At 38.2% G+C, this 144,179-nt stretch overlaps 4 protein-coding genes across 4 annotated transcripts; 1 reads left to right on the top strand and 3 right to left on the bottom strand.

The window, feature by feature from the left end:
- The first annotated feature begins 49,109 nt into the window (after positions 1-49,109).
- On the top strand, positions 49,110-63,983 carry adra1d (adrenoceptor alpha 1D). Its single transcript, XM_053480357.1, has 2 exons — positions 49,110-50,349; positions 60,986-63,983. The coding sequence occupies exons 1-2, from the start codon at positions 49,431-49,433 to the stop codon at positions 61,531-61,533; spliced, it is 1,467 nt and encodes a 488-aa protein (XP_053336332.1). The 5' UTR covers positions 49,110-49,430; the 3' UTR covers positions 61,534-63,983.
- Positions 63,984-66,714: 2,731 nt separating this feature from the next.
- Positions 66,715-67,788, bottom strand: LOC128508745 (5-hydroxytryptamine receptor 4). Its single transcript, XM_053480210.1, has one exon. The coding sequence runs from the start codon at positions 67,786-67,788 to the stop codon at positions 66,715-66,717; it is 1,074 nt and encodes a 357-aa protein (XP_053336185.1).
- A 16,865-nt stretch (positions 67,789-84,653) lies between these two features.
- si:dkey-37g12.1 (atrial natriuretic peptide receptor 1) lies at positions 84,654-112,766 on the bottom strand. The gene is made up of 27 exons (XM_053480047.1): positions 112,629-112,766; positions 110,402-110,584; positions 110,149-110,270; positions 109,969-110,058; positions 109,688-109,833; positions 109,201-109,322; positions 107,806-107,952; positions 107,565-107,719; positions 106,338-106,473; positions 106,158-106,243; positions 105,903-106,041; positions 104,488-104,566; positions 103,200-103,303; positions 102,143-102,264; positions 101,848-101,925; positions 99,873-99,977; positions 99,555-99,626; positions 98,146-98,293; positions 96,825-96,977; positions 95,359-95,533; positions 91,352-91,495; positions 90,955-91,078; positions 89,553-89,621; positions 89,277-89,451; positions 87,334-87,432; positions 87,080-87,171; positions 84,654-85,159 (listed from the first exon to the last, which is right to left on the bottom strand). Exons 1-27 carry the CDS (start codon positions 112,633-112,635, stop codon positions 85,112-85,114), a joined length of 3,120 nt encoding a protein of 1,039 aa, XP_053336022.1. The 5' UTR covers positions 112,636-112,766; the 3' UTR covers positions 84,654-85,111.
- A 3,631-nt stretch (positions 112,767-116,397) lies between these two features.
- smox (spermine oxidase) lies at positions 116,398-127,137 on the bottom strand. Its single transcript, XM_053480129.1, has 7 exons — positions 127,025-127,137; positions 122,660-122,894; positions 122,309-122,535; positions 120,303-120,476; positions 118,518-119,217; positions 117,531-117,691; positions 116,398-116,949 (listed from the first exon to the last, which is right to left on the bottom strand). The coding sequence occupies exons 2-7, from the start codon at positions 122,865-122,867 to the stop codon at positions 116,803-116,805; spliced, it is 1,617 nt and encodes a 538-aa protein (XP_053336104.1). The 5' UTR covers positions 122,868-122,894; positions 127,025-127,137; the 3' UTR covers positions 116,398-116,802.
- Between the last annotated feature and the right edge of the window lie 17,042 nt (positions 127,138-144,179).

Here is a 144,179-nt window from a genome sequence, read left to right as displayed (position 1 = left end):
CATTTCTATACTTTTTTCCCCTGATAAATATCAATATTCTTCAACAGCAGCCTCTTCCTAGTACTGTTTCCAAAAATACACACACACAGAGTAAATGCTTACATCCTGTGCTATGTACAGTACACCAAATCCCTATTAATCCTCCATTATTTATTAGAATTATGCTATTACGTTTTTATGTCTGAATTTCTGAACGTGTGTGTGTGTGTGTGTGTGTGTGTGTGTGTGTGTTTACAGTTCATTTGTAATTTGTTTGATTCCTCTGAAGGTTCGATTTTCTGTCTAATAAATAACGGAAATAGAAAACATGTCCTGAACAAACAGACGGCTTATGTATTCTCCACACAGCACCTTTAAATAAACGTTCATTAATAATACATCCTTCAAAACACGACCTAAAAAAGCAGCTGTACAGCGCACAGCTTCTTCCTGATTATATCAAAAATTAAAGGGAGGATGTGATTATCAAACTGAAGGTGTTTTCCCTGGGGTGGGGGGAGTTTGGGGGGGTTATTGGAAGGTGGGATGTGGAAGTTCAGTGTCTCAGGAACATTCGCTGAGGTTAATGAGGTGTAAGAAGAAAGCAGAGGATGTTAAAGAGGAGATGAAAGATGGAAAAGTTGTCCATGGCTGAACATTATTGATGGAGTCTTTAAGAGAGCGTGTGATAATTATGTCCAGAGGAGCTTTCGAAGGAGCTTTTAGGCTTTATAACCGATGAGTGTTTAGTTTCTCATTCAAAGCTATTTGGTGTTTCTAATAGAGTGAACGCCAGGTAAAACATTATTGGTCTCCCTATATAATATTGAAAAATGATTGGTCTCCCTATCTCAACTCATACTTTTAGTAGTTAGCTTTCCTTAAACAAGATTCATTCTGTTAAGTTTCTTTTACCAAACTGGAACTTTTGATTGCGTGAAATAAGAAAATCTGAATCATGTTTATTGGCCAAGCATTTGACGAGCTTTAGGGGTAGCTGAGTGGTTAAGGCGTTAAAACATGGTTCAAAAGGTTTCAGGTTCAAATCCCACCACTACCTACAGTAGTTGCACCTGTTGGACTCCAGAGCAAGGCCCTTAACCCTCAACTGTTTAGATGTATAATAAGATCAAAATGTAAGTTGCTCTGGATAAGGGCATCTGCTGAATGCTGAAAATGTAATGTAAAGTGGGATTTAATTCTGGTTGTTGGTGATACACACAGGGGGCTGTTGTAAAATTGTCAGGGACAATGGAGACGGCCTTTCAAGTAGCCTTTTTGTGGCTCGTAAGGAAAAGTTCTACCTGTAGTCTTTAAAAAGCATGCCACGAAGTGGTGTCTTCAGTGGTGTCCCTGGGTGCGAGGTCGGGTTAGGTAGGGGGTTGAGGTAGAATTTAGTACCCGTGGTTGCCTACAAGTTTAACTATTTCGTAAGCTTAATGGACTGGCACTTTGTCATGAAGATGGCAAACCCCCTGTGTTAGCATTCCATGATGCTTTGCCTTGGTTTTGACCCTGTAGCGAAAAGCATGTTGTTGCTTTTATACAGCAGATTACATGTAATTAATTGTAAGGATGACTGCCTGAGGAAAGAAAATGTCCCTGTGCATGTGTTTTGGTGGACAGGGTTTACAGAGAGGAGGATGTGAAAATGGTTGTGTTTAGGGTGTAAGGGGACTGTAATGATTTTTTTTCTGCCCGCTTCCTGGTTATTGTCGAGTACAAGTTATGGACTGGGCGAAGAGGAGCACTGATTATTCTTTTCTGCCATTTTTACTGTTTGCTGCGGTCTGTTCCAGTCCTGTTTCGTGGTTGCTCTAAACCAGACGGTGATGGATGTGCACAGGACAGATTCAATGCCTGCAGTATAAAACTGTATCAACAGCTTCTGTGGCAGACCATACTTTCTCTGTTGGCACAAAAAACACATCCTTTGCTGGGCCTTTTTGAGTTTATCTTGGACCCCATTTCAGAAACTTGAAAATCTCCCTGGATGACACAGGACTGTTTGATATTGTGTCCATTGTCATCTCCAATGTTTTGAGCGTGTTCAGCTCCAGGTTGTTCTGCACCAGAACACCAAGCGATCCACCTCCTGCCAGTATGAACACTTGTAGCCATCTTGGATCATCCATGAGTGTAGTGTCGTCTGCAAACTTCAGGAGATTGACAGCTGCATCCTTGGATGTCCAGTCTTTAGTATACAGGGGAAATAGCAGTAAAGAGAGGACAAATCCCTGGGGACAAACAGCGCTATATATCTGTTTATTACAAGTAACTCCTCCCAGGCTTACCTGCTGTTTCCTGCCTGTCAAGAAGCCTGAGGATTAACTGACAGATGGTAGGTGATACAGTAAGCTGTAGCAGTTTGGAGGAAAGAATTTCCAGGATTATTGTATTTAAAAATTAACTGAAGTCGACAACAAAAATCTGTGGCAGTCAAGGTTTTGCAGGACATATTGCCACCCCACTTTGGACTGCATCACCTGCAGGCCTTTTTTTGGCTTAGTAGGAAGATGGCAAGGGATTGTTCTGTGACATTCTATAGGTGGGCCAATACCAGTCACTCAAAGAGAGCGACGAGCCTGTAGTCATTCAGACTTGTGATGATGGTGGAGTATTTAAAACAGGAGGGGACGTCACACAGCTCCAGTGATCTGTTAAAGATATGGTATGGGTGAAGATCTGCGCCAGTTGGTTAGCGCATGCTTTGAGACAGGAGAGGGAGTCACTGTTTGGGCCAGGTGTTTTCCGGTCTTCTGAGAGCTGTTTCATATCTTCTTCACTAACTGTGAGTGCAGCTTGACTGGGTGTGTGGGGTGTTAGGGGGGTTACAAGAGGTGTGATGGAGCAGTCAGTGAGCTGGGGTGGGTGAGAGGTGTGAAGATGTTCTTCTTAGACCTGCAAGTAGAAGGTATTGACGTAATCAGCCATGTGTTTGTTTGCTCAGTGGGGTGGGGTGGTCTCCTGTAGTTTCACACTGATTCCGGGTTGTTAGCTGGAAGCTTATTTCCCGGCTTTTTAGCCACTCTAATCTCCTTTGTCAGTGAATGCCTGGCCTGCTTATAGTGAGCTCTCGCTTCACTTCTGTTGGCTTCCTCCTTGGCCTGACGAAGCTGTTTCAGTCTGGCTGTGATCCATGTCTTTTTATAATATATGTGCAGAAGGTTTTGGTTGGCACACATACACACACACATACACACACACATTTTCATAAAAAGATGTCACAGTGTTGGTCAGTTCATCCAGATTTACAAGTTGCAGCTTCAAAAGCACTCCAATAAGTCTGGTCATAAAAGAACAAAGTTATGCAACAAACAAAACTCCCCTTATTTCTTGGTATAATCCCTTGGTATAAGGCATTGATCCCAGAATGGACTTCCTGCTTTAGATCTAAAACACTGGACTCTCAGGAACTCCTTTAATGGCCCAAATATGTGTAAATGGCTTGGAGTGAGGTCAGGACTATACGGAAGCTGTGGCAATAACTCCCAGCTGAGTTCCTGTTTGATTTTCAAGGATCACGCGTTCTACTGGTTAAATGTTCATGGGAACGCCTGCAGCGGCTGGATAGTTGGCCGGGATCGTCATTCACGGACGTACAGCCTTCTTTAAAACATTTGCGATGTTTAACTGCGACTAAGAATCTCGTCACAAGAGTAGCTCAGTGGGGTAGCTCAGTGGTTAAGGCATTGAACTACGGTTCGGAAGATCCCAGGTTCGAACCCCACAACCACCAAGTTGCCACTGTTGGGCCCTTGAGCAAGGCCCTTAACCCTCAACTGCTCAGATGTGTAATAAGATAAAAAATGTAAGTTGCTCTGGATAAGAGCGTCTGCTAAATGTCGATGTACCGTGCTTGTAGTCTTATGTAAATGCCAATCACCTTTACGCCTTGATTCACCACATTCATTCATCACAACGCCCCTCATATTTAAACGTTTCCCTTACTACAATACCTATTATTATTCATAGTAAAACTTGAACATAATTAAACACATAATATACTTTTTTAATGTCATGCTTAAACAAATCTAAATGTTTCTGTACCTGAGAAAAAGCATCAAGAAGGAAACAAGGACAAAAACCTTAACCATGTGAGTGTAGAAATCACAAAGCCCTTAATCAAAGACTAAATACCATCTGCCTTATGTCTCCATTTCGCATCCGTGCTTTTGTTCAGCTTATCATGATGGATGAAAATGCTTTCCACCCTAGGACATAATTCCTCCATTAGATGACTACTCACGTCACAAAGTCACGTGGTACCCCAAACACGCTAATAACCGAGAGAAAGGCTGTGTGATCCCTGACAGGTTTCTGTAATCATTAATTAAAGATGGCTGCACACCCAAAGCCTTGCTCACCTGCCAAATCATGTCCATCAATTTCCGACCATGTGTCTCCATTGTTGCTGGTGGATGTTCAGGCATGAGGCTGAAAATGTTCTCGTCCGTCCACGATGCCATATTTGTCATCGATTAGCACAACCATAGAGCAAACACATCTATCACAGCGTGACAGCCACCTCTGCTCTCTTTACCTTCCCTCCTTTTTTTTTTCCCTGACGCTCTTTTTCAAAACCTTAGTCAGATCCTGACTCGAGTCTTTGAGTGAGCAAAGCGCTCAGTGTTCGCATTAGCATAATTGTGCGTTCATGTACTACAGCTGAGTCCAGGCATATGAACGTGTCTCTGATTCAGCACGGGTTCGAACAAATGGTCGAAAGCTTTCTACAGTAGTTCAGAACCTGGAGAAGTGAGGGATGTGGGATGTCTCAGTGATGTGGTGTGTGTAGTGGTGTGCTGTGTGATTTCCTGTGAAATATATGATGGAACAAGGGCTGCTCGACTTCCTGTGACACCTTCATGCTTTTTGAAAGGAGCACGTAGCTGTGCGAGAACTCTGCCTTAAAAATCAATAATCCCACTTCCTGTGTGGTGTGTGTGGTGTGTGATGGGTGTTCATGATCACCACGACCTTGATAAACAGAACAAAGAAATTAGGGTAACAACAATTAGTCCTGCCGCTCGTGCACTTACAAGGTGCGTTCGAGTCAAACCGGGACTAAGTGTTCCTTTTTTTCTTTTTGGTGGCGGGGGGATTAGTCACACACAAACACACACACAGGCACAGCTGCGTACTCGACCCAGAAGAATGTAATAATTGGTGTTTGTGCTGAGGTTCAAGTTCAAAGCTGAACCAACACATGTCTGAGTTTTGATACGAGATCCCGTCGTCATGGTAACTGCCCATGAGAATACTGATTGAAGGGGGACCGGTGGGACAAAATTCAAAAGCACCCATCAGTGCTAGAGTTGCTCATTTTGACTTTTTACCGCAAGAGAATTTTTTGTTTTGATTTCTTCACCTGGCAAAAATAATGTGTGAGTAATAGACAACATCTGGAAAGCCAAAAAAAAAAAAAAAGCTATTATTTTATTCTCTGGGCTGAAATGAAAGCAAATGAAACAACTGTTATCAGTCATGTGAGAGAGGTGGGAAACATATTTATGTTTTGAGCTCATTTTTGTTCTCGCTCCTAGCGTAGCCTTTCCCCGAAGACTCATGACGTGGCTCCAGCTTTGAAGTGGCGACGTGATTGCAGGTGATGGTGCTGAGCTCCATCTGCCAGCTGCCTGTGGGAGCAGCCCAACTCCTCGATCTGCTGCTTCCTTCCCCAAACCGCTACTGCCAGAGATTTCCCCCATACTTCTCTCCACAATCACAGAATGCATCTGTTGTCCCTTTTCAGCTTTCTCCACTCTCTCTCTCCCTCTCTCTTTCACACACACACACACACACACACACACATCACTGACAGGCAGCACGAGCACAGAGGCGTCAGGTTTCATCTACGACTCATCAAATCAGTTTTTATTTGTGCTGGAGTTTTGAAGTGCAGACGTGGGAAGTTACAGGAGCTGCTTGTTTATCAGACTCGATCTAGAAACAAAACACTTTTACAATGTTTTAGGAAAATAATCAGTGACGCGCCGACGTCGTAATAGAAAGTCAACAAGTGTTTTATTCCTCTCATATTTCTCTTAAGGTGCTTTCACATTAGGCATGATCGATTTGTACTTTAACCAGAAATGATTGCTTCCTAGTCCACACTTCACACTCATTGTTTTTGTTCTCCGTACTCTGGTGCGCTTGCGTATTTACACTCTCTGATACAGCAGGTGGCAATATGCACCTACTTGGTTTGCCAGCCTCAAGAAAATGTGAAAATGAGGAAATTACCTTTTGCATTGTAGCTAATATTATTGAAATATTGTTAAAAGTAATTCCAACTTTATATGCTATGACTGTGTAGGTCAGAGGATGAGATTGACGCATGCTACGCTCGACAAACAGAGATTTTGGAGGTGATAGGCGGCACTGGAGAACTCAGAACCTGTCTAATCAGTAATCTACTTCCGTTTTCAGGTACTATTGGCTTCCATATCTGATTCAATCCGTGCCCGACCATGCTGTCATGCTCAAGACCACCCAAGCCTGGAACAACTGGCTTCTTACTAATCAAAATTACCCAGACTTTGGGATTAAATGTTCTAAGAAACAATCCCAGCTCCCTAATGTGAAAACGCCTTTGGATTATGCCAAGGTACCAGACGTGGTCCACTCTGGATGAGGTGCCAACTCATAACAGCACACGTACTCACATACCCAGAATAAGGAGACGCTCGGAAATGCCAATTAACCTACATTGAATGTCTTTAGACTATGGGGTGCCAGTCCCAACCCCGGATAAATTGGGAAGGTTGGGTCTGGAAGGGCATCTGGTGTAACACTTGTGTGCAAATTGGATGATCCGCTGTTGCAACCCCTTGACGGGAGCAGCCAAGAGTAAGCCTTTTTTAAACAATCACACATTATGCTTTTTTATTCATTTATAAAACCATGTTAAACTTGAAAAAACATGTGCATATTAAATCTAGCACATACGCCATTATCAACTTAATTTCAAACTATAAAAAGCAATGAAATTACTGAATACCAAACACCAGAGGGCGCCAAACATACAGTATGCTACAAAATATGGAGCATGCTACAGGTGATCCTAGCTGCAATGATAACGAAAAAGAGACCAACGAATGTATTGTATAAAACTTAACATACATAGAAGTATTTTATAAAAACCTCAGAGTGTAAGTGCTGCCATGATGCTGATTAAAAATCCACAAACAGGAAGATGGATAGCTACGTCTAAGAGTAGTGATGATCTCCTTATTGCCTCCAGCTGACTTTTTTTCTGGATCATGCTGATAGATAGTCGCAACTCTAGCATTAGAGGATCTTTATCTTATAATCTGACATTATCATGCAGTTCAGTCGCTGGGAAATCCTACAATGTGACAAGTAATCACAGCATCTTCCGCACTTTCTAAAAGCTAAATAAAGAAACAAGGAGAAGAAATAAGAAGCTATTCTAAGGCAAGGAAAGAACCGCAGAAGAAACTAAACACTGCGTATTATTTACACTTCAGACATACGCTGTTCACGATATTCTCACTTAAAATGGTCCTCAACTTGACTCCAAAATGAGTTATTGCATCGAAACAGGATGCAGAGACAGACAGAGAGATGCGAGCACTGTGAGGTAATGTAAACCACAGCACAGAAGAAGAACCGTGTGTTCAAGATGTCTTAAAGAGAAGTACCAGGAAAATTTAATAAGGTCAGGAACGCTGACCTCCAGCTGTGGGAAAGTCCTTAAAATGTCACAGAAGTGCAAACGGCGTCCCCTGTCGCTTTCCAGCCAGCGTGAGCCAAGATAACCAACAGTGTCTTCTGATTCCTGCTGGAGGATGGAACTGAAATTCCAAACCCAGACATGATCCTCAGGATTTTTATAAGCAGCATAAAATTGAACCTTAAAATAAAATAAAAAAATCGTAAGACTAATTTCATATTCTTGTATCAGTTTTTTATTTGTATGTTTTCTTTGTTAAAAAACACAAATACCTAAAAAAATTTTTTCAAAAAGCTATAAATCCACCTTCTACAGTTTTGTCCCAATGGACAAACCAGCCTGCAGTTGTGTTGGTGGTTATATAATTTAGTGTCAATTATATGTTGGTTCAGTTTTAATAATTGAATGAATTTTGCTTTGATTGTGAATTTGTAGCAAATTAGAGAAAAAAATCGTGGGATCAAATTAGATCAAGGAAATAAAGTGTTGAGTTTGGTTGCACACAAAATCTTTTCCATTACAAAGATTGTTTAAGATGGCAAGAAATATTATAAACAAGAAAAGCATTCGACAGACACAAACATACCTGTCACTCATTACGCCTGGTGTGACTGCAAACGAAGTGTAAATGGATTTTTCCCATTTCTTGATTTCAAAATTCTCTAAAAATCCACTGAACACATTTAAGAGTCCATAAGAGTCCAGACCCATTTCTCATGCAGCATGAATGAAGCGTAGCGACGGATAGCAGTTTGTGATGCACTTGTCTGGAGGGTTAGCATAAATGCCTAAGGACATGTTGATTAGCTTCATTGCTCTTAATTCTATCCAAGCATTTGCTTCCAAAACACACGTCTCCCCTTAAAGTGCTTTCAAGAGGAATCAAAAAAGGCTAACTCTAAAATTGAAGAAAAATCTGCTATTTGTTTACATTTACAGCGTTTAGCAGACGCCTTTATCCAGAACCACTTACAGAAATGCTTTAGGGTCTCTGTCGATAAATAGATCATTATACTGATTTCAGGGTTATTGACTAAAAGTACCATCAGCCAAAACACTGTTTAGGAGGACACTTATTTATTTATTTGTTTACTACGCTTGGAACTCCAGGGCACGTTCTACTGTATGTAGCAGAGTGCTAAAAATGAGCTTTGTAGTTCACCAGCCATTCCAGTTAGAATGCTAAATTAAACTGAATACTGTACATCTTACCACCACCACCATCAACAACAACAACAACAACAACAACTAAAGTGAAAATGTTCTACACAAGAAGGGCTTTACTGCTTTTAAATTCCCAAGTCCGAGTAGGAAACCCACCGAACATGGGAAGAACATGCAAACATTCCCAAGGTGGGAATCGAACCCGGACTCTGGAGGTGCAAGGCCACAGTAAGGCCAACCACGACGGCACAGTTTTTCTGTTCACAAATATGTTAGATCATTTATTTCTTTATGAATTTGTTATATGTGATTTTATGAACTTTGAAGCCACTTGTGATCTATCCTCCATATCTCTGCCATGTTTTCTGTTTCCTTACTGTCTTGCAGTGCTCCGACACTGATTTGTAAAACTCAGCTTTTCTGAGGTTAGAATAAACACACAATGAATAAATTACATAGCCATAAGTTAAATAAGTGGGAGAGCGATTAAGCAAAGTAAGCTAAGTTCATGCAGCCCTAGATACTATGTGTATATCTCCAGATTTTTGCTGCAGGTTATTCCCCAATGCGGTTTGTAAATGAACAGAGCTTCCTGCCAGTGCTGAGTTCAGCCCTCATTTGGGCAGCGTGCTCGTTGTTAATCTCACGCCGCGCAGACGTCGCTAACCTAATTAGTGTGAAATCGATGTTGTTTGTTCCTCGGACTCCTCAAGACAGCGCGGTATAATTAGAAACACATAATGGATTAAGCGTGTTATGGAAGCTGCAGTGCTCCTCGCACACGGCTGGGACACTTTTCTATCGTCAGAATAGATTGGCAGAGATCACTGACGACCGAGGGGCCAAAAGTTTCGTCAATATTTATAGGAAGTCATTACTCACCATTCTGAGTGGCACATTCAGATTATTAAAACGACCCCCCGTGTAGTGCACTGGAATCATCCAGGACGACTTAAATAAATAAAGAAATGAAAGAACAACTGCAAAAATAAAAAGGAATGAAAACTCATACATTCAAATGTGTACTTTCTCAGCACTAAACAGTATATATATATACATATATTTAATTTAAATTAATGTTTAGTTACTGTGTATTGCATAACTTAAAACTTTTTTTTGTTCTGCATCAAGCAAAGAAAACATAAATGACTGGAATTGGGTTGAGAACTGTCCAACATATGAACTTTCAACCTCATAGTACACAGAGATATACGACAGGAACGATTTATGGTGACACTATCTGCTGTCACCCACATGAGGATGGGTTCTCAGTCGAGTCTGGTTCCTCTCAAGGTTTCTCCCTATTGTCATTGTGAGATTTCCCTTGCCCCCATCACACTTGGTTTGCTCATCAGGGCCAAACTGAACTTTTTTTCAGTCCATTTTTTAATATATTTCCATTTTTTTTATTCTGTAAAGCTATACAAACATGAAATGTGGTCAGGAAAGCACATTTTGTTAGTAATAAATTTTATGTCTGTAATAAGTTTCATGTTCTATAATACAAAATTGATTTAGATCGCAGGTTTTACATTTATTTGGCACACAAGCTGTGTTCGACACTTCTGATCTCGGTAACTAAACTCTTATAACTAAAAACTAATATACTCTACAAACCATGTACCTTAGATCATGGTGTTCTCTCTGTTGCGGTCAGAGAAGTGCTTCCGCTCCGTGAAGGCCAACACAAAGAAACAGAGGAGAAGCTTCTTCCTGCAGGCAATTTGGTCTCTCAATCAGAACACCACATAGGACTAACCATTTTCTTTTTTTTTTTTTTTTTTGCATTAGGACATAAAACTAACCATCCTTCCATTATTACATTTTTGCACATTGAATATTTATGGACATCGGCACATTCAGGCACCTTCTCACACACCCTGGACATTTCTATTTTATTTCATTTTTGCACATTATGGACATTATGGACATACGCGCATCTACACATTCATGCACATTCCGTGGACATTCCTATTTAATTCTACTAAAATCTAGTTTTTTCAATGTACATAATGTGTATATTTATATTTATGTTTACAACAACATAAAAAACATGTTTTTTTTCTATATTTCAATATTTACTATATTGTATGTAAGTTTTTATATTTAATATTTTTATATACTTTTATATATTTTTATATTTTCAATAGCTATGTTTTTCTATATTCTATTGCTTATTTTATTCCGTGATACATTCTTTATTTTAACCTTTTTTATTTTCACGGCCGTATAAGCAGTTCACTGTGTATGACTGTGTACAGGTATGTGACAAATAAAATCTGAATTTGAATTTTGAATTTGAGATCACTAGTGACCACGGAATGATCATGGAATTAGAATTATTGCAGCAAATGCAAAAAAGAAGACCTTTAACCGAACATCCGAAGAGTAACCAGATGTGTGTTTACATTCAACATGAACACAATCATGATAGCATTCAAAGTTTTTGTCCTGTGTTATGAGAAACATCCTAATCCTTCCGTCCTTGTGTCCTTGGCCAGCGAGCCGAGCGCTGACAGACTGGCTCATGGTACACCTCAGAGGACACAGGCTATTTTTATTCCGGTTTGGGATTTGGGCAAACAGCAACTTGCACCATTGGGAACATGGGAAAAATCTGATGCTGGGTCAACTGTTTGCCAAACCCAAAGCAAACCCTCGCTTAATTTCCATCAGGCTTTGTGACAGCTCAAAGGATTTGTTTTATCGCAGCTTAATTATGTATTTAACTAACGAATCTAGTTTCTAGTTTTTTTCCTATTATTATTATTATTATTGTTATTATTATTATAGCAGGTATAGTATGCATCAAAATATACAGTACTGAACGATATTACCTTCTTGTCATCTATGAGTTTGATTTTGTTAAAAGAGAGAATCAAACATATCCTGGAACAAAGGTTGGTGCAGACTCCTGCAAATGGAGATGATGTTGTTAACATCAGAATGGCGGAATTCTGTAACGATGGAGAACATACCTGTATTGGTGTCGTCTTATTAAATCTCTCTCGGTATTGTTCTGCCACTTTTTTTTTTAACTCGGCTCCCGTCCACGACCAATTACATATAAGTGGAAAATAATACTCAACTATGAATACTTTTTGCTTCATCAAGACACCCATTTCCAGCAACAACTGCTGGGAACACGTGTGGCTGGAGCTTTGCCCCGTCAACAAACGCACATGTGCATCCGACATGCGCGAGTTTCAGTACTGTATATTTTGGCCCACAGCGTATTTTCTTAAGATTTCTCCTAGGACTGTGTTTTTGTCCTCTATTAAACATTAAGCTATGTCAATTACATCGCTCAGTTATGACCCAGAATTAAAGCATCATGTAGAATCACAGCCTGGGGCTGAACTCCGACTCGGAGGATTTACATCATGGACAGAGAGAGACATATTTCTGTCTTGAGGTAAAAGCCTGATGTCTCATTCTGACCAGAAAACAGCATTAGTTTCCTGTAAGAGGCCGAGTGGAGGTTAAAAACAGGGCACTGTGTGTTTTTATGAGAAAAATATAGCACAGTTTTAGCAGAGCACTATTGAGTTGTGTGGACATGGATGTGGACTACAGGAATATTAAGGATGTTTGTAATATCACAGTAGTGGATGCAACAATCTCACCGGTTCTCCATTTTGTATGAAACTCCTGGAAGCTCAATAAAGCTTTGTAAATTATTATATTTTTAAAATATGTCCTTTCATCTGGTTTTAAGCAAAGGAGTCCAAGATGATAACTATTGTTTCATGAAACGTTCAGAAATTAAAAGAAAAGAAAAGCAAAACATGTCTATGGCAGTATAAAGGTGCTAAAATTTGACAATTCAATACTTGTACTGTACCACTAAGAGAAATCATTATTTAATTTTTAATAATAATAACATTTTAGAATCCCTGATGTAGGGTGCATAGTTCACACCCCGCATTGCAGCCTCATTTCAGAAATGTTCGTAAGTCCGATTTGTTCTTTAGTCTGACAAAGTGAATCCCATGATCTTTGATACAAATATACAATGTAAATCATACCAAATCCACCTGACTGAATCTCTGGCCCGGTTTCCCCCCACAATGCCATCATGTGCCCAAAAACCGTAATCATGCCAAAGGAAATTAACCTCACAGTGAAATGTAACAGTGTTGTCTCTGCGCCTTTAAATTGCAACGGGAATCCTGGACATCATTTTGTCTCAGTGCTGTTTTCCACTATATTGGACTGTGAACACATTTTTTGTTGAGGATTTTTTATTTTCAAAAATTAGGATTATTCACCATCAGAACAGCTTTTCAGGACAGACATTTTCTATCATCGCGCTCCCGGATTGATTTATTGAAACCGGTGAGGCCGACTAATTTCTCTCGCAAATATTGGTATCTGGTGCACTGCAGTGTCTATTTTTTATTTATTTTTGTACAGTATACAGTACGTGAACGACTTCCGCAATTGAATGGAAGTGGACCTGCGGAACCCATTCAGAACTGCGGAAATTCGTAACTTGAATGTTCGTAAGTTGGGGACTGTCTGGAACTCCGGTTAATTCCATGTCTATACAACTAACATTGTAAAAAATCATAATATATAATCTCAATTTCAATTTCAGCTTGTTAGAGTACAAAATGTCAGCATCAGGTTGTGTTTATGAAACGAATGTGTGTTATTTTATGTTGGACTTTAAACAGTCTTTTAACCTTTAGCATGAGAGACAGCCATGGGCACAACCGCGGTATTGGCAGAAAATGACTCAAGTGTGTCTGTGTGAGAACCAGAAGAGCAACTCACCATCAAGCAGCTGACATGATGCGAGAGAAAAGAAGAAAGGACACCTATCTGTTAGTGATTCATCTCATTCACCACCCGCCCACACACACACAGACAAACACACACACACACACACACGCACACACACACACACACACACACACACACTTACATTACTGCTGTAATTTAACATCCAAATCAAAACCCACTATTATTTTGTTTCAGGCAAGTCGAGAAACATGACTAAACCATGACTGGATATAATCGCGTTACTGTACGTCAAATATTAGACATACACAAACGAAATGAGAGGTAGAATGCTTTAAAATATATAAACAGCAATTAATTTTGTAGAAATTGTTACTTTCAGCGCTTAACAAATCGGCACAATCACATATGAAAAAAATTGAGAAAAATGAGTGATAGATACTAAGTAAATTCAAAGCAAGGATTATAAATTTATTTATTTATTTATTTAAGTTTAACTTGGTAATTTGGAGAAAACTATAAATTCTGGACCCATTTATAAATTTTGAAGTTTCAGTGTCATGTGACAAAAATTTCTTTACAAGACATATTGATTGATGGATAGATTGAATGATTGATTGATTGATTGATTGATTGCACCTACAAAAAGTATCAACAGAACTAAAATCCCAAAGCCCAGACTGAGTTAGTGAATAGGATTAGAGGCTTAGCTGTAGTGGAACCATGGCTTCTGTGAATGTCATTATCATCATCACACACTCAGTCCCAGAGCCGTGCCATTTCTGCATTTCCATTTTCCATCAGGTCTTTGAGCCGGAAAGTTCTGGAGTAGAGCAGATTTAACCTCAAATCATTTGCAGCACCGTAAGACACACGGTTATTCACCCAGCGGTTTAATGCATGCTTTCTCATTCCATTTTATAATGAAACCATTAATTTTATTATTAGTTTTTTTTAAATATATATATATATATATAAACGTGTGCAAGAGCTCTGCATATTAAATTAGATTTCATTTATTTAAAATGATGCATTTAAAAATCTATCTAAACTAAGACTGCAGGTTTGTATAGCATAATAATAATACTACGTGAAGTTAGACAGTGCAAGGGAATGCTAAGGTTTGCTAATTAGCCTGATCATATATATTTTAAAGTTATCAATACTCTAGATTACACATAGAGATACAGCATACATTCATGTTGTTTTTTTCCTTGTTCTTTAATTTAGTTTTTTTTTTATTGTTGACTGTTTTTATATATATATTTACATCCACTTTTTTTTACCACTTTGTTTTAATTAAATGAAGTAAACCAATTGCGACTGCTTTAGTAAACTCTTCTCTAGTAATATATAATTGGCCATTACAGTGGGTACGGAAAGTATTCAGACCCGCTTAAATTTTTCACTCTTTCCTATATTGCAACCATTTGCTAAAATCATTTAAGTTAATTTTTCCTGGTTAATGTACTGTACACACAGCACCCCATATTGACAGAAAAACACAGAATTGTTGCCATTTTTGCAGATTTTTAAAAAAAAAAAGAAAAACTGAAATATCACATGTTCCTAAGTATTCAGTCCCTTTGCTCATTATTTAATAAAAGCACCCATTTGATCTAATACAGACATCTTTATTATATAGCCATTCATCTTTTCCAGGATTGCAACCAGTCGTTTTGTCCCTGCAGATGAAAAACACCCCCACCGTATGATGCTGCCACCACCGTGCTACACTGTTGGGACTGTATTGGACAGGAGATGAGCTGTGCCTGGTTTTCTCCACACATACTGTACTTGGTCTCATCAGACCAGAGAATCTTATTTCTCACCATCTTGGAGTCTTTCAGATGTTTTTTTTTTCCTGTGTCTTGCAATGAGGAGAGGCGTCCGTCAGGCCACTCTGCCATAAAGCCCAGACTGATGGAGGGCTGCAGTGATGGTTGACTTTCTACAACTTTCTACCATCTCCAGACTGCATCTCTGGAGTTCAGCCACATTGATCTTTGGGTTCTTCTTTACCTCTCTCACCAAGGCTCTTCTTCCCCAAAGGCTCAGTTTGGCCGGATGGCCAGCTCTGGGAAGGGTTCTGGTCGTCCCAAACGTCTTCCATTTAAAGATTATGGAGGCCACTGTCCTCTTAGGAACCTTAAGTGCAGCAGAAATTTTTTGTAACCTTGGCCAGATCTGTGGCTTGCCACAATTCTGTCTCTGAGCTCTTCAGGCAGTTCCTTTGACCTCATGATTCTCATTTGCTCTGAAATGCATTGTGAGCTGTAAGGTCTTATATAGACAGGTGTGTGGCTTTCCTAATCAAGTCCAATCAGTATAATCAAATACAGCTGGACTCAAATGAAGGTGTAGAACCATCTCAGGGATGATCAGAAGAAATGGACAGCACCTGAGTTAAATATATAAGTGTCACAGCAAAGGGTCTGAATACTTAGGGCCATGTGATATTTTAGTTTTTCTTTTTAATAAATCTGAAAAGATGTCAACAATTCTGTGTTCTTTTGTCAATATGGGATGCTGTGTGTACATTAATGAGGAAAAAAATGAACTTAAATGATTTTAGCAAATGGCTGCAATATAACAAAGAGTGAAACATTTAAGGGGGTCTGAATACTTTAACTACCCACTGTATATGAGCAGGGAACTTAGCAGATTTACTTTGTTACTGTACGTCGATCATTTTGTTAGAGGATGCTTTTTACTTTTACTCCACCCAGAGGTACAACAAAATATCTGTACTTTATACTTCACTACATTTCTGCACGGCATTGCGTCATGCCTTTCATTAGAGACATGCTTAATAACATAAGAGATGTTTGAAACCAGAAGAAGTCTTGATTGCAGACATTGACAAAAGAAGACGAGAGAGAGAGAGAGAGAGAGAGAGAGAGAGAGAGAGAGACCACTGTAAGTTAATACAAGGGAAACTTTACTTTCACACACAATAAAAGCTTAATTATTCCTTTGAATTAAGTAACCTTCGTACATCTCTAATTTCCCACATGTAAAGACTTGTGTACGTTGTCAATATCTGGTAAAACAGCAGTGTTTATGTATAGCAGTGTTTATGTTTTTACCTTCTACCCATAAATGTGTGCACTCTATTTAAAAACAACTCCAGTACAGTGTGCTGTTAAATATTAATTACAGTAACCAACTGCCACCCTGCTGCCAGTAAAAAGCTTTGAATGACCCTATTTTCCCATTAGATCCGAATGTCCAGGACCGAACAGAATGTGTGCGCTAAAAGCAAGTGTCTAAACGTGCTGCTGTTTTCATTTTCCGGTAAACTCCAGGTCATAAACAATCTTAGAAGCTTCCAAAGTAGTTTTTTTTTATCTTCTGTGGGCGTCAGAAATGAAATATTTTAACGCAGATGGATCACATGATCGCGCTTGAAAATACAGTTGGGATTTACCGTTCACGGGATGCAGAAGCAATAAAACAAACACTGATATAAGCTGCACTTCAGTAGCGAGCATCTGGAGGGAAAAAGAGAACACAAGGATGCGCCTTTGTCTCTTATCATGGCTGTCAAGCTGAATAAATGCCTCATTAGTTATAATCAGTCTTACTCATTATATACTGCGTGCATGTAATAAAAGGTGACAGAAAAGAGAAATAAACCGTAATGATGTATTCATAAGCTGCAAATAAATGGACCAATCACACAGGGTATCAATGTTGTTATAAAGCATTAAGAAATTAGTACACACACATGCACTCAAAAAAATGAACATGGCTACCTGTTACATGTACTAAAATGTAATATGTGTTTTGTACATAATAATTTCATGTTTCCAAGATGAACATGAATAAATTATGTTGTATTTACATGAAATTCAACAACTTAACATGTATTAGATTTAATCATGTTGAGATAAACCAAAGAGATCTTGTCGCTATGAAAACCGGAAATAGCAAAACCGGAAATATCGCGAGAAGAGAACACAGCGTGTTGAGAAGACAAACGTTTGGCGGGCGTGTGGGAAAGGTAAGCAGGAATTAATTCCCATCTTTCTAAATAGAAACGAAATACTGAACATAAATGTCACCTGCTGTTTAGCGATGTTTAGTCACGTTATTTTGGTTGAAGCTATTTCTTGTATTTTTAATCACACTTAAAATACCGACGGTTATATGCGCGTGCTTAATCTGCGGTTCGGTTCTGGTTTCGGTCTGTTCTCATGAGTTGTGAAGCGAGAGGAACAAAGTATAAATATTGTTCATTTGATAAATTAAGTATCATGAATTTTAATTGAATCTATCTCTGTATTTTTCCACAGGAGTTTGTGAGTGAAAGTGTCCTGTCTGCATCTGACTTCAGGAGTTTCCTGACCAACCGTCTCTAACGGTCATATTTAAGTTATAACGGACAGTTATAAAGTACAAAACTTTCTGTTGGTGTTAATTTTTTTCTATGATTAATACTTATTTGTGGTGTTTTATGTTCTGTACATCTTTTCAAATTGAGACTTTATTTCTAAGTTGCTGCTGGTGTAAAATAAAAATCTCTGTTTTATCCCGTTTGTCTTATGCTTCCTTCCTTCAGTTGACCAGGACTTTTAATTTAAATTTACTTGAGTTGGATGAACTTAATTTACAACTGAAAAATGTGTTGTACCAACGCTATTCATTTATGTTAACAGTATTAAATTATGTTCGACGCAGCTGTAGTAAATAAGTTAAATGAACCTGATAAAATAAATTTGACTGAACCTAAGAACATTAAGTTGGGCCAACAAAATTGCTTAATGCTGAAAGAAAGCCATTAAATCAGGTGGAAATTCTTTCCATAATTTAATTACGTTCATTCAACAAGTTATTTTTTTGAGTGTGGCTCATATATGTATTTGTTTCACACAATATGATTTCCATTGATCCAACATGTTAGTCATTAACCTTTATGGCTTTTCTATGAAATATTAATTCCTGTACATTTAAAAACTATTTAAATGCAGGCTACTTAAAGGGAATCAATTATTCAAGATTGACTTTTTGGTCACTGTTGGACCGCCTCCTTTAGGTGAAAAAAAAAAATAGCTACATCTTGCATGTGTCTTAGTCATGGCGGACGCCCTTATTCAGATCGACTTATTTTTATCTCATTATACTGTATATCTAAGCAGTTAAGAGTTAAGGGCCTCGCTTAAGGGCCCAACAGGGACCACTTGGTGGTCGTGGGATTTGAGCCTGACAATCCAAACCGTAGTCTAATACCTTAACCACTGAGCTACCCCTGACCCTACTCTCTCACTTAGCTGCCTGTTTAATGAGCAACAATTCTGAGTTTGTTTTGTGAAAAAGAAGCTCAGGTGTTCAAGAAGCTTAAGTGGTAATTGTTACTATTTTGCTTCCTTTTGTAAATACATTTTGTACACAACTCATAAATAGTGGTTTGATAGGAAGTCGACACCATTAGGGAGTAAAGGTAGTGTGATGAATTTATGTTCCTTTGCTTTTGGGGTAGAATTAAGTAATTTCACTTTCGGGATTAATTAAAGGGGATTTCTGTTTATTATTTTGGTCTTTTCAGCTTCCGAAACTCTAAAAAGTTAATTGAAAATTCACTTTTATTTACTACTATTTACTACTATTGCGGCCCGTCCTAGACCAGGGTATAACAGAATTTGGTAAGTTGCAATTGGTTGAGTTTGTTTGGTGAATTTAGGCGCACTATGAGGCTAATACTGTTAACTGTAGCTTTTACTGTTAACAGCTCCACTTTGTTTGGAGTTTAAGAGTTTTGCTTCCTGGTGATATTTCCAATTTGACTGCTTTAGTGAATGATGAATAGGTTTGCAAGGTTTAAATGCAGACCTTTTTGAGCTCTTAGTCACATTTTATTTTTATGTGACTGAATGTTGATGATGTCAGCATGAACCAGAACTCTTAAACATAATAAACTTGCAAAAAACTGCTTTTTTTTTTTGGCAGTTTGGAAAATCCACTACATTGGATGGGCAATGCCATATAATGTAATAAATATAAGTGGGTTAAAAGGGGCATTCTTCTTCCACCCATGTACAGTCTTTGCATTCTGATTGGTTAAGAAAATGCACGTTGCCAAACAGGCATCCAGGGCGGTTTATTTTATAAATATGGTTTAAAGGATTTGAAGTGACAGAAAAGTTTTGTATGCATACACAGTCCTTCATAGGAGTGTTATAGCTGCTTTTTAAGGACTTGAACATTAATACGTTGTATCTGGTATGCATAATGCTTTTTGTTATAAATGAAAACTGATCAGATAAAAAATAATTAAATTAGTAGTCTACATAGTGTACAGTACATATCGCTTCATAGCAGGTTAATGGATGTAGAATTGATTAAAGGCATGCATACTGATATACAGGGTTTACAACAGATTAAAAAATGCCAGTTCTTTTTCTGGCAAACTAGAAAGTCTTTTATTCAGCTGACATATGTGTTCAGTAAAGATGTATAAGGTATACATAGTCATTTGTAAGAAGTTATAAATGCTTAAGTGAATATTAGTTTAGTTTAAGGACATGAAAAAAAGAGTAAAAATAGATAAAACTTACTGTAGGTGTGACAGAAGAGTTCGAGGTGGAGGTGGGTATGCATCAAGGATCGACTCTGAACCCCTTTTTGTTTGCTTTGGTGATGGACAGGATGACAGATGAGGTAAGACAGGAGTCTCCATGGACTATGATATTTGTAGATGACATTGTGCTTTGTAGTGAGAGCAGGGAACAGATGGAGGAACATTTGGAGAGGTGGAGGTATGCTCTGGAAAGCAGAGGAATGAAGATTAGCCGCAGCAAGACGGAATACATGTGTGTGAATGAGAGAACCCCCAAGGGGAACGGTGAGGCTTCAGGGAGCAGAGGTAAAGAAGGTGCAGGACTTTAAGTACTTAGGGTCAACGGTCCAGAGCAATGGAGAGTGTGAAAAGGAGGTGAAGAGGCGGGTACAGGCAGGTTGGAATGGGGTGGAGAAAAGTTTCAGGTGTGTTGTGCGATAACAGAGTATCAGCGAGAATAAAAGGAAAGGTGTACAGGACAGTGGTGAGACCAGCGATGCTCTACAGCTTAGAGACAGTGGCACTGAAGGAAAGACAGAAGGCAGAGCTAAAGGTAGCAGAGCTGAAGATGTTGAGGTTCTACTTGGGAGTGACGAGGATGGATAGGATCAAGAATGATAAGAGGAACAACCTATGTTAGATGTTTTGGAGATAAAGTCAGAGAGGCCAGATTGAGGTGGTTTGGACATGTTCAGAGGAGAGATTGTGAATATATCAGTAGAAGGATGCTGAGGTTGGAACTGCCAGGCAGGAGATCTAGAGGAAGACCAAACAGGCGATGTATGGATGCAGTGAGCGAGGACATGAAGTTAGTTGGTGTGAGAGAAGAAGAAGCAGAGGATAGGGTTAGATGGAGGCAGATGACCCCTGAAAGGGAACAGCTGAAAGACAAAGAAAAAGATAGATAAAACTTACTCCAGAATTGCTTCATAAAGGATTTAAGCTTTGCTTCTGGATGTATTATGAAGTGCTAATGAGTGCACTTTTTAAATAATAACAGTCTGAGCTAATGCAGCGAAACAGATCAGTATAATTAAGCCAAATGTACTAAATCCTAGCTGATACTTAGCTGTCTGTCAGAACTGTTTATTAAGAAAGCATTCTGGACTGAAAATAGTATGGTAAGAATTAAACACACTTTGTTGAGAGCCAAGAACACTAATTTTAAAAATAGAACACGAAAAAAAACAAAATAACTTTTAGTTTTTTTAATGTGAAGGATGCAGGTTGATGGATGAAGGATGGAAGTACTGTGTGTGTTTTGCTTTTTTATATATATATATATATATTTCTCCACCCTAGAAGATGACTCATAGGTCCCTGAGCCTCACAGGCATTTCAGTTGACATTTTATCATCTCGGCATGTGTGAATGCTTCACGAACGAGAGTGAATGGCGTTTTTGTGGCAAAAGTGCAAACAAATTACATGTAATTATTTCATTTTCAGTCTTTAGAAACAAAGAGAAAACCATGTGCGTAATTAGTGAGACATAATGGACCGCTCTAATCAAGCTGATGTCATGCACCGGCTTGTTTAATGTGAGCGAGGAAATCACATGCTACCTGTACAGTAGGGCGTTATGTGTACGTGTCACAATGGAAAATGCCATGGAATTTTGGTTAAGCTGACTTCAAAGTGCCATAGTGCTTAAGTTGTGCATAACATCTTTATAGTGCTTCATAACAGTGCTTTGTAACTTTCCAGCTTCATAGCATTGATTCTTAAAACTGCAGCTTCATAGTGCTTCATAACAAGTTCAAAGTACTTCATAAGAGTGCTTTGTAACTTTTTATCTTCATAACAGTTTATAAAAATCAATTCACAGTGTTTCATACCTTTGCAGATCGATAGTGCTTCATAACAGCTGCATAGTGCTTCATAACAGCTGCATAGTGCTTCATCACAGTGCTTTGTACCTTCTCAGCTTCATGATGCCTTATAGAAGTGCTTTGTAATTTTTCAGCTTCATAGTGATTCATAACAGTGAGTCATACCTTTTCAGCTTCATAGTGCTTTATAATTGTGGTTTGAACATTTCCAGCTTCATAGCAGTTTCACAGCGGTACATAACAACTTCATAGTGCTTCATTCTTTGGCAGCTTCACAGTGCATCATAAAAGTAGCTTCGTAGTGCTTCATAACAGCTTTGTGGTGTATAAGGTTGTATAACGGCTATGGGATGTAAAGATCAATTTGTCAGAGATATAGTCTTCGTAACAGTTGTATAAAGGCAAAAACTGACTATTTCAATAGGAAAAATATGTATTAAAATATTTTACAATAAAAAATGTAACTAAAATTTTTTTTTTAATTTTTTATTATAATCTAGCTGACTTTTGGGCTTCATATTGCTTCATAACGCTTAATTATCTTCATACTGATTTTTAAGTGTTTGTATATCTATATATGACACATGGGGGTGTCGAAATATTCGTCATGCTAACTAGTAAACTGCTTGTGATGTGGAACATGTAAGCATCACAAAGATTTGAAACAAAAAATAGAAAACAGCTGTAGTCTTTGTGTTGTTGCTATGGTTACGTCTTGAAAGACGTTACCTAAGCTTGGTCTTGTTGCTATAAATTGCAACATTTTACAACACTTTAGTTCTACGTAATAAATTCTTCTTGTATTCAATTTGTTCTTTTTCCAATGGGCGTAAGTTCTTTTTTTAAAATAATTATTGGCACCCTTTAAGACAACTGAACTTTTTTTTTTCATACAAATCTAATCAGCGTGTTTTATAACAGTATAAAGTAGGAGAGGGTAGGAGATCGGCGTGTCTAATCCTGTGTCACAGTGGGGCTAATAACGCCTCAAACGCTAGCACTAATTAGTTTTGTAGCGATCAGTACACCGGTTTGCTCACATGCCTCGCCTGAAGCCTTTTATAATCACTTGGAAATAAGGAGAGAAGGATCACCTTTGTTCATTTCTTACATCCTGTACTCGTTCACTTGAAGTTACCGAAGATCAGAGCTGTTAGTTTCGCCGAGCATCTTTTCTGCTTCCCGTCATATCACTTCATCACTTTTAAGAGCCCTCCGCGTGTACTCAGACCAAATGATTTCCTTCAGCTCTTTAGTGCTGATGAGTCACCAGCACTATCGCACAATCCAGCTTCATTAATCTGTAAAGTCAGCTCCGTAAAAAGGCGTTACTGCAAGGTGGCGATATGCAAATTGAATTACGTAATCCACATAATGACTATTTGCTTGGTACATTGATATTAGGGACGGGATTTTAATTAAAGCGTAGTCGGTGGGGTTTCATCGCTGAGTAGAAATCCGACCTGGGAGCTGAAGTATATTTTTGGAGGTAAAAGTGGACCGGAATCATTAACCTCTGTAAACCTGTGTGTGTGGGTGTGTGTGTGTGTGTGTGTGTGGTTTATTATAATCTCTATTAGTGATGACACAAATAAAAGGTCACACCGTGTCTCTCGGCCGATTCTGAAATGTGGCTAAATATCAAGCGTACATCACGTACGTCATCACTGACAGCGCAGTTATCTTATTTTATCCCTGTCATTAGAAGTGTGACACGTTTAGGACAAAGCCGATGGCTCACGCTGGCTGATCTGTGACTTACCAAATTCAAGTGCGTGACACGTAACAAAAGTGTGAAATTTTACTGCCCTGCCTCCTGATCATTCTGTCCGGCATCATAAGACCGACATGACTAGTCATTATGCTTCATAGCCACCTGAACCTGTGTGTCTTACAGCATTTGTTGTTAGTTGATATACAGTACCTTGATTGCTTCTACTGTATCTCAACATTGTTATTATATCATAACTGCTTTATTAATATATCATGGATCACGTCTACCTAAGCACTGTATCATAACCTTGCCATAACTACATAACTAAAGTATTGTGACAGTGCTTTGTATATTTTCAGCTTCATAGTGCCTAATAATGGCTCCATAGTGTTTCATAACAATGCTTTATACATTTGTTGGCCTCATAGTGCTTCATAACAGTGTTTACTACCTATTCAGCTTCATAGTGCTTCATAACGGCGTTTACTACCTATTCAGCTTCATAGTGCTTCATAACGGCGTTTACCACCTATTCAGCTTCATAGTGCTTCATAACGGTGTTTACCACCTATTCAGCTTCATAGTGCTTCATAACGGCGTTTACCACCTATTTAGCCTCATAGTGCTTCATAACGGTGTTTACCACCTATTCAGCTTCATAGTGCTTCATAACGGTGTTTACTACCTATTCAGCTTCATAGTGCTTCATAACGGCGTTTACCACCTATTTAGCCTCATAGTGCTTCATAACGGCGTTTACCACCTATTCAGCTTCATAGTGCTTCATAACGGCGTTTACCACCTATTCAGCTTCATAGTGCTTCATAACGGCGTTTACCACCTATTCAGCTTCAGAGTGCTTCATAACGGTGTTTACTACCTATTCAGCTTCATAGTGCTTCATAACGGTGTTTACTACCTATTCAGCTTCATAGTGCTTCATAACGGTGTTTACTACCTATTCAGCTTCATAGTGCTTCATAACGGTGTTTACTACCTATTCAGCTTCATAGTGCTTCATAACGGTGTTTACTACCTATTCAGCTTCATAGTGCTTCATAACGGTGTTTACTACCTATTCAGCTTCATAGTGCTTCATAACGGTGTTTACTACCTATTCAGCTTCATAGTGCTTCATAACGGTGTTTACTACCCATTCAGCTTCATAGTGCTTCATAACGGTGTTTACCACCTATTCAGCTTCATAGTGCTTCATAACGGTGTTTACTACCTATTCAGCTTCATAGTGCTTCATAACGGTGTTTACTACCTATTCAGCTTCATAGTGCTTCATAACGGTGTTTACTACCCATTCAGCTTCATAGTGCTTCATAACAGCTTTATAACCCTTCATAACTATACGTAATACTTTTTCAGCTTCATAGTGGTAATAAGAGTGTTATAAATGCTACATTTATTGTCATTTTAATTTAATTTAAAGACATTTCAAGTTTGGACAGTACCTTTTCAGCTTCATAGTGCTTAATAATGGCTTCATATTGTTTCATAACAGTGCTTGGAACACCAGCTGTTCTTAGAGATTAAATATAAAGTGTGTCTGATTTGCACAGATTCCAATGTTTTTAACGATTAATATTTACAACTTCATTAATACCTGATTATTTCTAAGATTTTTTAATAAAAGTAAAAAAAAAAAAAAAGCGGTATTTAAATCCCCCCCAAAAAATGTAATAAAAAAGGTATTGGAGGTTGGAAACAATGTCAGAAAATGATTTATGGGTGATGTGAGGGTGTGAACTTTCGTCATGTCTCATCGTGTAACTTGTTGAATATCTTCGATGACATTTTTAATAAATCAAGCTGAGGGCTGAGAGCAACGAGCTAATAAGTTCTGCAGTAATTCTTACAGAGTGTCATCTCGGTGTTCAGTTTGATCGGGTTTGATTTTGTGAATAAGTCAATTTTGAAAGAAATAAAACCCTAGCAAGAGAATTCAACTTGTCTCGAACATCCAGGTGGTTTATTTCTTTTATACCTCGAGATATTATTTTCCAGACATATTAAACATATTTTCTATGTGAATCTTGAACGAATCGATGGATCTTCTGTCCGATCAGCAGTCAGCCATGTACAGTATGTTGTTCACTTCAGTAATTAGTACGATTTATGCTGTCTTTTGTTACTCGGTTGCGTCTGGTCGCTCTGGAGTGCGAAACGCTTCACCGCTGAAATCCTCTCCATCTATACATCATTTCTCGCCAGCAGGGATGACTGAGGAAATCCTGAGTGAATCACCGAGCGCCTCATCGCTCCCGACTGCATGTAATTCATCCATTTCTCCTGTCCCGCTCGTGGTTAGCGTTGGCCGGGGCCTGCGGATTTTCAGGAGGCTGGATTTACCCCGTTTCATGGCTCTTCTGCTGATGAAGCGCTAGCTGTCAGAGTCGCTCCAGTTCACGGTGGTTTGCCGTTTCTCTGCTTTCTTATTGCATCATGCAGACAGAAGCTACAGGATTTGCTGTACTGGGAAACATTCCCTCGCAGTGAATAATGTTGCAAATGCATGCTAAAGACATTAGTGTAGAAAGAGTGTGAAGGAAATAAATCTGTGACGGAGGTAGAAATCAGTCTTGAGCATGGAATATTTCACTCTAAACCTTCTTCTTCTTAAATGCAGTAAAATATGCACAACACAATGATCCATAAACTTATTTTGTTTTTATATACAGATCTTTATAATAATAATAATAATAATAATAATGTTTCTGCATTGCCAAAATAGATCTAGCTTTTCATCGCTATTCCTTTTTTAATCATGTTCTGTGAAGCATTTGCACTTATTAACATTTGTTGCATCCTTCAGGTTTCTATAACCTCGATTCTATATTTGTATATTTGATATGGAGATTCAGTGTTTATCTACAGGAGCGACGGTAGACACAGACCTTTAAACACAGCCACTGCAGTTGGAGGACATTAACCAGATAAGCAAGCAGCAAAATATACAAATCAATCAATCAATAAATAAATGAAAAAATAAATAAATAAATAAACAAATGTATAGTCTGTAAACAATCAAAGGTAAATCTGTAAAACTTTTTTTGTCTTAATTTCAAGAGATTAAAGGGACAGTTTGTGCCCCCTCCCATCCTATCATATCATAAATATAACCAGACAAAATGTGCAGTGATGTCTTGTTTATTGAATTGATCAGGATACATCGCTATAAGAAAACTGAGCAGCTCCAGGGTAGTAACAATAACTCCACTTCATCACATGATAATTAGCATTTATTATCAAATAAGTGCACAAAGCCGGGTGTTTTATATTTAAACATTAATTAAATTACATAATAATAATAATAATAATAATAATAATAATAATAATAATAAACATTTACAATCTAACAATGTGAATTTAACACTTTCCGACTAAAATGGTCATCAAACTTGCCGTTTACACAATACTCTGTAGTTGTAATATATACCGTTTAAAACTAAGATCTTCAAATCCGGTCCTGAAGGGCTGAATCCGCTGTGTTTGAGCAGAAGGATCATTAAGATGGGTTGGAGGCTCACCTTACAGAACTGGAGGTGAAAATTCCTGCTCTAGAACATAATGCAAGTGTTTTTTTTTTTTTTATAAATTGTAAAATAAACATACAAAATGACAGTAAAAAAGCAATAACTTAACTCAGGATTTATTTGTTATTTTCTCTCAAATGTCACATCACAAGTTTTGACATAAAAGATTGATTTAGTGCTCATGAATGTGTTCTATGAGCTAAAAAGTGTTAAAACAGTTAAAAAACAGATTAATAATTTAGGAATTTACACAAATCTCCCAATAAACTTCCTGGTTCTAATCCCGGGTGATGAACCATGCGCATAACAAAAACTGAGACAAAAAATTGAACAAAATAAGTCAAAACAAATGGAGAAAGAAGCTGATGTAGAGACAGGAAGCGGTGACCCTGGCGGCCGTGTCTGTGCCACTCTGTGTGCCAGGTGAAAAGTGTGATTAATGGCAAAGTCAGCTTTACAGACCAAAGCGTTTTTTTCTCTTTGATTTTCTTTTCACTTCTTCAGAAGCAGATTGCACTCCACAGTTTGATCTATCAGACTTTTTCTTTTTTTTTTTTTAACAGCAAAAGAGGGTACCTTGAGGTCGATGTCATTTTGAGGTGAAAATAAAAGCAAGCAGTTGTGTGAAATGAAAAGTTTGGACATTTACAGGTCAGGACTGAGAGCTTCGACTTTGATTTGGTCTCTACAACGCTGGTTTTACAGAGTGAAATAAATAACACAGTGGAATTGAGTTTTTGTTTTCTAACCGTTTGTCCAGCCGGAAGAAGTGGCACATTCGCTTATGGGCTTTTATAAGGGTCGAGAAATCACTGGGGAACATTTCAACCCTTACAGTCCAAACATTACAAAAGCATGAACCTAACAGTTTGAACCATTGTTTTGTCATAGAAGGGTTGAGGTGGCTGTTGTTGTTTTTTTAATAATGTGTTCATGCTTATATAGTATAATGTTTTAATTTGTGACTTCACTGTAGTGATTTTCATTCTAGTGTTCAGGTAATTGACTTTCTGTGTGACATCACTCAACCCCAAAACATCTTTTATTTATGTATATTCATAAAAAGTAAGATTGTTGTTGTGGAATATTTCGTAGTAGAGAACACGATCAGTTAACAAAATTATTTAAGTCTTTATGTATTTTATGTATTATGCATGTTTAAATTTGAGTATACTCAACAAATTAGGTTGGACCACATTTTGTGGTACAATATCACATTTTCTTTTATACAAAAAAAGAAAAGTCAAATGTAACCTGATTGAGCCATCTCTACCAATCGGTTAAGCTTGTTTAGCTATGCTAACAAATCCAATGTGGTGCCATGCATGTAAATAGTATGCATTTTATTTTTGCCTTTAAATCCTTCACAGCATTAAGCAAGAAGAAATGTAAACCTTAAGCTTAAACACATTTGTGCAGCAATTCAAAATAAAAAGATACTTTTTTTTTCTTCTTCATTTTTTCTTTTTTTTGTAATCTCAAAAATCTCAGAATTATCTTTGTGACACAATATTGCAGCTCAAACAAATCAATGAAAGTACTTTTTAAAAAATTATGTAGAGATTTCCTTTATAGAATTTAAATCGATGTAAATCAATAAGTCTAAAATATTCCATAAAGCTCTGGCTTTTTAAAAATCATTGTTGTGGATTTAAATTAATAAGCAATCTCAGTCATCCTGGATGTTAATTATTTATTTATTTTATTAATTGTTGATGTGAATTTCTGTGGGCTTTTTAAAAACAACAACATGGGAAAGATGATACAAGTGGATGACAAATCTGATGCAGCATGTTCTAGAGGCTGAAATCTTATTAAAAATGTATATTAAATATAAATAATAAATATTTATTATATTTTATAAAACCACAGAAAAGTAATAAAATGTATCTTAACCAGAGAAGTTACAAAATATTTTTATATAATATTAAAATAATATTATTAATAATAATAATAATATTATTACATAAATAATTGTATGTATTTTATTTGATATCCAAATCAATAATTGTGTTAGAAAAAAAAGTTACCTTAATTTCATATTTTTGTTGTAAAATCAAAAGTGAGTGAGACGAGTTTCTTTCCAAAAAACATTCGCTTTTTATTTTAAAGTGCAAATTTTAATGCGACTTAAAGATAACAAGAGTAAATACAAAATGCATTTTTCAAAACGATGATTTTCTTTATTAAGGGAAAAAGCTAGTCCTATGTGAAAAAGTAATTACCCACTAAACCTAAAAACTGGTTGGGTCACCCTTGGCGGCACCAACTGCAATCAAGCGTTTGCGAAAAATAACAATGAGTCTTTCACATTGCTGTGGAGGAATTTTAGCTCATTCTTCTTTGTAAAATTGTTTGAATTCAGACACACTAGAGGATAATAGTAAAATGGTGGGCAAATATGCACAAAGAAACAAACAGAAAGAGGGCAAATACTTTTTCACAGCACTGTAACAGGGCATTGAGCTAATTATAAAATGTCAATCACAGATTCATGAATTATTTACTGTTGCAACTGAAAGACTTGGTTAAATAGCAAAAAATGGTTGATAAAGAACAAACAAACATGAAAATTACCATTGTCACTAATAACCTAGTATTTGTTCAAAATATGGGCGGAGCCAGAAGGGCTGGTGGGTCGTCCTACCCTCCTACCTGCACATACCAAAAATATGCTTTAGTGCCTCGCCCATAAAGGCATGCATGACTTGTGGACTCATGTTTAGTATTTAAAGTCTTTTGTTTTTAAGGGGTTGTGTGATATTGACTGATATCATTGAATCAGTGTGTCAGAACAAGCTACTGGTATTCAAGAGATAGATATTATATTCCTGAAAACATTAAAAACAACATCACAAAAAGCTAGCAGTTTTATTGTCAGTGTTCCCTCTAATAAAACTCTAATATATTTTTTTTACAGTGATGTGACTGTTCAAAACTATTGAAGGGAGAAATTGAGAAAGTAGCACACCTTGATATAACTATCATTTTTTGCTACTGGTAAGAAAATTCTGGCAGGGTAAGAGAAAGTGCTAGAACACTGGTCCTGTCTGAGGCTGTGGACTTTGCTGTACATGTCTGTTCGTGTTTGACAATTCAGTTTCTTTTAACTGAGAATTTCTGATAAATCATCAAGTATTTCAACATCCAGCTGTTGTTGTAAATTTAATATAATATTAAGGTTTCATCATGGTTTTCACAATAGTATACTCCAAAGAACTGTTGCTTAACTAGTGATTAGCCAGTGATTATGTGATATTAGCAAGAATGTACTAATGACCTGGTAGATAAGCAGCAGTTCTTGAGAAGTCACTGTTGCGAACAGCGTTTAATACAGTATTTATGTAACTCATATGAAATGTAAATGCCATGCCAAGTGTTGCCTTAAATAATGAGGAATAAATAGGATTCCTATTAGATATTAAATTCTGTCATATGTCATGTGAGCTATCAATTAATTCAGAAAGTGTTTTAAAAACATTTGTGAACTACACTGACATGATGATCAAAACACGAGTCTCCACATGCACTGCAGTTTGTCCATGTCTTAATGAGATAATTGCGGTTAATGAAATAATCATGGTTAATTAGATAATTGTACTTAATTAGATTAATGTGGGTTGTAAAAACAAGGCGAGCGCATAAAAGTGACACTAATGAGTTTTGATGTTGAACTGCTGCAGTAAGGCTGACGTGTTGTATTCTGTCGTGAACTCTCTGAAGAACGCTGTGACATCTCCTGACCCTACCTGTCTCTGCTACATAAGTATTGACTTTGTGTAAAAAGGAATACAAGAAAGAGATTACATTATATTTAGAAACAATCTAAAAAGTAAAATCGTCTGTACCGGACTTGGAAGTCTGAGTGTTTTGTTTGTGGGTTTTGTATGATTTATTTATATTTTTTGACATCTGTGACCTACATAATATGAGAAACAGCTCATTGGGTCAAACTACAGGATATTTTCCTTGAATCCAATCGTTATTGATCAAATCCCAGATATTTACCGGAACAACGCAAAGTCTTCCATTTTTCCTTTTTCATCTCTACATGGATCTGACAGCTGTGATAAAATGTTGTATATTGTCAGGATGTAAGAGATTCTATGAAGGTTGAGGATTTTAAGGAGGTTAGAATATCACCCGATACTAAGTATTTATGATCTCAATCACCAGTTGAAAGAAAGAAAGAAAGAAAGAAAGAGCGAGCCTGGGTAAACCCACCAAGGAGGAGGACAACGTGCGAACACCACACAGACCCAGGACACGGATCGAACCCTGGAGGTGTGAGGCCACAGTGCTAACCCTATATAGCTAGAATAACATGAATATTGACTCAAACTGGACTGAAACTTAACTATTGCTTTTTTTTTTTCGCTTTAAAAAATAAGACTCAAATTTGCTGTAGACTTTCCAAACCCGAGTGAAACAAAGAGCCCTTTTTCCAAACGTCTCTGTTGCACAAAAGTTCATTAAAGTTCATTAAAGCCACCAGTGCAAATCTGATTGTACTAAATAATAATTTTCTCAGGAATGGGCACAGAACCCATCTACACAGAGGACCACCAGAGCAGCCGGCATGTGTGTGTGTGTGTGTGTGTGTGTGTGTGCGCGCACCTGGATATAGTGGTGTAATGTGTCATTGTTCTGTCATTGTTACTAGCGGTGGCATGGTGGTGTAGTGATTACCAATGTCATCTCACACCTCCGGGGTTGAGGGTTTGATTCCCGCCCTAGAGATCTTTGGTCTTCTCCCCATGCATGATAAGTTTCCTCCGGGTACTCTGGTTTCCTCCCACAGTCTAAAGACATGCTGGTTAGTCTAATTGCTGTTCCTGAATTGGCCCATATCTGCCCTAACCCTAACATCATGCCCTAAGTCTCCTGAGATAGCCCACGCCCCCCCCCCAAACACCTGTCTTCAGGATAAAGCGATATAGATGGTGACTTTGATTTCCTCACACTCAAGAAGAATTAACCAAGCACTACATGCTTGTCCAATTAGAGTTCTGTTCTGAATGACGTAACCTAAACAGCCTCCGCTGGACTGCGTGTGTTTGAGATAAGGAGAACATGTGATATTTTGGTTGAGGTGCTTCCAGCAGATGGCAACTTCTGAGTCATTCCACCAGGACTTTAGAAGATTGTTTCTGCTGATTCTCTTTTACAGTGTATGAGCTGTATTTGATTACTTAATTGCAAAAACGCCTCATTAGCGTGCGTATCCGAAGCGGCTAGTCAACTGGCCAGATCACAAACCATTAGCATCACGCATTCGCTCCGGGCACGGCTGATGAGGTCGAGAGTGCGTTGCGTAACAGGTGGTTAAAGCCGGAAAGCGGAATGATTCCGTTAAGTAGACGTGCGTACTGGCTCGGCCAGAGCGTGTGTTTTTCTGTCTCACTGCATCATTCACTGTCTCACACGCAGGCACGCTAATCGTGATGGGCAGTAAATATACGTTACACACAGGGAAAGTTTCTTCACAAATTACAAACAGCATCTCTGCACCAAGTTTCCAGCGTCTTGCCAAAGTTCCAAAGCGCTACGTGCACGGGCGCATGTCTTTACACACACACACATACACACACAGAGCCCCTTCCTCAGCTCTCACCGTCTACACCTTACAGAGCAAAGAGAAGCAGGAACTGAGCATTTACATGGCATCTGAGCGGGAAAAAATAAATGGAAATGTATCACTCCTGTCGGGCCCGAGTCCGGCTACACCTAAAACAAATCCATCGCTCCTGCTGAGGTCCGAGTGTCACCGGGTCATGAACCACACCCCGGAGGTCACAGGGGCACCTTCGACTAACGGCCCGAACTAACGGCCACAGTGCAGCGCAGCTCGCACTCAACACGGCATGAAAAAAAACTCTTACCCACAATGCACTGCTCAATATGGTGTCACTTAAGCTTCACAAACAACCAAGCAAGCAAACAAATAAAAGTAAACAAAACTGTTTTTTTTTTTTTACATCTAATAAGAGGCTAAACTAAACAAACAACTAACTAAACTTAAAATGCTGAAAAACATTTTATTTATTATACAACTTAAAATTATTTGTTTACTACAGAACGGGATAAACAGGAAATTTATTTAAACAAAACACACTCACAATCAGAACATAAAAACAACGAAACAAACAAACAAAAAATCTTTTTTCTTTGTTTTTTTTTTCACAGAATGAAACTAAAAAAAAGTGACTTTGTTGTTCTTTCTTTCCTTCTTTCTTTCACATAATGGAAAGAAAGGTGTACAACAAACAACTAAAATATGTGACACTGTTCTTTCTTTCTTTCTTGCTTGTTTTGGTTCTTTCTTTTTTCTAACAGGAACTAACAAACAAACAAATGAAAAAAAACAAAAAAAGTATTACAAAAATAATGCTTGTTTTTATTAACCCACCAAGCATGGGGAGAACATACAAACTCCATGCCCACAGAGACGGGAATCAAACCAAGACCTTGGAGGTGCAAGGCGACAGCACTAACCACTACACCACCGCGCCACCCAAACATCTGAATATTTTATATTATACTTCTTTTTTTCTTTTTCATTCTTAATGTGAAGTAACTTACAAAAACAAAAGCAGATACAAAAACAAACTCTACAAATGAAACAGAAAACTAAAAAAATAAAAAAAACTTACTTACGAGAGCCTTTCTTTCTTACTCATAATGAAAAAAAACATGAACAGAATGAAAAACAAAACAACAAACATGAAAATTATAAAACATGTTTGTTTTTATTATAACAAAATAGACAATAGATCAAACAACCAAATAAAAAAAAATAATAATTGCCTGTCTTTTTTTTATATTTTGTAACCGTAATGAAAAATTAAATAAATAAAAAATACAAAAACTATTTATTTTTATTCATTCTATTACTTTATTTATTTGAAAAAAAAATTCTTATAAAAGTAAGTCATCCGTACTAACCGGCATACACACGCATAAACGTACACGAGCCTCAAATGTAAAACATTTCACCTGCCCTTGAGTGGGCGCGGCTGTCAGAGGAAGCGCCGGCCTGCAGAGAGTTATTATTCTACCTCATTTAACTCACCTGATTGAGTTCGTTAGCTAATTGGCCGTGACCTCATGAGCCGAGCATGTTCTGTTGGAAAAGGGAAAACACAGATCTCACTACAGCTGCGGCTCGACTCAGGCCGTGTCTGACACTCCCGCTTTAGCGCCAGCGCTAATTTACACTCACATCTGCGCGCACGGGAAGCGACATCAATGAATCCTGATTGCATTTCACTGCGATGAAGATGAAATATATCTGTCAGCTCCAAAACGGCTGGAAGTCCTCGACTTCATCTGGGTGGGAAATGCTGTTTAATCCAACACAAATTTTTTTTTAAATCATGCATGTGTGTGTGGACTGCTGTAATAGACTATAAAGAGTAAATAAAATAAAATAAAAATATTTATATGTTATTTATTGATTATGTAGTGCTATAAATAAAAGACATGATCCAACAATAAAGACGAGTATGAGACAGTGTCAGTCTATCACAGGGAACACACACACACCAATGGGAACTCTCTAATTAGCCATGTTTTTGCGAGGAAACCAAAGTACCCAGCAAAACCATTAAGCACAGAGAACATACACATCACCCAATCTGGGCCAAAGTGCTAACTAGTGGTGGATCATTCATGAACGATTCGTGACTCAGAAGAACCAGTAGTCTCGGAGAGTGATTCGTTCATTTTCTACTGGGCGTGCATGCGCAAATCATCACAAAACCTCCGTAGGTTATGTACAAGAAACAGAAATGAGTAGTCACCCTTGAGTCTTTTGTCCGAATTGTTCGTTCTTTAGTCACGCTCTGCAGTGCAATAGATTCAAAAGAGCGGATGACTCAGACCAGAAGATATAAAAGGTGAGCTACTTATTCTGTTTATTATAAGATGTCCTTAGCTGCATGGTGATATTGTCATTACTGGAAATTTAACCAAAATTTGTGCATGTAGACGTGTTGGGTGTCTGTTTATTAAAAATAGAACATTTTGTTTTTTTACTTCTGATCAAAAGAATAAAATGAACTAAATGAAAAATAAACAAAAAAAAAAAGATTTGTTTATTTTGATGAATGGGAAATAAAAAACAGAGTCATTAATGATTTAAACTTCCCATCACTAGTGCTAACCACTATGCTACCATTCTTGTATTTTATAAAATATTGATTTTAGGAAATATTCCTTTTTTTGAGATACTTTCATTTTAATTTTTTTATCGACCTGTAAGCTGTAATAATCCAAATTATAACAAAAAAGAAATATTAGAAATATTTCGCTTTATATGTAGTGAATTTTAAATATATAGTATGAGTTTTTTTAATAAATTACAAAAAAAACCTAAGATTTTCTAATTTTTTGATGCACTAAATAATGGCACCCCATCCAGGGTGTACTCCGCCTAGTGCCCTAAGTCTCCTAGGATAGGCTCCAACCTAACCAGGCCTACGTGTTCCCTTTTTTTTTCAATATACCCACACAAGTGCTGTACCGAAAGCAAACTGACACAGATTGTCGGTAGAAGTAACTTTTCCTCTATACAAAGGGTGCTCAACATACAGTAGTCTCCATGCATTCACGCCCTCATTGGACCAGGCTCTTGCACCCTCTTTGAAAAGCCCCTTTGTCTCATTTGATGCTCTCTCGCTGTGTGATCTGTCTTCAGTGCCTGTTTGCCCCTTCTTTAAACTTCTTCATTCATCCATGCTCATTGCTTTTGTCAATGGTCTTGTCTCTGTAAACGTTATGTACTGCAGTAGGAGACCATCGACTGTGACTAATTGTATTTCCAAGATGATTCGAGAATCGGGTTGAACGACGGCACAAACGGCAGAGATAAATCTATAGCTTACTGCAATATGTGTAGCCACAGGATATGAAGAAAAGTATTAAAAACATAGAAGGCGGCTGTACCAAGTAATGTTTTATAGGTTGTCCATACTGTACGTACACTTTATAGATATTTCAAGTGTGTAATAAATACATAAATATGATTGATATATAGCACAGGGGCAGCACCAAGAGTCCTTGGTGGCAGTAAAGTGTTAATAGTGTCCTTAGAAATATATCGACATGTCCATAAGTGACAGCAACATGTATAGAGGTTGTCCTTGAGCTGTTGGAGGGGTAAGCAGTGTGTGGGAGGTCGTAGTGGAGGCGTGAGTGAGAAATGACGAATGATTAAACCCAGTGGCCTGCAGGTCAGCACCGGTCTACAGGTTGCGGTTTGAATGGATGATTCCAGTCATTTGTGAGCTCTCATATACATAAACATCATGTACAGTACCTTTTAAACATCTTATACAAAGCCTGGGGGTTTGTCGCTGATAAAGGACAGTGACAGTTGTGCTTCCAGATGTTGGAGGAGGAAAACCACATTTTCTAATCTTCCACAAGACATGTAGTTTCAACACTGTCTTAGCGTGAAGGCAAAAGGTCAGGTCCCCCAATCAGTGGGGTGCACACTGAGGAACTTGACACTCCTAACTGTTTCCACAGCACCCCCACCAATGTATAAGGAAGCCTCCTGAAGTCCATGATCATCTCTTTAGTTTAGAGGTTGCTCCACTACGACAAAGCTCTGATCTCCTCTCTGTAGGCCCAAGAACAGGGAGAACAGGAGGGGACTGAGAACGAATCCCTGTGGCACTCTTATTGCCAGAGATAGCGTGGGGGAGATCCCACTGGTCACCAATTTTCACACACACATGCATTTACACAGTTATTTACACACATTGCAGTTTAATTCATACACCCATTCACACATCTTGAAGTATAGATAGCTTATGTATTTAAGATACATCTTTAGAGGTTCTTGAAGTGCTAAAAAAACATGAAAGGAAAGCCCACATTGGGAGAACATGTGAAACATTCTAGGAAATAAATAAACAAACAAACAAGCAAACAAAAAAAACGAATAAATAAACAAATCAATTTTCGAAATTCACCTGCTTGAGAGTTAACATTCTTAACAATTTCTATATAAATAAGAAGGATTTTGGCAAGCTCCATACGGCAACACAAAACTTTATTTATTCTGCCCAAATCATTGTTTCAGAGAACAGCGTGAGAACAGATGGGTCGGAACAGACGCATCCGGACCCAGGAGGGGCCGAGCCCATAGAGAACCGGTCCCGGAGGAGCAGGACTGCAAGAACTTGTGTCCATGCTGAGGGATTTACACTCCGTGTCAAGCTCAAGACATGAGGACTTGTGTCCTGTGTGTGTGTGTGTGTGTGTGTGTGTGTGTGTGTGTGGTATGCATGACCAGGGTTCACAGCAGAAGAATACATAAAGAATACACAAACAAACCCACAATGCATCATTTTTGTTTTAGCTGTTCCTGTTGTCGATTACTCCACCATCGAATATAACAAAGCAGAGCTAATATGAGAGAAAACACATCTTTATATTTTGCCCCACACTCCAGCTATATTATTCTCGTCGTTCTCGCCATCCTCCCGAGCGACTGAATAAATCACCCTGTTCTGAACTCGTCCTGAATCTGAATAAGAAATCTCATAAGCAGGTCACTGACGTTGCAGAACGTCAGCGTCGCTCCTCCCCACAGCTCACAGGGGTCCTGTCGGGGGGCATTTCATTTAGAACCAGTGCTGTTCTTATCATCACATGGTATTGTAGCAGAGCCTCTATCTGGGAGTGTGTAGCTCCTCTATAAACCTGTCTGAAGATCTCATGGCAGATTACAGCTCGTTGTAATGCACCTTCCGTGGATTAATCTGAAAATTCATAAATGGAAATATTAAAGACTGATGTTTTTTTTTGGGGGGGGGAGCTTGAAGACAGAGACAAAGCTGCTGTAATTTTGTCTGGCAGAATGACAAAAATGATGGAGGAAGATAAGAGAAATATCATAAAATACAAAACATATATGCATACAAACATGCTTATTTATTTATTTATGAAAAGGATCTGTGGTTTTGTGTAACAGCACTGGTTTTAAAAAACTTTGCTTTGAAGTAGAACTTGAATGTGCCAAAATGTGCAATCCCTTGAATGACCACTAGGTTTCAAAAATGAGACAATCCCTAGAGAGCCCCATGTTAAAATGTTTAGCTTCACCACAGAAGTAAACATGTTCTAATTCCCATTCATGAAAAAAGGGGTGAATTCTTAGGCAACTCACCAGTAAAAATTTAAGTCATAATAAGGGGCGTGACTGATTTGAGTGACAGCTGCTACTGTAATTGTTGTATAGTTTACCTTACTGTAAAAAAATGCAGTAGTCGACACAGGGTGATTTGTAGGGTGACACAAAGAAACGTTGGCGTTTAAATTAGTGTTAGCCACCTTAGCATTTTTGCTAATGATAAAGCTAAGTTAGCTTCTCCAGAGATGCTCAATTGGGTTTAAGTCAGGTCTCAGGCTGGGCCATTCAAGAACAGTCACAGAGTTGAGGTGAAGCCACTCCTTTGTTATTTTAGCTGTCTGCTTAGAGTCATTGTCTTGTTGGAAGGTAAACCTTCCATTCATCTTTTCCTCGATTGCAATCAGTCGAAAAAACACCCCCACAGGATGATGCTGCCACCACCATGCTTCACTGTTGGGACTGTATTGGACAGGTGATGAGCAGTGCCTGGTTTTCTCCACACATACCGCTTAGAATTAAGGCCAAAAAGTTCTATCTTGGTCACATCAGACCAGAGAATCCTATTTGTCACCATCTTGGAGTCCTTCAGGTGTTTTTTAATGTGTCTTGCAGTGAGGAGAAGCTTCCGTCCGCCCACTCTGCCATAAAGCCCCAACTGGTGGAGGGCTGCAGTGATCACAGTGCCACTGTGTGAGCCACAGTGATCTTTGGGTTCACCAAGGCTCTTCTCCCCCAATAGCTCAGTTTGTGCTCTTAGGAACCTTAAGTGCAGCAGAAATTTGTTTGTAACCTTGGCCAGATCTGTGGCTTGCCACAATTCTGTCTCTGAGCACTTCAGACAGTTCCTTTGACCTCATGTTTCTCATTTGCTCTGACATGCATTGTGAGCTGTAAGGTCTTATATAGACAGGTGTGTGGCTTTCCTAATCAAGTCCAATCAGTATAATCAAATACAGCTGGACTCAAATGAAGGCGTAGAACCATCTCAAGGATCATCAAAAGAAATGGACAACACCTGAATTAAATATATAAGTGTCACAGCAAAGGGTCTGAATACTTAGGCCCATGTGATATTTCAGTTTTTCTTTTTAATAAATCTGAAAAGATGTCAACAATTCTGTGTTCTTTTGTCAATATGGGATGCTGTGTGTACATTAATAAGGAAAAAAAATGAACTTGAATGATTTTAGCAAATGGCTGCAATATAACAAAGAGTGAAACATTTAAGCAGGTCTGAATACCCTCCGTACCCACACACTACGGGCAATTTGGAAATGGCAATTAGCCTAATTTTCTTGTTTTTGGACTGTGGGAGGAAACCCACCAAGCACGGGAGAACATGTAAACTCCATGCACACAAAGACGGGAATCAAACCTCTCCGGAAACCGAACACGGACCCTGGAGGTGCAAGGCGACGATGCTAACCACTAAGTCACAGTGCCGCCATTAAACAGAGTTTGTATAAAGAAAATATTCAGGAATGTATAAAGTAACTAAAACTACTTTTTACAGTGTCGGAAACTTGGATCTAATTTTAATACCAATCAATATTCCACCAATTTAGACAAAAGCACGGACTAATGTGGAATTTAAAGTCTCACACACACACACACACACACACACACACATTACGATTGGCTGCTCTCATTAAGAGTTTAATTTACCAATTAGTCTCATATTGTTGCAGTTCAGTAGCTGAAGTAAACACTCTCGTCGTGTTTCTCGTTTCGTGTGGAAATCCTCACACGCCTGCAATGGCACGTACTGTACACTACAGTCACTTTAAACAGAGATTAGACTCAAAAGACAGTAATGTTTTCCTTTAAGTCTTATTCTGTACAAACATAAATAGTGCATATAATTAAACAGAGTAATCATAAAAATTCAAGGTTATCGGGTAGTTAAGGTAACATACACAAGCAGAAAACGCAGTGACTCGTTCAGTATGTAAATCATGCAGAAGGAGCTCGTACACAGCGCTGTGCAATTACTCAAACGTCCATCTGGAGCCGAGCGATGTTCCTGTCCTCCTCGGGGCATTAGCATTAACAGGAAGACAGGAAGTGTGTGATATTCTCAGTCAATTTGCATGTCTATAAATGAACGGAAAGTCTGCTTTTTTTCCCTGTGTTTCTGTAGGAGAAGAAAGACAAAAGAAAAGTGGAGAATCAGAATAAAAAGACCCTGATTGACTGGGACACGTATCACATGTAAAGGTTTGTACACACAAATGTGTTGCGTTTTCGGTGTCAGGCCAGGAGTCAGGAGCTGTCCATAAGTGTGTTGGTGTGTGAGTGTGTATACGAGTGTGTACATGAGAGCCGGGGGTTCTTACACTCTGTATGATGCGGATGTCCCCCCACTGGGAGAGATCTGTGAAAAGTGTGACCTCGTGGACCGCAGAGTTCTCCGTCCTCGCCATGCACCACCCCCCTTGTCGCTCTGAGGAACGACTCCCTGAGATGATCACTAATCCCTTGTTTAGTCTTTCTTGTCTCGCATAAAGAAATCAATTGCAAAATAAATCCACGATACTGTAAGTTGGTTGTGCTGATTAGGAACTAGTTAATTTGAGGAATGGCTAAGCAGTGCAGATGTGCTTTGATTAAACAAAACGACATAAATAAAGTCGAAAGAATGGCATGAACGCAGGATAACGCATTAGCACGATTTAGCATAGCATTAGCATTACAATCGAGGACTTAACAATAAGCCTAACACATCAGTACACACAAAAAACATGGATTCAACAGACCTACAACAAAGATTTAACTAACACAATAAGGGCTTTAAATAGAGCGACTACAAAGGAACAGGTGAAACAGTCAAGATCACGTGACTAGTGGCATATGAGGTGCGGTGCATGCTGAGAACTAGTCCAAAAGAAAAATCAACAACACAAATGTCCACAAAAGCACCATGCCAGATGTTTTAAGAAAAAAGCCAGACCATATTATTATTATTATTATTATTATTATTATTATTATTAAGAACATCATGTAATTAAATCCCAACACTGTTCTAATTTAATTCCCTTAACAGGTTTATATTAAAGTGCTTATTTACAAGAGGTGTGTAATCTTAAAGTTTTCTGAAAGTAATAACAGTTTTATTTAACACTTATGAAAGGAGTCACCAGTGTGAGCAATTTGTAATTAGGATACGATACTTAACAATAGACAAAATACAAACACAATGACCTGATAGCAATGGTCAGCCTTTTGCATTGCACCTTCAGGGGCCAGGTTCGATTCCCACCTTGGGGTCTGCATTAAAATTTGCATGTTCTCCCCATGCTTGAGGGTTTCCTCCTCGTACTCCAGTTTCCTCCCACAGTCCAAAGACATGCAGATTAGGCTTTTTGGCATCCCCAAATTGCCTCTAGTGTGTGAATGAGTGTGTAAGCGAGTGTATGTACAGTATGTGTGTGTGCATTGGACTACGGTTCGGAGGATCCCAGGTTCAAACCCTACAACCACCCAGTTGCCACTGTTGGGTCCTTGAGCAAGGCCCTTAACCCTCAACTGCTCAGATGTATAATGAGATAAAAAATGTAAGTCGCTCTTGATAAGAGCGTCTGCCAAATGCCTAAATGTTAATGTGTGTGCCCTGCAATGGACTGGCACCCTGTCTAAGGTGTACCCAGCCTCATACCCTAAGTTTCCTGAGATAGGCTTCAGACCCCCCATGACCCTAAATACAGGATAAAGTGGTATAGACGATGACGATGTTGAGTTACATAAAAATTCACCCCGCACAGTTGTCATGGATGGGAACACTAACTATAGAGACCAAAACCTTTTTCTTTTTTGTACCAGGCTGTCAACATGTTTATTTCTGTTGCAGAGTTAGAGTTAGAGAAGTTAGAGACAGAGGACATTTTAACATAAGGCTTTACAAGGATTGGCACACTTTTGGAACCCTAGTGGTCATTAGAGGAACTGCACATTTTGGCGCTGATGTGCTGGACTCATTTTTCAGAACCAGACCTTGGTGCCGATTGATTATAAAAAAACAGATTTTTACAACTTTAACAAGGACGTTTTACTGCATTTGAAAGCATCCATTGGCCAAAACCTGACACTTTCCTATCAGATAAGGTTCTTTTATCAAGTTAAGCTGAAATATTTGTAGTTGTAGCAACAATATAACTTTCCGACAGATTTTGGGCCAGGGCTAGCTCAGTGTTTAAGGCATTGGACTACGGTTCAGAAGATCCCAGGTTCAAACCCCACAACCACCAAGTTGCCACTGTTGGGCTCTTGAGCAAGGCCCTTAACCCTCAACTGCTCAGATGTATAATGAGATAAAAATGTAAGTCGCTCTGGATAAGAGCGTCTGCCAATATTAATGGAAATTTTGTAATAACGCTGTGAATCCATTAAACCATGCTTGGACATCAGACTTTTTTTTTACTTGTTCAACACATATTAAATTCTTTTATATCCCTGTTTGACAGCTAAGGAGTTTCATTAACAAAATGTATGTAATGACAAGAAGAAAGCGTGATCATCTGATATCTCATACATTCGTAGATTTCACCAACAAAGGTGAATGTCATATGTTAGTCACGGCGATGATGACAAAGATGTTAAAGGCTGTTATCAGTGCGGCTTCAGCTCCTGCGGATTCACTGGTGTTGTAATGGCTGTAATGTTAAGCTTTGGTGCGGAAGCCGTGGCGGCACTAAGAGGTGTACGGAGCTAAATGAAGTGTCAAGTCAGGATTAAAAAAACTTGTTTCAGCTCTCTTAAACAAATAATATCAAACATATCCTCCGCGCACTTCGCTGTGAATGAGCTGTTGCTATGGAAATAATAAGGCATTCGAGCTAGCACTTTTGCCTGAGATGCTGTTACAGAAAACTAATCAACACGTTCTGATTCGCCAGTCAGACTCAACAGTGTTCTGATTTCTTATTTTAATTTCCAATATTCCAACATGTTGTAATATAAACTGCCATCAAGAGATCTCAAGATTGAATCCCAATGATGCAGATGTAGCTGGGCGACGTCAGGATTATCCTTTCTTAACCTCCGGGTTAGTTTCAGAGCCTAGGTTGCTACGGTTATTAATCCTGATTTGGTTTAATCCTTATATCTGGAATGTTGAAATCTACATTTTCATGAAGGTTATCAGGCTAAAATCCAGCTCTCCGGACTGGACTTCAGGCTTTATTAAAGCCACGCACCTGAAACTCAGGCATCATGTACAAAACAACTGGATGATTTAACTTTCGAATGCAAACAACAATGGGCTAAAATCCATGCAAGGACATACCAAAAGTCTTTAAATATGCAGGGACTTTTGCATGCATTAGTGAGAAGTACTGAAAGTAAAAATACTTCATCAAAGGAAATACCAAATACCAGGGATGTATTTTTTTTTCTTCCCAGCGCAGACTCTGGGGTGTTAAGGAGCTCAAGGATGGAGAAATAAGAGCGGAAGATGAGCACACACAAATACACATGGTGTGTCATAAAGTCATAAACCTCCCTGCTATAATTCACAATGTGTCAGGAGATCGTGATGCAGGAAGCGGTGATTAGGATGTGTTCAAACTGCTGTATGTTCATTTATCTGCATGTTCCGGATCAGGTTTTTTTTTTTTTTTCTTAAATGCCACAGACAGATTTGTGTCAGGTTGCTTTTAATAACCATTAAAATTTATACACATGCAGTACATACAATTTACTTTAATAGCTAAATAAATGAATAAATACATGGTGTAATGAAGCAGAGACTGTTACTTATGAGAAGTTGATTACTTTCCTAAAGGAGCGGACTCAGCACATATCCCTGTGGTATCTCAGCTCTAAAGCGGAAACCGCTTTACTGGGCATGAACACGTCCTTAACGGCAAGCTTTAATTGTTAAACATTATCCTTATATACATAAATACATACTGTATGTCCAGAACTGTTTAAGTTGGAGGGCAGTATCAATGGTGTCTCCAGCAGGCCTGTGTGCATTCTGATTGTATACTAGTGCTGGGTTTTAGGGTAGATTGGGTGGGGGTTGAAACAGGAGCCGTTCAGAAGCCACCTCGGGCCATGCTTGCACTGACCTGACATTTGGATTGACCCCTTTAGGAACAGGTCTGCATGCTGGGGTTAGGAGCAGAGAAAGGTAATCAGATTGACCCGAGTGAGGGGAGTAGTAAAGCATTGTATTCATTCTTAGCATTACTGGTGATGTGGTCAGGAATGTTTGCCTTGAAGAGTTGTTATGTTCGGCTTGACTGAACAGACTATGCAAACACCAAACAGGGATTGTATTTTTTTTCTCTGCTAATGGGTGTAAGCATTTCACCAAGAGCTAGTATAACAGTAATAAATCCTTTCGGCATGGCAAAAGCATGCAATCTTTTAAGATGCTCCAGAGTTTTAAAACTTTTGATGTAAGTGTCTATTTCAGGGAAAGTGGTAGTTCAGTGGGGTAATCTGATGAGTTACTGTTCAGAAGGTTGGTGGTTCAAGCCCCAGCTCCACTAATCTTCCAGTGTTGGGCCTTTAACCCTGTCTGCTGCAAGGGTACCATATCCTGTCTGACTCTGTGCTCTGACCCCAGCGCCCTATGCTGGGATATGTGAAGTAAAGAATTTCACTATGCAGAAATGTATATGTGACAAATAAAGGCTTAAATAAACATAATTTTTTTTTATGTAGAGTTTTTATTTTTCTTTAATCGTCCATGTAGGCCGTGACGGCTCTATGTGCGATTTATTGATGTAATGATAGTGATTAAAATATATTAAGGAAAAGGTAATAAAACAGCAGCAAGTGGAGCTGAGGAGCTCGAAGCCGCTGCGTCTGCACACATCGCGTGCATCTTGCCTAAACTTGCCCAAATACGGCGGCTTTGTGTGAAGCCAGCATCTGGAAGGGATCTCAAGAGATACAGCAGATAAAGGTAAGCCGATTTATAATTTGTCAGGATGGATGTACGTTGAAATGCTTGTAGCAAGCATAGAGTAAATTGCTCATGTAAAAAACATGAAAAAATAATAAAATAACAAGACAAGAATAAAGAACAATATACACTTAACATTAAGACGACCAAGGTTTTGGGTTTCCCTTGTGCCACCGGGCTCTACAGGACTTCTGAGGATGTGGTGTCTGGCACCAGGATGTTAGCAGCAGGCCCTTTGGGTGCTGTGAGGTGCAGGGTGGGATCAGACCTACTAGTGTAGTGCATCGAGGCTTGATCAGATTTATCTGGGGAGTTTGGAGACCGCGGGTCGGTGGGCTCGCTGGGATATATGTGTAGTGGCTGTGGTGCATTGGGTGTTCCGGTGCCTTTGTATAGAATTTTTTTTGTGGGAGGGATCGGAACATACAGTATGGTCCCATAGGGGAACCTCGGCTGCCCGTGATTCTGCCACAACAGTAGTTTAGTAGAATGGATAGTAGTTGGTAATCAGTTGGATTAGTAGTTGGAAATAGTTTTTATTTTCTCCTTTCATGAAAAATACATCACCACATCAGTGGCCACACATCATTTATCCTGTTTATGTCCCTGTGAATGAGCTATTGCTATGGAAACAATAACTTATCAGAACAAAAACATTAATATAAACTTGTAATTCGGAGCTGCACTACTGTCAGGGCTGCTGCTGTAGAAAATTCATCAACATCAAGCAAGCATGATCCAAAGGTCAACAGCAAATATTAATAGAAAAATCATGCTCCATAATGAATATTTAGAAAAAATAAAGAAAGTGTGGATCATTATGGCTGAGCCAGATTGTCTAACAGATGAAGAACAAAAGCTAGGATTGTTAGTGTTCCCGTGTTACTAAGCAGGGCTTAAGAGGAGCTTGTTAAAAGAACTTGGCCCTGAGTTCCAGCTGATTTTCATCTCATTTGCAAATGGATGCTCGCAGACGCCATTTAGCTCCAGGGCTTATTTAGTGCGTGCTTCAGCACAGGGGTTAAGTGCCTTTCTGAAGGGTGTAGTGTCCACTTTCAGCATCTGTCTTTTCCTGGGTCTTCTCAGATTAAACTGGATGCTTTAAAATGTTCCAAAAATTCCAGCGCAATTACACAGAGTGAGCGATAAGTAGAAAAGGTAATGTTCACAATACTATTGCTTTTTCTATATCTATAATCTCTCTACAGCATTATCACTCAACCAATATCATTTCTTCATGTATTTTGTTTTCAGCACTTAAACCTGTAAGAGTTCATGAGTCCTCGCAGGAGCACAATCATGACCAATCACAATGTTATGGATTTTGTTGATGCATGTACAATATTTTGAGACAAAGTTTCCTTTGGAGTTCTGTAAGGGTTTGTTAGATTATTATTGGCTCTTAGCTTCCAAAACAAGATTACATCTAGACCTCTTTCTGATCTTCAAAAATGGTTTTAGATGGTTTATGGACCTCTACTTGGAGAACACCTGAAGAGCATTTGAAGAACACTTCATACCAGTTCACTGCACCTCGAAACAGTTTTTAAATCCTATAAAAGTCTTATTGGCTTACTATAATCTACGGAACCTTTTGATGGTTCTTCGAAAGGTTTTTTTATTAATTAACCCTTAAAACCAAGTGGCACAGATATGTGCTAGACACACTACATAGATGAATGACTATTAAAGAAATATATGTGCCTTATACAGTATATAATACTCTGTTGGTGTGTGTTATTGGGAGGACTTTAGACTTCAAACTGTGTATTGTTTTTTTTTTCAGGTAGAATACATTTTTTGCTCAGACATGTTTGGGAAGTTGGTTAAAATGAATTAAAACTCAATTCGCTGAAAAAATGGAGACATCACTCTGTATTGCACAATAATGACGACATATATGTTTATAAAAAACAGCAAAAGAAATAATGGCTAAGTGCTCTGAGCTTAAGGTATAAACCCTGTTTTCTAAGAATTTTTTAAAATGTATGTATTAACCCGGTTAAGTAACACGTAACACCAAATTATCGGTAATTACGTTGTTTTGGGTCACAACCTTAAAAACCTATGAAGCGTTTAACATTTAACTAAACCACCTTGGCAGCTGGAACCCTTTCTAACAGAGAAACACTTTCCTCACTGAAACTTCCCCCATAGGGAACAGAAATTGCACATAGTAATTCCTGCTATTACTAATAATTCAAAACGCAGTCAAGCTATCATTGGTTTGCTCAGTACATACTTTTTTTTTCTTTTTTCACCTAATGTTCTTTTTTATGCTCTGTAGTGCTGTTTTCTCAGATCTGTCCTGTCCAGAGTTGTTAACCCCTCATCTACAGCCCCCCTGGGTATCATAAAGACCCGTCCCTTTAGGATTTTAGCATTGTGCATTGAACCCAGGGGCAGCAGCTGCACAGCATCATGGTAAACAGACCTAACAGATCACTATGTTATTTAACATGGTTTTACAAGGCAGGATAAATGTAATACAGAAGGGTCGCAAAGACAACAATGTGTGTTCATGTCTTATAACAAAATGATCTAAATAATTGAAGGTATTTCATAAATAATTCACAGACCAGCTCAATACAGATTTATTTCCCCCACAAACTAAGTTTACATTATTTAACATAGACATAGACATCATTTAAGTGTATTGTACAGTTTGTAGCATTTTATGTGATAAATGTACTAAAGCATACATACATTAATTTTACAAAATCTTACTGAGAGCTGCAATTGTGAAATACAGTGTGGCCAAAAACCAATCACTGATCACCAATCTTCCCAAAATGTATCACTACAGTTCCCAAAGATCAATCACTGATCACCACTGTTCCCACCAACCAATTACTGATCACCACTGTTCCCACCAACCAATCACTGATCACCACTGTTACCAACATCAAATCATTGATTACTACCATTTCCAATGACTGACTACTGATCACCACTATTTCTAGAGACTGATCTCCACTGTTTATAGAGACTGATCTCCACTGTTCCCAAGAATGAATCACTGTGAATCACAATGAATCACTGATCACCACCAAAGACCAATTACTGATCACCACTGTTCCCACCAACCAAACACTGATCACCACTGTTCCCACCAACCAATCACTGATCACCACTGTCCCCACCAACCAATTACTGATCATCACTGTTACCAACATCAAATCATTGATTACTACCATTTCCAATGACTGACTACTGATGAATGAATGAATCACTGTGAATCACAATGAATCACTGATCACCACCATTCCCAATGACCAATCATTGATTACTACATTTCCCAAAGACCAATTACTGATTACCACTGTTCCCAACAACCAATCATTGATTACTATCGTTCCCAAACACCAGTTACTGACCTCCACTATTCCCAACTAATCACCAGTGTTCCCAATGGCCAATCATTGATCACGACCATCCCCATAGACCAATTACTGATCCCCACCGTTCCCAAAGACACATCAAGTGATCGCCTGATAAAGAGACGTCCGTCTTCGTGCAACAGGTTTTTGCAATATAAATGATCATGACGATAAAATCAATATGTAAACAACTCCTGTCAGGACATCTTTTAATAAGTTTTAATAAGTTTTTTTTATCTCTTTTTCTATTGAAGAAGAAGAAGAAAAAAAATAAATAACTTGGAATTGACAGTAATATATCATACTAATGCTCCAGCGCTCGAGTCCCTCTGCCGGTGCTGGTATGAAGTGCATGCTTGGTGCTGCGCGTCACTAATTTGGGAGGAGAACCTGTTCTCAGGGTGGAGTGCGCGCGCGGAACGCGAGGCACCAACAGCAGCAGCAGCAGCGCTGACAAACCTGACAAAACAGCACTCTACCTCAGATGACTCGGACCTGAGAGAGAGAGAGAGAGAGAGAGAGAGATTCCACTATGTATTTCAAACCGCTGAAAGTGTCACTTGAGTGAAGAAGAGAGAGAGAGATGGACTGATGGATGGATGGATGGATGGATGCGCATTTCTCTCTCTGCGCCATGGAGAAGGAGAGTGTGCTGCGCTTTAAAATGAATCTCCAAACCAGGGAAACACACGCGTAAACTTTTTTTTTTCTTCTTTTTTTCTTTCTTTTTTTTTTTTTTTCTTTATGGAGTTTGAAGATGCCTTGGTCTAATCCGAACCAGAGTGATGAGGCGTTCAACGTGTCGAGCTCCAACACCAGCGCGAACGCGTCGTGCGCCGGCACCGAGCTGGACGCGCAGGTCGTGGCGGTGGGGATCTTCCTGGCGGTCTTCATCCTGGCCGCGATCGTCGGGAACATTCTGGTCATCCTGTCCGTGCTGTGCAACAAGCACTTGCAGACGGTGACTAACTTCTTCATAGTCAACCTAGCCATCGCGGATCTGCTCCTCAGCGTGGTGGTGCTGCCCTTCTCCGCGTCCCTGGAGGTCTTCGGGTGCTGGGTGTTCGGACGCGTGTTCTGCAACATCTGGGCTGCCGTGGACGTGCTCTGCTGCACCGCGTCCATCCTCAGCCTGTGCGTCATCTCCATAGACAGATACATAGGAGTCAAACACTGCCTCAAATACCCCGCCATCATGACCGAGCGCAAAGCCGGAGTCATCCTGGTGCTCGTCTGGGTCTCCTCCGCGGTCATCTCGGTGGGGCCGCTTTTAGGCTGGAAGGAACCCCCGCCCTCGGACGAGAGCATCTGCAGCATCACCGAGGAGCCCGGCTACGCGCTCTTCTCCTCGCTCTTCTCCTTCTACCTCCCGCTCATGGTCATCCTCGTCATGTACTTTCGGGTGTACGTCGTGGCCCGGAGGACCACCAAGAGCCTGGAGGCAGGAGTCAAGCGGGAGAGGAACAAGTCCATGGAGGTGGTGCTGCGCATCCACTGCCGGAGCTCGCCGGAGGACGCCGGGCCGGGCTCGAAGAGCAAGACTCACCCGCTGCGCAGCTCGCTCTCCGTGCGCCTCATGAAGTTCTCCAGGGAGAAGAAAGCGGCCAAGACCCTCGCCATCGTGGTCGGGATGTTCATCGTCTGCTGGCTGCCCTTCTTCTTCGTCTTGCCTCTAGGTAGGTGATGTTTATCACGCGATCTTATCGCCTGCGCGTTCTGTGCGTAAAAGACACCATGCAGTGAGTATCCAACTGATCAAGCTGGTAAAGCAGAGCTGGGTAAAGGTTCCTGTAGCTTTGGAACTTTAAATTGCATTTATTTATTTAAATTTGTTTAAAAACTTCTCCATAATGTTTTGCATCTTTTTTTTTTATTAATAGGTTGTGCTCTGTTCTAATTAAGCACTTAAAATTATCTCTTAAAATCTGCTGTGTAAAGTTTTCTTTACTTTAACACTTGGATGGGAGTCTATTTATTTATTTATTTATTTATTTATCCTTTTTCTTTTGCAGCTTTTGATTTTTTTTCTGTACTAATTAAGCATTTAAAATTAACCATGTGTAACACTGTGTAAGGTTCCCTTTAGGTTTTATTTTATCCTTTGCATGGGAGTAAATTTATTTACTTATTTATTAATTTTTTTGCATCTTTTTATTATTAACTTTTGCTCTTTATTACTTAAGCACTTAAAATTAGCTCTTAAAATGAAAAGTTTGTAACATTAACACTTGGATGGGATTTATTTATTTATTTATTTATTATTAATTTATCTTTTTTTGCAGCTTTTGATTTTATTTATTTTTTGTTCTGTACTAATTAAGCATTTAAAATTAACCATGTGTAACACTGTGTAAGGTTCCCTTTAGGTCTTATTTTATCATTTGCATGGGAGTAAATTTATTTACTTTTTTTTTTTTTTGCATCTTTTTATTAATAAGTTTTGCTCTTTATTACTTAAGCACTTACAATTAGCTCTTAAAATGAAAAGTTTGTAACATCAACACTTGGATGGGATTTATTTATTTATTATATTTATTTATTTATTTTAACTTGTTATAAATTTGTTGGATCTTTTTATATATTTATTTTTTATTTTACTCTGTTAAGAAGTATTTTTTATTTTATTTTTTGGAAAAATAAAATAAATACAATGGTCACCATTGGCATTAATTGTGCCTAGTTAAACTGTAGATTTTCCTAGATAGATGGTTTATTTATTTATTTATTTATTTATTTATTATTATTATTATTATTATTATTATTATGTATTCATTAACAAAGATATTAAACAGCACACTCATGCACCAGTTGTGCTGTATTTAAATTCTTTTTAAAAATGCAAACATGCAATTTCCTTGCACCTTGCATGCTGCTTGTGAAATCCACACAGAACAAAATCAGCAGTGTTAAATAAACAGATAAAGAGTTAACAAGCGTGAGGCACTCGTTACAGTTCATTTAAGCCTCGTACATTTAAATTAAATTGATGTGGGCTTTGTGTAATTCCCCTGCACCATCTAAAACATACAGAAAAGGACACACGTGCCTATGGTCTATTAGACACCTGTAAATACATCAAGATCTATAAGAAGACTGAAGTCATGCATATGCTTTACACACGCGCGTTACTACTGTATAAATACCTAGAAGTATTGTGTATACATGTGCATGCATACTGAAGAAAAACAAAAACCAAAAAAGTTCCAGTTTTTAATCACGAGGGCTTGATGTCATGAGCATCACTTAAGCACCATAATTAGATCTTAAGAACTGCTGATACACCACACAGCTTTCACACTGGCTGTTCCTCAGAGAACGAAATGTTCCTGTTTTACTGACAGGTCTAAATGAATAAGAGAGAAAAGGTTTGCGCTTTACAGCTTGTACAGAAAAAGGAAATACATGGATTTTCATGTAAATAATCACATAATTCTTCAGTTCATGACCTTTTTGTGTGTTTTTTTTATTTCTCATGCGATTCATTTAAATTTCTGCGAAATTATATGACTTATATAATCTACATAAGTAGAAAATTGAAATGGTCTTTTCCTTCTATAACACATTACATGTCATATAGCTAAGCTGGATAGAAGTAGAACCTGTGTTTTGACAGCTAGAAACCATTACCGATAAGAATGCTTTAGAGTGTACCAAGGGGAAAAAGAGCTTGAAAGAAAAAGGTCTTAAAAAGGTCTTAAAAGGATCAATAATCTGGAGTTTGTATTCCAGGCATATTGTATGCAAAGGCCAAAAATGCTCTCTTTAGAAGCAAGGAACCTTGTACACTATTCAAAGAACCCTTGAGGAACATGGTTTCGTAACCAATAAATGTTATAAAAGGTAAAGCTCTAGACATCAATACTTGCTATACGGTTTAAAGGGCTTATAGATGGATGGATGGATGGATAGATAGATAGATAGATAGATAGATAGATAGATAGATAGATAGATAGATAGATGGATGGATGGATGGATGGATGGACATTCCAGATGCCCAGCAGCAATATTGACAGAGTACCACAGAGACATGTTGTTGATGTAATGGCAACCTGTATATCTTACATACAGACAGTAGACACAGGGTAATCTGAGAACTGACCAGAAGTTACTAGTGCAATGTTAAGAACAAAAAGCTGCAAGATATAATAAATCAATATAAATAAAGCCTCATAAGTCTTATCTCTCATTGTCTTGTCTCATCATCTACACCGCTTTATCCTGTATTCAGGGTGGCGGGGGGCCTAAGGAGACTTAGGGCACAAAGTGGGGTATACCTTGGATAGGGTGCTAATCCATCGCAGGGCGCACACATACAGTACTCACACACTACGGGCAATTTGGGAATGCCAATCAGCCTAATCTGCATGTCTTTAAACTGTGGGAGGAAACCGGAGTACTCGGGGGTAACCCACCAAGCATGGGTAGAACATGCAAATTCCACGCACACAAAGGCGGGAATCGAAGCTGGAGGTGCAAGGTGACAGTGCTAACCACTATAAGTCGCAAGTAGTAATCATTTTAATAAGGCATAAATGATTTATACTACATATTAATTCTGTCATAATGGTGGGACCGCTATGTTTTTTTGTTTATTTGTTTGTTTGCAGAATCTTCTCCCTCTCTAGAAAGCATTGCAAATACAACAATCCAAGGAGACTTGAGTTCCTCTAGCAGGTCTTGCATTAAACTGAAGACCTAGATAGATGTGGATGAAGGGTTCTTTGCTTGATTTATTAGTGAAATGTCTTGTCACAACGGCTGGTCGTTGTTTTATATAGAACTCTACAACAGAACAATTTTCATGTAGAACTCTTGTGAAAAAACTACGAATCATTAACTAGCTAGTGCAGTGGTTACCACTGGCACCCTGCACCTCCAGGAGTGAGGGTTCAAGTCTGGCCTTGGGTGTATTGGTGTGGGGTTTAATTAAGGTGTTGGACTACTAACTGAAAGGTCCCAGGTTCAAACTCCAGCACCAACAAGTTGCCACTGTTGGATCCTCATGTAAGGCCATCAACCATTAACTGCTCAGGTGTATAATGAGACAAAAAATGTAAGTTGCTCTGGATAAGTGCATCTACAAAATAAACATCTCCCCGTTCTTGGTTGGTTTCCTCCGGGTAATCCAGTTTCCTCCCACAGTCCAAAGACATGCAGATTAGTCTAATTGCCATTTTCATATTGTCCATAGTGTTGAATGCTTGTGCCCTGTGATGGATTTGCCCTCTTCTGGATTGGTATCCAGCCTAGTGCCCTGAGATATCCCCTGGGATAGTTTCCTGGCCCCCTGTGACTCAGTATAGGCTAAGCTCTATAGACAATGAGTGAAAAAGAGACTGTAGGGTAGCACATTACCATTATGGACCAGACTGCTAAGCATTTGTAAAAGAACAAAGTTGATCATTTTGGACAAGTTCTTCTTGTACTAGTGCATTGTCTGTATGATTCTTTGGCTACAGCTTTCTATTTAGCATTCCCTGTGTTTTGGTAACTGATTGACAGCTCTAAGCTCATGCATCCAAAAATAAATACGTCTAGTCAAGTAGAAACAGATGACAGTAACCAGGAAGGCTGATCTGTAAAAGTATTTGATTTATTGTATGAAGGAAATGAAAAACACCTTTATACGCCTAAGCGTTCTCAAATGTTGCATAACTAACAGCATGACAGTCAGGACTAATTACAGTAAGTTACACCTGGTCATGATGTAACCCTCCGTCTTGTATTTCATCCCTGAGAGATTTAGAGATTTCTGCATGGGGTTAGCATTAATTAATCAAGGTTAAATTATTTTTTTATGCATCGGAAGTGGAAATCATCTAAAGGGTGAAGGAGCAAAAGCCAAGGTACCGTTCACACAACACATCAAGTTAGCCGCGGGTTATATAATTAAACTCTGTTTACAATGGAGAGTACTAATTAAAAAGAGGCTGGTTTAAAAATTAAATCAAGTAAGAAGATTTCTGAAGTGCATAGGAAAATGTCTTGATTAACACTAAATGGATAATGTTTTTTTTTTTGTCTCCCTTTTTATAGTTCTAACAAGACAAGCAAAGTTCTGCGTTTTAATTTTATTTCAATCGAGTTGGTCTTCTTTGGCCAGTGGTGCATTTTCCACATGCATGCCCCATAATTATCCCCATGGCTGCTAGTTTTTTACTCTCGTTCCATACAAGCCCAAGCTGATAGCATCTCAGGGTGAGGTCTGTGCAAACAGCGTGGTAGAAATTCCACATTAATGCAGACTGGAGACCATACCAGCTAACGCTGTTCCATTGCCAGAGGTTAACATTTTGCTGATGGAGATTTGCCAATAAATATGCCAACTCTATTCCCACATGACCTGCTTTGTATTTTGCCATAGTCATATTGAGTTGAACAAGGCAGGCGAGACAAACACACACACGCACATTCTCAAGAGCCTCAGGCAAAGAAAGAGAGAAAGTGTGGAGGCCAAAATAAGCTAAATTTATTCACTTGGTTTTGTCTGAGGATTTAATGAAGCATTTATTTCTCCTTTTTTATATATACACAAAAGACTTATTTGGTAGAATTCAGTTGATTTAAGGAAACCATTGTTTAGGGTTCATTCATTGGAGCTTCAAGATCTCAGTGATCCCTTTGAGGTGTGCACTGGGATTGGGCCTATGTGGGCCTAGATGAAAAAATGTCAGGGGTGGCCAGATATAACATTAATGAAAAAAAAAAGTTTTAAGGAGAGCATTGTTTGGGTTCATCATTGGAGCTTAAAGATCACAGTGATCTCTTTGGGGTTGTCGTTGGGGTTGGGCTGCCATGGGGCCGAATAAAAAAGTTGCAGGAGTGGTCAGGTTTTACATTCATGCAAAAAGAAACATTAAAAGTGTGTGCAAGAGCAGGTGGGATTGGACGAGAGTGGGTTTCAGGGAGGATGGGGTTTTCATTGGCAACATGAGCACAGTTCCTCGTTATTTAGTGCTGAAAAGGGTGTGATTAGTCAGGAGTGTCTGTAGGAGAGAGTTGGTCAGATGTTTATAGAAGATAGGGTGGAAATGGCCAGGAGTGTTTGCAGAAGTAGGGGGATTAGTCTGGAGTGTTTAAAGGAGAGGGTGGTATTGGTCAGAAGTGTCTAGAGTAGAGGGTGGGATTGGTCAAGAGCATTTAGAGGAGAGGGTGGGATTGGTCAAGAGCATTTAGAGTAGAGGGTGGGGTTGGTCAGGAGTTTCTGTAGGGAGGTATTGGTCAAGTGTGTTTGCAGGAATGGCTGGAATTGGTCGAGAGTATGTTTGGGAGCAGGTGGAATCAGATAACTCCTTCAGGAAAGCAAACACACCTGTTGCATGTCCATTGGAAACCAAACCATTTCTGTTTTCTATACGGCCATATAGCATATAGCCATATCAGCATATAACTAATTGTCCAATTTCCAGGGTTCTTCACAGGTTCTTTAGGTATTTATTGCTTATTAACTAAATAGAAAAACCTAATGGTTGGCTTTAAAACAGAAACACTAGGAATTCACACAGAAAGATGACCAATGACTTTGTAAGTGTTTTAGATTTAACCTTGTTGTCCAATGTAAGCTTTTGTAGGGTTCTAAATAAACGTGTTGTGAAGATCATGGAAATCATGATTACTCCCCACACTATTTTGATAATGAAAATAACAAAAAAGATAATGGATTCAATAGATACAATAGATTCAGCAAATTAAAATTAAAATGAAAACCAAACATTTTTTTTCTGTGTAAAAGAGTTTTAATATGACAGTAAAATGAAGATACTGTATTTCTATGTGACACAATAAATGTCAACCGTGAGTGCTTACATTGACTAATAAACATTGTGACTATAAGTGAGTGTGGCCTAATATGCCAATAAGCATTAATTTGTAGCCACAATCATAAACTCTAGGCTAGGTAGCATTTCTTTTAGCATACTAAGTTTACTTTTCTTATAGTGCTAGAATTCGGGTGCAATCGTTTTCTTTTCCTTTCTTAGGTTAGCTTTTACATATACAGTATGCTAGGTAAATTTTTACTTTGTAGACTAGCTTCCTACAATATTTTGCTTGCTATTTTTGATTTGATATTTTTAGATTTCATTTATTTGCTAAGTTAGCTTGCACTAAATTCACTTAGCATTTGTGATCATTTTGCTCACTAGTTTAATTTTAGTAGTCAGTTTAGCTTTTACTCTGCAGAATAACTTGGTTACTAGTTTTTGTTTCATTAGTATTTTTTTACCTAGCTTTACTGGTGGACAAAAAACAAACTGATAATCTACATAAAAACATTGAAAAGTGGTCAGTCTGTGTATACAATATGGTCCACAGATTATAAGAGCATCATTAGCCTGATTGGAATGAATACACATACAGTAAGTCTCCTACATTCAAACAATTTCTGTTCAGAGAGCTCGTTCGCAAGTTCAATTTGTTCGTAAGTCCAACAAACATTGTCTAGGTATTAGGATACTTACACAATTAACTACACACAGTATAAAACTAACATGTTCCATGATCTTGCCTTGTCCTTTAGAATCATGCTGATGGTTGAATGAATCATGTTAAAAGAATGAGCGATGTCTGTCATCTTTTTACTTTGCTCCATTTTCCCAATTATTTTCAGTTTTGTCTCCATCGTTATTGCTTGGAGCTTCTTAGTGGTACCAACTTCAGTGCCGCTGCTTTAATGCTTGCTTCCGGACATCCTGGTCTTGTACTGCACTTGCACAGGATGCATGCTACAAGCATGAGATTGAACATGCGGGAACGGATCTGTATCTTTAAAAGTTTGTAACTCGAATGTTCGTATGTAGGGGATTTATTGTATTTTGGATCTAAAGTCAAAATAATATGTTCATTTGTTTCTCCTGAATCATCAGTTTATGTGATGTTTAAGCTATGTTAATATTCTGGTCTATGCTTACCAAGTCGAACAGACAAGCTGCTAAAGACCAGAACAAAGTGCACAATGTGTCCAGTGGAACAGGGACTGGGATGCCATGCTGATACTTTATTACAGTCTCACAACTGTTTTTTTGTAAGTAATGTGTTTTTATTTTTTTCATACCACTGAGAACACCCCACTGTGAAGGGGAATTTATAAAAATTTCATGCCAAGGGAAATAATTAAATCAGGCCATGGCCAAACTTAACTTAAGGCTGTTTGTCAATATTTTGTGAAGATTCTAAAAGATGCATGAAAAACATAATGCCGTCGTGTTTCCGTAACAGAACAAATAGAACCAACGCAATCTTTAACAGTGATGTTTATTCAGATCGACTTCCCACCCAAATAAAGTTGTTTGTGTTTAGTATGTACTGTAACTCAGAACAATAAAAAAAAAATAATAACAATAATAAACAAGCAAATAGTACAAATGAATTGATCTGCTTTTTCTTAATATGTCTTACTGGTTCCCAACTGTAATTAGTAAAAATAACTAAATGAATAAATAAGCTAATGGAACATTCTCAAGCCTAAAATTTGAAAAATAAATAAATAAATAAAGCCTAGAAATTAATTAGACTTTTAAATATATTTTTTATAATAATCAACACGCGCACACTAAAACTAAAAAATTAAATTTTTATATTGCTTTTTTTCTTTTCTTTCCAATCAGACTATAATTTTAAAACATTATTTTCCAAACACATTTTTAATTATATTTATCGTTTGTAAAATAATTGTAATATTTTTTTTCATTCATGTACATGTTATAATATAGGTTTACAAACATCTCCTCTTCACATCAGTGTTTTGATGTATCCATATAGGTGTTTATTATGATTATTGCTCTCTAAAGCAGAACCATTGTTGTTAGGGTTTATGATTTCCATGTTTACAAATTATTTGCTTTAAGTATCATTTTTCCATCCTGGCTCAAGCACCTTATCACAGACTGCTGGTGTTACATTTGACAGAATCTTCTATCACTTGCAGCTTGGGAGTATAAAATTCAGAAAAGTGAGATGAAAATCAGTGTTGAGGAATGTGCCCATGTGAACAGACCTCTAATAAGAAAAACAGGACCCTTTTTTAATGTGTCTGGTGAGGTGCTAGATGTTGATTTATGCAAGGTTATAGTCCTTAAAAAAATACCAGAAAAGAAACTGAGCAGGACATACAAGAAGGTAATAGAGACCTGTAGTTCTATAATAAAATGTATTCTATGTTATTATGGCAGGCTGGATTGTTGGTCGGTCTGGGGTCGTACTGTTTCAGAGAGAAATAACTAAGATTTTTAAAAGTTCCCCTTTGCTACCGTTAACAAATTTATAGCCCAGTTTACAGAAAAGGGTCAATCTGGTCGACTTGAGCCATCTGAAAGATGTGCTGTTTGGAGATCTCTCGAGGGTAAGCCTGTCGTTCTCTGCCTAGGCCAGCTACCTCTCTTGAAAGGAAGTCAACAAATGATTAATTATGTAATAAAAAGCTTAACCTTACTCGCTTAACAAACATGTAAGACATTTTGGTTCGTCCTTTGTAATCATAGTTTTAACATGCACCGTTGGAGCCATTAGTGCCTGGTGTGTTTCTGAAGCTCTCAGCCTTGCTCCTGGGGAATCCTATCTCCTATGCAAACAAATCCCCTTATCCAGAAGCTTTGATAAGATACCTTGGTGATTTTGACAGTAAAAAAAAAAATAAATGTTGCCTTTAAGGAAAAATGCTGTGCCACTCTGTCGCTTTTAGATCTTTATTCTGAGATTCACCAACTGCACAAATGGCCACATTAAAGGAAGGACCTCACAATAATTATGCCTTAATTAAGGCCGTTTTTCGCCCCCTGATCAATGAAATAGAAGCAAGACTACATGTGTGATTTAAGAACAGCCCATTTGAAGGATTTATAAACCTCAGGCATTGATAGGGGAGTGACCCTGACCTCTTGTAATACTCCGAATGACTGCCCTTCCTTCTTATGCAAAGGGCACGAGGCCAGGTGGTGATAGAGCAGCTAGCCAAAGTGCACTAAACTGAAATGCTAACTCTGTGAGTATATATGTGGTGAGTGAGTGAGTGTGAGCAAGACTTGAATAGAGATGAAGCATGAAAGGAGGGGTGAGAACGACAGAGGCCAAGTGAAAGCTGAGAGAATCTACAAACTTGATGCAGATCCCAGTTCAGAGAATTCCGCTGCTCTCAAATGAGCAGCCTATTATTATATTGATTTTATTAGTGCACAGCACCAACCCAGTCCATTTCACTAATAAATTGAAACGCTGGTATCAAATGAAGGGAATTTGCCTTTTTATATGGTGCATCGAATGGGCAATATGTTCCAGACTGTTAGCTTCTACTATTAGCCAGCCATGTAAATAGGTAAATTGGCTATTTTCATTTGGCAAAGCATGCTATATTATACACTACAGTGTTGTTGTTGAAGCTACATACAGTAAAGAAGCCATACCTTCAATACCACATGGCTTTAACATGTTAATACTGATTATCAATTCTATCCTTTATATAGACCCAAATGTCCTCATATGAGGACAAGACATTTTCACGTAATGTCACTGTTATAAGTATAGTTTTTTGCCAAATGCCTTCCTGGTTGAAGCCTTTAATATAAAGGCAAACTGGTAACCTGATCATGGCCACCCAAGGCTCACCCATGCCATCCCGTCTGGTCCAATCCCAAAAAAAATACAGTGCAGCACAGATTTTTAAAAAAAAGCCATAACAGAAAGGCACAAGAACACCAGAATCTGCCATGCATGGGGTCCATTAAGCAAAGATCCAAAGGCCATCACCCCAGCATCCAAACTCCCAACATTTAATGGATTGAGCTCCATGGCATGCAGCGGGTCAAACAAGTCTGATCCATGAAGGCCCTACAGTACCAAACAAACCACAGCATCCAAAGGATCTGCTTCTAACTTCCTGGTGTGCCAGATACCACAGCACACATCTAAAGGCTCTACGGAGCCAAACTCAGAGAGGCCAGAGCTGCCCTGGTGGCACAATTGGAACGCTAAACCTCGGTCATTTTTATGTTAATTTTGTTTGATATTTAAAACTATGCAGTCAGATGGAAATCTGAAAAAAAAACTGCATGTTATGATGTAATAACAACGTAAACATGTTGTGAAATAATAAACATATGCTGTTTCTATAAACATGTACATGACGATTGTATGTAAAGTTAATGTGATGATACACTGAATGCTTTTGAGCTTATCCCGCACTTACTCCTCCAATCCCGGGACTGACAGCAAATCCACAATAACGACAGTGAATGTATCAATGAACTGACAACATGAATTCTAAATATGTAAAAAATTTATTCATTCTTTTCCCTTCTCTTTTTCTGTTTCCAACCCCAGGATCTTTCTTCCCTGCCCTGAAACCCTCAGACATGGTGTTTAAAGTTATCTTCTGGCTGGGTTACTTCAACAGCTGCATCAACCCGGTTATCTATCCCTGCTCTAGTAAGGAATTTCAGCGCGCCTTTACCCGCATCCTCCGCTGCCAGTGCCGCCGTCGACGCCGGAGCTTACGCCGCTTCTATGACCAGCGCTGGCGCACGGCCCTCAGGGCCCCAGACCCCCGCGGAGACTATCAGCCTGGTTTCTCCCTCCCCGATTCCTGCAGCAGCTCGATTTTCTCATGTCGGAGCAAAGGCCGCTCTCTGAACCTGAAAAGCTGGAGCTTCTTCCCTCCCTTGCAGAAGTCTTCCTTCCATTTAAAGGAGAAGATGAACAACTTGTCTAATAAGATCAAAAGCGGTGCTGGGAAGAGTTCAATTCCCTCGCTAGATAGGACTGAGATCGATACGGTGGCCATGGGGATCTACAGCGAGTGCACCGAGCCAAGCGGGTATCAGATATACGATCTGACGGAATGTTATGGCTTGAAGGAGACAGATATCTAAACAGAGACATTCTCATTTCGCTAATGCCTGGTGACAAGTCCTTCAGAGACGGACACAAAACAGGCTATTTGTCAAAGCACAAGATGTACAAATCAAGATCAAGACAAGGAAATGTTTTTTGTTTTTTGTTTTTTTAAGACAAGGACAGACATTTATTTTCACAGGGGTAATTTAAGCATCGACTTTGAGACGTAAACAAAAAAAGGTGCAAATGTTTGATATTTTCCCTGTAAAACTACTGCTTTACTCCAGACACAACAAGTGCCGTCAGATGGCATATGAACAGACTGTGCACTCTGTAAATCGATGTGGCCTTTTAAAGTCACCCAAAACTTTTTAAACAAGAATGAAATCTACAGAAAATAGCTCAGCAGGACCCTTAACATTGGATGTTGTTGTAATTCGGTTGTAACAATGTTGTGATGTTGTTCAACAGCCTAGAGAATCCTCGGACAACCTTGTTTTTTGAAAGTCAGAACGAATGTTCAAAATGACGTTGAGATAACATTGAAAGGTATGATTCAAATTGCACAATGCCCATAAAACCTCAAAACGATGAAGTTATAACAATTATTTGGAGCATTTATGCCAATTAGCATCCATTTGCACAACATCTGACCACATTCACGGTCCCTTGAGTTTCCAGCAGGGATTATAATTCTGGCCGGAGATTAGGACAGATACAACTGCTTCCCACACACAGCGTGTGTATATCTCATGTCACACATCACTTAGTTTAGTTATGTTACGTCTCTCTTTCATTGTTTTTCAGAAATATCACCAGCTTTGCTTACAGATCTTTGTTGTTATGTATGGACATTTACACGTTTTAACAGCATGCCCGGTGGCACGGTGGCTTAGTGGTTAGCACTGTCACTTTAAACCTTCAGGGTCCAGCTTCGATTCCCAGGCCCGGTTCAATTCCCACCTTTGTGCGCATGGAGTTTGCATGTTCTCCCTGTGCTTGGTGGGTTTCCTCCCACAGTCCAAAGACATGCAGGTTATACCTAGTAGTATGAGTGTGTATGTGTGTATGTGTATGTGAGAGTGCCCTGCAATGGAAATGGATTGGCACCCTGTACAGGTTGTACTCTAGGGTGTACCCCAGGGTGTACCACCTTGTGCCCTAAGTCTCCTAGGATAGGCTCCAGGCCCTTCTGCAACCCTGTAAACAGGATAAAGTGGTTCAGAAGATGCCCCCTAGTGGTCAAGTGGTAAGCATGCAGTCCTCTCACTTGGTATTGGATTGCCTTATGAAGTCATATTTGCACTATTGGGGCATTCATTCGACGTTATCTCATCGTCTTTACATCAATTTGATTCTAACTTTCAGCTACTTTGTCACAAAATAGGTTGTAACATTTCCAAATTAACATCATCACAATGTTTTGACAACTAAAAAACCCTGCCGGAAGAGGTGCTATCCTAGCCACAAAAATCAAGAATCCTGACCAGGAAGTTGAGATTATATAGATATTTAAACTACTCTGTCTTGCTGTTATGGGAAATAAATCAGTTTCTGTAATGAATGTTCATCATATCAATCTAAATAGCTGCTCATGAAACCACAAAGTTTAAACTCCTTAATCATGAACAAATATTTTTACACTGGTAACTCCTTCCATAAAGGTTTCCATAATTGCTTCTGCCCAATGGCTTTAAGTCACGAAATAACGTAAGCTCATTTTTTTCTACTGTGAAATTGTCTTTCTTTTGTTTGGTTCCCGAAAAGAAATTGGTCGAATTTGGTACAGTTCAGTACTTCAAATGGTGTCAGAAGATAAAATTAAGCAGTTAGGGTTTGTTGAAGCATCTTTTTTTTTTTGAGTTCAGCCAATTAGTAGCTTTGGACATACTTTGCTTGAAATTTACTTTAAACTAATTAGCAGCACAAATGTTCATGCAGGATTTGAAATATAGTTTTTTTCAGTATTTATTTTAATGTTGTTGTTTTTTTCACCTTGATGGGATTGAAATTGTTGCTAAATAAACGCACAGATACATCCGTCCATGTGTGTGTGGACGGGCTTTAACCACTGTCTTTCAACAGGCGGAAATAAAGTCTAAACCTAAAAAAAAAAAAAAAAATGTGAATATTTTATAAAGTTTAGGGTGACTTTAAAAGACGGTCACAAGAGCTACCTATAACTGTGAGACATCTGAGGACCTGGGAACTCCCCCTGTGGTACCGCTTGTTATTTATGTACTGACATGCCAAGACGTACTGTGGCGTTTACATACTGTATGTCGAGTGCTTATGGTTTAATGAAAAACAGATTATTATTTAAGTGGAAAACAGCACACAACTTTAATATGAAGGTTTTCCTTTAAATCCTTTAAATAAAAAGAATGTTTCATGTGAATTCCTGCTCTGAATTCATTTGTATTCACAGATGTGACGTCCATCCATGTCCGATGTAACGTGAAAAATAAATCGGATTGAAATAAAGCATTTGATTTGATTGTTTTTTGATTCTCTGTATTTTGCAGCTTTAGAGTTTTGGTGCCTCTGCACAGCAGACTTCAGGGAAAAAAGGGGGGGAAAGGGGGGAAAGGGCATAATGTGGTAAGTTAAGGCCAGGTCTGGGATCAGGAGCCATCGATCTATGCCAAGCAGTGCCATATGACATACCAGAGTGAACCGTCATGACGTTGTAATCCAAACTGAGCTTAATTTTAGATTTCTATCAGCTTACTGTAAATGGGTTTCTTCGCTCTCACCTGAAAAGTAACCGGAAAAATTCTTCTGAACGAACGTCTCTCTCCATTTCAGAAACGCTGAGTGTTTGGTATAATTATGATGTATGCGAGCCTGTTTGCGCCTGGTCAGGTCGACGTGTTGAGTCTCAGCCAAGGAAAATGCAGATGGAATCAAATAATCACATAAAGTGTTTTCTGAAATTAAGTGGGATGTCATCACCTTATGTGCTAACATGACAGAGTTCTGAGAATTAGCTCAGAGAGAGAAAAAGAAAAGAAAAAAAAAACAACAACGAACGGCATGCCTGATGGTCCAAGTCATCACAAAGACTTCCTGTTGTGGAGGGTTTAGAACCAGAGAATGTCATGCTCTCATAGCAAGGATGGGGGTGAGAACTTTGGGCTTAAACTAGCTGCAAAAACATTTAAACATTTTACATAGAACTCTCTCTCTCTTTCTTTCTATCGCTATCAGGCTAGACTCACTGGTGCCAGTCCTCCGTCCGGTACGACTTGCTCCAGACTAATTATATAATGCAAACATAACCATATTTCACATTTCTATTTCTGCACAAATCTTTTTCTCTTGTGTTTTTATTATTATTATCATTAGTAGTAGTGGTAGTGGTATTTACAGCATTTTTTTCATTATTATTTAAGCATCTCGTGATGTATTTTGTACAGCTACGTTTTTTATTTATCTATTTATTTAGTTATCTATTTCATATTTTGTTCTAATCTTTTATAGCTATATTTTCTATAACCAAAGTTTTTCAATTTTTTGTTCTTATTTCACTTTTTTCTTATTGATAATCTTGTTTTTTAATGTGACAAATAATGTGACTGCACAGCTGAAAGATATGAGAGAGAATCAGGTTCCTCAAGTGTATCCCAAAATAAGCCAAGGATAAATCAGTTACTTATTTATTGCAATTGCACAATAATTTATTTATTATCACTAACTCACTTACAGTCCATGCTCTGGTGGCCAAATGTAATAAAAACAAAAGTAAAATATATATATTTTTAATTTCTATGCTTCAATGCATATTCTTATTATATGCAATGAAGTTGCTATACAACAATCAGTATTTAGTATAAAGTCCTTTATTTATCAAAACCAACTGGATTCACCTAGGTATAGAGTCAAAAAGACGTCTGTGGCACTCTGGTGTCCCTTGTTCAATTCATGACTGCTTGATTTCTTCCTGAAGATCATGTACAGAAGACAGTTTCTTGGCATCTACTGCCTTCTTCATAATAGTTTAATAGTTTTCTATTGGGTTTAGGTATGGAGATGACCCAGGCCATGCCTCCAGAACCTGAATGCTGTTGTCACACAGCCAGTTTTGACTAGTTTTTCCGCTTTACAGCCAGATAGGCTCAAACTATAAATTACTGAAATTATATGTTTTATGCACAGAGAGAACTATAATATATTCCATATGTTGTCTTAATGCTTTTCGCTACCTAGTAATTTCCTTACACTTTGCATTTCCTTACTAATCTATCAATACTTCAATATATAAATAAATTAGTTTCACTCTAAGGAAATGTAATGTTAGTGAGAAATTGAAATGAACAAAAATTGACTAGACTCGTTTATTTCAACAGCAAACACAAACAGTGAGTGTTTTACATTTGTACAGGAAATGAGGTGCATGCGACTGCATTCGCATCCTGTTCTTCATTTCCATAGTTTCTATCTATAAAGAAAGGTTTCTGTGTCTGCAATTGGGCCTTAGTCTGAAAAATAAAATGCAGTGAAATAATTATCTATTAAAGGGATGTACGGAGTAAATAAATAAGAAGGGAAAATGGCAGGGTAAAGAACCATCCTATGTATTATATATTAAAAAAAATTTATAGTATAAAAATATATAATTTTAAATAACTGCGATGTTGAATTATGAAATAAATATAAATTTAGAAAGCATTCCCCCTACCTCCTTAGGATCAGTACACTATTAGCTTTGGCATGCTATGCTATAAATGCTACGCTAATACACTACACTGTAACTTTGAGTCTGCGGAAATAAGACATCTGTGCATCAACATTGAGGTATTGATGTTTCACATCTATAGGTTAAACGTGTCCTGAACGTATTGTTAGCATATACTGTACAGTAGCTGGGTAACTTATAGTAAACTAGCTTGAACTTTTCACAGGGTTTAGGATCAAAGTCTTGATTTGCATTATCAGTATTCAACACAAGATTCTGTCCCAAACACAAATTGTTTCTCCAAGGCTACCTCAAGCTTTATCGGTTTGCAAAGTGGTCTACACTGGTCCTGCAAAAATGATCTGCAGAATTGCACTTCAGTGGTGGGACTCAAGTTTAACTTTCAGAACTATCAAGTGGCCATTGTTGGTTCCCTGAACAAGGTGATTAACCTTCATCTGCACAGGTCAACTGCAGGTCACGTTACAACCCAACATTTACCCAATGACCATACAAGCTGCAGGGGAGACCACATGCCCTATTGTTTCTCTGTGCGCTCATTTGTATCCTTTTTAGAGTGAGAGAGGTCCATGCTTGGGGCTGATCCAGGCATACATATCCTGCAGCCCATGATCATTAGGAAAGCCCTACGGAAGGACCTGTTGAAGAAACCATAGAGGAAAGGATTCAGGGAGGAGTTCACATACCCCAACCAGAGGAATACATCCCATACCACACTTGTTGTTCTGTACTCAATAAAGGGATCCACAATGTTCACAGTGAAGAAGGGTAGCCAGAAGAGGACAAAGACACCCATGATGATCCCAAGGGTTTTTGCTGCCTTCCTCTCTCTCCTCAAGTAGTTGCGGTGCTTCTGTTTCTTGCTGGAACTCTTGTCAACACCAGTTGCCATCTGAGCCTCCAGAGCACTTATCTGCATAGCTTGTCGCTTGGCCGCTTTGTAAATTTTCCAGTAAGCAACCAGCATGGTGGCCATTGGAAGGTAAAACGCCACCAGTGAACCTATTATGGCATAGACACGGTTTACCAGAAGGATGCACACATTCTCAGGCAAGGGTACCTCCACGCCAATCTCATGTAGCCCCAGGAGGATGGGACCAAAGGAGATAAGCAGTGGAACAGCCCAACATATGACAATTAGCAGAACCACGCGACTACGGGACATCTTGAAGGAGTAGACCAACGGATTGCAGACGGCATAGTATCGATCAAAAGCGATGCAACTTAGGTGGAAGATGGAAGCTGTGCAGAGCATAACATCCAGGCTGGAATGCAGTTGACAGAATGTTTTCCCAAAGTTCCAGCAACCTTCAACAGTTCGTACCATGCTGTAAGGCATGACCACCAAGCCCACCAGGAAGTCAGCCACTGCTAATGACATGACAAATGAGTTTGTGTGAGAGCGGAGCTGTTTGAAATAAGCAATAGCCAGCACGACTAGAAAGTTTCCAACCACTGTGCAGAAGATTCCAATGATTATGAAGCTGTACAGAGCAACTCTGAGACTTGGGCTCCTTGCTTTGGCACACGTTTCCAAATCACCGACCAGTGAGTCATTACTGCCGTCTAACCAATCTGATCCATTCGCCATGACTGATGAAGATCTATAGGGACAAAAAAAGAAGAAAAACACATAAACATGAGTTGCATCATTTGCAGCAAAGTACAGGACTCATTGCTAGATCACAAGTACTTGATAAGTACTCTCTTTAACCATGCTTGGGTGTATTTATTTCAAGAATCCCCAGTTAATTTTAGGCTCTGCCACTCCTGATTCCTGATTGCATTGCTACTAATCTTGGCAATAATCATTCCCGTGAAAGAAAGCAGGCATTTGGAAGTTTACACAGGGTGACACAAGCCTACAAAATATGAGCAATCTGTGCAAAGTCTGATTATGGCAGGCTCAACAACCAAACAAATGTCACTCAACCACTCAAGCATTCTTGCACTGCAATGCTGCTGGTGTGCCAAAAACAACAGAAAAAAATTAACCTATTTCAAAGACTGAATGTAGTTCCTGCAAACAGCCCAAGTAAAACCATCTGGGTTACTTCAAAGGGGAAAATACCAATTTGTCCTCATGATTGATCAAAATTAAATTATCAGGTAAAATGAGCAAGCCCAAAGATCGGTTCCTTGTGAACAAGGTTGCCAGGTCTTAGACCAATTACCTTTTAAAATATAGGCATAATTTTTTTGCGCTATTATGTCTGAAAATAGCGCAAAACACCATGCTAATTTATTCAGAGCAAGGCGTCACAAAGCAAAGTTCCAAGTTTGCAACTGCACAGGGTCTCACGCCCTTTGGGGCCTCAGGTCTGGCCTGTAACCCAGATGAATTTTTTTTAACACAATTTTATTACTTCTTTAGTAATGGTGCTTATAAATTCATGTGCTTTAATGCATAATCAATGACACATAAAAAATAAAACTTTTTTTTGTTTTTTTTTCCCCCAATAATGTGTGATTACATTTGGTTGGCTGCACATTGCTAGCAAGAAGTCGAGTAAGGTTTTTTGAATTTAAAGATAATAATACTGTAACAACAACAACAACAGGCAAACTATGCAAACATCTGTGTGGACTTGCTTGAAACCTATCCCAGGGGAATTGCAGTAACACTGACCAGAATAAAGTGCATAATTAAGTTGCGAAGTGACCTAAACCTGGCGGCATGGTGGTGTAGTGGTTAGCACTGTCGCCTTGCACCTCCAGGGTATGGGTTCGATTCCCACCAGGCACGATTCCCGTCTCTGTGTGCATGGAGTTTGCATGTTCTCCCCGTGCTTGGTGGGTTTCCTCCCATATTCCAAAAACATGTAGGTAAGGTTAATTGATGTTCCCAAATTGCCCGTAGTGTGTGAATGGGTGTGTGTGTGCCCTGCGATGGATTGGCACCCTGTCCATGGTGTGCCCTAAGTCTCCTGGGATAGGCTCCAGGTCGCCGTGACCCTGAATACAGGATAAAGCGGTATAGGAGATGAGTGGGTGAGTGAACTAAACCTGATAGTTGTCAGACATTTTTGACTAAAAGAACTGAAAATAAAATAAAATGAATAGATTCCAAGATATATTGTGATTCTGTTGTTGATAGACTTTTTGATTGAAATGCAGTTTCTGACCAGTTAGGTTAAATGATTTAGGTCAATAATTTCCAATTTCATTTAAAAACTAAAAGAAGCTACTGTAAACTGTATGTAAATATCAACCACAATTTACTGTCCACGTGTTTTAAAAGTATTTGATTTAAAAACTCGCACTTGATAAAGTTCTATGAGGGTTTTTCAAGTCAAACTGGGGCTTGTGGTGAAGTTTCTAGTGAACGAAGGCGTTAAAGCGGTTGACATTTACTAAAGGCTTCAAGCACAGTAGGGTGATGAGATTCTCAGCGGCAGTATCACATTTAAACAGTGCAAACATTTTAAAGAGGTCCGTACATCTGCGAATGAAGATCCCAGCTGAGGTGGCTCAGAGCACCTGCAATTGTGAATTTTATTGAAGTGGAAAACCGACAGGTAACTTGTCACCACACCTGCAAAAGAGATGCATCTGTCTGTTGGATCTGTCCACAGAATCATTCACCAACACCACTTGTACATTACAGGAACACGGCTGGGATTGATTTCCACATCCTCTGTACAAACCTTGACCTCACTCCAAGACGTTTCCACATGTAAAGTAGGAGTTCCTGGGAGGCCATGAATCAGCTTGTAAATCTCTTTGGAATGATAAGCGAAAATGTGACAAGCCAAGTCAGGCTAGTTTATCAAATTAAATATTTGAGTCATTAAAACTTGTTAAAAAAGTTTTTAAAAAATGGTAAATTTACTTGTTTTCATCCCTAAAGCTTTCAATCAGACCACAAATTAGTCCTATTGCTCCTTAACGATTGACTGCTTCGTGCTTATTTTTGCAAATTCAAGCCATCGGGGAATTCAGACAAATCCGCAAGGCTTGCCAGTTTCTCAGCCCGTGAAGGAAACCTGTAAACAACATCTGGGAATGTCTGGCCCTGGCAGCGAATTAAAAATAGGTAGGAGGCAAGGATGGAAAGAGGAGGGGCATGCAAATGGTTTCAGTTCACTAAGATTCAAAATTTAATGACCACCACTGGGAGAAGTGAGCGGTGGGGTATTTTCCAAAGTGATTATATTCAGAATAGCATCATGGCTGCCCAGATTCACAGCCACAAAGGTCCCTAAATACTGGATATTAGCTGCATTTAAGCTTGAGCTTGTGCAGGTTTCCAGTGTGGTCGTTGTACTGGATTGAACTGGACATTAGTCTTGGACTCGAGGTAATCATTTAAATAGCAGATCATAGAGGTCATACTGTATAGGGTAGAACACTCCCTGGAACTGGATTTGATGTGTATCGTTCATTTCTGGCAAGAGGGAACTGGAAGTAAATAGACTTAACGCATGACAGAACGGTAATTCGAGTTTGAATGAAGGGTTATGACTTTCCTGGGTTGGGTGCTATCGTGGAGGAAACTCTTCATGAAGCTAGTGGACCATTTCAGAGTTAACACGCTTATCTAGCTTTTAGTGTGTGTGCGTGATAATTTGTCACGCATAATTTTTTTATTATGCCGTCAGTGAAACAATAATACTTTTAATACCAAGCTCACGCTGTCTCTCACTCATGCTCTATAGTGCTTGTAGCGCTGATTCTGTACAGGGTCGTGGGAAGCCTGGAGCCTGTCCCAGGGGACTTGGGGCACTATGCGGACGGCGTGCTGGTCCATGGCAGGTCATAAGCCTACACACACACACGAGGAATTTGGAAACAATTCCAGTTAGCCTACTCTGCATATCTTTGGACTGTTGGAGGAAACCCTGATGAAACCTGATGCGAATCGAATCGAACCCTCAATCTTGACGGTGCAAGACGACATCTACTGTGTTAACGGTTCCCTGATCCCCGTTTCTCTTATTGATTTTCGAATTCTACGACGTTTTACCTGAACCTATTTAACAACAACAAAACCACGTTTTGAGACATTTCAGGCCTGCCATACCTCCGGCGTGTCCCTCCCCAGCTGCCTTCACTGTAATACACACTGTAACTCATCCTGTTTAGCCCCAGAGAGGCTTCAGTTTGACCTTTTTTTTCTTTTTCGTTTGGGAGTTCAGAGGGGCCAGTTCTGCTCAACATCCCAGCATGTCTATACAAACAGAACCCCTACAGACAAGACCCCTCCATCCATCTGAGCACTCAAACACAAGTGGCTGCTCATTAAAAACAGCCTTCATGGACATATTACGAAGAGGAAATGTGTGTGTATGAGTGTCTCTCGGTTTGTGTGTGTGTGTGTGTGTGTGTGGTCTGTTCTCATCTCTTACCCAGGCAATTAAATCCCACATAGGGAACGATATAAATAGTGGATCATTTTAAGTGCACACTTAAAACATGCTACCACTCCGCCGCCGCCCCCACAATGCAAGCGATTTTAAAGCTTGAGAATACTCCTTTATCAAATTTAAAGACCTACAAAGTGCTTTTTATTTATTTAAATGCCTTCTTGTGGTAAACAGCTGCTATGGAGAACTAAGGAACTCGCCTGTAATCCTTTCTCTTTATTTATAAACCAAAAAAGTGACATTTATCTGATTCGCTGCAAGAATAAATTCTGCTCGTGGAATGGAACAAAGAATTGGTGTTCAGGGCAAAAGTCTTGCCTCATTTCTTCAATTCAATTCAATTTAATATCAAATTTTATTTGTCACATACACAGTATGATGTGCAGTGAAATGCTTTTACAACCGCCCATGACATTAAAATTAAAAAAGGAAAACAGAGTATTTAAATATTAAAATATTAAATAAAGAATATGAAATATGGATATAATAGTAAAAAAGAAAAGTGAAGTATGAAAAAGAAAATATATATATATATATATATATATATATATATATATATATATATATATATATATATATATAGTATTTCCATTTCAATATTGAAATGGAAAAGCAAGAAGCATCAAACATTTCAATTCAATTAACGGATGTAGATTGAATTAAAATACTGTAAACAAATGTTTTTGATGCAACAGGCTAAAGATATAACAAAAAAACTTTTTGTTTATGTAACAATCCCAGCAGCGACCTCATGTCCCCTCTCGTCTGTTCCGACCACTCAGCATTCAGCATCAGCAGTACACTAATATACACCGGCCTGATCATCTGTCATCATCTGCACCTGTTTTCCACTGGGTCAGGCCTTAAGTTAGTTGACTTTTTTTATTCTGGAATAATTACTGGGCAGTTTTAACAAACTATTTATTTAAAAAACATCTGAAAGTGCTCAGGTACAGGGACTGGGCTGAAAATTAGTTTTAGACTGAAAAGACCGGACAAAAAAAAGCCATTCAGGAAGCCTGGAGAGCTATTCCTCAGGGATGCATTTGAAAGCAAAATATATAGAAATAGACTTTTGCAAGGAAGTCAAGACTTTTGCACAGTACTGTGTACCGTACATATTTACATAAAGACATTTTTCAATATAATTTGCAGGTGCAGATTATTATGGTTTCTATAGTAACAGTTCATTATTGGATGTACACTATACAGTATAAGATGGTGTTTCTCAAATGTAATTATTATTATTATTATTATTATTATTATTATTATTATTTACATTTATGAAAGGAGTAGCTACAAACACTTTCCGTTGTCTGAAATGTTTAGAGAAGACAAAGGTTTACAGTTTGTTTTTGTTTTTGTTTTTCACTTCAAGAAAGTGAACAAAGAGAGGTTTATGGGAAAAAAAAATACCAGATACCCCCAGAAATAAGACCAGAACCTTTCTGGTTTCATAGATGTCTTATGTCTATAAACATATAAAGCAGTTTGACTTTTGATTTTTTTAAGTAAGCAAATTTGTTTAAAAAAAAGAGAGAGAAATAGTAGTTTTGTTTCATTTTTAAATGGTTACTGATATAATTTTTAGAAAGATTTAAATATCAACCATGTGTCAAAATGATTTATTGGGATTTTTATTTTTTATTTTAAAATACTGTACAGTAGATCTCTTACCAAGTCAATAATATTCCAATTAATTTCAATAATTAATAAAATCATTAATTAAACATTTACTATAGAACAACTACTATTATTAATATTAATAGCAAAGGTATGAAGATTTGCCCATGCTATTTCTCCAATGGCAAAATTTCAAGGAGAAACAAAGGATACTCACGTAATAAGCGATAAAATGCGGGCTATTCCCTTTTCAGCTGCTCGTACATCTCTTGCTTGCCCTCCTTCGGCCTGTTCCTGATGGATAGAAGCTCTGGTGACGGGTCTGACAAATGATCTGATGATGAGGACGTTGGCGATCTCGCACACGCTCACTTTTTGATATGGGTAGGTAAGATGCGTCTGGGTGTGTGCCAATATGTGTGTGAGTGTGAGCATGCTAATTTAAATGTGCTACATTAATTACAGCAAAAGCATAGCTCTGGGCAGACATAAGGGGCAGCAGGGTATTCAGAATAGGCGATTGTGATGCAAATGAGATTTTTTTTTGCTTTTCATGTTGTAAGGCATTCATTGAATTATTTTTGTTTAATGCAGATCCTCAAAAACATGGTTGTGGTTTTAATTAGAATTTATATTTTTAATCAAACTGTGAAGTTCACATTATAACATTACAACAATTCATCATGTTTTATTTACGCCATGATAACACATCCTGCAAAGTTCTGCACTGTGATTTCAAATGCAAGACCAGGCAAATTCAAGAACAGAATGCATTTATTTCCATGAATACAGTATACAGTATATCACCTGTCTCCCACTGTTTTGAATAAGTGCTTGAGTCACAGAAAGCATGAGTTAGGGTTTATATGCAGACTAAAGTGGTAGAAGAACCCAAATAAATGTATTACCGAAGAAACTGGAAAATATTACACATAGAATGGGTGAATTCAAATAAACAGAACTGGACCAAGTACTGAGCCTTGAGGGATGCTAGTGAAATTTCTATATCTGTTAATAAAATTTCTAAATAGATCCAGTTACATTCAATTCCTTACTTAAAAGAGATTCGATTAGTAACCTACTGTACTGTTTTTAATTTAATGCAAGGCAAATAAACACAAACATTCTGTTTCGTCATCATTTTATGATTTTAGTTTGCTCCCCGGACAATAAATCTAAAAGTTGTATTAAATAAAATAATAATGCTTAAAAAATACTATTCTAAAATTCTCAGTCAGATACAATTCCTTGCTAACAAAAAGGCAGATTAGGGACCATCATGGCTAAATGGCAAGGAGTGCTGATAAGTCTCATTCCAATAAACAATTGACATTAATGGTTGTGAGTTAATTAAACAACGAGAGTGACCTGCAACAGAAGCTGTGTTGTTCGTGTTTAGGTTACGTGAAATATTTTTAAAAATATGTTAATCTGAACGTCTTCAGTATTTTTTACTTAGTTTACCTACCGACATTCTTTCAGCCTGCAGCTGGAGCACAGTTTATCAGTTGATAACCCCTGCCCTACTGTACATGAAGCAGATGTGGCTATTTTTCATGCTATCTGTTACATTCCAGTGCTGGTGTTCTGCTAGCCAATCTGGTTTCTGCTAATCTATAGTTATAGCTATTAAGTCAGTAACAGTAACATTATTATTATTTGGTAATAGTTTTATTTATATCCTGAAAATTTCTACACACGTTACAGGCGAAGGACCTCTGCTGTTTTAGGACCTCTGCTGTTCTTAATATACATGCTTGCCTTGGGTAACATCATTAGAAGACATGGGATTAGTTACCCAATTATATATCTCAACTAAACCAGATGAAATACCTAAGTTGTCTAGACGAACTAAGTGTGTCCAAGACATAAACGATTGGATGACCAATAACTTTCTTTTACTAAATTCTAATAAGACAGAGATATTACTTATTGGCCCAAAAACCAGCATACAACAGCTTTCACAATTCAGCCTGCATTTAGAAGGATGTACTGTTACTACTAGCTCGACAGTAAAAGACCTGGGTGTAATATTAGACAGTCCTTTGAAAATCAATTTCACAAAAACAGCCTTTTTCCATCTTAGAAATATTGCCAAGCTTAGGAGTATCTTATCCGTATCTGATGCAGAAAAGCTAGTTCATGCATTCATGACCTCCAGACTGGACTATTGTAATGCATTACTAGGTGGTTGTCCTGCATCCTCAATAAACAAGCTACAGTTAGTCCAAAATGTAGCCGCCAGGGTTCTCACTAGATCCAGAAAATATGATCATATAACCCCAATATTATCATCCCTGCACTGGCTACCTGTTCAGTTTAAAATTAATTACAAAATAGTATTAATTACATACAAGGCTTTAAATGGTTTAGCTCCCACATACCTTACCAGTTTTCTGACATGCTATAGGGGGTACCCTAGGGGGTAGGGCATTTTCATATTTAGCTCCAAAACTTAATTAACTGTAATAGACTTCCAGACAGTGTTCGGGGCTCAGACACAGTTTCCCAGTTTAAAAGTAGACTTAAGACGCATCTCTTTAATCTAGCATACGCGTAACTCATCCCATAACTTCATACTCCGGTACACCTATCCTGAATGGCAACTACGCTAATCCTTTCTATCTGTTCTTTACCTTTCTACCCACCCCGAGGCGTTCGGTAGAACCAGACAAACCCTGTCAGGATCTAGAGAAGGACCAGCTCCAGCTGGATTTCTGCTTTATGATGGTTGGAGCTACACATGCTGCTCCTGTGCTTCTAGTAAACCAGACCCCATCTGCCCTCTGCACCTGCTGACTCCCTGTGCTGAACTGGACTTCCTTGGCTTGCTCATCAGAGACATTTCATTCATTATTCATTCATTCATCTTATTATTATCTGGACACATTTTTTCTCACACATACACACTTCCATAAATTTTCTTTTTTTTTCTTTCATTTTTGTGAAGCTGCTTTGAGACAATGAATATTGTTAAAAGTGCTATATAAGTAAAATTGGAATGAATTAAATTTAAAAGTGTGGTTGTGTTTTAAATTAGTTTACATAAGGTCTTAAAGACACAGTACAGTAAGTGTCTTAGTACTGAAACATGCACAATTGTAGGATAAAGAGAAATGAAGGATCAGGATAACAGAAATATTACAAAAACAGAACTGGCCCCAGTATTGAGCCTTAAGGGTTGCCAAAAAAATTTAATCATTAGAATTATTCCACAAAATTTTTAATATTGACCTGTTACCAAATCTGCATACATTATGTTGTGGGTGTTCTCAAATGATAGCGGTTGCTTTGTTGAAAGGAACTCGCATACCTGAAGCACTGGATGAACCCGAGTATATTAGCCACCATTAATCCAGTGCCGTCCATCTGTTTTAATTAACTGTCCCAGGTTTTAAAAGGCACATAAAAGGCTCACCCACTCGCACGCCATTGTTATTATGGACCAGTCATTCATATGTAAGCAGAAGCAGCGCTTTTGAACAAAGAGCTAAAGAGAAGCAGCCAGCACTACAGTATGTTTATGCTGAGAGAGTGACTCAAATGCAGTAATTATGAATTTGATAAACTGGATGATTTTTCTGTTGCATTACTTTCCCTTCATGTAAATATACACATTTACTGTTTTTAACATTGCTAATATTCTTATCCAGCTCAATCAATCTGTTTTTAGAGTGAACAAATGTGTAATACAATTATAAAATGTGGTATTTATTAGTAAAATTATCAACAGAAACAGAGGGAGTAATTAACAGAATGACGAGAATATCATTGTGATTGATTATTGTCAATACAAATTATTTTTCTTTTTTTCTTTTTTCTTTTTTGTCACATACACAACTACAGATGGTACGATATGATATGCAGTAAAATGCTTATATGACTGTCCATGTCCGAAAATAGAAATATTGCACTACAAATAATACTATTATGCTAGAAAATACAATAAATGGTATTTAGTTACAAAAGATGGAAATTTAATTACAAAATAAAATCGAAATTTAATTTGCAGGAACAGAATTTACAAAATGATTTTACAAAATGCTGTCTTGTCATCCCTGCCTCCTCCACCTGCCCACCCAAAATCACTATCAAATAAAGTGCTACAACATAAATTCATACAACATTCAAATATTATTGTCAAATATTATATTAATATTATATTTAGTCCAAGTCACATAAGTCTTTGTAAGCATTCAAGAAAAGTTAGCTTATAAAACTTCTTTTTTGACATTTATTGTTATATGATCACTCTGAACTAAAATTATGACTAAACATATATCATTTTAGCAGTATGTTTATGCAATGATTTTCATGTACAACTTTTAATAATTCTCCATTGTTTAATTTATTATATTTTTTAAATATTTTCATAGTTTGCATATAAAGTTAAAATATAATTGGTATAACATCTTAAAATAATAATTAAAATATTTATTGACAATCAATTTGTATTGCATGTCAAACCCCTGCAAAATCAATGTGCCCAAAAGGAAATATTATGTCCTAATACCTGTCATGTGACTAGTGCTCATTATAATAAAAATAGAATATTTGGTCATAATAAAGATATACAACTATATTGCAATATAATATTTCATAAATTATGTATCATCTTAGTGCATAGCACCAGGACATGCTCTGTAGCTCGAGTCACGTTAGTTAATGCTAGCTAACACTTATAGCTGTGGCGGCATCATGGCATAGTGGCACTGTCGCCTTGTCAGCATTTCCAGGGTCTGGGTTTGATTCCCAACTCTGGTCCGTGTGCATGGAGCTTGCTCGTTTTCACAATTTTTGGTGGGTTTCATCCCACAGTTCAATGTCATTGGATAATCACCGTTCCCAAAATGCCTGTGGTGTGAATGTTGGTCCTACCAGGGTCGTAAAAATGAGATGGTCACCATTGGACTCCACGGTCCCTAGTTGAATTACAGAGGTTCTCAGATGGATGGATGAATGCACAGCATTATTGTTTTATACCTTAGTTTGGTTTGTTACATAATAGTTAATTTATTTAATTTAGTTTAAAAACGGCATACTTTTCTGACCATCTTATTAATCAGCATAATAAATAAGAGAGCTGCCAAGTAAAATGTGAAGCTGTAACTAAGTTGTGTTTATGTGTGCTGACTGTGGAACAGCAAACATAATGGAAGGAGAAGATTCTCATGAAGTGGTGCATATCTGAAATCTGGAAGTGTCTAACAGTGTTTTATGGAATGGAAAATTTAAATAAATAAATAAATAAATAAATAAAACCATCCATCCGTTCAGTGAGGAACCTCTGTACTGTAGTCCACTTAGGGATCGTGGAGGGCAATGGTTTCCACTGTATTCATTCCCATCTTGTACGACTGTTGTAGAGCCTCTAGTCACACGCTATGATCAATTTGGAAATGCCAATCAGACTAATTTGCATGTCTTTGGACTGTAGGAGAAAACCAGAGTACAAAAAGTGAACCCATCAAGCACTGGGAGAACATGCAAATTTCATGCACACAGAGGCGGGAATCAAACCCAGACCCTGGAGGTGCGAGGTGACAGTGCCAAACACTAAGCCACCATGCCGCCATATTTAAATTAAATAATTAGACTAGCAAATGTGTAAGATTGTTCATTTAAACTGGAAGAAATGTTGGTTTTATTTAACTATTGTTGCACTGGTATGGGTGTTGTTTGAATTCAGCATCTGAGGTTATGCTTACAAGCTCATTAAAAGCCTGGCATTTTAGGTAAGCCTGGAATAAAGTCGAGACAGTTTCTTCCAAATAAGATAAAGCAGCAATTATGCATTCTGTAATACAAATAATTAAAGACTTGTGAACTTTTTGAAATGGGGATTTACAGGTGACTTGTGAGTCGTTCCTCTTGAAAGTTTAAGCTTTTGTAGGATTTCTGTTTCTCTGATGTCTCGGCAATCATTCCCAGATGTTTTGTGTGAAGACTGATTAGTACTATTTAGGATACAATTTCTCGTGCTCTCTCTCTCTCCAGCATCCGTTTATTTTCTATCTTTGTCTCTTGTTTGTTATTCTATTCATTTCCCAGTTTATTTCTTATTGGTTTTCCGGTTATTACCAGTGTTCCAGTAACTGTTTAAAACAGTTATGTCTGGGCTTACAGTATGTCCAGTCTCTCAGCCCAGTCTCTTACAATGGGATTTTTATTATTAGATATTATTAGAGATATTAGTTTTTCTATATAAACCAACATGCTGGTATATGTTGATAAATAAAAGCACATAAAGCACATTATTCTACTGTAATATACTGTAATGCACAGTAAAGTGAGTGACAGGAGAATAACTGTGCTTTATGGTATTTCTCAGCAGGTTAGTTTATTTACTGTACAACTGAACTGTAAAATAACAGTAACATCGCTGTATAGTTTTGTTTATTTTTATAGTAGTAACAATTAAAGTATTGTTAATAAGACAACACATTCATTATAGTATATTGTCATAACAAAAGCAGTATTGTAATGGTTGTAGCAGTAACAGTAATATTGTTATTGTGCATATTACTCACAGTAGGAGTGACATTGTTAAATATGGTATTAATAGGACTATTACTAACAGCAAGTACAGTAGGAACAGTAATAGTATTATTGGTTATAGAAGTAACAGAAGAAATATATTTATTAATTGTAGTAGCAAAAGGAGTTGTGACTTTGGTAGTAAAAGTAGCAGTCATTTTATTAATAAGAGGACGTTTCATGTACAAAACCATACACAGTATGATATGCAGGGAAATGCTTAAACGACTGTTTATGATATACAGTAAAAAAAGAAAGATGAGATAAAATAAGAAGATAGAAAGATAGCTAGTTAGATTGATTTGCCTGCAATAATAGAAAAGAAAAAAAAAGCACAAAAAAGAATATAAAATATAAAATTGACAAACATACAGATATAAGGTTACAATAAAATAAAATAGACATATGTGCAAGGTCAAAGGGGAAACGGTGTGGCGTGAACTGTAGGTATGACATACATGCATTGTTATTGATTGCAACGATAACCAGGAAAAAAAAGAAGTGAAAAGAAAAGTTCAGAATAATTGTAAACTTTGTGCAATTGGTTTTCTGAATTTCTCAGTTGGGACTGACTGGGAGGATCAAAAAGACAAGATAGGGGGGGCGGGGGGGAGGGGTGGGGGGCATTTGCACATCACCACAGTTATGCCCCCAACCACACCACCGCCCACCGACACCCCCCACCTTCACCCCCCCAGGAGCCTGGCTGCAGGGGTAAGATCAGGGCAGGAAGAAAATGTTTTTAGTACTGACTCTTAATTGAGGCTGGGAAATGTCCCGCTGCTTGTCCTATCAAAAGCAATAAATAAATAAGTAAGGTTTAAAAAGGCAGTTGGTGCCCAGTTTAGAAAAAAAAAAACCTGACAAATGCAGCTGAGTCATCACTTTATGAGTATAATGCACTGTTCTGTATGTAATAAAAGAGGTTAGTGTAACACTTATATCTCTTAACGTGTCTTGCTGTGCTGCCAGCGTCTATAACACTGGATACAATTTCACACCGCTTCACTTATGAAAATGTCTATAGCCTGGAGCAAAAACCATTACAAGCTAACTAGCACAATATTGATTTGGATAACCTTCACTAAAATGACCTCATAAAAGTTTTGTGTGATTGTATTGAGGCCCTCGCTTAGTCAGGGGGAATTCCCAGTCCCTGCATTTTACCTTAAATAAAATAAATAAATATAATAAAAAAAAACAGAGGGTTGTGAAAGTTTGCATTCAAATATACAATATATTTTTCTATAGTTATAAATGTTATGATGATTTGATGTGTTGTCCCAAATTATTCGAATATTCCAGTTATTTTATGGTGACACACCCACCATAGTTATTTAGCCTCCTAAAGCAAACATTACTAATCACACAGTTTTAGATTTGTTAACTGTTCGAGTGGAAGAATCCGGGCATGCATGACCTACAAGTAAAGCTGTCTGACCTGCAAAATTCTCTTATCACTCCATTCGTCTTGGCCCTGGCAGAACAATAACATGAATGATTTAGCATGTGAGGGGAAGCCCGCTTGAAGACCTATTGACTCACCCGAGAATAAAAACAGCCTGTAATTATGTAACGACCTTTTAAACCCACGAGGGAAAGCTGCCAGTGTGGAAAGACTGATAGAGTTTAATGAAGACGGGCAGGAGGAAACACGCTCCGCTCCCCGCGGCTCCACCCGGTTCGTAATCGACTCGCGAATACGAACCGTTCGGCCGTTGTCCTTCTTCCTGACCTGACCTAATGAATGTATATGTGTACGGTTGAGTTACTGCTGGACCAGCAAAGCTCCAAAAGCAAACACGCACAAGGTCGTCAGAGTACCATTGTAAATATGACCCGAAGGAAACTATGGAGGGAAACTAAATCAGTGTATTGTAACAAGCTGGGGAAGAAAAAACGGTTATAAAATAACAAAAACAATGTGCTTCAGAAGGAGCAATTGGACGTTTTTGTTTTGTAACTTAATAGAAAGTTCAATCAGTCAATCTGCAAATCCACACCAACATCTCTAATATAATAACTGCCTCTTTTCACTTCATCTTGCCCATTCAAAAGAATTTAATCAAGTCTTTTATCATGTTGCTTTAATAGCGCTTTTAAAATAAGTTTTCATTCTACATTTACTTTCATTCTAAAAGGTTCCTTTGCATCTGTTTTCTGCCTGATTTGCATTAATCAAACCATTAAAAGTTCCAGACAATCTGGGATGAAATAAAAAATCGAGGTTTGTTCATTCAAGGCAAATGGACTAATTAAACACGATTCGGCGTATTTCCATATCCGAGTGCTTCGAGAGTGTTTCGGGTTTAACGGACGAATCCGGTAACTGCCCGTGTTTTAATAAGAAGTGTCTGAGAATGAGGCAAAAAAAGTTTAGTGGCGTATTAAACTTACATAGAGTTCTCGTGTTTTGAAGTCAATGTCAAAGGTTTTCAGAATCCTATAACAGGAAACCAAAGTGTAGGAGGTTGTTTGAAACAGTAGACAGATTTCCGACGACTGAACCGTAGACGCTGTTTGCTATTGAGATGAGCTCTGGTCAAGTGCGATAAGACAGATCTTAGTTCTCTATCAGACCCAGACTTTGTGGTGCGACAAAGCAAAGAGATAAGACGTTTAAAAAAAAAAAAAAAAGATTTGATGGGTTCGTTCACAAAAAATAACTCTTTTTAAGGACTCTATTTTGATAAGAACTGAAGACAAAGACACTTGAGGTACCCATCCAAATCTTGCAACTTTTATTGAATTCCCACTCGTTTACACGTTTAGAGAGAGAGAGAGAAAATAATCTGATGAAAGGACATGAAAGTTCAGCATGCTTTAATTAACAAAAGACACCAGTGTTACGATCAGAGCTTTAATACTCTGCATGCAAGATCGTGTTCCTCTGATTGAGTTATTATTTCATTATTTGTTTTTCTTGTCAAAATGTTTTCTAAATCAGTAGGTTATTGGGTCAAAATAAACTCAGTCTGAACAAAAATGTCAGTCTAAACAAGATTAGGTCGATCAGCCTGATGCAATGCTTATTAAAAAAAAATGGATGTCATGGTGGAGTAGTCGTGTTACGTCAAACCTTCAGGTTCTGGGTTCGATTCCCGCTTCAGGTTTGCATGTTCTCCCCATGCTTGGTGGGTTTCTATCAGGTACAAGATTAGGCTAATCGTCAATCCCAAATTGGATTGGCACCTCATCCAGGGTGTACCCCGCCTAGTACCCTGAGTCATCTAGGATAGGCTCTGGGTATCTCACGACCCCGTATACAGGATAAGCACTATAGAGAATGAGTGAGTAAGAGAGAACGGGAATGTCTGTAAAATCACTGCAGAGAAACTGGAAATAATCTGTCCGGAAAAGAATCTGATATAGAATGAATTAGTCAGAAACATGCAGGAGGTCAGAAGAGGAACAAACAGAATCTCACAAAGCAGGAAACAAATAAAATAATAATAATAATAATAATAATAATAATAATAAAAGACTTCATGAGAATGAGCTTGGGAAAGTCAATGACTAAGCCCTTTGGAAGGACTGCTTAAATAGATGATTGTTGATTAGGACTCAGGGGAGTGTGGTTTTGGTGGTGCAGGGAGTTGGAGTGGAGTGTTGTGTGCTGGCCATGCTTATCGCTCCCTGAGAATGCTGGGAACTGTAGTTCTGAGTTGATTCATGTTGCAATTTACTCATCCACTCACTCATTATCTATACCGCTTTATCCTGTATACTGGTTCATGGGGGGTTGTACACAATGGACAGGGTGCGAATCCATCACAGCCAATTAGCCTACTGTAATCTGCATGACATGTCCTGGAGACATGAGGAACTGGGAGGAAATCAACCAAGAATGGGGAGAACATGCAAACTCCATGCACACAGATGCAGGAATTGAACCTAGCTGGGAATCAAACCCAGACCGTAGAGGTGCAAGGTGACAGTGCTAACCACCACGCCACCATGCCGCCATATTGCGTCAAAAACAGGGAAATAAAAACATATATATATATATATATATATATATATATATATATATATATATATAATTTTTTTTTCCTTTTTTTGACTTGTTAAACTATGAAAGCTTTTAAATCGTGATCCTTATTGTGACTTTATGGTCAAATATAGCATAAAATATTTACTGAGCGTCCATTATATTAATATATCAACAACACTTATTTAAAATTATACAGTTATCATAATTCAATTTTTGAATACGTACAAGTCTTTTTTTGCAATATTACATTAAGGAAAAGAACGTATAAGAAGAGAGAAGAGACAACACTCAGGTCATAAATTAAGATTTTATTAAATAATGGTGAAATACTGTGTGTTACAGTAAAAACTTGAGTTTTGCATCACATGACACTAATCACGATAATAATTCTTTTGTAAATTCCCTCTGCTGATTATGAAAATGACATTACTATGTTTTTGTATCTTGTAGCTACAGTTTTAAAAGTTGTAAACAGCTACAGTTGTAAAAATCCTCTGAACTATCTGTGTTGTTTTGATTAAAGCCCCTTTCTAACCCTTGATCAAGGGCACTACTAGGTGTGTGGAACAAGGGTTTGCAATCCAAGAGTTAACAGAGCTGATATTCTAAAGCGGAATAAGTGGAAATATAAAGTAAATCTCTTAAGTTCTCACCTTTTGGTGGGAAACTTCGGAGATTGTTGTTCTTAACCGTATTCCTTAACGACCACTTCCCTGCATAGTTTTGTGCTTTCGCTAATAAGCAAAAATCAGTAAGAAAACATTTTTAGATCTCATTAAACTGTTTACAGATCACTGTGACTGTGAATTATGGCTACTGTGTAATGAGTAATAACCTTGCGTGATCAACAGGTCCATTTCAACAAAAGGTCTTTAAGCTCATATTTTTTCATCTTTTTTCATATTCGTTTTTTTTATTCACCAAGCTATCCATATTATTATTATCATTATTATTAACATATTTTTTATCTTAAGAATATCTATTACACTGCTATTTACTGTACTAGTTTTACTATTTTAAAATACATCTGTTTAAAAAAGGAGGACCCTTGCTCAATTTTCCCCCTAAACAGTCATTAACAAATGTTCTCTCCTGTTCGATCTCACGTCGTCTGTTTGCGCACAGCATAATGAGGTTCTGCGAATGCTTGTTGGTACACGACGGGTGAAATTAGCACTTAATCAGCAACAGATCTAAAATGTCATTTTCAACCAGCGCAGGTAGAAACACAGCTGTGGAACAATCAAGCGCTGTGTAAATTGAGTTAGGGAAGTTTGCTCAATGAACTGTGATATTACAAAGAGAAAATAATGAAAAGCTGAAAATATAGACACCGTGGAAACCTCTTTTTTACTCCAGGTCATGTAGCAGGTGAAGAGAGAAGTACAGCAGTTTTAGCGCTGCTCTCCAAGAAGCCAGTATGTTCTTACCAACCCTTTGCCCTGGAACAGAGTACATACTGTATGGTAAGACAATATAGAGAGAGATATTGTAGTTTGTAGATATGTCAAAGTTTGGCAGTTTGGATTTATAACTTTGCCATTTTATGTTTTATGACGTTTCCTAAATATTGCAGTTGAATTATTTATGCTCTAAATGAAAAAGTATATGGAATAAAGGCAGAAATTCTTCATGTTTTGGTGACGAAATGGAAAATTTGGAAGGGCTAGACTTTATGATCAAGAAATGTAATTAAATGTACTAATGATTTGTATTATCAGGTTTGTAATAATATGCAATTAGCGTTTGCTCTGTTTCCGGTTGTGCGCCTGGGCTAAGATAAGAGAAAAGTGTAATACTGGACACTTCAGCACTTTTGCTTCTGCTAAAATCAAAAACCAAAACCATCTTATTAATCTTTATTACAAAGATAAAACTAATAATAATAATAATAACACTAATAATAAAAACCTTAAAGAAATCAGTTTGAAAAGCTTTATAACTACTTAAACAACCCATTAGGAAAATCAATTTCGAAAAACTCTTAACAAACCTCTTTAAGAAGCTAAAACTGATGCAAAAACGCTGTTTAGATATTTAGAAGCAAGAGCCAGTTTCAATAACTCTCCCTAAATTATTATAGCTGATTAAGTTAGAATCCATTTAAAGAACCTTTAACGAACACTTTTAGAAAGCCAAACTCCATTAAACCAATCAGGAAAAAATACCTTTCACCTGTTCCTCTTCAGAAAGCAGACACACAAGATGAACTGCTTTTAAAGGGAACTAAGCAATTTCATGTACCCTGTGTGAACCCTATTAACAAGGAACCTTTGTAGTCCACCTAGGGTACGTGGAGGCCAACAGTAAATACAATTGTATTCATTCCCATTCCCAAGCATAGTAGGTCCTCTGATCAACATTCACACACTACAAACAGTTTGGAAATGCCGATTATCCTAACCTGTATGTCTTTGGACTGTGGGAGGAAACAGAGTATCCAGAGAAAACCCACCAAGCATGAGAAAAGCATGCAAACTTCAGAACCCAGAACCAGGAGGTGCAAGACGGCAGTACTAACCACTAAGCTGCTCCCGAACTCTTTGGAGAGCTGGAACTCTAGACATGTCTCTCTAAGAACTACTGTAGAACCCATCCAATATGCCTTTAGGAAAACCATTTGGAAAGCTAAACTGGATTTGAATTAATCCTAATGCACCTTTTGAAGGGTAAGAACCATAGACCTACCCCATGCTTAAACCTATGCTAGAACCCATCCAAAGAACTTCTGATAGACCTCTTTAGATTGATAAAAACCCACTAAAAAGCATAATAAATTGTTTAGAAGCTTTAAATGTTCAGATATTTCTTATTTGAAAGAATTTCTTATTTTGGAGGTTATAAACCATACCAGTCATCTTCAAGAAACCTTAAACTATAAAAATACTCCTTATGCAAGATACAGTACAACCCATTCAGAATGCCCTTTAGAATTATTTGGGAGGCTAGAATCCATCTTTTTAACCTAAGACTTAACCCTTTAGGAAGTTTGAACCCATGCTAGAAGCCAGTCAAAGAATGAGTTAATATCCAAATAACACCCATTGAAGATGCTTAGATGTTGAAGCTCATGAGAAAAACCCTCAACAACCCCAGTTAAAAATCTACTTACTCTAGTTAGTACTTATACTAAGAACTCTTAACATATATTTTAAACGTTGGATCCCATCTGTCATCCTGTATGAACTTTACATGGGTTTGTAAAACAATACTATAGCTGCAGATCTCATTTCTCAAAATAGCAACGTAGCCAGAAGAGGCACATTCTTACTCCCAAACCAAATTAGCAACGTGTTCTACCAGGAACAAATGGAGCCTGTGGAGCTGAATGGTATGCAGAAGTTGACACTTTTTCGCTGTACCTTAATGTGTATGTCTCCTCTGAGCTCGCACCGGAACGTCGTAAAAGTGTCCAGTAGAGATTTAGTGGCGCTGCTTACATGGATTTTTAAAGCTAAAGAAGCAGAAACATATTAAGTTAAAACGTACACACACGACAAGCACAAGCAGATAAAATGTGTCAAAGTCCACGGCTGTGTTTAAGCTTAAGTGTATACAGTGTTCACGACGCGCGAGTGTTAGTCCTTATCGGACATTCTGAGGATTTTTTTCTTACGTAAACCATACGACTCCATCCTCGATGCAGTGTTGACAGTGTCTCCAAATAAACAATAGCGTGGCATTTTTAGCCCCACAACACCGGCAACACATGGCCCTGAAAGAAACACAGCATCCACTTTACATTGCACATAACACACTGCTGTGCCATGTGTTTTGCCCTGTTGGAACAGGAAGATAAACAGAATAAACAGATCAAATAACTACATATGTACGTCTGATGATAACGGTTTTCCAGAATGTTACTGTAGCAACGTGGTCTTGAGGTCCTCCGTTGCACATGTACAGTATGTTAGGTGCACAAGACCAGACTGGGGGGCTAGTGAACAAAATTTTTAGAATTTCTCAATCAATTAATGCGAATTTCATTTTCAAATTTCACATTTATACATTGTTTCAGCGGCCCTTCCACCTGCGACAAAAAGACCGCAGACTATCGGGCCACATGTACAAACTGAAAACTCGTCTTTCATCATACAGTTTGACCGAATGACGATACTTGTTGAACCTGTCGTCGACTGTTTGGAAGCACGTACTCAAGGTGACCGGTGATAATTTGCCATTTTTCAGGTTGTTGCTACAGTTAGCGTACATTGTCTGCCTCTTGTTTTCATCTCTCGCCCATGTTCTACTCCACAGACGATAGATATAGACTGTCAGCTAAAAATGAGCGAGTAACGGGTGTCGTATTGTCGTCAGTCAAATCAGGACAAAAAATTCTGTAAGATCTCGTGACTAGAATATACAGTAACCTCTTGTACAGTACTGTTGTACTTAGAATTAGCACATTTTGACCAATGACCCCCCAGGCAAGGCGAGCATGAAGGGTGGTTTTGTTGAGGCTCGCAGATCCTGGCACACCTCTTAACCTACTTGCGTAATCAATAGAAATCAATAAGTGAAAGACACTTTTTATTAGTCATAAAGTTGTAACGTAAATGTCTATGAATTGCAAACCAATCGTTTCCCGGGCAGTATTTATATTATAAACTCACAATTTGGTTGATCTTTTTGAGAATGTTTAATGTGACAGAGATGTGACACCTTGCTTCATACAGTTAACAATCCCAAAGTGGTGATAATTATCAGCACTGTAATTGAACTGGCGTCATCACATACCGTTTTAGACCTGACTTGCTGGGCAAGCAGAAACCCTGAATCTTTTAACAATTAATTAACGCATGCACATTGATTGCAATCATGCCCTCAATTACACTAGGCATCTGCGTATCTGAATTGCAATTAACATGTCTTGTTTACTATCAGTTTGTGGAATGACTTTTATTTATTTATTTTTTTTTTCTGAATGTTAGACTTTGTGACACTTCCACAAAACGACTGAGAAGGAAAATGCAGTCATTTACAGCATTTGGTAGATGCCCTCATTATACACCTGAGCAGTTGAGGGTTAAGGGCCTTGCTCAACTTGGTGGTGGCGGGGTTTAAACCTGAGACCTTTGGAGCGGTAGTACAATGCCTTAACCACTGAGCTAACCCTGGCATCAAATGCACCGTGGTTTTTAATATTGGGCAAAAATCGGGCAAATTTTGGAGTTTTAATATCTACCTCTCTACAATTGTCTAATTGTCATCAATTGTTAATACCTCTATCAACAGTCTTCTTCTCTTCTGGCCAAATGATGGTCACATTTAATTGTGTGCCAAATGTCTCGATTTATGTCTCCAGTGTAGGATTGAAATAGTTTTTTTCTCTTTGTTGGAGAAAAAAGGTACCGACACACATTCGTTAAGGATCGGACATTGTCTGCTATTTGTTTTTGTCTCAAGTAAAGCAAGGGCTTTAAGAACAAAAATAGTAATTAAGAAAAAAGTGAGGGAAACAAAAATGTTGTCATAATTTGACATCTGATTGTTTTAAATGATAAACCTATTTGAAGAACCCTAGCTACCGAACAACCTATTTAAAAATCTCAATCTAACCTGAATGAATTCCGATGCGGACCTTAAGTCGCTGTTCTGGAACATGCACGCTCTGGAAGTGCTCCATGCTGTCTACTACAGCTAAGGACATCCGGGCTACTTCTCTGGCGTGCTCATCTCCATTTCTTATAGGAAGACCTGACACCACCATGTAGGCGTCGCCTATCGTTTCTACCTGAGGAGAGAAGAAGAACCAGATTTGTAATTCTGTGGTCTGTTATCAAGATTTTTAAACTCTCACAATCGTCATGCTTTCATGTTATATACAGTACCGACCTTATAAACATCATGGTTGTCGATGATGTTGTCAAAATGCGTGTACAAGTCATTAAGCATGTTCACCACCTTTGAGAAAAAGAAAACAACTTTTGCTTTTGTTATACAGTGGCTCACGGCTGTGTATTCAAGCTTGTAAACTCTCACACAAGTTTCAATTTTTACACAAACATGATGTTCAGGCATAGGTTAAAAGTGAAACACAACAGATCCATGTGATGAAGAAAACTTCTTGCCTAAAAATATCCCAAAATATTAGAATATTTCCTTTGATGAACCAAAAAAAGAGTTGACAGAAGTTCTGAAAAATCATGTTAATTTCAATGTTAAGTTCTTGGATGTTGCAATTTTGGCAGAATTACTGCATCAATGTGTAGCGTGCCGAAGAGATGACCAGCCTGTGGCACAGCTGAGGCATTACTGAAGACCAGGATGCTTTGATAGCAGCCTTCAGCTCGTCTATATTATTAGGTCAGGTGTTTCATATTTCTCATGACAATAGACTTTGATTCTCCGTGAGGAGCTTTGATTCTCTGTGGCCAGTAAAGTCACGAAATAGCATGGTCAGGAAATGCGTTAGTGGTAGATTTAGCAGTGTATGCAGGTCCTAAAAGGAAACCGGCTTGTCAGGAAATGGAAGTGTGAAGAGCTCTAAAATCCCTTGGTAGACAGCTGTGTTTACTCTGGACTTGATAAAACCCCAAAACATCACAGACTGTGGAAACATCACACTGGACTTGGATTCTGTGCCTCTCCATTCTTCCTCCAGACTCTAGCAGCTTGATTTACAAATGAAATGCAACATTTGAAAAAGCAGACCGTGGACCCCTAAGGAGTGGCCCAGTTCCTTTTCCACTTAGACTAGATAGGACGCTTCTGACATTGTCTTTGGTTCTGGAGTGTCTTGATACTAGGAATTCAAGAACTGTTGCCTGTTTTTTTGGAAATGTCTGAGCTGAGATGGTGGCTCTTGATGCACTGACTCCAGCCTCACTTCACTCCTTGTGAAGTTCTCGATTCGGCTTTGCTTGACAATCTTCCTAAAGCTGCGGTCCTACATGTTGCTTGTGCCCCATTTACCCCCACATTTTCCCTTTCCAGTCAACTTTCCATGAATATGCTTCGTGGTAGGTCTTGATGATCATCTGGCGAATGTCAAGTCAGCGGCCGTCCACATGTGTGCACTGAACTAGACTGAGTGATACATGGTATTTACAGTGTAAAGCAATTTGATCCTGTAATAATACTAAAAAGATTTCTTATTTTCATGAGCTGTGGGCCGTAATCATAGAAACCAAAACAAAAACGCTGAACGTATTTCACTTCATGTGTAAGGAATCTAAAAAAAGAAAAGCTTGTGCATTTTGAATGTCCTGATGTTCTGTAGACATGAGTTTGTTACCTGCATCGGTGTGAGGGAGGCGGACATCGCCGTGAAGCCTTCGATGTCGCTGAAATAAACGGTGACACACTCGTAGGTCTCGGCTCGCACCATGCTCCCGGCTATGAGCTGTGCGGCGACGGATCTAAAAATACACGGTAAAAGTCAAGTGGCTTCTAAGAGGCTCTTTAACGGCATCACAAGGTTATCAGCTCAGGCGTCAGGACAGGTGCAAGGGTGGCTTTTATGACATCACTGTATTTTCAGACACACACATAGACGTATGGATAGATAGAGATATACAGTAGATGTGGCTGATGTGCTTAAGGCTCAAGTGACATGAGCCAGCAGGGGTGTCTCATCATCATGCATTCCCCCGGAGAGTGTATGTGTCACCGATAGGACGTGGAGAGGTTACCGTGGCAACATCTGGGTAAGGAGAGCCTCGGCTTTCTTCTTCTCCTCCTGCAGCTGTGCCGTCCGGTCGCTTACCACCTCCTCTAGATTGCACGCATACTGCTCAAGACGTGACAAAAGATTGTCTAGGATCTTCTCACTACCACTGGCACATGCACACACATACACATACACAGAAACGTGAACACTCGTAAAACCCTATGCATGAATCCCGAGTGTGTATTATGTCAACGCATCATTAGTGCATATTGATAAGATTCTGATGATTTGTGTAATTGTCAGTGAGCCAGGACTTTCTGAGTCACACTCGCAGACACACTTAGCCAGCGATAAATAACATTTGGGTCACGTAGTGGAGATCAGATGGAGCAACGGCGTCTGAGATAAAGCAGAGATCTTCAGTAACACACACACACACACACACAAACACACAGTGCAATTTGAGCACGTACTTTATCAGAAATTTAAAAAGATAAATTGTTTTTTTAGGACATAATGGCACTGTTAAACTTGATCACAGGAGAGTGCAAAAGTCTTCACCCCCGCATTTGTTTGTAATGTCTTTCAAACATTTATCATCTGTTTATATGTTGTTCTCTGCCACTATTTCTTTTTGTCTTCTCTTCACCACTTTATGTCTTCCGTATCTGTCTATCTCTTATTATATATATATATATATATATTTTTACATTTTTCCCTCTGTGTGTGTGTGTTTGTCTCTCCTATCAGTCTTTCTTGTTTCATTCTGTCTTATTATTAATCTTCTATCAGTCTGTCTCTCTGTTTCTCTTAATACCTGTTAGTCTATTTTTCTTGTGTCTTACTCTCTCTCCTTTTTCTCTTTCTTTTCTAGCTGTTAATCTATTTCCCTTTATGTCTTCTGTCTCCCACTGCTGTCCATCTGTCTCATCCATCTCTTTTTCTCTCTGTGCTGTTTACTCTTCCCCTTATCTCTCTTTTTACCTCTTTCTATCTTTGTCTTTCTTTCCCAGACAGTTTTTCTATCTATTTCTTTTTTCTGTCTGTCTCGCAATGTGGCCCATCTCTCTTTCTCTGTCTCTCTCTGTCTCTCTCACTCACGATCTCTCTCTTTATCTCTTTCTATCATTGTCGGTTTCCCTCTTTGTTTCTCTTTCTCCAGAACTTTTTCTATTTCTCTGTTGTCTCTGTCTCTCTGCTATCCATCTGTCTTTTCGTCTCTCTCTTTCTCTAACTTTCTCTCTGTCTTATCTGTCTTGTCCCCCTCTCTCTGTTTGTCTTATCTGTCTCTCTCTTCCTTTGTCTCTCTTTCTCCCTGTGCTGTCTACCCTTCCCTATATCTCTGTTTCTTTACCTCTTTCTATCTTTGTCTCTTTTTCCCAGCCAGTTTTTCCATCTATTTCATTTTTCTGTCTGTCTCTTTCTCTCTCACTGTGGTCTATCGGTCTCTTCATCTCTCTCTCTTTCTCTCTGTCTTTTTCTGTCTTATCTGTTTTATCCTCCTCTCTCCTACTTTGTTTGTCTCTTCTATCCATCTTATCTGTCTGTCTGTCTCTCTGTCTGTGTTTCTCTGTACAAGTCTTTCTCTCTGTCACTTTCTCGCTCTCTCTCTTTTTCCGTCTGTCTCTCACAGCTATTTGGCTTTCTGTCTTTCTTTCTGTCTGTCTGTCTGTCCCACCACCATGAAGGACACTTCTCATGATACATAGTGACAGCTCGGTCCTCGGGGGACACCCCGACTTCCTCGTAGCGTGTCGTCGGTCCCTGGAGGCGTCCCATCATGCCGTGTGTTTGTGTAGATCATTAAGCGCCGTCAGCGCTAAGCGTTATTAATGATCATCTCCAGCTCCCTTTTATTAAAAGCGAGCGAAAAAAAAACGGAAGAGTGATTCTTACTCACATGTCCTGAGGAAGAGCGGAGGAAAAGAATGGAGTGAGAGATGTATTCATATAGTTACACATACATCAGTGTACATGTATTTAACAATTGAGCCTGGTCCGGTTGACAGCATTTTTCCTGCTCGTAAGTAATGGCACCCCCAGGTAGGCTTTACACCGTGTGCTTAAGTGCTTAAGTGTCTGAGCTACAACCCAGATCCAACTCAAACGCCTCTCTCTCTCTCTCTCTCTCTCTCTCTCTCGCTAATTGCTTGTAATCGTCCCTGAACGAACACACTCCGCCTCTACAGGGCTCCTGGGGGTCAGGAACAGGGAGGTTCAGCAGCAGATAAATCCATTTATTACCGCGCGACCCGGGAGTACCGCGTGGCGCTCGGATACCGAGTCTTTAGTCGAGAGCCTGCAGCAAAGCGGTGAGTCAGCTCGCGTCAAAGTGTGACTCATAAGGAAGTGCTGCTGCTTCCTGACCTGGGAGAAGGCAGCAAACATCTCGCATCTCGAGTAAGTGGGTAAAAACTGACAGGAAGAAAATCAAACACTAGTTACATAAAGGGAAAAGGAAAAAAAAGAAAAGAAATAGTAAAAGGACCTGCTGGAGCGTGTATTGCAAACGTGCGAAAGTACAGATTGTATGAAAAACATTTAGATAGTGAAATGTGATCTTTTCGACCTGATGTCCTGATAAAACCCCTAACCTTTTTAAAAACATCTCGTAATATTCGCTTGCAGTGACTCAAACCTTGTGTCAGCCGAGACAGCTCGATCTGATGGTTCTCAAAGAGGACCTGCTCCGCAAAATTCACTTTTTAGTCATGTTTAGATGTTCAGGTGTGTGTGTGTGTGTGCGCGCGTGTGTGTGTGCGCGCGCGTGTGTGTGTGCGTGTACAAACAGGCAAAAAGTGAGGTGGGAAAAGAAAAATTCCTGTTTTTCATTTTTGTATTGGTTAAGATTGTAACAAGCGAATTAACTTTTTCTCCTATTGTGACCTCATATAAGATGGTCCCTGGAGGAAAACACTGAAATGGTGTGTTCGGAAGAGGAGTGAAACAGAGAGCTTTTTTTTTTTTTAAGAAAAAGCATTATCTGAGCAATATTTCAGCCAAAGCATTACCACACACATACACACTTTGTCAGACCTGTGTGAACATTAACGTAAAGAAATAGTAACATATGGGACCTTTAAGCTCCCTACACACAACTTCAGTTCTTACGTGTAATTATCGTTGCTTCTGTTTATGGAAGATGAACTCACTGTATTCGTAGTTTTTCCTCCATAAACAAAAGCTTACAGTAAGTAAATGTAAGAACTGTAGTTGGGAGCTTAAAGGTCCGGTATGCTACTATTTCTGTACATTTATGTTCACACAGGTCTTAGAATATCAAAGCTTAAATAAGTGTTTCACTAGTGCTTGGATCCACCAGTGGAGAAAGTGTTCTCAGTATGATCCGACTGCCTGACTGATTCACGTCTGAAATTCCGGCCTCCCAGGAATTCCAAACATAGAAAAAATGAATTAGATTAATAACTTCTAGCTGAGTTCCTGCAATGTGCAAGCGGTGTTTTGATGAATGATTGCTACACGTAAATGAACGACAATCACACGATTTACAAGGATCAAGCGTTCCACTTACTGAATGTTCACGGGACCGATAGCGGTGAGCTCCGCGACATCTCAGCCAGGATTGTCAATCACAGTCGTATAGCCTTTTTGCACTGTTCAATTTTTTTTTTTCTGCATGTTTTCTGTAAAGCGTTCTGTAAATGTCAATCACTTTCACTCATTCATTCAGCAGAAATGTCCTCACAAGTCGCAGATTGACTCAAAAGCTCCTCTTATGTGTATATACATAACTATAGGAACTCAATGTCTGATTGAGTAAATAAAGACCTAATCTTATACCCCAAGAGCTCTACACGTCTTATTCCATGAACACGTGGGTGCATCATGTTATAGAGAAATCTCCAGATCATGTCAAAGTTTCCATTTTTGCTTTACTATAACCTGTTTAGCTTCCAGCCAGGCGAGGTACAGTACACACTGCATCTTGTTTAATATAATAATACCTAAAATGGATATATTTTATTTTTTTATTTTAGACATAACTTGAAACACAGCATCGGTACTGACCCGCTGGGGCACATTTTCTTCACGGTGGTTCTGAGTGAGGAGAAATCCGGCCTCTCTGACGCTCGTTCCCCCCAGCAGCTGAGTAACAGAGCTTCCACGCCGTCCTCACACTCGGAGGGGTCCACGTGAGGCCGTAAGAGTCTGGACCCGCCCGCCCTCACCAGCTCCACTATCTCTGAGCGGGATAGAGAACGAAAAAAAAGAAAAATGCAGGAAAAATACAAATGATAAATCATTAGCAGGCTCTGTGAACATATACACCACCGTTCAAAAGTTTGGGGTGACTTTCTAACCCCATGATGGTTCCTGATTTTTATTTCTTTCTACATTGTAAAGGAATGCTGAAGGCGTCCAAAAGATGCATTAATCTCCTTTGAACAGTTAATGGTGAGATGTTTCTGCTACTTCTGCTCTGTAAAGACTTCATAACGCCTCTAATCTGAGGTGCTGTTAATTGGTCATTTTTCAGGCTGATAACTCTAAATGAACTTCTCGTCTGAGGCAGAGGTAGGTTTTGGTCTCGCCCTCCTGGGACGGCCTTCATGAGAGACAGTTTCATTATGGTGCTTGACGGATTTTGCAAATGCACTTGACAATACTGTTCTTGCAAGAACTATTACAGAAAGGCTGACCTCTGTGTCTTAAAATAACAACTAACTCTTGTTTTTCTTGTTGTTACGTAATTACCTAATTCCATATGTGTTATTTTATAGTTTTGAAATCCCCAGTATTGTTGCAGAATGTAGAAAATAAATCACTAAACAAAAACAAAAAAATTTGCAAGTGACCCCAAACTTTTGAACGGTAGTGTATATATTTTAAAACATTTTAAAACATATACTGTATATATGCATAATGTAAATCTTTTAATATGTTATTATTATTATTATTAGTAGTAGTAGTAGTAGTAGTATTATATACTAAATAAATGAATAATTAATAATGATAGAAAAATGAATGGTTATAGATAAAGATAGAGATATATAGGTATTTTTTAAACAATACATGTCACATTTTTAACCAATTTTAAATAATTAGCTATACATTTACGCATCTAAGTTACACAATACTCTCACATTTGCATACTACATACAAAACCTAGCCTGGTCTTTGGATGATGCTGCAACCACCGTCATTAATAGCATCATTTAAATCCCTTTATTATATTTTATCTTATTTTAATTCTTTTTTTTTTTAGTATTAAATCTAAAACTGATCAGTGAGTGGCTATTTATTTGACGACAGCGATACAAATCAAATGAACATCAAAATGAACGAACGGAATGAAAAAAAAAACACACACACATCAGGAACAAATGTCTCAAAAAGAAAGAAAAAATGTTTCTCTTAAAGGAATTAAAATGCCGTCACGTGAAGCTCAAAAAGTTGAAAGTTTGTTGAAAATCTGTCGAGGGCTCTCTCAGAAGGGTTCTCTGTAAAACCTTAGTGGCTCGGCTCAGACGCACCTCTGGCTTTGAGGGAGCTGTTAGGGATGTAGAAAGGTCCTCTGCGGTACACTATTTCCTGAGCGATGATCCCGAAACTGTACACGTCTCCCTTCTGAGTGCCGCTCACGGTCACGGTCTGCCTCAGGATCTCAGGAGCTCTCCATAGCAGCGCTGAGAGGATGAAGAACACACACTGAGACACACTCATGCAAACCCTGTCTCGAAGAGTTTGAAGTTTGTTCGTAAAGAATTTTTGAAAGATGTTTCAAATTGCGTCTCGACGTGTCGTACTCGTATAATCACATATATACCCAGAGACACCGCGAGAATAATAACATCTGGTGATTTTAAACAATTAAAGCGTCTGTTTGCGTCTGTTTGGAAATAAACTCCGCCACCAGGTTGTATGGCTGCACAGCTCTGCAGTTTTCCTTTACAAGTTTACTCATGTTTTTACATCTTTGCATTTCTACTGCACTTGTACTTTAAATACTGTTGGTTTAATCATTAAAGCGTCAGTACATCTTTTATTTCTGGCCCTGAAATTAACTCTGCCCCAGGCTGAATAGTAGATAAGCTTTTTATTTGATCTTTAAACACCATGTTACAAATGTTTCTGTAACTGTTGCAATTCATTTATCTAATAGCTGTAAAATTCGCACATAGCTCATTTAATTAGTTTATAAATTTAAAGCGTGTGTTTGCATTTTTCTGATCGTAAATAAAATCTACTCCCTTTTGTTGACTTTATTTTTAATTAAATAGCACTGCTAGACAGTGTTCAGCATTAGACACACTTAGTTTTAGCTGTATTTCTATTGTAATTGAAATTCATCAGACAGGCAGCAGAGGGCGCTTAAAATGACATACTGCCTCTTTAATCAATCTGCAATTAGTTTCACTTACTAATGTCTTACTTAATCTGGGGCTAATGAAAAAAAGAAAATGCATACCGCTACTTTAATTAGTTTATTAATTTAAAGCATCTCTTTGCATTTTGGATTTCCCTTGGTTTATAAATCAGCTCCACCCCTAGTTCTTTTTTTTCAGCACATGAAATAATTTTATATTTGTTTCTGTAACAAATTAAATTTACAACAAACTGCTTCTTTAATCATTTTATCATTTAAAAACATCTGTTTTCATTCTTTCTGGCCCAGAAATTAGCTCCGCCCCCAGATTTTTTATTTAAGCCAGAGCACAAGAAAAACATTGTCTTATCAGTGCATTTCATGTTGCAGGTAAGGGCAGCTGGAAAATCACATACAGCTTCTTTAATAGTTGTCCAAAACTCAAATGTATGTGTGTGTTTCTCTTCAATCCCTGGACATACACTCACAGCTCCAGTGGTCCACTGTGCCGGCGTGTCTCAGCTCGCTCAGGCCAAAGTCAGTGACCTTGAGGACGAAGCGACTGTCCACCACACAGTTGGAGGAGGACAAACGGCCGTGGGAATGTAGAGGGCTGCAGTGAAGGTAGTCCATGCCCTAAACCAGGGGTCACATGTCTTCTCTTACTGTTTATTAGTGGTATAGCAGATGAAATATCCATTAAACATCAAACACACAGATTTACATGGAGGTTGCCTTTTTATCATCTGTTTCTGTATCAGTGATCAAAAAAATAGCAATACAGTACTTTTGGGTTTTGTTTTTGGGATTGATACACAGAAAAAAGGTCAAAAACTGGCCTTTTTATACTAATGCCTGTATTATATTTTTACCTAAAACCTCTAAAGCATCTCTTTGCATTTTTCTGGCCTGGAAATAAGCTCTGCTGTGATGTTAAATGGCTTTGCATGTTTCCTTAAAACATTCGCACATAGTCACATTATCTAACATTTCTAATTCACATACTGCTGCTTTAAGTATGTTTTTTATTTTTATATACATTATTTCTTCGTACATTTCTTGTTATATTAATTATTTATTGCATTTTTTTGAAGATTTAGTGATACACATACAGTACAATTATATATTTATGTTTCTGTCTTAAATGTAAATCAGCACTACCCTAAAAAAAATAAATCACATACTGCTCCTTTAATTTTTGCGTGTATGCACAAAAAGATGTTGAACACCTGGTTTTAATTCGGAGCTCACTATGGCAGTGTTTGGGTCAGGCCACTGTAGCAAACCGCTGGTGGAAAAAAAAAAGTGTGCCTCTTAATTGTATCGTTTTAATTAAAGTGCTATTGGCTCGTGATCAGGGTTGCCAGGGTGGCAAATTTTACACAACATTGTGCATATTTTGGAATGAAGTTGCTGGTGAAAAAGTCAAATTAATAAAATGGTTATATTAAACAATGGCTTTGAATCCATTAAGACGTTTCGAGGTAGATTACGGGAAATAGTTAAAGCGGGAATTATGGCTCAGACCTGGCAACCTGATCAAAAGGATCGCTTTCCCAACACACACCACTAGCCTCAACTAGAGTAAAAACTACTTATAAAATACAGTTTAACTAGATACCCCATATCATCAGAATCTACAGTATACCCAGGACTTCTCTATTAACTTTTCTCATAGAAATAAACTTCAACCCTAAGCCTTTTATTTACTGAGAACGAGGTCAGAATTTTCCTAAGTGTCAAGTATGTGCATTCCTCGAAGGCAACATGATAGTCACTGAGAGATTTCAACTCCATGGAGAATGGAATGTTGGAGATTAATCTTAACCCACACACACACATACACACACACACACACACACACACACACACACACACTGCATTATTAGTGATGTACCTTTACAACATCCAGCATGAGGGAACATTTAAAGCTCCAGTCCAACTTAATGGAGTCATTCTGTAAAATGTCCTGCAGTTTAAAGACACAGTCATTGTCATTATATATGCATTTTATACCAGGTTAAAGATCTGCAATTTATCAATAAACCACACACCCAAAATCTCAGTAGAAAAAGACAGGAAATAGTACTATTCTACAGTAAAATGCACTACATGAAATATGTCCCCCTCTATGCTAAAGTGCTACAGAACGGAACTAGGTGACATTTGATAGTTAATATTTGCAAAAATTAATGAACCAAAAGTGTGTGACGACCTGCAGGCTTCCTTTGGGGCAGTATTCAGTCAGAATAACCGGCTGTGGTGAGTCCAGACACGCTCCAAAAAACTTACAGATGTTCTGATGGTTCAGATCTCTACACTGGTATACAGATAAGAAAAGGAGTTACAGTGGGTTTTGAGTTATTTCGAAGTAATCAGAAATCTACTTATATATTTATGAACGAATAGAGCGAGAAAAACTCACACAAGTTTTAAATTATATATCTTGCAAATAGGTTTGGGAATTCCCAATGGTTTCATAATGTCTACATAACAATCCTTAGCAGTGTTAAAATTCCAAGTCCAATAAATACTGTGCTACGAAACAGAATGGAATTAGAGTCTCAGACCCTAATTTACAGACTTAGTGGCTAGACACACAGAATAAAAAAAACATGTCTTACAAGAGGACATATGGGACTCTGGAATACTCTGGAATCTTAAATATGCAGCTTTGGTTTCTGAACTTGACTAGGCATTCATTTAAACTCTGCAACTTAGGATGCCAGACTATATACAGTGCAGTACATATGAATACTGAACTTAAACTAAAGTCTTAGTCTCTGGAACTCTGGACATGATATGAACTTCATGGCTGGGAACTCTGAACTTAACTGGGATTTAAATTAACTCTATATCTTTAGACTATGGACTTGACACTAAGGCTTGGGCTATAGACTTGACATGCACACTTACAGTATGCATGGGTTTTAGACTCGACCTGGATGCTAAGGCTCAGTCGGGACTGTGGAATCGTCCTGGACAATAAGGCGTGGGTTTGTGGAATCGTCCTGGACGATAAGGCTTGGGTTTGTGGAATCGTCCTGGACGATAAGGCTTGGGTTCGTGGAATCGTTCGGACGATAAGGCTTGGGTTCGTGGAATCGTCCTGGACGATAAGGCTTGGGTTCGTGGAATCGCCCTGGGCGATAAGGCTTGGGTTCGTGGAATCGTCCTGGACGATAAGGCTTGGGTTTGTGGAATCGCCCTGGGCGATAAGGCTTGGGTTTGTGGAATCGTCCTGGACAATAAGGCTTGGATTTGTGGAATCGTCCTGGACAATAAGGCTTGGGTTTGTGGAATCGTCCTGGACAATAAGGCCTGGGACTATGGACTCAACCTGGCTGCTATGGCTTGGGACTGTGGCATTGACCTGGACGATAAGGCTTAGGACTGTGGGCTTGAGCTGCACACTACAACTTCAGACTCTGGCTTGGCACTGTGACTTTAACCTGGCCTCTGCAGATGGGAACTCTTGCCCAAGACTGGGCTCGGACTTATTACAGTAGCTTTTGAGTTTGGAAGTCAGACCCTATGGCTTGTAACCCTGGAATTCTTGAATTGGAACCTGTCTTAGACTCTCAGATAAGACACTACACTGAACACTAAGGGTTGGTCCACACATACATGTGTATTAAAAAAACATTTTGTTTTCCTCCTACAGGCTTTGTATTTTCATGTCCACATAGAAACACAAAAACACTCTGTCAATGCATGCCAAATCAACAGGTGGCGCCATAACCCTGATTATAAAGCCATGTCGTCCAATCAGAAGCCTGACAAAAAGTCAAAGACAGGCGATACGGTGCATGTGGTGTGTGTTCTTACAAGCCCAAAATGCCATCCAGAGACTGTGAATATTTTCACCCTGGAAGGAATTTTCCCAAAGGTTAATTTTCAGTGACCTAAAGCAGAGTTTGCGTGTTTAAGACTGGCCCTTCTTTTTAAAAAAAAAAATACCCAAGTAGTTGTGGACACGGGCTATCTCTTAAGCTAGGACGTTTGCCCTTCGTCTGGACTCTGTGACTCTTGTGTTAGTCTTGTGTTAAGACTCTGGAGTTGACTTAGAACCAAACAAACACCTCATTACTCACAAGAACACATTGTGTTCTATTACTCATGACAAATGACATATTAGACTGTTGTGTTTAGGTTTTTTTTTTGTCTGTAATGTTCCATTAAGTGCTCACCCGTTTTAGCTCGGTCAGCAGGTCACTGCTCAGATGCACACTTCTCACACTCAGGAAGCGAACGCAGCAAATGGTCCCCTTTACCCCGAGCACGGTGCGAGAGCAGAACAGAATTAGGACATGCCAGACTTATGTAACAGTTAACTACATGGCCTTTTGAGCGGTTTGATGAAACCATTTCCGAGGTTAATTAAACATGAGGTCAACAAGCCCAAACACTCCCAGGTTAATTGATGCACAAACATGATTGTCCGTCTGTGAGGGCTAGAGAAATGTCAAGGCCTTGAATACTCACATTATAAACAGCAGTGCGCTGGGCTGAGGGTTTGTCCTGCATGCTGCAAATGATGGACTCGAGTGAGGCTTGTATGGATTTGTGTCCCAGCAGCTGGCTCTGGTTGGAGCGAGAGATTGCATCAATGGAAAATCTAACTGCTTTAGAAAGTGTGCTACCAAAACTACTTATTTACAGCGTGTGTGAAATGTCAGCTTGGTGAATGGCCGTGATGCAACCGCATGAGCATGGAATAAGTGTAACGAAAGGCCTATCATTACGACCAGATGTGAAACCACAATTAGTGACATAAGGAGAATAACACGGCGTGCGATGTAAAGCCATTTATCATGGCGTTTTGGTTTTGTTTTGTTTAATTTAATACATGATATGGTAAAAATGATATTGTACATTATTTTCATTAGGCTGTGGGGAAAAACTATTAAACTATTACAATTTCTAGGGACTAATATGCATAGTATCATGCTGTTATAGGAAAATAATTCTAACACAGCAAGTTGCCAAGGCGGCACAGCGGCTTAGTGGTTAGTACCATCGCCTTGCACCTCCAGGTTCCAGGTTTGAGTCCAGCTTCAGAGTCTGGGTGCATGTGAGTTTGCCTCTGGACAGATTAGGCTAATTGGCATTCCCAAATTGCCCGTAGTGTGTGTATGTGTGTGTGTCCTTCGATGGATTGACACCCACGTCCAGGGTGTATCACACCTTGTGCCCTAAATCACCTGGCATAGGTTCCTGGCACCTCGCGACTCTGTATACAAGATAAAGCGGTATAGACGATGACATTTTCCATTTATTACAGAACAATACATTATACTTTTTTATCCACGTCCAGTAAAAGCTAATGTAGAGGAACATCGATAAAAATACGCCCTGATCTCTGCATTTCTTCTACTTGAGCTGATACTGAAGTTACAGTGTACAGCAATGATTAAAATGTCTGCACAAGCTACAGGATCGAAAGAGGTCAAAAGGTCACATTCATTCCTTTGAATTATGACAGAGACACGGATCCCAGGTCAGCATGCAAGATAATCAGCAGTCTCTACATATTGACCTCTTACCTTGCCCGACGCTACGGAACAGCGCGACTCCATCATAATGACATCACCAGCATCGATCTTCCAGAGCATCATGGAGGCCTTCTTCTGCAGTTTGTACTTTCTTGAAAAGTTTACCAAGCAGAAACAGGTCAAGAACCCCAGTTCTTGTCAAGCATCAGAATGAATTCAGTTTTTCCGAAACTGCTGTGATTTGCATGCAAACATGCAAAAAGGAAAACCTGCTTGTTGATGAAAGAGATTAAAAGAGAATGAACTGTATGTACTTATGGTAGAATTGAGCAGAGGAGCATCTCCACAACACCTTACATACGTAAGCCTCGAGGCAGATACAGTATAACCAAGCTACAGTATAACCACAGAATAACCCGTCTGAGGCTTCACTGGACTCCAAAACCAGATGCTTTTTAAACCAAATTGATTTTCCAATCTTCAACTATCTGATTAAGGTGAATGTAGCCTCAGATTACTATCCTGAGATCACAGCTTTTTTTCCCTGTTCTGATGTTTAAAGCTCCTGATGTCCATCTACATGAGCTTCTGCCACATGATCGTTCAATTCAACGATTGGGAGAATGAGCAGGGTTTTAAAGCTTGAATCTTAACAACAGATCCATTTAAAGGATCTATATCTTTTTTTTTTTTCATTTTGTTGCCCTATGAAGAGAGACCTGGATGCTCTCTAGGTTAAACCATTTTCATTTTATTGCTTCGTTGATCCTTTATCCTTAAGGTCGTCACCAGTCACACCTAGTCCTGCTTACAATCCAGCTGTAGCTTCATCTACATTTACATTTAGGCATTCGGCAGACGCTCTTATCCAGAGCGACTTACATTTTTATCTCATTACACATCTGAGCAGTTGAGGGTTAAGGGCCCAACAGTGGCAACTCGGTGGTTGAACCTGGGATCTTCCGAAGCGTAGTCCAATGCCTTAACCACTGAGCTACCCCTGGCCCTAATATCCATTCCATTCATCTACTAATATCCATTCTCTTATGCGTATTGTTTAAGGTGGAGGAATCATTTCCAGCACTGCTTCCACTTTATACTTGCGTCCAGGTGAATTTTGGGAATGACCTAGGGTTAGTCAGAGGATGGAGATTTGGGTGTGGACACTCATGTGTCCAAATTCTTGTGGGTACTGTAGATTGCTGATTGCTGATTAATATATCCCCTGCTAACCTTGCTTAATTTCTATGTTTTAAATATTAGTGTTTTTTAAATAACTACCAAATTCTTCCATTAAAGCATTTATAAATGTGTGTTTATTCCAGCAGATGTTACCTGTAGAGAATCCCGACCGAAAGACTCCCTGCGGCGAACAATCCCACTATAAGTCCCACTGCAATCGAAAATCTCCTCTCTAAAACAAACACACAAAACATTCACAACTAGTATCTTTTTTTATTTCCTAAAAAAAAAAAAAGTAGACCATAAAATGAAGAACAGCCATCAGGAAGTTCAGTTCTACGACCCCTTTCATACTTTTATTGCTTCACCATGTCTGCTGAAGGCCAGACAGAATTCAGTACATTGCTAAAAAGATATATATACTATAAGGAAAAAAGTAACTTAGATCTGTATTCCAATAAGGTGGAGTTTCAGATCTGGAAGGCACGGGTGAATAATTCAGGACGATCTCTTTTTGATATCTTCTTTCAATTCTTTATCTTTTTTAATCAAAGCCAAGGAGCAGAGGTCATGAAGATCTCAGACGGTGGAGAGGAAACAGGTTAAAAGCGCATGATGTGGCCCTAAAGCGTAGGGTACAAGGGGCGAATATGGATCTCTAGCTCCCCCTGTTGATCAGATATTGCAACAAAAACAGATTGTTATCTATCTATCTATCTATCTATCTATCTATCTATCTATCTATCTATCTATCTATCTATCTACTGGTTGTATACATACATACATATTATTATTATTAATATTATTATTATCAATAAATTATATTAGCCTAATAAAGTAATAAACCTTTCTCATTCAATTTATTTGGTTATAGACTTTGTAAAAGTGTCAAATAAAATAAATTCCAAAACAAGTTTAAAAAATTGTCTGTACAGAAATTAAACACATGTCTGAACCTAATTTTAAAAACACCAAGTGTGAAATCAGATCAGATGGAGATTTTTTTTTAAACTTGGGTATTATTTTAAATGATGTTACACTATGATAGGAACTTGTAAAGTGACCTTAGTGAGTTTGAAAGGCACAAACATACACACACACACACACACACACACACACACACACACACACACACACACACACACACACACATACAAATGTCAAGTATTGTGTGTTCTATAAAATAGAATTAATAATATAATTTTTGTGTTCTTTTATTTCCATCCCCTTACTATTCTTCACATCTGTTTCTCTCTTTTTTTATTAGTTTTTATTAAAATACATTTAATTCCACCATATATGTTGTATATAATGTACTAATATATTTTGTTGTCCATTAAGTAAATAATTAAACTCTTCATGTTATTCAGGAATCATAAATAATTAACAATGGGGTGTTTTGATGAGACAGTGTTACTTACACAAACCAGAATTTGATTATTTTTATAAATAAACGTGTCATACAGTTCCTTATATGTCAGTAATTTGTGTCAAATAGTTCTTATAAAATGTCACATTGTAGTTTTTATCTGTTTTCAGTTACGCTTTGATGTGATGTGGTGCTAAACCTGTGCTGGTGCAGAGTTCTCCTTTAAATCCACATGGAGGGGAATCTTTAGGAGGACTCAGCCTTCCTCCAGGCCAGCTGATGTGAATTCCCTCCGCGGCTTCATACACCTTACGAGTGCCAAAGTAGTTAGCAATGACCTACAAAAGGAAGAGGATTAACATAATGCTGCTGCGTGTACTCACAAGGGCCGAATCTAAATGGAAACTGTGCATGTGTGTGTGTGTGTGTGTGTGTGTGCGTGCATGTAAGTGACCTGGCTGTTACTGCCCTGCGTGTGTTTCAGCATGTAAGCCGGCTCACGATCCCCGCTAGCATCGATCATCACATCTCCTTGGATACCTAAAGAAGGAAACATCCCATAATAGCCTTCAGGGTACATGTATAAATTTACACTAGAGATTCAAGAGAGCTAATTTTTTTTTTTTTTACTGACCCATGATTGTTCTGTTCCACATCCGCCGAGTGACCTCAAAACCATTAAACGGGTCGCCGTTCTCAACCAGCGTCTCGTGCAAAGCCTGAGCATAAATCCAGATGCTGTCATGAGCGATAGCTGCCAGGACCGATACCTGTCAGAGGACAGAACGACCAAGCTAGTTACTTCTACTAATGTCAATTTTCTTAGCCATGTGTGAACGTTGTGTTTAACTTCAGCCAGTCAATTTAGCCCATTGTTTAAACTGATGTAGTGATTACTTTTTAGTTTTACTGCTTATTAACTGTTATGAAGCCCAGATGCAAAAACATTGTCGACCTAAATCTATCGCTTCGGTGTTTTAAAACTATCTTTATTTAATTAAAATGACAAGAAACATTCACATATCTGGTAGATTTATATACAATTTTAAATTTACATCTACAAATTGCTTCTTTTTTGGTTTATTAACCTAATAACCTCATAATAGGTGAAAAAGTTCTTGTTAAATTAATGTTATAATAAAACATAACTATGACGTTCTTGTTAAATTATTAAAAAGTTTCATTTTAGTTAAATCTAAAAGTTAATTTCCTTTAAATACAGGACTTTCATAGCTAAAACTTTTTCTTAAAAAAAATTAAAAACTACAACTTTCTTTATGAATTAAGGACCTAAATGTATATAGCTACATTTATTTATCATCATTCAAACCAAACCTCGTGGTAGCTATAAGTCTTTTTTTTAATTGTGACTCTAAAAGTTTACAGCTATTACTTTCTTCTTAAACCATTAATTTAAAAGTTCATAGCTACAAGTTTTATTTATTTATTATTAAAATATTTTTTTTTTTTTTTATTTTACAGCTACAAACCTATTTTTAAAAGTAAATCTTTAATATCTATAAATTTCTTTTTTAATTTATGGGACTAAAAGTTTGTAGCTTTGAGTTTTGTGTTACAGACATAAAACTAAACTTCAGAAGATGTTAAATCTAAATCAACATACAGTACATTATGTTCATTAGAATAATTCTATTAAAATTTTATATGGAAAATAGAATGTAACATTAATCTAAAACATCAGCGAATTAATTTCTCTCTGTTGCTGGTGGTTCAGTCTAGGTTTTGTTGTTGTTATTTTTTACTAGTTCCAGCACAGCTCTTTTCTTTTACTGTAAGTTAGTCCATTCTACATGTAGGAGTATTTAACTAGTGAGATCATGTTTTAATCACCCAGACTGACCTTTTCATGAGGTTCATATATGTACCCAAAGACTCGTTTTGACCTGTTGATGACATCCACAGAGAAAGCCCTGTAACGCTCATCATGAGGCTTGTACATGGACAGAATGAAAAGTGCCTGATAGGCCTGCTTCGCCACCAAGTCATATTCATCTCCTGGGTATCAAAAACATCTCAGTGTGAAATGCTGTTACTTTTTCATTATTAAACTAGTTTCATTTAAAGATTTATTAGTGTGGCACCTTGTTTCCATTCAAAACTACCAAACATTTCATCCTGACTGTAGGGCATGAAACAGAAGAAGACAAAATCTCCGCTGGTCAAACCTCGACTATGAGCTTCAATCAGTAAATTGCGCACCACCTTTCCATGTGCTGAGATCACTACAACTACAAAAATAAATGATACATAAAAAAAATATTAAGTTCACAGATATTGTTTTGTTTTTTTCACGGTACTTATAATTTTGAAAGTTTAAATCTACAAGTTTCCTTTTTTTTTATCAAGACCCTATTTTTTTCTTATCTAATTCTACCTATCTAAAAGTTTTTTCTTAAATTGAAAAAATGTTCAATGCAAAGTTTATAGTTACAACTTTCTTTTTAATTTAGGGCTATGAAAGTTTATAGCTATGACTTTATTCTTTAATTGTGACTTTAAAAGTTCATAGCGTCTTTTTTAAAATTGTAACTCCTAAGATACATACAGTTTCTTCTTAAATATTCTGTCAAAAAGGTAATAGCTTTGGCTTTCTTCTTACATCATAAGCCTACAGGTTAACAGCTACCAGTTTATTCTTAAGTTCTGTCTCTATGTGAACATAGCTAAAGGTTTCTTTAACATGCATGTCAATGTCTTAAAGTTCATAAGTATAGCTTTCTGTTTAAATCAAAGTCCTACAAGTTGACAGCTATGACTTTCTTCTTAAACTGTGAAAAGTCCACAGCTAAAGAAAAAGCTAAAGATCATCCTAAATTGTAAATCTAAAAATGAAATCTTCTAATTTCTTCTCTAAATTGGGGATTTAAAAGTTTATAATAGGAACAAGTTTCTTCTTAAATTGTGGCTCTAAAACTACATAGCCCTAACTTTCTTTCTAAACCCCCAATCTAAACATTATTACAGTAGCTTACTAATTTATTTATTTTAAAATACAGCTTATAACTACAAGCTAAAAGTTTATAACTATCATTTTTATGTTTCAAAAATAATGGTGTTAAAACTTTATAGCTACAAGCTTCTTTTTATAACAGGGCCCTGAGAGTTCATACTGCTGCTATGACTTTCTTCTTTAATTCTAACTTTAAATGTGCCTACCTACTAGTTTGTTCTTAAGTCATCACAGTAAAGGTTCGTAGTTCTGAGTTTCTTTTAACTTCATCATCCTAAAAATTAATAGCTACAAGTTTGCTCCTAAATTGTGGCTTTAAAAGTTTCTAGCTATGACTTTTGTTTTGTTTTCTAAGATATAGGACTGATTATTTGTAGGCTTTGTGTGACTTCTGTGTAACAGAAATGAAACTTATCTTAGAAATAATAACAAACAACAATGAGGTGAAACCTAAATTAGCAAACATAAATTTACAATAATTTCTGTAATTTAGTAAATAAAACCACAAAGCTACAGTTTCACTTACTGCGGGACGAGCTAGAGATCTCAGTCAGAACTTTTGACTGCTGGTCAGTGGAATTATGGGTAAGAGGGTCATCAATTTCCAGATATTTCGCTACTGTGATGTTATTTTGCTCCGCTTGGTACCTTTTAGAAAATAAATTTAAAAAAATTCAAAGAAAAGCAAAGTCAGTATGAAAGATATCATGTGAAGCATTAAAAAAGATCACAAGTGTAATATTTGTTTAAATAGGTATATAATTCATAAGTATTTTTTCTTAAACCTCTATATAAAATAATAAAAAATTATTAGTTAATTAAAAAAGTGAAAATTATTACAGTAAATTAATATATAAATCCAGTGAATATTATTAGTTCAGTTTTTTCTGTTTAGCTTAGTATGTAGATTATATCTTAAATTTAATTGAGATTTAATGAATCAGAGCATTATTCATAGCATTCAAGTTTTATTCCAACACTAACTGCGCTGCTTAGCTTAAAGCTTGACTTACCGAATCCCCTCAGCTGGAGTGTTCCACATGAGTTCTCTGTTATAAACGATGCTAATCCGCTGCCATCCGAACTGCTTACAGATCTCCACGAGGAAGGTTCCCAACTTAGTGAAAGGCCCAAAGACTCGTGTCAGGGTTGGGAACGCCTATGCTCAAATTACAAACGATAAAAGAAAACGTATATTATAAAAATAAAAAAAAAACTGTAAAAATTCTAAACATTAACACTAAGAGTTTTTTTTTTGTATAATATTTTTTTTGTTTTTGTGTATAATATTTACCTTTTTATCCAAAAACTGCTGATCTGCACAAACCGGACTGACCATAGCAATGTTCCAGTATGCTGCTAGCTTAGCTGTCACTGCACAAACCTGAACCCAGGCAGAATAAAGGGAACGACTAAAGACCTATTAAGATTAGTGTCAAAAAACTACTTTGTAGTATAGTTAAGCTTCACGTACATTCGAGCAGCAGGGGCCGATGAATGCGCTGTAATTGTGTTTGTGCTGCAAAGCGACGATCCTCCCTGGACCAACCACATCATTACATTCATCGTCCACATAGTGAAAGTCAAGCTGGTGACCTAAAGACCCCAGCCAGTTAACTCTCAGACCATCACAAATGCTTAAATATTTATCAATCATCAGTATAAACAGTTGTAGGAAAGTCCTACTGTTTGTAGACACTGCAGGACTGATTAGCACAAGAGCGGACCTGGCAGGATCTCCGGGCTGTTGTTCACCGCGTCGATGGCGATGAGAGCTGCGGCTCCGATGCGGCCCACGCTGAAAGGTGCAGAGGTGTTGGGCATGGCCAAGAGGAGGGTGAACCTGGTGCTCAGACACAGCGCAGCCATCACCAACACCAGCAGGACCGACAGGACAGCTTTAATGTGATCTGAGGAACAACAGAACAAGGATGGCCTTTACGAAGCCTTGTCTGAAATAAGGTTCAAGGTTCAAGATAACTTTATTCTCACCAGAGAGGGGGAAGATGGGGGCAATGCTAATACTAATAATAGTAATAATAATAATACTTTACAAAAACTTTACATTGAACATAAAAACATAGAAATATATCAATTAATATATAATTGAGAACAAAATCAATTAAGAATTAAATTGTAGAGAATTTAAATCCACAAAATAAAATAAAATGGGTCAATCGGTAGATCGATATGTTGAACTACACTAATATAAACTAAATTAAATATATGTAAATAAAATATAGTTTTTGTCTGTACATTGGTCAGAACTTGCTGACATTTTTTACATTGAAATACATGAAACTAGTTTCTGAATAATTTTCTGTCTGTATGTCTGTCTGTATGTCTTATTTGATTTGACTTAACAAAATTTGACTTAACAGAATTTTATGGAACTTTGCCAGTCCTTAGGTATATGCCTGAGGTTAAATCTGCACCATAAATGAAATCAAAATTTTGAATAGAATTAAATTTATGAGCAGTTTTGTGGCAGATTACGTCACAGCAGCCAGCGCTTTTTTGAAAGAATATTTTGCTTTTTCCTTCGAGATGGCCGTGCCTATACGCATCACTCAACAGAACCAATCAACGCAATAGTTTACCATAAATACACAAAGTATGCAGAAGACACTGAAACTACCGTAATGCACCTATAAGGCTCCCAAATCCTCACGAAACACAAAGGAATGCCAGACACAGCATGGCTTTGTCCAAAAAAGGCAAGTAAACTATTAAAACTGAAACTTCAAAGAGAAATGGACAGATCAATGTATGTTTATTCTTCCTGCAGGAAGTTTAAAACCAGTTTCTCATATGTTTTAATACCGTGGGGTTAATAACAAGTAGTAATGTGAAGCGCCACCATGAGATAAAACACGTGTCAGTAGAGCAAACACATCTGCAGCAGTCTGAGGTGAGGGTGTGTATAATACCTGAACTGAGAGCCCGGTGTTATGCGCTAAAATCAAGATGTTGAGTAAAAGTGATTTTACAGTCATGTGCCGGATTTAATAATGAAACAGTTTAACTATTAAGTTTAAAAATTAAGTTTACAATTTAATAATTAAACACTTTGTCTGACGATGAAAGAAGTACAACTTAGTGTAAAACAGAGGTAAGTTACTCAACCTTACAGATCGTGATTTCTTTGTATTAATAAGTTAGACAGAGAATAATAATAATAATAATAATAATAATAATAATAATATCACTGATTACATTAAAGATCAGCAGATTATTTTAAATGTAATCTTTAAATTCTTTCTACAAACTCTTTAACCATCAACAACGCATACAGTTGCTAGTAAAATAGACACTAAAGCTGATATGCTAATTAAAGTCTTGAGTCTTGGCAGCTGCTTTGAACTCAAAAAAGATTAAAAACAGAAATCGTTTTATTCTTACAACAAATCTCTTTTTGAACAAAATTTTTGTTTTGTTCTTTTACAGCTACACAAACGATGATATGTTGATATGTTTATAACTAATATTTTAATTGCATCCATCATTCAGATTTACACACAGATTTGTAAGGAAGCATGAAGTCAAACTGAATTCAATCAGTGTGTGTGTGTGTTTGTGTGTGTGGTTTGTGATTAGCCTATTATATTAGCAAGCTTGATTATTAAATTCACATGGGGATAATCTTATTGTACCCCTCTAGTCACTGCCACCACCCCACCCCTTTTCTCAGCCTCCGTCCCACCATTTACACTGCCTGATCTCTATAGCCTAAATAAATAGAATATTGCTATTATATATATATATATATATATATATATATATATATATATATATATATATATATATATATAGAGAGAGAGAGAGAGAGAGAGAGAACATTAATTTATACAAGGATTTTTTTCTCAGATACATACAAAGGATAAATACCGAATTTTATATCCAGTATGGAATGAGTCCGTAATCCTCAAAAGCAAAGCAAATTTGTTTACTTACTGTTCATGCCCTGAGGGAAGACAAGAAAACAGTAGATGGCAGAAGAAAAAAAAGTAATTTCTATGAATATTTACATCCAGCAAAAAAACGAGATGAGAATCCTAAGCGACTGCGAGCTCTAGTCAGACCCGAGTTGCATCACAGTGTTTGACGTTGCCCTTCTTAGCAACCAGGACGTCCAGGAAAACAAGTGATGCAGTCCATGGGAACTCGCAAGACATAGAGAAAACACTTGTTTGTGTTTACCCTGACGATATCACTTCCTGTTTTCACACGAGAGCTCATGGACTTCAATTATCTCAGTTTCATTATTGAATTAATCTGTCGTTGCATCCACTCCGAGCGGCACTCCTCCTCCCTGAAACGCATTCGGCATGTTTATATGGAGATGCTGTATTTAGCATGATTTATTGTTTGGTTTTGTATTTTTATTTAGTTAAAGTTTAGTAGACGGCAAGGTCGCCTTGCACCTCCAGGGTCGGGTCAGATTCCCGGCCAGGCTCGATTCCCGTCTGTGTGTGCATGGAGTTTGCATGTTCTCCCCGTGCTTGGTTGGTTTCCTCTGGGTACTCTGGTTTCCTCCTACAGTCCAAAGACATATAGGTTAAGTTAATTGTTCTCAAATTGTCCATCGTGTGTAAATAAGTGTATGAGTATGTAAGTGAGTGTAGAAGATTAGTGAGTGAGTGAGTAAGTGAAGTTTAGTAGTTGTGTGTCTCTCATATGTTAAAAGGCCTCACTATTATTGCTAACACTGTTAAAATTAATTTTAATAAAAGAAAACACTCACTCACTTATCTTCTATACCACTTTATCCTGGGCCCATGGACATGGTGCCAATCCATCGCAAAGCACACACACATACACACACTCACACACTCATTCACACACTACGGGCAATTTGTTAACGGCAATTAGCCTAACATGTCTTCGGACTGTGGGAGGAAACTGGAGTACCCAGAGGAAACCCAGAAGAAAACACTATGATCTGAAATATATAATATGGCAGAAAAGCCATATTATATTTTCTTATGTATTTAAAGTCCCAGAATGCAATGCAGCAATAGGACACTGAGTTACGGACTTACATGGTAAGGTGAACGCTGAATTGCATTTTTATCTTTAGCTGGAGATAAAACCAAGGAAGAAATCCAACTGCACTGTAATCAATAAACACAACAGCATTGTGGGTAATAAATAAACCTGCTATAGAAATGTGTTAATAAAACACTTTCCCAAGTTCTTTAAACTCACTTATAAATGACACTGTTCATCATCATATCTTAAAAAGCCACTGATCAACAAAAACAATGGATTTGCATTTTAAAGGGACAATTTTCAAAAATCTTCTGCTCATGTACACAAAGCCAAACCAACACTAGAACGTTTACGAGGGCTTCACTGTCCTGTATTTCATGAGCTTTCAGCAGTAACATCATCAGCATTTGATACTACACAATGCTTATATGACGTAAAATATAAGTCAAAGCATAAAGAGTAACAAAATTTAATATACATTTTTGTTATAATTAATTAAACATGTTTTTTATATGTTCCCGCCCATGCTTGGTGGGTTTCCTTTAGATACTCTGGTTTTCTCCTACAGTACAAAGTTTGCAGATTAGTGTATAAATTAGTTGGTACAGTATGTGTGTGCCAAGCGATAAATTGTCACCCTGCCCTGGGTGTACCCCGCCTTGTGCCCTAAGTCTCTAAGCCCCCGCAACCCTGTATACAAGATAAAGTGGTATAGACGGTGAGTAAGTGAATATAATATACTTGTAGGATTATTGAAGTCAAGACAAAAGAATTATATTTACTGCTGTTCCTTTGAAATGTCAAAAAAATATATATTGATATTTTAAATTCAAAACTTTCTTTGTCTGAATTTAAAAAATACTTTTCAATATAATAGGTGTAGCGTGCAAAATGAATGTAACTTTTCTAATTTGCCCAATGCCAAATTTTGAGAATGTTTTTTTTTTTACTTTTTCTTTAAATTTGGTCATTTCAAGCCCATAAGGTACTGAAGTACAGTGGAACCGTTGATTGTGTGGAAGCGTGCTTGTATATCAAAACACTTATATATCAAAGTGAATTTCCCCCATAAGAAATAATGAAAACTCACAACCTGAAAATATTTATATAAAAATAATTTTGGTTGGTTGATAGATTGATTGGTTGGTGTTTGATTGGTTGGTTGGTTGATTGATTGATTGATTGATTGCTATAGAAAAATTATCTGGCTGTGCTGAGCGCTGGCTAATTTAGACTGAGATGTTGGAGAAGTAAAGTGGCATTGCGATAAATGACAGACAGGAAGTCCATCCAAAATAAACAAGCATTCTGGACCAAAGCACAGGTTTAACTGCCCATGTCATGTCTTAAACTTTCTTTTTTAATCATGTTCTACATATTTTCGTACTGGTAATTAATAATAATAATGAATCATTATAAAGTCATCGCTAGTCAGATATTATTGTGTAATTACAGTGTGTTTCTTGACTGAATCCAGAAATAAAAATGTAACAAAAAAAAATCATATTTTCCAGAGGCTATAAATGGACACTGTTTAAGTTATAAATCGGGCACTGGCGGATCGTGGGAACGTGCACTGATGTCTGTCTGTATCCAGGCCGGCGATCTGGAAGACTCTACTTGATTTTGTCAACTCAGACAGTGACAGTGGAACATTTGTTCTGGCAAAAGCATGCTGTGTTTACACGAAAGGTCAGATTCAGGAGTGCTGTTGGAGAGGTTTATCTGTATCTGAGTAGTGTTTCACTGTACATACAGCATGAGAAATAAGCACAAGGTCAACATTTGATACACAAACAGTAAAAACAAGCGCTTTATCATCAGCACACAAACAGTCTGTGACACCAGGGCTGATCTGCTCTTATAGAAAAAAAAAAAAACACGGCACAGTGGATTAGTGGTTAGCCTGTTGCCTTGCGCCTTCAGGGTCCGGGTTCGATTCCTGGCCAGGTTTGATTCCCACCTCTGTGTGCTTGGAGTTTGCATGTTCTCCAAAGAGAACAAAGACATGGAGATTAGACTAATTGGCATTCCCCCAAAATTGCCTGAAGTGTGTGAATGACTGTGTGTGTGTGTGTGTGTGTGTGTGTGTGTGTGTCCGTGTGTGTTCTGTGATGTATTGGCACCCCATCCAGTGTGTCCTCATTCCCTAAGTCTTCTGGGATAGGCTCCAGGCCCCCCATGACCATGTATACAGGATAAAGTGGTAAAGAAGATAAGTGAGTGAGAATGAGTGAGTGAATTTATTTGTAAATTATATACAGCATGTTTGCGTCTAATGGAAAATGCTGCAGTTCCCCCATGATCCTACAGGTGGTGCTTTAAACTGTTCACACCATTTCTTGCAAAATTTTAATTCTTAAGAAGAAAATGCATAAAGGAAGGCATTTATATGCCGAGGTTCAGCTGCATTAACTGCTGAGCAAGTAAAATGTGCTTAAAAAATAATAGATCTTATTTTAAAATTTTTAAATATCTAAAAAATATATTTTTGGTTGTTTTTTCAAGTTAAAATATTAAAAGTACTTGGTCAGCACATTTCGTGATGGCTTAGGTAATTAAACTCTCATTAATACTACTAAGCCGCACTGTTTTTGTTGTAATTTCCCTCTCCAGCCACCAGAAGGCGCTGTCCATCAATGGAGCCATGTGGAGCTGAGATTAAGTTTGTTATAAACAAAAAGCTAATAATAATAATAATAATAATGATAGTAATAATAATAAATGGTCATTTGTTTGTGTCACATGAATATACACTTTATTCTTTGTCACTGTGGTTCGTTTTAAAGGACACCATTAAATACAGAAGGCACTTTACAAAAAGTTAAATTACAGACGTGTTATAAACATATAACTTAATGATTAAAAAAATAAAACAAGCAAACAAACAAACAAAAAATCAGAAAAAAATAAGAACCGAAGGCTGTCGGTGACCTCGACAGCCGCGTACAGTACGTCTCAGTAATATCTAAATATCTGTAAATCTAAGTACAGTATAAACAAGTTATTAGTATAATGCCCCTACTGTTTGTTTATTTATTTATTTATTCATAATACATGTTTAGTCATTTAGAATAAAGAAATCATTCAAACATAGATGATTTGTGTCACGAGTTAGTGGTTTGATTCGTTTCTTTCAGGCTTTTGTGGTTTCTGCATTGAGGACGTCGTGGTAGAGCTCGAGGAGACGGTTCGCCTCTCTCTGACCAGACAGCAAAGCACCATGGGTAGTGGAATAGTATTTCCTGTGTGTGGCCTCGCCAGCAAACAGCACCTGCAACGGCTGTTACAAAAAAAAACAACAACACAGGGTTAATGCTAACTCAAGCAGGATATCGTACGCGAGTCGGACTTGTGGCCGCGGTACTGTCAATCAGAACGCGGCAACTAACATTCGTACATCGTATTAACTTCAATTAGATGTTCCAATAAAGAGATTCTCCTCTGTAACGTTAGTCTGTCGACGGCTCTTGTTGGGATTGGGCACTGGGTGGGAATCGAACCCAAACCACTCAACATAGCAACCTACCACTGAGCCACCCTATTTCAGGGGGTGGAGCTATTATACTTGCGATGTTCGGACCTACCCGAGCCCAATTATTCCTGAGTGATGGTGCAATAACTTAAAACTTTTTATGTTTTTTTAGATACAGACGCTCAGCTTTGTGTTAGCTCCGAAGCTTGCGGTTGCTGTGGTAACACTGCAATAGCTTTCAGCTGTCCTCAGTCCCTCAAGTCAGTTTTTCTTAACTTGAACAGAAGATGTTTTAAAGCAACTTTCAGGATTCTTTCAAGCAACAGAATCATTTCTTAGCATTTTTCTATGCGGAGGCACGGTATAAGAGAGGTCTTCCCGTGACTCACCGGAGCCTTGGAGCTCTTCGTGTAGGGCAGGGGTTCGGTTAGTCTCTCGACGTCTCCCCCGCTGGATCCCACGCGGGTGAACGAGTATGAGCCCCTGATGTAGGGGTTACTGCCCCATGACGAGCGCAGGATCCGCCGTGGCTTTGGAATGTTCTGGTTCCCTGCGAGGAGCAACAAAGAAAGAGTTCACACAAAACTGTTTATTTTTATCAGCTGATCATGCTAAAGGCTTCACCAAACGAGAGAGAGAGAGTTAAGTTATGTAAAGGTTGCTATGGCGATCTGGTGGGAAGGCGCTTCGGTTTGACCAGGTGCCAGGACAGGAGCGAGGAAAGAACCACATCCCTCAGGAACGGACAGAAGGGGGATCTCAAAACAGTGTCACATGGGGTGTGTGTGTGGGGGTATCTCTGCATTGGCGAGGTATTTACTTTAAACAAACAATTACTTGATTTTCAAGTCTGAGAAAGACTGTCTGCTTTGAAAGTCACCTGACGACTGCCTCAATGCGGTTGACAGAAGGCGTCAATTAAAGCAAATCCACGCCTATACGGGGCGTCTCTGAACATCGAGTCCCGACAGCTAGACTATTTGTGCTAGTAAACACAGCAGCTTGTGAAGCTGATTACGTAATGCACACACACTCACACTTACCCAGGTAAACAGGACCACTGGAGTAGTGCTGAATGAACTCGCTATTCTCTGGTGACTCACCAGGAAGAAATGGTGTGTAATGATAAACACAGCATGACCAGAGCAAACTGGGTGGAAATGCTCTGCGATGAGTCAGGATGGGTTTTCAGGATAATGAGTAATCGTGGGCAATTGCACCCTGTGACCTGTCCACATCCTGTTAGACCCTGAAGACGTGTATCCGGGTAAGACGGGCCTCATTTGCAACTTCTAGTTAATTTTACGCCTTTACTTTAAACTTGAACGTCCAATAACAGAATTGCTGAATCAAAGCCCCGTCCCTTCCCCTATTACCTGTGAACTTGCGGAGCAGCTCGGTGCACATCTCCGCCACAGTTTCGTCATCGCAGCGCTCCATTAGCAGCGCCTCGTCTCCGCAGATCCATCCGCTCAGCATGTGGCCGTAGCGCTCGGGCGGGTAAAGCACGTCGAAGCTGCAGATTTTCCGATACCAGAGCTCTTCCGGGTAAGCCAGGCTCTCCAGGTGTGCCTCGTCCTCCCAAACGAACTGGATGCTGTTGCACTCAGGGCTCCAGAAGGGCTCCGAGAACTCCAGGAAGATCTTATCCGTGGTGCTGATGCCCAGCTTCTGGATGGACAGGGCCTTGTCCAGGGGCAGGCTCGGAGAGAAGAGCGTCTCGTGGGATTTCTTCAAGACGCCCAGCGAGGCCGTGACGATCACGTGGTCGGCGAGGAAACACTCGCCGTCCTCGCACTCCACGCGCACCGGAGCCAGCCCGGGTCGCTGATCTTGGTTGTGGTCGGCTCGGTCGGCGTCGCCCTCGGCGTCCTGAGCGCTGTAGTTCCAGTGGATGCGGCGGACGGGTTTCCCGATGTGCAGCACGCGGCTCGGAATGTCCTGAGCCAGCAGCTCCACCACTTTGATGAAGCCGCCGGGGATGACGTGGTGAGCGCCGGGGATCTCCGTCCACTCTCCGAACTCACTCAGGGACACTTCGTCCATGCTGGCGGAGCTGCTCTCACAGCTTTCCACCTGAAACCACAACAACACGTTAACACTGTTTCCATAGTAACAGCTCCTTGTACGGCAGATGCTTGATTAATAATGACCAGGTCAAAAAAATTAAAAATAGCAAAGTAAGGAATGCTTATGTAACACTTATGGAAGGAGGTGTTAGAGTTAAAACTTTATATGAAGGGCGTTCGAGCCAAAGCGGGACTTTTGATTTTGCAAAATGACAGAACTCCATTATTCCTCTATATAATAGCCGGCTACACTAATACACTTATCCCAGTGTTTCAGTAGTGCTTAGACACCATCAGGGCAGAAACGCAGAAGCTATTCATCACAAGTCCTGGTTTGACTTGAACGCCCTTCAGCGTTTTTGTAACATTAGTGAGAATTTGTACAGTGAACCATGATGATGTTAATAAAAGCTGGGGTATGTTGTATAATATTATTGCCACATGGACAGATTTGGACTGCGACTCGTGAAGCTGGACTTGGTTCAGCTCCACATGGACGAATGTGATGTCATAAGAGTACAGATTGCTCTCTTGTGGCTTTGTGTGTGTGTGTGTGTGTGTATGTAAAATAACTGGTGTAGTCATTTCCCTTTTCTGTTCCCTTATTTATAATTCCACTTCGCTGTAAACCTGTAAGGACACAATGCGCTGTGAGGACACAAGAGGACACAGGGGTGAGAAATGTTTAGGGTGAGGTGTGCTGTTACTGAGACCGAGAACAAAGTCATTTTAATGGCTCTAAAGACAGACAGATAGATAGACAGTCAAAAAGACAGATAGATAGAGAAGGTGTGTGTGTGTGTAAGAGAGAGAGCGAGAGAGAGAGTGTGTCCTAAGCATAACTCCCGACAGAAGGTCATAGTATTTTTTCTGCACATGTAGACATGCCTTATCCAGTCTAAACCAGTTCAGGCAACATTATGCATTCATAGTGAGAAGGAAATAGGCAGGTCAGAGGTTCGCTTCTAATTGGCTGTGTTAGTCAATGACTGCTATAGTTTAAGGGAGGCTGTGTGGATGAGTGATCAGTGAGTGATTAGTGAGTGATCAGGTGAGAGAGGGACAGAAAGAGGACGTCTGTCTTCACGCCACCTTGAGGTACTGCTGCAGCATGGACAGCTTCAGCTTCTTGGTGTTGTCAGCGTCGTCGGGGTCCATCGTGATCTTTTTGCGAAGCAGGTCACGCGTGAAGATCCCCACGCTGTTCTTCGTCTCGGCGCCCACTGGCTTCCCATTCTGGAAAAACTCCTGAGTCAGCTCGTAGACCTGAAAGAGAGAGAGAGAGATAAAAAATAATAAATTATAAAACATGCCAGGGAACAAAGATAAAAATAAAGACAAACGGTAAGAAAGACAGGTTAGCAAAAAAGATTATAGCATGATGGATGAGTATGGTGGAAGTATAAAAGGAAGAAAGTGGCAATGGTAAAAAAAAATTATTTAGAGTGGCAGGGAGAGAAGATGAAGACAACCTCGAAGATGAGGATAAGCAATGAGAAACAAAAAAAGGTAAACATGAAGGATGGTGTAGAGAGCAAACAGAGAAAGAATGAAAGAAAGGAAGAAGTAATTTAAAAAAAAAAGAAAGAAAGAAAGGGAAAAGAACAGAGAAAGAAAGCGAGAGAGAGAGAGCAAAGAAACAAAAAGCCAAAGGGCAAAAAAAGAAAGAACAGAAAGAGAGAGAGCAAGATAAGATAACGGTTGTAAAATCATCGAGATTCAGTCTGAATCACACGCGTCCTTGGGGTCGCTAGCTGCGCGGATGGAATGCATTAACTCACGGGGGTTTGTCTAAGCAGAACTTTCCTGCAAGCAAAAGTTGCTGAATTTAAATTAACGCCTAAGCCGAGACACACGCCAGAAAGAGAGGGGGAACTGAAAGATGAGATACTGTACAGGTCAGGAGAGGTTAGTGCCTCAGACAGTGAACTTTACTCATTAGCGCTGATAACGCTCTTCTGAAGCCGGCAGGAAAGCGCTTCTCGCGTAAGTCCGGAGACTGACTAAGAAATCTGCTGAGTAAAGGAGCGACCCGTCCCACACCACACTCAGGACTCGCTAAAGCTTGTAACACTGATCTCTGAAGCTGATTACACACAACTCACAAGCAACATTTGTCAAACAAAAACACCTGGGTTGGCAGCACAGTGTGTATCTCCACACACGCCTTAAAGCGAGCAGCAACTTCCTGTGGTTGTGTACTCTATGTCTATCGCTCTCTCACACACACACCAAGAGTACCGTCATGTTGCAACCTGCCATCGTAGATTGGCTGAATATTTATTTTACCAACACATTGTTCACCGTAGACGACCTGCCAAAACACACCAACACAGGGTTTCCCTAGAATTCCTCAATTTGACTCTTTTTTCTACACCATAACTTGGACTCCATGGCCTGGTACTCTCAACTTAATTTTGACTTCTAGAAGTCAGAACGCTGAACTTGGACTTTGGGCGCCATGTAGCAGGACCTTGGACTCGATGGCTCAGGATTCTGACTCCAGTCACACTTTACAGCTTGAGACTCTTTACTTAGATCAGACCCTTGACAACCTGCAGCCTGGAGTTTCTGACTCGAGTCAAATTCTACAACACTGGACTCTAGACTTGAGTCAGACTTTGCAGCTTTTGAGTCTTTTCGAATCGAGTCAGACTCTGTACTTGGGCCTTACCTCAAGTCAGACTCTACCCCTTTGTATTCTTCACTCGAGTCAGATTCTACAACATTAGATGCGACTTGAGTCAGACTCTGCAGTTTGGGCTTCAACACTACACTCTTTCCTCCCACAGTACAAAGACATGCAGATTAGGCTAATTGGTGTTCCCAAATTGCCCGTAGTGTGTGAATGACTGTGTATTTGTGTGTCCTGCGGTGGGCTGGCACCCTGTCCAGGTAGTACCCTACCTTGTGCCCTAAGTCTCCTGGGAAGGGCAGGATAAAGCGGTATAGATGATGAGTGAGGATTTCTTATAGCCAGCAAAAGCTTCAGTGGACTACATGGGGCGATGAACTGCATGGGACTATAAATAGAACAACACAAAAATATGACTACTCGTCTATGGAAGTTGAAAAAACTAACCACTGAGCCCTCGTACCTCGTTGTACAAGTCACTGAACTCCTCCACCAGATCCTTGGGGATACGCGTGCCACTGTTGGTCTGGTAGTGGGCCACACCATTCTTGGCATACAGGCTGATGCGGCCCACGCTGCGCTCGTCCTCCGTGGTGTGCTCCAGAAGCCCATTATCCTCAGCCATGTGGTAGATGGGGTTCCCGTTAGCGCCATGGATCCAGGTGGCTCCTAGTTCCAAAGTAGCTTTACCTGCGCAAGTGAAAAATCAAATAAAAAGGGTTACACAAAAGACAGTGTCGTATGACTTTCTCTGGGTAACACTGAGGATTTTTTAAAAGCAAGCTGTATATGAAGTGTCAATATAACGCCTCACCGAATTGAACACTTTGCACTCGGCCTCCGATGCAGTCCAAGGCCTCTAGCACCGTGACATTGGTGAAGCCGTTTTCCAAGAGGGTTTGCGTGGCTGCCAGGCCGGCCAAGCCCGCACCGATAACTACTATTCGCGGTTGGTGATGCCTGCGTAAGCCGCTACGGAGAGGATCATCTGTGCTGTCTGAAGATATTTCACAACTTTGCATGCCGTCCAAGCTCCTCTTCGAAATGACCTGCAGGGTGGAAGGGTAGCATAATGCTTCAGAATTTTTATTCTTTTAGTTGAAAGCATGGGAGTCAAAAAGAGCAAAAGCAGAGGCGAACTTTAAAACATTTCCACTATGCCCAAGACGTCTGAGTAATTTAGCAAATGTGGAGATGCTCAAGTGATGTCCTGCTGACTTTCTTATTTAGAAGACTGCAAGACCCTGTTTATTCAAGTGAAAAGCTCTTCATGTATAAACACAGAGCCCTGAATGAAGCAAGGGGCACCTGACAGAAGGCAGGCAGAGGAACGGGGATGTCGGAAGCCGATAAAAGAGCAGAGCTTCTAATTGTGTTATTGCAGGGACCGCTCTGAAGGGTGCTATTACGTGATAGACTAAACAGAGCTCTGGGAATAAACTTCCCTTTCATTAGAAGTCTGTGTAAGTTAAACCTTTCCTTTAAACATTGCGGACGGGGTGATGCATGGACCTAAAGTCACTCCATTAAGGCACACAGACCCCTGAGACAACTCTGGGAACATGTCGTTACAGGACGAAATAAGCCAGCAGGCAGTCAAGAGTGGTATAAAGGCCTGGGGGACTAAAGCAGCACCGACTCCAGAGCCAGCACAGAAATCGAGGTATAATCACAGGCTGAACATTAAAGGAATTTCATGTTTATATGCTTCCAAATGTTCTTGAAATAAACTTAAAGCTGATCTGTTATTGAAGAACAGCTTTTTTTGTTACGAGAAAAACAGCTGCACATGGGAATTGGCGTAAGGGTCAACCTGGTTGAAAAAGAAACGGGTATTTTTCCTCTGCAAGGCATTCTGTTACAGGGAATGACTTACAAAACAAATGAATCCCAGCAGCACTTGAAAAGCCGTGTCAGCGAGCTAACCTTACCAATGAGAACCAGATGTGACAAAGAGGGAACCTATGCACGACATCCGGGTCGCGTGCAGTTCCTGTGCAGACGCTGCGCACGGCAAATAGTCTGAGTGAACCTGAACTGTTTAGAGACCGCTGAGGATGTGGTTTATAGTTCAGCGATACAGAACCGTGGGTTAGGGTATTTCGCATTGTGCAGACGGAGAAGACCAAAAAAATAAAATGACAGCAATAAAAAGAACAACGTTAGGCAAATGATGAAACCTCGCTTGCTGTCGCACTTCCTGCACGTACTGTACTGGCGTTATGAAACCGTAGCACGGGACTCGAAGCTGACTGAATCACAATCACAGACGGCAGATTCAGTGTTCAGCATTTGTCTATTTATTCAAGCAGTAAAGTACATGAGAACAAGATCTTTTATGTATTTATTTTTTTGCATGCATGCATGGATTCTAAAACGTCATCTGATAATTTATAACGTCATCAAATGTAAACAGGAGAAAAAACAAAAATCTATCAAATCCGTCACCTTAATATTGAATAATTTCATCCTCCTTGTAACATCTATGACAGGTCCAATTTCGCAAATGAGCAGACGGAGACTGAGTCGTATAAAAGTGTTGTCTAGACACACAACGACGTTCATGTTTATACATCAGCAAGTTTGTGAAAACAAGTAGATATAAGATATGAGGAAAAAAAATCGGTCTGGAGTTGGAGTCTAAAAACAAGTCCTTTTTTATTTATATACTGTATGTCTGCATTCGAGGTGGTAAAAATGTTGCAGTTCCGCTATAATCCTACAGGTGGCGTGCTCAAAATTATTCACACATTGACAATCAGGACATCATGCCAAGTGATACGAGCAAATAAAACAAAATCTGGAAAAATAATTATATCAAATCACGATATTTATAAGCTTGTGATACTTGTGTGGAATCGGCATTGAAGGGTCGCAATAATATCGTATCGGGAGGTCCCTGGTGATTCCCATCCCTAGTATCCTTTTTAGCCATAATATGTAACTCATCCTACTTACATCCATGTAAACCAAACATGACTCGACAAGGACATACTTCTGAAACTAGTGCACTAAATCAGATGATCTGGAGTCAGCACTTCATCGCGCGGTCTTTATCTCAAGTCCAGCATGGGCAAACACTAATCCTGTGCGCTGATGTCAGCACGGTATTCCTGTAACTAGAAAACAACGACGACGCATGCCTCTGTTCATGGATAGAGATTAAAAAGGCAGCTGGTCGACAGAGGGAGGAGCGCACGTGTGACGAGGGCTTCATCACGACCTAGAAACGCCAACCTACATCCTACATAGTTTATCTTTCCAGGGGCTATCTCTCATGGACTTTCTACCTCACTCCTAGGCACTTCCAAGAAAAGCTTGCTTGACTATGAAAAATAATGCCCATTTCTTCGATTGTTTTAAGTCCCTGGTCCATCAAGTTTTTCTATTTTGATTGGTTAGGTGTTGATTAATTTTTCGGTGTTGTTCCTATAGCAACAGCTCATTCCTAGAAACTTCCATGGGACTTCGCAAGGACAATTAATAATCAAGCCCCAACTTACAATTATAGATACTGTTAATTTTTCTACAGGAAGATGTCCGGTTAAAATTATAATATTCTCTCTTACGGTACAAATGGTTAAAGGGTAAACATAACTTTAAAAAATTAATCATGTATGCTAAGTGTTAACTAGCTAACGACGGACAAAAAAAGCAATAAAGGTAGCACTCTGCTGTGAGCTTTTGCATCCAGACAAAGTGACAACAGAAAAACATGGCGCAAAACATCTGCTTTACCTCAGATATGTTTGTAAAAAAGTAACAAAAAACTGAAAACCAATCTTTATCATTGTGTTGTGATGTTATCTTTCCTTTTCTTTCTTTTCCATTTTTTAGTACGGGTAATCACACTGTAATTGTAGTTAAATGAACTTATTCTCCTGATAAACCAAATCTTGACATAGCTGACCAGCTTTTACCACTTGTGTAAAAAAATATTCTGATTTTTGTGACAATTCTAAAAAAAACCTTGCAATTAATTTGCCCCTATTATAGAGGATGCTGTTCTGCCTCTTAATCTGTGAATAGTTTAGAGTGCACCACCTGTAAGGTCATAAAGGAACTGCAGCATTACCCCATCTCAAACCTATATAAATACAATTTTTAACTGTAAAAAAAAAGAATTTTTAGAGTCAGTGTAATGATAGATGTTCTGCAACATAAAATAATCGACATACGTAACTGAATAGATATCTGCATGTAATAAGGACAGATTCACTGATATGTTTATACTATCATGATCCCCAGGTGGAGTTTCGATTTCTGTGTCACAATTTTAAAAACATTCTGATTCAATATTACATTCTAAACAAAATTATAGCTGCTACAAAATTAAACATATAAAAAAATGTTGAAATGCAACAATAGAGAAAAAATATGAGAAAAAATATTTGAACATTTGATTTATGATGCAATTTGGTTTCATATGTAAAACAAAATGTTGTTATTAATAGGGAAAAATCCGGTGTGTATTCTAAGCTGTACTCAAGACCGTATTCCGAGGTTGAGATGTTGAAACGACGTCCCAGTTGAAAGTGAGATTGGAGTAGCAAAGGTTTACAGATAAAGTAAGGGGGGAAACGTGATCTGACACTGCTCTCAGGTATTTTTTTTTTCATTCTCTTTTAGACTCAGAAAGCTTTTCTTTGTCCTCTTTTTGTCTTTTGAAAGAAAGCTGAAAAAGCTGGAGTTAAAAAATCAGCAGTGCCACGTAAGAGCTCCTTTAACACACACACACACACTCACATACAGTACACACTCTCTCTCTCTCTCTCACACACACACACACACACACACAGATTGTCAGATCAGATTGAACCTGGTGCCTTGGACAGAACCATGATGATCATGATGATGATGAAGATTATTATCATTATTATTATTGTTATTATTATTATTATTATTATTATTACACAAGATTACACAGGACAAATCTGTCATTACTTCATAAATAAAAATGTAACAATCCGAAATATTTTTTTTTTTTAAAGAACTGAAAAAAAAGGTAAGATCAGAAGAGAGGCAGGAGGAAGTCAGGGTTACAATGTATCAGGAGATCAAAGCAGGCAGTAACAGTTACTCCGAGCCTCAGCCTCTGATCTGCTTTTTTCTTTCTTTTCCCCCCCACATATTAATAATCTACACAGATCCTAATCTTAAACTGTAAAATTCTGCTTACCTGCTCTCCTGGTCTGGTGTGTGTGTGTGTGTGTGAGTGTGTGTCAGACGCAGAGCTCTTCTTTTGTGTATATTCCTCTCTCTCCCGCAGACTCGGGTGTTTATGTGCGGGAGAACCAGCCGCGGCCAGTTCTGACTCCTCCTCCGCTTCCTCTTCCACCCGCCCCTGAAGCACACAAACCACGCCCCCTCGCTTTTCAACTGGCTGAGGCAGCCAGACTCCTGCGCCGTGATTGGCTATTGATAATGAGCGGCTCCCTGGACCAATCACAGAGCAGAAGAAGGCGGGACGTTGATGATTAATATTCATGTAATTCTTTATTATTTATTAAGAGGAAGCTTTTGCCCTCTTTTTGACAAATAATCTCGTTAACAACATAACAAACTTAAACTATTTAACCAGACTTTTCTGTCAATATTTGTTTAAAATATATAAAGGTACTATAATGTAATAAAATAAAATGTAAAAGACTGACATAGTGCTATATAGTATATACAGCATATATTATATACTGTATGTCTGTATGCAACAATTAACCCTTCTCTGTACAGAAAACCAGACTCATATTTAATAATCAATAGCACTACATTTGTATTTATACAATTTTCTTATTACTTACAAGAAAACTTGTATAAATATTTTAATACTAAGCCTATTGATATACTTTTTATATCTAAATAGATTTGTAGATATGAGATAACATTGATAATGATAATGTATGATGTGTTTATATTATATTCCAGAACCTCGGATTGAGAGTAACACAGTTTGCGAGTGTTCCGCAAGACGAGCAAAATTTTTTAAATAAAATATTGACTTGGAAAACGAACAAGTCTTGGTTTAAGAGTACAGAGTATCATGTATCACGCATGCGCTTCTTGTTTTGACGTTTTTTCTCTCTCTTGTGCTGCAGAATTGTGGGTAATCGTCTCCCCTGCTGGGTCTTAGTGCGCGTCTCTCACTGGTATAATCTGTGCACACGTTTACTATAACACTCTGACCACGTGTGTGTGTGTAAAACATATTTTATTTTGTGTCTGTATGTGTGTGTACAGTGCGCGTGTAAAGCAAAAGCAAGTCTCATTAAAGAGGTTAAAGATCCATTTTTTCTCTTTCTGTATCAGCCTGGCTTTTGTGACACACAGACCCCTCCTACTTTCGTCTTCACAAACACACAGAAACACACACACACACACACACACACACACACTCTTTCTCTCTGCTCTACACAGAAATGCTGCTCTGTTGTGATTCTTTTCAAAGGTAAAGTGCAGGTTAATTAGTTTTATTTTTACTTTACAGCAGTGATTCCGTTAGTGTGTCGCTCAATCGAGTGTTATAAGAGAAATTTCTTGTTTATTTTTCTGATAAAACAGTGTTTCCATTGTGTGCGCGCGTGTGCGTGTGAAAAGAGTGGAGGAAGGGTAACTATGTAAAATGAGAAGGGGGAGAGGAGAGCTTACTTTAGATTCACACACACCTGCGCGCACAAACGGAAACACTTATCTGTCAGGATTTATTTTTACTTTTTTTAAAGGTAAATTTATTTTATTTTTACTTATTATTTTGTGTTAATTATTTTTATGTATTTATTTTTTGGGGCTGTGGAACGAATAATTTGAGTTTCCATTATTTCAATTTCATTTAGTGTTTTGGAATACAAGTCTGCTTCCGGAACAAATTATGCTCGTAATCCAAGGCTCCACTATATATATATATATACATATATATACACTACCGCTCAAAAGTTTGGGGTCACTTTCTAACTTTATGATCTATGTTTCTGATTTTTACTTCTTTTTACCTTGTAAAGGAATGCTGAAGGCGTCCAAAAAATGCATTAATCTCCTTTGAACATTTACTGTAATAGTGAGATGAGTCTGCTACTTCTGCTCTGTAAAGACTTCATAACGCCTCTAATCTGAGGTGCTGTTAATTGGTCATTTTTCAGGCTGATAACTCTAAATGAACTTCTCCTCTGCGAGAAAAATATAAATATATATATTATAAATATTTCAATACTTAGAATATTGCTATACTTTTTATATCTAAATACATTTGTAGGTATAAGAGAACATTCATAATGATAATGTATAATGTGTAATAATATTATAAAAATAATATAATAACCTTGTTAATATTATCTTAATGTAATATGCAACATACCATTTTTCTTTTCCTGACATGTGTTTACATTTGTAATAATTGTATATATATATATATATATATATATATATATATATATATATATATATATATATATATGAGCTTTGTATCAATTATTGACTTTGTTTTATTAATTAAATGCTTTTTATAGAAATATTTTTTTTTCTATTTTTAAGACATCCTTGCTCTACAGCAGTTATTAGGCACATACACTAAGACTTTTAAGCAGTACTGTATATTGTATACTGTATATACTGTATTGTATGTTTCCATGCACTTAACCTCCTGTTCATATTGTTTTTGGAGAACCTTTTATTTGTGTTTAGTTAAGATGATCAGACCTTAGCGGACTGTAAAAACAACAGGCTCTGGTAAAAGTGTGCCTTCTGAGGAAGTGTAAAGTCTGTAGTAAAAATAAATCTGTCATGTTGAGTAACACTCGCTGGCGTGAGGATCAGCGTGTACTTTAACAGAGAGGAACATGAAACTTGAAGATAAAAACAGAATTATCTCAACGTTTACGTGAATAAGCTCTATCTTCAAGTGCAAACATTCTACGTTGTTGTGTGTTGTGTGAACAGCAGTGTGCACCTTAACTAATCGAAGAGCATTTTATTATACTGGTCATCACAATATACAGATATAAAAAGAATGATAAATGTAGCTCAATAAATAGGAATATAAATGATGTTTGAAAACGATGGTTTATAGCAGGAAAGGTTTTTTTTTTTTGGAGGAAAACAAAAGAGTTCACAGAAATCTGAACTTTATTTTGTCCACCGCTGACGTCTCGGTGCCAGACACCACCACAGAGGTCTTAATTCAAGATAAAATCAGCAGCTGCTGATGCAAACAATGAGCGAGTGAAGACAACCGGATTTCAGTAAGGACAGACGAGCGATCAGTGAGACGGGAGTTACTCAAGAAGGAGACGAAACACGGGAAGATGCAGAACTTCAAGGATAAAAAAATACAAATAAAGTAAAGCACAAACTTTAGAGTACACTCTGGCCTGTTCTGAAATGAAGGGTGCGGTATGAGGTTCTGTCCTGTCCAGGAAAAGGTTACTCATGCTCACTAAGTGTTTTTACTAAACAAAACAGACTGATTTTATTTGACACAAGATGATTGTGTCACGTAAAAGACATCCTGTCATGATAAAAAGATGTAAGTGCAGGATAATTAATTAATTAATAATAATTGTAGCTCTGATTAATGTTTCATTACATAAGTGCAATTACATAAACTGTATATAGCCAAAATGTATACACACTTCAGGAAAAGAAAAATAGTATGATGTATATTATATTAATATATAACATTTATATTATTATTATTATCATATATATCAATGTATAACGTATAGCAATAAATTTAGTATTAAAATATAATTTATAATTTTGGCTGACTCTGCTCTGTATATGTACTGTATATATACAGTAGCTAGTAGATGGTACGAAATTACTGTACATATACAATATAACTGTAGTATGAAACACATACCTGGACAGTGACATAAATATTTTATAACATAATGGTAATATTTATCCAGTTAGGTTCCACTGTATGTATAGTACTGTACGTAAATACAGTGCAAAGTGTACAGTATATTGAAACAAAACCTTAAGTACAATAATGTGGGACCTATTTTACTATAGTGCACTAGTACTGTAGTACTGATATCAATCGACTGTATGTAAATCAAATTCAAATTCAATGATGATTTTTAATCATCACATCACATACAATACACGACTATAAACAGTATGATATGCAGTGAAATGCTTAACACGACTGTTTGATTAAATAAGATCGGCAAGATGCCAATAAAACAGAATGTAAAATATAAAATCTACAATATATTCTAATTTTGACAATAAAACTAAATATATAGAAAGTAGAAATATATAAAAAATTTTAAAAGTATGAAGTGTATAACAACAACAACAACAACAGAACTATATGGCCTGTGCACTGTGTGCAAACAGCAGCAGTATGTGGGGTCATGCAGTAAAATGTGAAATGAACTAATGAGTAGCAATGATTTACCATAGTACAGGATGTACAAACATCCCATAATATACACTTGCTGAACCATGGTATCCGCTGCGGAACCCAGTAAGAACCATGGTACTGTATCCAACAGAGTATGGTTTAACCTTCTAGTACTACCACAGTACCCACTGAACCATCACAGTACCTACTGTACCCTGGTACTCTATAACGTCCTAATGTGCCTAGCATGGAAATGTCTGAATTACTACATTATACCACAGTAACATTTCTAAGGTCACAATTCTTTAGTCTAGCTAACATCAAACATTTAACAGCACCTACAGTAGCTAACACTCTCGCACTAATCCCCTACAGGGTTGCAGGAGGCTATCAGGAGCCTATCCTAGGGGACTTGGGGCACTAGCTAGGGTACACCATGGACAGGGTGGCAATCCATTACAGGGTACAACAACGCCATTTAGCTTGTCTTTGGACTGTGAAAGGAAACTGGAGGACCTGAAGGAAACCTGAGTGGGGCCAGGGGTAGCTCAGTGGTTAAGGCATTGGACTCCAGTTCGGAAAATCCCAGGTTCAAACCCCACAACCATCAAGTTGCCACTGTTGAGCCCTTGAGCAAGGCCTTTAACCCTCAACTGCTCAGATGTGTCATGAGATAAAAATGTAAGTTGCTCTGGATAAGAGCGTCTGCCAAATGCCTAAATGTAAATGTAAATGAATCGAGCTCCTGACCCTGGAGGTGCGAAGCCACAGTGCAACCATAATTAAATACTAGCTTTGCAACAACATTCATCTTCCTGCTATGCTAGCTTTAAACAAAATTCAAATAAACACACCACATCAAATACAATGTTAAAGCTTTGTTCTGCTGATAGGAACATAAATCCCAGAAACACAAAATGTCCTTGTCATTATTTGTACTCTTCTCTTAGCAGTGGACGCTCTGAGTATTTTAACTAGCCCAGCTCTTATATAACGTTTAAAGCGGTCTGTCCAGGGTCTTTGGGGACAGCAGCAGCTCTTTGTTCAGTGATTTTTTTTTTCTTTTCTTTACACTTCAGTTAACAAGTAGTGGGGAAAAATGCTCCTTTTCATGTCATGCTAATTTTAGCCCCTATTCAAACTGTAACTTTAGAGGCAGAGCTCGAAAAGCTCCCTCACTCCATGCTAAATGGTGCGTTCTGTTACCGACCAGCTGAGCCTGGACCCGTTCCCATGCTCGCTCCTACCTCTTCCGAATGAAAAGCCACCTTATTTCCCCATTTCCTTTGTGTAGCCAAGGCTCTCGGCCAGGCCTGACCCCGGTGAAGGGGAGTAAAGCAGAGCCCGAGCTGGCTGGATCCACAATGTGTGGTCTATGTGAGGCGTCAGACAGAAGAAGCATTCTGATCTCGTGCGAAGTGTACACTGTTCAGGGATAAATTCCCACAAATCAGATTTAGGGCAAATATGCCCTAAAACTAGAACATGGAATAAGAACATGCCGCCGGTGTCGTCGCTCGTGTTGTTGTTGTTGTTGTTGTAGTATTGCGTAATCTGAAAAAACAAAACATGTCTGCTGTTGACAGCTGCAGATGTTAGACCTTCCAGCACAAACCTCGACGTCAGGAATGTCACGTCACGCTGTTAAAGCCAACATGAAAACCCTGTTTTTGAAAGAAGTGTTTGTGTATCTTCACTTCTTACACATTTTTTTTTTTTTTTGGTTCAAGAAAAGATCCACAGGTTTTGTTTGTAAATTTTTTTTTTTCTTTTTTTTTGTCCAGCATCTTGTTTTTCATTTTTTTGAGCAGTTCATAAATAGCAGGACACTTTTTTTAATTACCTTCCTTTCCTTACTAAACTGTTCACAAATAATCAGCACAGTTTTTTTTGTTCACAAACAGCAGAGCATTTTTTTTTTTTTTTGTCAACACTTAAGTATGCGTGTCTATGAACAGTGCAGGACCTTCTTCACAAGTTTCATGAACAGTTCATGCACGGTGTCCTAGAGTCTGAATGTGAGCTGTTTGTGAATGGTTTTTAAACATACAGTAGTAGCAGGTTCTGATTGTGATCAGTTCACAACAGAAAGTCGTAGAACTCTTTGTGAAGAGTTAAGGAACAGTGCAGCATGTTCCTTTTGTGATCAGTTTTCTAACAGCAGAGCATTTATTTGAACTGTTTTCTCAACAGTGTTTATGAACAGCGCAGCACCTTCTTCCTAGGTTTTATGAACAGTTCACAGATGTTCTCATAAATTCTTTTTTTTTTGCCCTTCTTAGTTTATAAACAAAGAAACATTTTTCTGTTTGTGATCAGTCCAAGTAAACCGGAGCAACTTTTTTTTGCTTTTTTTGTAAAAAGTTAAGAACAGCGCAGCATGTTCTTTTTGTGAACAGTTCACAGTTAACAGCGGAGCATTCAGGAACAGTGCAGCACCTTCTTTGTCAGTTTTATGAACAGTTCATGACTGTTGCCACAAACTCTGCAACTTTAAACTTTCATGAACATGAGTTCATGAGCAAAGTTACTGTACAGGTCTGATTTGTGAACAGTCCATGTTTTTGCACCCTCTTTTTGTCTTTCTGTGAAAGCCGTGCAGCACATTATTTCCGTGAACAGTTCATGAACAGCAAAAACACATCTTTTTTGAGTTTTGTGGACAGTGAAGGAAGAATGATCATGAACGGTGAAACACCTTAAAAAAAAAACTACCAAGCTAATCAAATAAATAAGTACTTAGGAACAGTTCATGGACACCACAGCAGATTCTGGTCATGTGGTCTTCAGCTTTTGTGCACAGTTTATAACCAAAGTAGGATGCTCCGTTTATGATCAGTCCATTATCAGTACAGCAGCGTCCAGGCTTTTTACTCAATTCTTATTACGGAATAAAATGAATCTAGGTTATTTCTGATTTGTATTTAAGGTGTTTTTTTATTTGTCAAATTAAAATGCATTCTGAGTTATTCTAGTCTGTAGGTCTGTGAGTAATGCTGTGGATATTCACTTTTTTTTTTGGCTTATTCATTTCATCATATCCTGTGTTGTAACCTCTGTCTTTCTCAGCCTGAAGCAAAAGAATCCTGCATTCTGTATGAGTAACAATGGTAGTGAGTCATTTTCAAGGATGGATCCCCTCAGTGATTTCTTAGCGTTCTGGTATTTTAAATGATAAATTTAGATTCCTCTTTTTCAGGATAGGAGAATACGAGCATGAACATCTCCCAGAGCAATAAATCTGCTGTATAAGATAATTACCATGACACAGGGAGGTGAAAATGTTACTAACACATATTCTAGGATTTAAGACCTAAACACCCCTTTAATGGGGATTCTATAACCATTTTTTTTATTATAATTTTATTCGTCACATTTACCAGTATCATATACAGTGGAATGATTATATGCCTGTCCGTGACCTAAAATAGAAGGACTTTACTACAATGAACAAAAAACTAATTGCACCATAAAGTACAATTAAACAAAAGAATATATAGATTTTTTCAATAAATATAAAATTAAAATTAAAAATTCAGGCTGAAAATGTACAATAACAATAATAATGTACAATAATAAAATTATATATATATATATATATATATATATATATATATATATATATATATAATTTAAAATTTCCAGCCTTAATGTTTTCTTATTATTGTTTTATTTTTAATTGCTAAATTTTAATATATATAGGATTTAAAGAATGTACAAGATTATAAGATTTAAACTGTGCATTTTTAAAGTGTAAAAAGTGTGAATTTACATGTTGCTCATTTAAGCCAACTTGTATAAGTAGAATTTTTAACTTAAATAGGTTTAACAGAAAACAGTTTAAAAAATTTTTTTTTTCTAATAAAATAATAAATATCCTGACACCTGAGACTGTAAAGAAAATGAAGAACACATTAACCAGCAATTGCACGGAGCTCCTTAAGTACAGCTGCACCTGGGTTCACTCAGTTTCTTTTCTTTTCCCATCTTTCTTTTACACCTACATTTCTTTAGCCTTTATACAGGATTACCCTAAAAAAAAAAAAGCATCATGAGGGCTCAAAATTATGCTCTCAGTACTAGAACATTTCAGTTTGGTCTGAAGGCCTATCTGATAAACTGAAAAGTGTTTTTTTTTCTTTCATTTCTGGGTCTGTGTGACAAACTAGAGCTGCTCTGGAACCCATTCGGCAGGTTCTTTTAGAAGTGTGTTTTGCAAATCAGCTGATACGAATGCAAATAAGAAGGTTTAAACTGAACATGATGAGGATTTAAATGCCAACTGTTCGTGCGGTTTAAATGCAAAGCCTGTAATCGCAGATCGGGAGCGTTAGCAACAAGTCGAGACGGAGAGGGGAGGGAATGGTGCCAGGACGAGTTCAGCTGTAATACAGTCTGTACTGGCAGCTTGGAGGCACGAGGCTGCAAGAAAACAAAAGAAACAGAGAGAGGAAAAAAGAGAGGGAGAGAGAGAGAGAGAGAGTGGGCAGAAAAAATGGGCTTGTCAATTGTGTGGTTTTTATTCTTGCAAACGGAGACTTACAGTTGCTGATCCAACAAACCCTAAAAAAAACTACAAAAAAAAATAAAAATAAAAAATTAGACGCAGCTTTTACATAAAATCAAGCCAACTCCCTGATGTTTTCCGTTTCCTCTTCTTTCACCCCCTCTTCGTTTATTTCACGTTTCAGACAGTAAAACTATGGGTTGTGAAGGGTTGTGTAACCATCTTGGCGAGGCGCGGGTCTTTTTTAATTGTGCCGTTTCCCGGAGTAATCACAGTGTCCCAATGCTAGGCCAAAAAAAAAAAAAAAAAACACCACTACCAACATACGAGGGGGTTTAAGTCAAATCAGGACTTCTTAGTACCCGAGACTCAGCATGATCAGACTGCCTGCTCCATATCTGAAACACTGGCCTCCCAGGATCTCCTTTAATGGCTCAAACATGTGAAAATGGCTTGGACCGACCAAGAAAGAAATAGCTGATTGGATAGGGCAATAACTCCCAGCAAGAGTTATTGTACTATGCAAGTGGTGCTCAATTAAGGGAGTCCCTGGGAGGCCAGCATTTCAGATCGTTTTAAATAACCACATTGGATTAAAAGCCTGGCTCAAGGGCTCAACTGTGGCAACATGGTGGTGCTGGGGCTTGAACCCATGACCTTCCACTCAGTATCCCAGAGTCCTAATTGTTTAAACCACCACTGTACCTGTAGAAGTGTATTGGTGCTGCTGTAGATATAATAGCTAGGCAATATTTAATGACTGTGCCTTCAAGGCTTTGTCCTGTATACTTTCTCCTTTGTGTAGCCCCACAGGAAAAAAAATCGCATGAAGTAAGATCTGGACTTCTTGGAGGCCATTCATGAGGTCTGTATCGTCCCAGGCAACGTCCTGAAAAATGCTGGTTTAACCATGCAAGCAAAGTAAGAGCAAACTGGGGTGGTGCATCATGGGGTGGAGCTCTAGTGATACTACAAGTTCTATAACTATTAAATCTTGTCTAGTTAATTTTTTTATACCTTACCATACATACCATGCCAACTGTTGTTTGCAGCAGAAATGTTCTCCCCCAGCAGCATTAATACACTTCTATAAGGTCAGTGGTGGCTCAAACTGTTAAGTCTCTGGGATTCTGATCAGAAGGTCAAGGGTTCAAGCCCCAGCACTGCCAAGTTGCCGTCGTTGAGCAGGGCTCTTAACCCAATCCGCTTCAGGGGCGAGGTATCCTGGCGGATCCTGCTCTCTGATTGCAGGGAAATCTGGAACAAAATAATTCCTTCACTGTACTGTAAGTGACATGTGACATCTTACACTGAACTGCATGTTTTTGGCTTGTCCCAGTCCATATAAAGTCTATGATAAGTATTAAATGCTGAAGGTATTCCAAGCCATTTCTCATGCTGGGGTTCTGAGAAATCCAAGAAGGGTTTAAAAATTCTTCAGAGTATTAAAATATATCAGTTTGTACTGTACACCATCTACCCATTAAGATTGACCTCAGAAAACAGTCCCCAGGAAACATATTTCACGTTCATTGAAATAGAGATAACTAGACACAAGGTCAGCTGAATGTCACGCTTTTGGAAACTTTGGCACGAGTGCAAGTTTAATTGTAGGAGCAATAAAAGCAATAAGATCAGTGCTATGATCTTAGTTACCTCACCGTTGATAGTTTTTCTATAGCAGTGTATCCCCAAGTGTTTTATTCCTTTTGAAACCATAGCTAAAAACCGAAACCATTGCTTTGAATAAGTTGTTACTATAGAAAAAAATAACATATTACAAGGTTGAGTCAAAAATTATCTGCACTCTGGCTGCTTCTGCTTCTAAAGGTAACTTTTCGAATAGACGAATACATAATTTTTTCGACATTTATTAACAGCCTTTCGTATTCTTTCACTAAAAAATGTTTCAGGCTGAGCGTTAAGCCATGTATGCACCGCTGTTTTCACTTCTTCGTCAGAAGTGTAGCGTCATTCTCGTAGGGCTGCTTTCAGGGGATCAAACTGGTGATGAAGCGAGATCAGGATTATAGGAAGGATGCTTTAACAACTCAAAAGTGCAAAAGTGGCAAAAAGTGTGTGGATGTGCAAGTTTAGTCTTCAGCTCTTCAATAAGCGTCTCACTGTAAGGAGCACTGTTGATTGTTCAACCTTTTTCCTGATAATGTTCCAATACTTTTGGCCCTGGAGAATCCCAGGAAACTGTAAGCAATGATGAATTTTTCAGCTGATGATTGACTTGTGAACTTTTTCCTGGAGGATGTTTCTGTTCCATCCTCTGCTGTTTACTCTCAGGCCTCATAATGATGAATACGTCTCTCCTCACCAGAAATGATTCTCTTTAGGAAACTTTCACCTTCCTTAGAGTATCACTCCAGATTTTGTTTGCAGATATCCAAACACTTCTGTTTATGCTGTGAGACACCTCTTAGGCCACAAAAAACAATTCGAAGCATTGCACGCTGTTCCTCTTTCGTAAAAGCACCCAATTTTGCTCGCACCTCTATTACAAATGAATAGCTTGAATGGAAAGCATTGTGGCCAACATATGGATTTTATTACAACCAGAGTGCAGATCACTTTTGACTCACCCTTGTAGATTGAGTACATAAATAACAGAGCTGCTGTTAAGGAAAAATAAATCAGTGGCCTTCGGACCAATCAGAATCCAGGATCAAGTAGCGATGGAATGTTACACTCTAATCTTCTAATATATTTAAGCACAAATAGCATTTTGTATAGTGTAATGTGTGTGTGTGTGTGTGTGTGGTAGTAGTCATAGTAGTAGTATTATTATTGTGAACACTCTGTAATGAAACAGCGAGTCATCAGGATACTGATACACCTAAGTCCATTAAGCGAGATGGAGAAAATATAATAAAGAAGAACAAAGTGAATATTCCGTCAATATAGCAGTTTCTCATTTGCTTTCTCATTTGCTTGCTCAGTTGAACAGACTAAAACATGTTCAGCATCAGTGTTTGATGTTATGGAAATCCCCCATTATTATAATGAACACTGTTATGACAACTTGCAACATGTTCCGTGACACATGTATGACATCATTATGTCAGCAGGGTTGTCATAAAACTTTGTGACATAGGTTGTTATGGTAACAAGCATTGTTGCCATACAAACACACACACTAGCTATGACAACTTGACACATTACAGTCTTTTGATGTAGGGTAAAGAGTTAGGAAAATGAATTCATAGGCGTAAAGAGAAGGAAGCCAGGTAGAAAGACAAAATAAAAAGAGTGTGTGTGTGTGTGTGTGTGTGTGTGTTTCCGTTCATCCACCACACCCATCTATTTTTATCTGTAGGTGTGGACGATGAGGATGCTCTGTCGATGGGGCTTCATCCTCTCGCCGTGGGCGTGCCGGTAACAAAACACACACCACACATCCTGACCAGAGGCAGATCGGAAGGAAGTTTCAGCCTGGAGATGATTTCGAACCATGAAAACTGCTTTCCTGCCTTCCGATTGGTCAGCCAGAGTTGATTAATTTCCTGTAAAATCATTTCAGACAGGAAAGTGTGTTTATATTAATGCATTCTTACTAATATGTTAGTAACACTAACAGCTCATTCACAGCAACTCATGCGACAAAATATATATATATATAAATTTGTGTGTATAAATTGTTCTAAATCTAACCATCGTGCCCGTTCAAGATAGAGTGAAGTGGTTTCCCTGATAAAAAATGTTCTTGTGTAACTTGTGGATTAATTTCTAGCAGTGTAGAAAAAAAAACTTGAAACAAGTGATGAGAAATAAACAGTCTATAAAGGAAGTAAATGTTTATTAGAACATGTGTGTCTTTATTTATTTGTGTCTTTTATAGAGTTCTCCATAGAACCTTATAGCAGAGGCTCTATACAATCCTGTGTTGGTCTGTAAAGCTCTAAAGAACTGAGTCAGTTTTCTATAGAACAAGTATATCAGAGCAAAACTTCTATAAATCCCTGGAGAGGTCCATACACTTCTATAAAATTTCCAAGATCTATAAAGTCCTATTAGACGTTCAGGATTGGAATTTTCAAACTTTTGTACCTGAGGCTCCAATAACAACCTGGACACCATCATCTGTTATACTGAACGTCCAGCCCCCAAACACACAGTATGAGTATCTGTTACAAATGAGGATGGGTTCCTCGTTGAGTCTGGTTCCTCTCAAGGTTCCTTCCTATTGAGATCTCTGGGTTTTGCCCTCAGCATCGTCTTATCAGGGACAAACGTTTCTATAATTTGCTTTTGTTTCTCTAAAGCTGATTGCAACAATGATAATTGTTAAACATGCTATATAAATAAATTAGAATTTTATTTAACCCGTTTGTGGTTTTAATATTTTTGTTACTCAGCCAGTGTTCTGGGTCTGATGGACCCGCTTCATTTTGTAGTTTTTAATTCAACACGATTAATCAATTTTATGTTAAAATACTCAACAGATGTTTACTTCATCTTGATTACAAGCCGTATACACAGGATTTATGGTTAATTTTTGAATTAAAGTGCTAGTCGTTTTTCTTTTTTTGTTGCTGGCCGCAACGTAAAATAATAGGCTTGTCCCACCCTGTCCTAACCGCAGCTAGATTGTCTCACTGCTGTCAAGCTGGTCTATCAAACTAGATAATCCAGCCAGTTTCTGCACGCTACCAGGATTCTGTGGATTTCCCTTTGGACCTGAAATCTCCAGCAAGGATAAGAACCCAAAAAAGGGGCCAAAAAACACGCCTGCTTTCTAAATTATTGCAATCCAGAATAATTATCTGGATTGAATTTGGGATAAAAAGCTTTAAAGAAGACTTGCACATGAGCACCTGCCATCCCTCTTGGCCCTGGTTGCATTCTTATCAGATTGGCAGCCATGCAGGGTGACACATTTCTTCGGCAAGAAGACCATTGTATTTCACCATTTTTTCACCGATCCCCAATTTGGGATATAAAAAATGCAATAGAATAGGAGCAAATAAAGTGTGTGTGTATGTGAGAGCAGGCAGGTGTCAGTGCTTTAATTTTGCCACAATGTTTGCAACCTTGTGCGGGACGACAGGGCATTAACTCAAAACATTTCTTTTTAATAAAACATGAAAACCGATCCCACAGACCCGAACACCACACAAGGGTTAATTAAAGAGTTCTGTCTAACTGAGTAAAAGTTCTATAAAACATGCATGTTAGAGCAAAAGTTCTCTAAAATCCTATTTCAAGTCTGTAAAGATTCTATAAAACTAGGTCAAAAATCAATATGCCATAGCAGTACTTTTATTCAGGGTATTCTTATTGGATGTAGGTCTATAGAATTCCAAAGAACCAAGTAAGTTTTTGCACAACATGAAACAGAAATTCTATAGTCATATTGCAGTTCTCTAGAGTTCTATACAATTGATGAATAAATTAAGCAGAAGTTCTATAGGGTCCTGTAAGGATTTACCCCCCCCCCCCCCCCCCCCCCCACACACACACACACACACCCCTTTAAGTCCTTTTGAAGGTCTATAAAGTTCTGTATTTCTAAGTTACATTTCTATAGAACATGCATCTTAGAACAAAAAAAATTCTAAATTCTATAAGCCATCCATCTCAAGGCAGATTTTCTATAAAGCCTTATTGGAGGGCTATAAAGTTGTAGTTAACTAAATAAATGTTTTGTAGAGCATGCAATATGAAATAGAAGTTCTACAGAGTTAAATTGCAGGTCTGTAGAGTTACGTAGAACTGAGTAAAAAATTTTTGTAGTACTTGCATTTTAGAGTAAAAGTTCTATAATGCTGTACTGGGGGGTTATAGAGGTTCTATACTGAGGCTCTATATACAGATGTTCTACTGCAGGTATCTAAATGTTCTATAAAACTAAGTTAAAATTCTAGAAACCATGGATCTCAAAGCAGTCGTCCTATAAGGTCCTATTAACGGTCTATAAAGTTCTATATACCGAGTTAAATTTCTATAGGACATGCATCTTAGATCAAAGGTTGTCTAAAATTATATTTCAAGTCTGTAAAGATTCTATAGAACCAAGTGAAAATTCTACTGTATAAGTCACACATCTGATGTTTTATTGGAGGTCTATAGAAATTAGTGAAAGTTACATAAAATAAAAGCCATGCATCTTATAGCAGATTTTCTACAGAGTCCTATTGGAGGTCTATAAAGTTCTATATAACTAAATGAATGTTCTGTAGAACATGTAATATAAAACAGTTAAAATGCAGTTCTGTAGAACTGAGTTGAACTGAATAAAGAAATTTGTGGAACATGCATCTCAGAGCAAAAGACCCTATTAGGGATTTATAGAGTTCTGTATACTGTAACTGAGTACTGTACTGTAAATGTCCTAAAAACAAGAAGCAGATGTTCTACTATAGGTCTCGACATGTTCTTTAAAACTAAGGAATAAATTCTATGTGTGATTCATCTCAAAGCGGAAGTTTTGTACTACTGTATGGTTATAGAGTAATATATAACTGAGTAAAATTCACTAGAACACGCAACATGAGCCAGAAGTGAGTAATGCTCTAGAATCTACAGTATATGACATTAACCAAACCTTGAGATCTCATTCTCGGGAATTCGGCCTGTGGGTGTGTGTGTGTGTGTGTGTGTGTGTGTGTGTGTGTGTGTGTGTGTGTGTGTGCGCGCGCACTGTAACACCAACTGTAATGCCAGATGAACTGGTTGTACTGAGACATTCAGTATTTCCAACACACAAGCACACACACACACACACACACACACACACACACACACACACACACAAAACGCTTTATAGCTTGTGTCTCAGTTCTGAAAAAAAAAAATGAAAAAAAAAAAACACCCAGAGCCGTGAAAAGGATTTAAAGGGGCTTAGTGTTTAGTGGTGTGTGTAAAGTGTTTGTTCATGGAGTGCGAGCTTCCCCTTCACACAATAAACACATTAAACCCACACACAATGAATAAATCCCACTTGGATTAACAGTCTTAGAGTTTTTAAACGAAATGAAATAAAAAATATTATTATTATTATTATTATTATTATTATTATTATTATTATTAATAATAATAATAATAATAATAATAATAATAATAATAATTCATTTGCATTATAGTTGATTTGGTTAGTTACATTCTCATTGCAGGCCCTAAAATAAGCCCCGCCCCCAGCTGAAGTCACATATAATTTAGACATATATAACATACGGTTAATATATAAATAAATAATTAAACAAATATAGCAACTAATAAAAAATAGGAATGCATACAAAAGTATATGCAAATAAATAATTTCATTAAACAATAGAATAATAAAAGAAAAGAAAAAAAATTATAAATAAATAAAATCTGAGATGAAACCCGAGGATAAACATATACAGTAGAGTACGCTATTCTAACACCATTTCATGCCTTCAGCAGTACAGTGATATGATAAACCTGGAGTTATAATCCTCTTCTTGTACAGCAATTACACCTGAAAGTTAAACTCTGACATTGGAGACTCCTTCCTGAAGAAATGTCTCCTTGCTTTAAAAAAAAAAAAAAAAATCACCATAGCAATGTTTATGCAGGGTTTTTTTTTTTTTGGAACAAATATAGCAGTGATGGATCGTCCGCCTTACTGTACGTGTGCATTGTTACTATAGAAACAACAACGACTAAAAGGGTTTCTATGATACAGTGAATTTAATCTGGATTAAGACTAAAGACCAATGAGTTTTATGATTGGGTAAGAAATCAAAGCTGCTAGTCTGAGGTCAGTGTGTGTGTGTGTGTGTGTGTGTGTGAGAGAGAGAGAGAGAGAGAGAGAGAGAGATTTTACACTAGTCAGTACTCCGAAGTAAACACGAGTCAGCAGGGTGTTATGAAACGGCTCTGCGGCTGTGGGTTCAGTGCTTAAAGGTCAAGATGAGGAGCAGCAACAATCTGGAGACGTGAAGGACGCGCAGTAGGAGGCGCTTAAAGGCGCACAACATGACTGTAACACACAGACTTTGTTTGGAAAAATTCAGGAATGATCATTTTTACTGTGCAAGTTTATACAGTACAGTAGACACAAGATTATGCTTGGAAAGGATCCAGAGATATTTTACATACTGTACATTATTATTATTATTATTATTATTATTATTATTATTATTATTATTATTTATGCTTATTTCAATTCATCACACATTTTGGATTGAGATAGTCAATGCCGTTTGAATCAAGTCGATCACGATGCCGAGTGCATTCTGCATTAACTGATGACTTTTATCTTTAACCCTTTCATCTCAATCCTTTTATCTACATGAACAAAAGAAAGGTTTCACCTGTACGTTGGTCAGAACTCGCTCTTTCAATGAGATCTTCACATTTTATACATTGGAGGAATCTCCAATGCAAACCAGTCTCCCCGAAAAAATTCTGTATGTCTGTATGTCTGTCTCGGACAGAGTTTAATGAGTACTTGGATCTCTGCCTGAGTGCCTAAGTGAAATCAAAATGTTTGATGATGTTATGAACAGTTAT

This window comes from Clarias gariepinus, chromosome 20 (genome assembly GCF_024256425.1).
Source record: "Clarias gariepinus isolate MV-2021 ecotype Netherlands chromosome 20, CGAR_prim_01v2, whole genome shotgun sequence".
Taxonomy (NCBI): domain Eukaryota; kingdom Metazoa; phylum Chordata; class Actinopteri; order Siluriformes; family Clariidae; genus Clarias; species Clarias gariepinus.
The sequence above is the reverse complement of the archived record's forward strand: the minus strand, read 5'-3'. Positions and strand labels throughout refer to the sequence as shown.

Coding starts and splice junctions, on each gene's coding strand:
- adra1d (XM_053480357.1), top strand. CDS start 49,431: ATGCCTTGGTCTAATCCGAACCAGAGTGATGAGGCGTTCAACGTGTCG. Junction 50,350..60,985: donor CTTCTTCGTCTTGCCTCTAG/GTAGGTGATGTT, acceptor TTCCAACCCCAG/GATCTTTCTTCCCTGCCCTG.
- si:dkey-37g12.1 (XM_053480047.1), bottom strand. Junction 110,059..110,148: donor TCGGCCCCTGCTGCTCGAAT/GTACGTGAAGCT, acceptor GCCTGGGTTCAG/GTTTGTGCAGTGACAGCTAA. Junction 87,172..87,333: donor GATGGAGTCGTATGGTTTAC/GTAAGAAAAAAA, acceptor CTGCTTCTTTAG/CTTTAAAAATCCATGTAAGC.
- LOC128508745 (XM_053480210.1), bottom strand. CDS start 67,788: ATGGCGAATGGATCAGATTGGTTAGACGGCAGTAATGACTCACTGGTC.
- smox (XM_053480129.1), bottom strand. CDS start 122,867: ATGCAAAGTTGTGAAATATCTTCAGACAGCACAGATGATCCTCTCCGT. Junction 119,218..120,302: donor TGCTGCAGCAGTACCTCAAG/GTGGCGTGAAGA, acceptor TTGTGGTTTCAG/GTGGAAAGCTGTGAGAGCAG. Junction 116,950..117,530: donor CGAAGAGCTCCAAGGCTCCG/GTGAGTCACGGG, acceptor TTTTTGTAACAG/CCGTTGCAGGTGCTGTTTGC.